This window comes from Coturnix japonica, chromosome 1 (assembly GCF_001577835.2).
Source record: "Coturnix japonica isolate 7356 chromosome 1, Coturnix japonica 2.1, whole genome shotgun sequence".
NCBI classification, from domain to species: domain Eukaryota; kingdom Metazoa; phylum Chordata; class Aves; order Galliformes; family Phasianidae; genus Coturnix; species Coturnix japonica.
In genome coordinates this window covers 59,821,316-59,935,508 of record NC_029516.1, presented here as the reverse complement: position 1 = coordinate 59,935,508, position 114,193 = coordinate 59,821,316, and the positions used below count along the sequence as shown (strand labels likewise).

General features: G+C 39.5%; 4 protein-coding genes across 13 annotated transcripts in view; 2 read left to right on the top strand and 2 right to left on the bottom strand.

Annotated features, from left to right (window-relative positions):
• Nucleotides 1-14,946: 14,946 nt before the first annotated feature.
• LOC107316629 (solute carrier organic anion transporter family member 1A2-like) lies at nucleotides 14,947-65,261 on the top strand. Of its 7 annotated transcripts, XM_015868369.2 has the most exons (17): nucleotides 14,947-15,063; nucleotides 31,528-31,572; nucleotides 37,422-37,541; nucleotides 48,223-48,330; nucleotides 49,397-49,538; nucleotides 51,381-51,513; nucleotides 52,591-52,697; nucleotides 55,406-55,552; nucleotides 55,840-55,938; nucleotides 56,421-56,654; nucleotides 58,018-58,182; nucleotides 60,001-60,196; nucleotides 60,872-61,037; nucleotides 61,732-61,916; nucleotides 62,455-62,519; nucleotides 63,638-63,755; nucleotides 64,540-65,261. In XM_015868369.2, the coding sequence occupies exons 3-17, from the start codon at nucleotides 37,527-37,529 to the stop codon at nucleotides 64,685-64,687; spliced, it is 2,028 nt and encodes a 675-aa protein (XP_015723855.1). In that variant the 5' UTR covers nucleotides 14,947-15,063; nucleotides 31,528-31,572; nucleotides 37,422-37,526; the 3' UTR covers nucleotides 64,688-65,261. The 7 variants fall into 7 exon arrangements, 5 of the variants coding, with proteins under 5 accessions (XP_015723855.1, XP_015723864.1, XP_015723879.1 ...); XM_015868378.2 differs by lacking the exons at nucleotides 14,947-15,063; nucleotides 31,528-31,572; nucleotides 37,422-37,541 and adding an exon at nucleotides 41,862-42,420; XM_015868362.2 differs by lacking the exons at nucleotides 14,947-15,063; nucleotides 31,528-31,572; nucleotides 37,422-37,541 and having other exon boundaries at nucleotides 46,313-48,330.
• Nucleotides 26,375-30,391, bottom strand: IAPP (islet amyloid polypeptide). The gene is made up of 4 exons (XM_015868420.2): nucleotides 30,073-30,391; nucleotides 29,568-29,664; nucleotides 29,293-29,427; nucleotides 26,375-26,818 (listed from the first exon to the last, which is right to left on the bottom strand). The coding sequence occupies exons 2-4, from the start codon at nucleotides 29,645-29,647 to the stop codon at nucleotides 26,626-26,628; spliced, it is 408 nt and encodes a 135-aa protein (XP_015723906.1). The 5' UTR covers nucleotides 29,648-29,664; nucleotides 30,073-30,391; the 3' UTR covers nucleotides 26,375-26,625.
• Nucleotides 65,262-81,750: 16,489 nt separating the features above from the next.
• On the top strand, nucleotides 81,751-102,596 carry LOC107316671 (solute carrier organic anion transporter family member 1C1-like). 3 transcript variants are annotated; one of them, XM_015868453.2, is made up of 15 exons: nucleotides 81,755-82,003; nucleotides 83,280-83,425; nucleotides 84,501-84,642; nucleotides 84,774-84,906; nucleotides 86,137-86,267; nucleotides 86,536-86,682; nucleotides 89,795-89,893; nucleotides 90,694-90,933; nucleotides 92,624-92,788; nucleotides 94,103-94,298; nucleotides 97,176-97,341; nucleotides 98,232-98,413; nucleotides 99,831-99,895; nucleotides 100,824-100,941; nucleotides 101,751-102,596. In XM_015868453.2, the coding sequence occupies exons 2-15, from the start codon at nucleotides 83,315-83,317 to the stop codon at nucleotides 101,971-101,973; spliced, it is 2,118 nt and encodes a 705-aa protein (XP_015723939.1). In that variant the 5' UTR covers nucleotides 81,755-82,003; nucleotides 83,280-83,314; the 3' UTR covers nucleotides 101,974-102,596. The 3 variants fall into 3 exon arrangements, with proteins under 3 accessions (XP_032301916.1, XP_015723939.1, XP_032301913.1); XM_032446025.1 differs by lacking the exon at nucleotides 101,751-102,596 and having other exon boundaries at nucleotides 81,751-82,003; nucleotides 98,232-98,319; nucleotides 100,824-100,934; XM_032446022.1 differs by lacking the exon at nucleotides 90,694-90,933.
• A 7,410-nt stretch (nucleotides 102,597-110,006) lies between these two features.
• Nucleotides 110,007-114,193, bottom strand: part of LOC107316661 (solute carrier organic anion transporter family member 1C1-like) — a 20,472-nt gene continuing 16,285 nt past the window's right edge. For both annotated transcript variants that reach the window (XM_015868433.2, XM_015868440.2), the window contains exons 13-15: nucleotides 113,323-113,387; nucleotides 111,794-111,911; nucleotides 110,007-111,236 (exon numbers count right to left, since the gene is read on the bottom strand). In XM_015868433.2, coding sequence (XP_015723919.1) covers nucleotides 111,020-111,236; nucleotides 111,794-111,911; nucleotides 113,323-113,387 — 400 coding nt within the window. In that variant the 3' untranslated portion in view covers nucleotides 110,007-111,019. The remainder of the gene's footprint in view (nucleotides 111,237-111,793; nucleotides 111,912-113,322; nucleotides 113,388-114,193) is intronic.

Here is a 114,193-nt window from a genome sequence, read left to right as displayed (position 1 = left end):
TTAAAAAAGGCACTTTTACGTAGCACTGGAGGTAATTTCACAGTCCAGACAATTGCTGACCATTTTGGTCACAAACTAGATTCTGTTCTCTGAATACATCCCATTCCACTATAAATTACTTGAGTAAATGACCTGACCCAAACAGTGCAAAAAAAAACTAAATAAAAAAAAAAAAATTGGACAGATTTGCGTCACCAAGTAAAAGAATACCCTCCGAGAATTTCATTTCCAGTTTATGATAAATGACAAGAGAACTCATTTTACCTAGAGGATTTGCTTGAGCGAACTAAGAAAAGTTATTGCTTCTATTAATGAAAAAACCTAAAAAGCCATTTAACACAATGAGGCAAATTAAGACTGAAAAGATTTATTCACAATTAGTGAACAAAGTCATTAGTTCTTAACTGACAGCACAGGGATGGTAAATGCAGAAAACTTTGAGATGTGTTCGCATTTAATTTACATAGGGAATACAATGAATTTCTTTATACAATGAATACAATACAATGAATGTCTTTAGTATCAGTAACCTATCACAAGTGCATTCATGCAACTTCTTGTCAAGCTTCTTTGTGCATATGTGTAAGAGTAGTAGGAGAGGACGTAAGACCATAGATTGATTTTGATAACTCCATGACACCATGCAAGTAGATGACTGCTATTAAGCAGGTTTTATTATTTATTAAACTAGGCCTTTTAATATTTTGAGGAGACACTGTGAGCCCATCATGTGCCTGTGTCACTGTTTAAGCCTTCACAAAAAATATGAAGAGGTTCCTTCACAGTTGGAAGGAACCTCTGGGTCCATCTGATCCAAACCACTGCTCAAGAAGGGTCACCCATAACAGGTTGCTCAGAACCATGTCCAGGCAGCTTCTAAAGATGTCAAATGATATGACTTCACAGCCTCTCTAAAAAACCTGTGCCAGCACAGACCTCTAGTTGATAGATCAGGTCAACAGGTGGAGGTGCCCGTACACCCTGTGCACACCCACTGTAGTAACCTGCTCCTTCTTCCTGAAGGTTTTGCATGATTTAGAGTTGAATGGATCAGATATTTGCTTATAGACACATCTGGCTCCTTTCCAGCTTTGAGGACTGTGAACCTATTTTACAGATGCAAGCAAGTTAGGTGGGACAGGAGCCTTTCTCTGGGTTCCAGAGGAAGCTCTACCAGCTCCCATCTTTCCCCTTCTCTAGAGGCTGAGCTTATTTGAATAGTGGAGATGGGCACTGTAAGCTTCTCTCCAGTGCATAAACAGACAAGTTATTGACTTGGAGGAGTCTGTAAAAAAACTGGAAGAAATCCGTTTGTCTGTAAAGCAAAATGGTTTTTCTGTATCCCAGTTTTCTATAAAATTACATGCACTTACAGGTTGACTGGGTCACTGCTACCCTGTGTCCTCTGCTAAATTGCCACCATGCTTTGGAGCAGTGCAAGGCCATCTATCACAGCTCTAATTGTGAAAAGCAGTCTGTGCTGCCTGCCAGTGGAGATGCATTTCATACTTCCATCATCTGTCCTTTTCTGTAAATGTGTTTGGGCACATCAGCTATGTAGGCTTTTCTTGATTTAGGCTGGTTTTGTCAGGGAATACCAGTCACAAATAATGAGTTAAGGTCTAAATCATGACAGTAAAATCTTGATAGCACTAAATACTATAAGGAATTATTTTATTTCATTGTCTTCAGTTCCTAAAACGGATGAAAAGGTTGTTCAGAGTGCAACAGCAGAGGGAGGCAAGGAGTGCTCAGTCTACTGACAGACTCATAAAGATGAACCGAAAATCACACATTATTTGAGTGTCCTTCAGTAGGGAATCAGAGAAGTAATAAAGCCATAAGAGAGCACAAAACATTTATATATAGGCTCAGTGACATTAAAGATTCCAAGACAGTTTTTTTTTTTTTTGTCAGTTAGTACTTGCTTCACATGAAAGACAGAAGATATAAAATCATTACCTTGGTAAATCTGAATGTTTTTTAAAACTATAGACTTGCTTCTGGGAAAACAACTGAAGGTTTTGGCACCAGGAGGTGCTGCTTCATTATGATTCCAGTAGCAAAGGCACCAAGGCTCTGTAAAGTATGACTTGAAATGCCATTTATTGGAGCTAACAAGATAAGAAAACAAAGGATAGAATAGAAAATCTCACGTCTCTGCAGATCGTGGAATCCCAAAGCTGTGCAGTATTAAATGGGACTTCAGTGAGAGCTCACCATACTGTTGGCCTTCTGGGCTGCAAATGTATGCTGCTGGCTCATGTCCAGCTTTTCATTCGCCCAGACCCTCAAGTCATTCTCCACAGGGCTGCTCTTCTCCTAATCTGTATACATATCTGGAATTGCCCCACCCAAGTTCTCTGTGTTAAGAAAGTGTTAACTGTTTTCTCAGCTCACGGTTTGTGTTATGAAACTGTTGCATTTATTAGGTGGCTTTTCATTGATATCTACCCTGATGGGAGCTAAAGCCTTCAGAACTGCTTGATGCTGGTACACGCTTCAGAACTATTGCCACGGCTCAGCCCCAATGGCAAACGCCTGATGGTGTCTTTAATAAATCCCCAGTGAGAGAATGCTTCTGTGATCAATATTTAATCAATAATATCTAGAGTCCAGAAAGAGTTGGGAAGTTAGTAGTGCACTGTGTACTCATATGCATGCCCTTTTAATGCCTTATTTGTTAGGTGCTTGTAGCTAATTTGGAGTATGAAACACCATGAGGGCTTTTGTACTATTTTGTAAGGCATATTTTTTGTTCTTTAAGTAGACAATGTGCTTATTTATCAGCTCCTGGTATGAAGGAGCTGCTGATCTGCATGGGGAATATTTTACTTCATTAATAGTACAGTTTGTTCTGGGGTAAGGATTGATGTATTTGCCAAATAAAATATTAATATAACACCCTGTGGATGACTGGGTTATTGTTTCATGGCCTTATGCAAATGCTGGCTTTTAAAAGTGAAAACTTGGCAGCTTCCCATTTCTTTAGAACTGACTGGACAACAGGAAATGATCCAAAAGATGGAACACCTCCCCTATGAGGACAGCCTGAGAGAGCTGCAGAAGAAAATGCTCTGGGGAGACTGACAGCAACCATTCAGTATCTAAAGGGAGGCTTTAAAAAAGAAGAGGACAGATTCTTTAGTAGAGTCTGATGGGATAGGACAAAAGGAAATGATTTCAAACTGAAAATGGAGAGATTTAGGTTGGAAATAAGGAATAAGTTCCTTACAATAATGGTGTTGAGGTACTGGAATAGGTTGCCTAGAGAAGCGGTGGCTGCTCTGTCCTTGGAGAAGTTCAAGGTGAGGCTGAATGGGGCTCTGAGCAGCCTGATCTGCTGCAGGTGTCCCTGTTCATTGCAGGGGGGTTGGACTGGATGGCCTTTAAGGATTCCTTTCAATTTAAACAATTTCATGATTCTATGATTCTATGGAATACCTAAGCAAATAGAATTTCTAAACATAAGAGGAGAAACATATGAACAGTAAAACTGGATTTACTGACTACTAGATGCAGACAATATTCCTTCTTATCCTCTATCAAGCATGCTTGAAACTTGTAACCTGTGTAATGAGAAAATATGGGGGCTTTCTGATGGTTCATCATCTTTCTCCTTACTACCTTTTCTTGTAATTGTGGTTGAATAATGCAATGGTTAATTATTTGTCTCCTGTAGTTTTTGAGAGGAATACAAGTGAACTCATGAATTCTCAGACAGTGTGTGAGTTCTGATGGTAGAAGCTGGAATAATCAAATTTCTGATCAAGAAGAGTTGCAAGAGGCACGTGAACCTCTGTCTGCCCATACATAGGTGGTATGGTGCTTGGTCGAGTCAGCACTGGCATGGACCCTTTCCTCAGGGGGAAACTGTACCTCTTTATCAGGGCATAAGCCCTGCTAGAACTGTAACCTACTTTTCATTTGTGAGGCCTAAAACCTACCTCTTACTTTCACTGGCAATTCATGCTTTTGGCCTCTTAGCCAGCTGCTCCTCAGAAACATGCTTGACTTGACAGAGCAAGGATGAGCTGCAGGTCTAGAATCTTTGCTGGTAGTTTGTAACAATCTGTTGGTTAAGCTGCCAAATGCTTGGGTAGTACAGATAGGAAAGCATATCCTGGAGTCAAAAAAGCCCCACTTATGGTGAACTCCCTGAATGCTGTTGAAAGACTGTCCAAGTCTTGTAGTTCCCAGCCACCTTGTAAACACTTTGTGAAAAAACCTTATTGAGGATTAAATAATAGTTGAGATGCACGTATACCTAGGTACTGAGAATCACTTGTGGTCTGTCAGGATCCATACGAGGAAAGGAGCATAGAGGTATATAGACAGTGTATGCACCATGAAATAGCATAGCACAAGAATACAAGGCCAAATGTCTGTGTGGGTTATTTGCAATATAGCTGTAACTTAATGTTTTTTTGTTATTTTTAGGTATAATACCTGTTTTCTCTTGCACTATGTGTGGTTAAAGCTTCCTTCTGCCTCAAACCTCCTGAAATAGAAATGACATCATTTATCATTGCACCAGAGAGCACTCTGACAGTTCTGTTACCTCATAATCAGATCACAGTTGTGTCACTTCACATTAATTATGCCTGTATATGCAAGGCTGGATTAGTTCTGTAGGGCCAATTTACAGTATCAGACGTTGTGACATTACTCTGTTGACAACTGCTGACTTCTGTTTATCATCTGCACTGCCCCTGGGCAGAGCGTGAAGGCTGAAGGGAAGGCTGTTTCCAGCTAGGTCAAGAACAGCACCACCTCAGCAAATTGTCTGGTTTGTAATCTGGCTTTGGGAAATTATTTCTTTCAGGAAAGAAAATTTATTATTTTTTTCCATAGCATTATTTTTGTATGTGTGTTTATGCCTCCTTCTCCTGCTTTCTAGCAGCGGCTAGACAGCAAATATCACTCTGTTTTCTGGTGTCCTGAGCTCTTAGAAATAATGTTTATGGAACACTGTCTGAACTAGTTCTTTTCAAAGCTGATGGAAATACTTGATTAGCAAGTGAACAGCAAAGTATTGAATGAGACCTCATGGGTCTCAACCAGTAGGCTTTTCACAGAATCACAGAATCACAGAATTGTAGGGGTTGGAAGGGACTCTAGAGATCATCGAGTCCAACCCATTGCAAAAGCAGGTTCCCTACACCATGTCCAACACAGGTGGTTGTCGAGCCGGGTCTTGAGATCTCCAGAGAAGGGACTCCACCACCCCCTGGGCAGCCTGTTTCAGTGCCTCCGTCCACCCTCACTGTAAAGAAGTTCTGCACATTTCTGCGGAACTTCCTATGCTGTACTTTCATCCCATATACCCCTAGTCCTGTGCCCCACGCACTACTGAAAGAGACCAGCCTCGCCACTACAGCCCCCACACTCAAGGTATTTATAAACCCCTCTCAGCCTTCTATTTCTCAAGGCTAAACAGCCCAGTTCCGCTAAGTCTCTCCTCATAGGGGAGATTGCCTCCAGGCCCTCACCATCTAGTGGCTCCTCCGCTGGACTCTTTCCAAGAGATCCCTGTCTTTTTTGTTCTGGGGAGCCCAGAACTAGACACAATATTCCAGATGAGGCCTCACCAGGGTAGAATAGAGGGGGAGAATCACCTCCTTCGACCTGCTGGACACGCTCTTTTTAATACACCCTAGTATGCCATTGACCTTTCTGGCTGCAAGGGCACACTGCTGGCTCATGGTTAATCTGTCGTCCACCAGGACGCCCAGGTCCCTCTCAGCAGAGCTCCTCTCCAGCAGGTCTTCCCCCAGCCTGTACTGGTGCATGCAATTATTTCTACCCAAGTGCAAGACTCTACACTTGCTTTTGTTAAACCTCATCCGGTTTCTTACTGCCCAGCTCTCCAGCCTGTCCAGGTGTCGCTGAATGGCAGCACAGCCTTCAGGTGTGTCAGCCAATCCTCCCAACTTCGTGTCATCAGCAAACTTGCTGAGGGTGGTCACTATCCCCTCATCAAGGTCGTTGATGAAGATGTTGAACAAGACCGGACCCAGTACAGACCCCTGGGGGACGCCACTAGTTACAGGCCTCCAGCCAGAGACAAGTATCAAAAGCCCTTACTGAAATCAAGGTAGGAGCTACATCTAACTGTCCCACGGACCCATGCCAGCTAGTGACATCTTCATAAAAGGCCACCAGGTTGGTCAAGCACGACCTCCCCTTGGTGAACCCATGCTGGGTACTCCTGATAACCTCCTTATCACCCAGTTGTCTGGAGACTGCATCCAGCACAAGCTGTTCCATCACCTTCCCTGGGACAGAGGTGAGGCTGACTGGCCTATAATTACCTGGGTCTTCCTTCTAGCCCTTTTTGAAGACCAGAGTGACATTGGCTGTCCTCCAGTCTTCAGGCACCTCCCCAGTTCTCCAAGACCTCTTTTCCCTCACCGACAGGCACAGCCCTACAAGACTGTCACTGTGGAGAGGCTGGCTAGGAGTGGTGATGAGCCAGGTCCATTCAAACAGTCCAGGCACGCCAATCATGAGACATGACTGCAGCAGAGACCTGAGAATCAGCCAAAAACGAGGTACACCAAAATTAAGGCAATAGCATTGATAGGGCTCCTGTGCAGAGGGTGTCCCAGGTGAGCCCAGTCATGGGAATTAAGCCTGACAGAAATATCAGTACAGCCAATCTGCATGTTTTAGTTCATTCTCAGTTCTTCCCACCTCCTACTCTTCTCCTGTTCCCCTGGTTATCTGTTGCACTGTGGTTAATTTCCTTCTGGGTTACCTTTTGGAGTCAGGCAGTGAGTTTCTGCTGAAGTCCAGCTCAGGTGCAGTGCTGGAATTAGCTTGTTGCAGGGACTGCTGAACAAAGGATGTGAGCTGACCTTCCAATGGTTTTGCAGCATTCTTTCTGCAAATACCACTAGTGTCAACCTGGGAGCCTACTGGTAGATTAAAGGCAGTCAGTGATGCCAATTTATCCCCTCTGCCCATAGATCAGTTCTTATTTATAATTTTTTTTTCCTTTGTTGACCTGGAAGAAATGATAAATAACACGTAAGTTAGTTTTGTGGGTAATACTAAACCAGGTATTTTGAACATCTTGCTTCCACAGATCAGTTTCAGCTGTCCATCCTAGCAGTATTGCTGCAGCTGGTCCTGGAGTTGGTCTTCTGTTGATGTGACCAGACTGCTCAGTATATCAACTGAATGTACATAAGATGTTCACAAGTGATTTAGTCATGTCCAAATGATCCTCCCCAGGGTGATTTTCATCTATGATAAAGATTTAACCTTTAATTTTTTGAAGGTTTTTCCTATTCCCTGGTTTGTCTTGGAGGCAGAAGGTAATGGAAAATAACTTCTATCCATGCTGCATGTAAACAGTGTTTTAATAATAGCTTAAAACAACCAGTTTTTGATTCTGTCTTTGCAAGCCTGTGACATTGCTAGTGGTTCTGACAGTGACAAGTTTTGATAGCTAAAACAGATAACATTTGGTAACATTTAACTTAATAGGTCCTTTAGTGCAGTCTTGTCACAGAGCTAAACTTGTTTGCTGATAAATGGAACCATCAGAGACAGAAATTTCTTCTGTGAACTGCTTTATTTTTAATCATTTCTTCAGGGCCCTGTGATGAACAACTGTAGTGCATATTGTACATTGTATTTATTTCCAGCTTTACTGTCACAGATGCCTTGCCATTACTAATTTAATTTGGTTCATAATTTCTCTGTGGTATTTTAAAACACTGAAATATTAAATTTGTTATAACGTAGTAACATGCGATGTCTGAAAAGTATGGCAAATTGGGGTATATGCACTCAATTCTATGGACATGGTTGCTTTTAAAACTCTGACTGTAAGTTTAAAAATATCCTGTGCAATGGAAATAAAATACAGTGTACTTCCACTGTGTGTGTACGTGTTCAGTAATGCAGTCTTGGATCAAAGGCTCTTCCAGTGTCTAAAAATTACATAAACTTAGAAAGGACACAAAGTGACTTTCCTTGGGAACATTCTTCCAGGCTCTCACGGTCTCTGGTTAAGAATCTTACAGAGATAATGTTTACAATCTAAACTATTTAGTAGGTTCACAAGTATAAAATAGATTTGCTTGAAGTTCCTTTGCTTAAGCTGTTTATTTTTCTGCTTTTTACAGTATTCTGTGTCTGTTATTTTGTGGTATATTGTAACCACTTTCAGGTTCTCAAAATGCTTTACATGTTTTCACAAGTGGACAGACAATGGCAAGTCACACTGTGATTTGTAGTTCTGGAAATGAAGGTTGGTCATCCTAAGTCTTCAGACTAGGGAGCTGAAAAAGATAATATCCCATTATTCCGTGTGTGACTTTCTTTTCATCTGTGCAGAAATGGTAAGATTATTTCAACTTGCTGTAATGGAGGACTTTGTGAAATTGACACCACATGCTTTGGGCTGTCTGCAGAGATGATAGAAATATTCTTCAGTGGCTGCAGATCTTTTTCACAGTTACAGAACATGTTATTCTTTACTTAAAGGGTTCACCTCTTGAATTCCAGAAAAGAAAATTGGTTTTGGAATGTTTCTTTTGTTGTTGTTGTTGTTGTTGTTTTGTGGTTTTTTTGTTGTTGTTTGTTTTTGCATGCTTTGTTTTGCTACTATGTAAATAATAAATAGTGAATAAATAAATAATAAATTCTGGATAAATTTGAAGCTTGCACCTGAAAAAACAGCACTGGCTGATGGTGGATGCAGAGCAGACTGAATAAACATTGCCACGTAGAGGGAATTGCTCTTACTCTCTAACTAGATATATATCTGTCCCTTTAATATCCAAAATTTCAATGACATTTGGTCATCCTATCTGAGGGTTGATCTTCCTTCCCTGACCATGATTTCTGACAGCAATGGCAGTGTGAGTACTGAGCAATGGAGAAGTTTTTAAGGCAGGATGTGGGACCTCTGCAAGTGTCATGTGCAGCTCAAATCTCATTCTTCTGTGAGGGTAGAGTAACCTCAGAAATAACCCTTTGTGGAAATAAATGAAATTGCAGGAGATATAAGTCACTATTTTTACACATGCAAGCCAAGAGATTACTCATCAGATGTACTGGTTGAGTGATCTTTGCAGCTAGAAATAAATTCTGCTTACCTCCCTTACGTCTTTGGAACTACGAGCTTAGAAAAATCTAGCACTTTAGCTATAAGTTGTAGGAAATACCTGGAGGCTTTTATTGCAGGGATTTGGATGGGCTGTAACTTACTTGTAATATCTTTGTCTTTAGTTCAGAGATCCCAATAGAAAAACATTAAGCTCTCACACATAAAGTAAAAACATCCCATTACTTTCAAAATGTTCTGTTAAGTCTTACAAATCATGATTCCAGCAGCACAAGGCTGAGCCTGCAAGGGAAATTAGGATGAGGAACTTCATAAAATCTTTAGAAATAACTTATTAAAATTCTGAGTTTCAGAATTTTGTATTGTGTATGTCTAGACTGGTGTGTATTTCCCTCAGTAAATCAAGTGCACCCTCCTTCCTGCGCTCTGCAAGTTCTGCTGTTAACTCTGAGACTTCTTCCATGCTAGGCCTTAACGGTCTGCATCTCTTACTCTTTTTTTATTATGCGACCACATAACATTAATTCCAGTAGGAATAAGACCAGAGGAATGGTGACCGTTTTGTTGTATGATGTCTCTCACTCATCTGATGCAGAGGAAAATGTCAAGTGCATCTTTGGTACTTGTGGGAAGACTTAAGCCTGCCATCTTAGATGAATTATACTTAACTAATCTCTGAGAAGTATTAATAGTATGAAGTCAAGACAAATATTGTGAATGTTGCAACACTTTTTGTACAAGTCTGCAATAATCCATATAACAAGCAATATTTCATTTTCTGAGCAGGACTAGTCAGTACACAACTACCTATCAAAAAGCCAATAAACCTGCTTCCTGTCTTCTGGCCTCTCATTTTCCAACTGCAGAGCTTTCTAACTTCCTATCTTTTTTCCCCCCTCCCTAAGATTAGATTTATGAATCATTTGCAGAGGAAGAAACTCTTCTTCAATGTTTTTTACATTGGTCCCTTTTGATGATTCATTTTAACACAGATGCTGTCATTTAACTCTGCTACTGCATTGGAGGCTCAACATGTATTTTTTTTTTTCTAATAGCAGTAAGCTATCAGAATTGTTTTCTCCTTTGTCATATAATTTCTTTGAAAAGGTCAGCATGGTCCTATCTTCTGGGTAGAATTTATAGAATTTTAAATTTAGTGGTCAAGGTTTAAAATCAAAACCTATTTTTGATAGAATAACCACGATCTTAACAATCCTTTTACTGGGACCAGAAAATGGAGCCTTATGTAAGCAAAGAAAATAAGGATATTACCTTCAAAAATCAACATCTGACCAACATCTTTCAAAATACATTCTGTTTGTTGTTGTCCTTTTCCTTTTTTTAGTACTTTTGGATTTTTTCTTAAGTAAATACAGAGTCCCCATGCATTCACTTGTGACTGAACCAGGAGTGTGAATCAGCACAGTTCTTTTTACTTTGTAAATCTCAGTTTACAAAGTTAAGGAGCTGATATCTTGTTTAAAGAATAATTATATATATAATATATTTCTATTTTTATATACATGCGATATAACAAGATGTTAGAAAAGTTGAGGGATCTCTTTTAATAGTGATAGGACAAGGGGGAATGTCTTCAAACTATAAGAGGGAGGTTTAGGTTAGATGGTAGGAAGAAATTTTTTACTGAGAGGGCAGTGAGGCACTGGTACAGGGTACCCAGATAAGCTGTGGGTGCCCCATCCCTAGAGATGTTCAAGGCCAGGTTGGATGGGGCCCTGGGCAGCCTGAGCTGCTGGGTGGTAGCCCTGCCTATGGCACAGGGTTGGAACTGGATTATAGAATCATAGAATGGTCTGGGTTGAAAAGGACCACAATGATCATCTAGTTTCAAACCCCCTGCTATGTGCAGGGACACAAACCACCAGACCAGGCTTTAAGGTCCCATACAGCCCAGCACATTATATAATTCTGTTATAAATAATACCTCTTTTTTGGGCAGATTCCGACATTGTTCACCATATCTAGGTAAAGAAGCATTTATTTACCCAAATAAAACTGGGGAAAACTGTCTTAGCATCATAGAATAGTTTAAGTTGGAAGGTACCTTTAAAGGTCATTAACTCCAATTCCCTAAAGTTCCCTAATCTTTTTTTTTTTTCCCTTTTCATTCATAAATAGGCCTTTCTCCATAAGGTATTTTAATAACAATAGCAAAAAAGTGCCCTTTCATATACACCAGTATTTCTTGTTGAACATTTACTAAGTTGAAACAGCAAGCAGTATCCTTTTGAGTGTTAACAGTGTAACTGAAGAGAACAGTAAGAGAATACTTTTCATTAAATGATTTAATTCAGGTATACCAAAACATACATTCATAGGATTATTTTTTTTAAGTAGTGTGTCAGAGAAAATAAGCAATAAAGGCAAATAATTATTCCAGTTAATGAATAAATGAAACATTTATATTATTATATTATTAAAGCCAATGATTGTTTATTGCTGACCATGAGGACTTGAAGGTTATAATTTCAGGTGTATCTCTCTCTGGTAATGAGAGTTTACTCGAAGTAACTATGATCAAACAAACTATAATGAATTCAGTGATGAAAATTTAGTTCTTATTCTCCAGCAGCATGTTTTGCTATAGGAATCCTGCTCAGAATCTCAGGCAGGAAAGAGTATTTATAGCTGTAGATGACACTGCAGTGTTACAAAGTTTGCAGCACTGTTGATGCGTTGTGTAGCTCTTTTAGGATTTGGAGATAAAAAAGGAGGCAAGAACACCTAGTGAAGTAGGATCTACTGTGATTGGCAAGAAGAGTTGAAGAATGCCTTTAATTTGTTGTTACTTTTAACTTTTCTTTCTGTTTTGATCTTGTGGACCAGAAAAACCCTCAACTCTAATTTTCAAATAAGATCTCTGAAGTTCATAGTGAAAGAAATACATAGCAGAGCCCATATTCAGCTGGCTCTGCCGATGCTTAAATAGGGAGCAGATGTGTATTTATATGAATCTTACACATCTATTGACTGTTCAGTTTAAATTGGAGAAAGGCTGGAGAAATGTGAGTATAAAGCTGACAGCTGAGAGGATTCCCTAGGAATGACAGGAGGAAAGCTCAGAGGTTTGGCTTATCCTCTGTAAGTACAGAGGGAAATGAGTTTCTATCTTCTGTGAATAGGAGCTGAGTTTTAGCTAGTTGTTGTGGCTTAGCTAATACTGCAAGATTCCTTCAAAGGGTGTTTTAACACCAAAGGCATGGCTGTTCAGTTTCATTATTTTGTTCTCACTGGTATTTTTATATCTTTTCCAGCAAATCCAGCTCGTTAGTGAGCTCTAGAAATAATGTTAGAAGCGTTCTCATTTTTCGGTCTCCTTAATTAAATGCATTTGGTTTAAAAATAAATAAATAAATGAATAATTGTTACTGTTTTAGTTAATATGTAACTATAATTACACTGCCATCTATTATCTATCTCACCTGATGTTTGAGTGTTTAGTGTAAAATTTTGACTTAATAGCACTTCATAAAATTGTTAGTGGGATGCAGTGTTCTTACCTTCTATCTTTCCCCAAGTGACACAGGATTTTGTTGAAGGTTGGAGTTAGCCTGTGAATATGAAGGAAACTTGTGCCCATAAGTAAATTCTAGGTTGGTCTAAAAGAAATCCTTTTGTACTTGTAAACTGCCCATCTCTTATCCCAAAGCTGAAGGACTGCACCATTATTCCTACATTCCCATAAGAAGGCTTCAGTGTAGAGGAGTGGAAAATTACAGCTTTATTTAATTGTTGTTGTTGTTGTTCTGTATACTTTCCTTTTTTAGCCAGGTAAAAGTTAAAGATGGATTCACATGCAGACTTCCACATGTATGGGAAAAGAGTGTGCAACAGGGAGTGGCATTGGGGTTGAGGAAAGATGAGGAGCATCAGGGATAGTAAGGTTGTATCTGAAGCAGAACAAAATCCAGAATGAACGTGGGAGAAATATCAGCCTCTCAGAAGCGCATGTTGACTTTAACCATGTGGGTAATCCACATTCTGTTCAGCAGAGCTCTTTAGGGTTCCTTTCAATTCAGTAATCTTTTAAAATCTACTTACTTGTTTTGTGCTTTAAACTTGTTATGACCTATGTTAAAGAGGGTGAATTATTAACTTCTTAAGTGATATGCAACTTTTAACATATTTTTCTGGGTGGTGCTAAGTACCCACTTCTGCTATGAATTTTAGTTGTAAAAGTAAAGTCCAAGTGACTATGTTTAGGGGTAGGAGAAATTTCATCTTAAATAATCAGTCACAGTGACCATTGTTCATTATCATGTTTTATAAAAGATTTAGAATGTTTTCTGTTTTGACAGTCTCCTCCTGCAGCTGGATAGAACATAACTTCAACATGCGTTATGAATGTGTGACGTTTATATGCAGCTGAAGAGCATAAGATGCATTAAACATAGAAATTATCAGCTTTGAAGTGACTTATTACTTGGCTAAGTCCTAGAGAAGACATCCTTCTGTCCAGATTGGAAAGATATGGATTTGATGGGTGGACTGTCTGATAGATGTGGAACTGGTTACAAGATTGCATTTAGAGAGTAATAGTCAATAGCTCAATGACTGGACAGAGATCAGTAATGAGTGGTGTCCCTTATGGATCAGTACCAGGACAAGTGCCCTATAACATCTTCACTAGTGACATGGACAGGGGGATTGAGTGCACTCTCATCATGTTTGTGGATAACATCAAGCAGTTGATACATCCAAGGGATGGGATGCCACCAGAAGAGATCTAGACGGGCATGAGCAGTGGGCCCAGGTGATCCTCATGAGTTTCAGCAAATCCAAGTGCAAGATGTTGCATCTGGATCATGGTAACCTCTGCCATCATTACAAATGAGAGGATGTAAAGATAGAGTACAGCCCCACTGAAAGAAACTTGAGGTTAGTGGTGGATGCCAAACTGCTCTTCAGGAAGAGGGAAACAGGCAAAGGAGAGTGGGATTCGTTATATTCTGGCCATTGAACAGCATGCTGTGAACTAGAGCATACTTAACTCCCTGCTTTGTCATTTATGTGGTAGTTTTCAGAGGTTTCATAGCATGCAATTAAATGCTGCCAGCTGCAATATTGCCATCAGCTGAAATTCTCATATGAAAGAGGTGGCTAAGCAGGTTTCGTTATCTCCTTTTTCACCACTTGTGGTGATCTCAGTAAGGCTTGCACTCCAAGTAGCTGGTCCTTGTCTTTTCTATTTTGTAAAGTTTTTATTCTGTAGAAATACCCTTTGGCTGACTTGCAGCAGTCACCTGTGGACATTATTGTAATTGGGCCAAAGGTATACGTATATGTATGTTCGTATGAGCTCATTCATAATCTCAGGTCTGCCTCTGTGGAACTTATTTATTTAAATACAGACCTTTACCTTCTTTGCTGCCCCTGGGTTTATAAAGGCTGTAACTCTATTAATTCTAAGGAAATTTATGGCACCGTGTAAAGGAACTACTCATCTCTTTAACACATTATGTTAACAAGAGTGAACGTCAACTCATCCATATGGTGTTTTTTCCTTGACAATATGTGTTCTTGCATTAGTAATTTCTTTATTTGTGGTGAATTAAGGAGCAAAACAAAACAAACCACCAAAATTTCACAGGGATTGTGAAAGCAGCATTTTGTTGCCCAGCTTCTAGAGTTTCTGACCAATGCTTAGAGGACAGTAAATATTTTTTTCCTTAGGAGTTTTCTGTTCCTTTTGTCTTTCGCCTCATATGACCACCTGCTTTCAAGGGCAAACAAACTTGGCTGTCTTCCTGGGCTTGCAGCTGCTTTTCTAAGTTTTGTTTGAAAGAGAAGAGAGCAGCTTGAACACAGAGTTTGGATGTTGCTGCTCTGCTGGAGGGGGAGACTTGGGTGGGGGAACAGAGGCAAACACTACCGCACTGGCACTGTTAGGAGTCAGCATAGGGCTGCTTCTCTTGAGCCAACAGTTCTCACACATCTATCACGTGCAGCCTGGACCAAAGGTGAGTGGGGATGGTAATCGGTACCCCATAGCTTGCCAATGAGGAACTGTCTGTTTGATATGGATGATATGGAGGTAAAAGGGAGGAAGGGAACCATTCTGGTAGTGGATGTACAATGAGGGCATCGGGTCTTTCTGCACTGCCATCAGAACTGGTTTTTGTATTCTTATCGTAGGGTAGACTCAGAGCAGTCTTTCCTTGTCTGATAATAACTTAGTCTCGTTTGTGGAAATTGCTACTATTCTATGCTTCACTAGAGGCACTGGTGACTGTTTTTGTTTTGTTCTTTTAAGGTATAACAGTTTTCTTTGTTGTATGGCTTCAGCTGCCTAACCGTGTACAGGTGGGCAGCCACTTCTGTTTTATTTTGATTCCCAAGTAGATACCCTCAAATTGCAGCAGAGTCCTATTCCCAGTGGCACTGATTTCCGTCTTTCAAGTACTCTATCTGTGCTCAGTTACAGCATAGTAGAATAGCTGCCATAAGCTTCTAGAACAACCTTTGGCTATGAGGCAGGAGGGACAGGAGAGTAGAAGCTATGCCAGCTCAGAATGTGGGAGAATGATATACATTATATCTAATACTATTACTTGCAAAATGGGGAGAGGTAGCTGCACAAGGAGAGTTCTGTGGCTTCAGCAATACTCTTTAATACACTGAAAAGTAAAAGCATTACACAGAAGGTGCAGAAAAATTCAGGGGCTTAAATAGTGCATCTATAGGTGAGTAACACAAGCAGGTACAGTAAGAAATTTAAAAAAAAAAAAATGGTACCGGGTGGTAATGAGTGATATATCCTTAGAAAATGCAGTCATGCTTTATTTTATGCTTGTGTATTTATTTGGGTTTTATTGAGACATATTTTGTACTGAAGTTTCACCTGGTATGTGATGTATCTGAGTTTTGTTTCTAAGAACTTCTAAGTTTAGCTTTACTTTGAAAAATTGGTCAGGCTAAATAATACCTCTGTAGACTTGCATGTATGCCAGTATCAAACTTACTCTGCTTCCACAGGAGAAATCCACAGTACACTGACAATCCAAATTGCTAATGGTACCATATTTTTTTGCCCAAATGAAATGGTTTTCTCAACAGATTGGCAGACCACCAGTGTGATTTTCAAGTCTACTCACTTGCCAGCCTCTAGCTGCAGTGAAATAGTTAACAGTGTTCATGTATGAGCAGTGTTTATGTTTCAGAGCAATCCCTGATGGAAAACGGTAGGGCAAATACATGCTTGCTTTATGTCTCTGTCAGTCTAGAATAACAGGCATTTGTTTGAAGAAATATTTCCTAGATTACGAGGCACAGGGCATCATGCACCCAGCGTGTAAAATGAGTGCACGCTCTGTGCCAGCTCATTTGGTGAATATTTCAATTTCAGTTATATTATTATGCAAATTTCAAGGGGAAAAAAAAAAAGAAAAAGGTTTTGTAGGAAATAGAAAGCAAAAGAAAAGCTTCTGTTAAGGTGATTTGTGCTAGTTCTGTAGTTCTAATGGTAACACAGCCTGACGAACTAAAGAATTCTATTTTGATCAGTGAATATGCATTGAATGCTGCTGTCTGGATTAAAAAAGTCCAGATCACTTTTGATTAGAACTGTTTTTCAAATTACTAGAATGTGATGGATGTGTCTGGAAGAAGAAGAAGCTCACAGTTAGATTTCTTCCCTGAGCAATTTATTACCCAAGCATTAGTCAGATACCCAATCTCCAGTCCCTTTCAGGATATATAAATAAATAAAACATAATAACAGAGCAGTAAAATTTATGACTATGACTGATCTCACAAGTCTCCTGCTTGCATTTCTACATGGAGGGTACAGAGAAGAATTTCTTAAAACATACACAGTCTTGATTCTTTTCACAGGCATGTAGTTGCAATAGGTTAAAACCTGCAGTCTCTATGCAGTAAAACCTGTTGCTTAATATCATGATTAAATGAAGAAACTATGGGTTTCAGCTCTAGCGTGAAACTAGTTCTTGTATGGAAGACTTCTCCAACTTACCATTTTCTTTGAGTCCTGAGAGTCAGACAGAATTGTTTAGTTCCTGTGCTGACGTGATTCTATAGGAATGTATTGTAGTCTCGGGAGATGCAAAAAGTTTGTTCTATCACCTCTACGGTTCCCTTTACCTTAACTGTTTCCTATTTATACTTACATCTCTGAGATATCCATATATATATATATATATATATATATTTATTTTTTTTTTCCTCTACTTGCCTCCTGAGTGAAATTCAGTGTTTTATCCCACAGCTGAAAACTGCAAAGGAAATTCATGTTTACCTGAAATTGCATAATTTTTCTCTGTACTGTATTTGCATGTGTGCATGCACATAGTGGCAATGGAATTATGTGTATGCCAAGGCTCCTTGCTGCAGAGCTCCCACAGAGTTTCCACTTTGCTTTTATAGTAAAGAGAATTGTGTGAAATCTCAAATTCAGACATTCTTCTTGTTCTCTTTTGAAATGGTCTGATATTGACCCAAGATGTTTCCTAGTTTATTAGTATTTCTTTTTGTGGTCAAATTTTGTCTTGCCAGACCTGCAAGTGATTTTAACATGAATGATAGCTTTGTGGAAAGTCACATCAGAGATGAGATGTGCCATAATTTGCTGATGTTTTATAAAAACTGGTTACCAGAATGTAGGATGAAATATTTTTGAAGAAGAATAGGGATACATTAAAGTTGATGGCTTTGATACAAGTCTCTGAAATTCTCTGTGAATTCTGGGCAAGAGTTATTTTAAGCAACAATAATGCATTCACCATCTTGTTTCAAGATTTTAGTTTTTCCTTAATGTTAGAAATCTCTTCTTCTTTCTCCTGTTGCCTTGTGTGTTCACTGAATGAATCTGCATCGTTTCTGCACAGCCACTTGGGCCGTACATTCATATCAGTTTTCTGACTGATTAGTTATTGTATGTTTGAAGCGGTGTCTGCCTACAACCTCAAAGAACACCCAAATATCTCTTCCTCTGGATGGTTTTGCTGAGTGTGCTGTACTGCTTCTAAAGCCACAGTTAGTTATTTACGTGTCTTACTTCTTTCTTTCATTCCCATGTATTCTATAAGGAAGAGGAAAAATAGAATAAAATTCTTTTTATATCTGCTGATATAAAGACCTGAAAACAAGCACAGACTTCTAGAGATAGAGTGATTTCTCTTTTGATTTACAGAGCAAGTTTTGCAGCATGCTGTTCTAGAAAACCACTTTCTCATCTATTACTGCTAAGTTGGACAATGACTAGTTATGTGGCTAGTTATATTAGCTTCCATTCAGACACTAAGGCTGATCCAGCTGAAAGTGATACTGACGGTGATGGTGACTGCAATCATCTGTGGAGTCATCTGTCTCCAATACCAATTGTTCAATGTCAAAAGCGTGGAAAGAGTTGTTTTTAAATTAGTTTGCTGCTTGGAGTGGTGATTCACAGAAGTTATATTGCTAAGGTGTGGAATGAAGAGGATGAACATTAGGATGAAATAGACTTCTTCAATCATTTAATTCCAGATATCACTGTCAAGTGGCTTTAACTTACATCACTCAGTGTGTACATGGTTACGAGCTTATATTAATGTCGTCAGTGCTGTGATCATTTAATATCCTGAGTTGGAAGCTATCTATATGGATCACTGAGTCCAACTCCTGGCTTCACAGTCCCTGGGAATCTGTTCTCAAGGACAAGGGAGTGGAGCAGAGCTGGCAGATCCTAGAGGAAGCATTCCTTAGGGTGCAAGAGCTTTCCATTTCCAGGTGAAGTAAGACAGGAAATGAAGGCAAGAGACCAGCATGGCTGAACTGGTACATGCTGGTCAAACTGAAGAGCAAGAAGAAAATGCACAGGCAGCGGAAGCAGGGAGATGTACCCTATGAGGAGTGCTGATATGCTGCAAGGCTGTGTAGGGATGTGGTCAGGAAAGCCAAGGCTCAACTGGAACTGGGCTTGGAAAGGGGTGCAAGGAAAAATAAGAAAGGTGCATCAACAAGAAAATTAAAAATTCAGGAGGAAGTATCCCCCTTGTGAGCAATATGGACAGTCTGGTAGCAAAAAAGAAAAGGCAGAAGTACTCAGTAACATTTTTTTCTTGCCTTTGTCTTCACTAGCAACTGCTCTACACACAGCCCTCAAGTGGATGATTTGAAATGTGGGACCTGAGGGAGGGATGCCCCCAGCAGAATCAGGTTCTTGACTGCCTGAGAAATCTGAACGTCCATAATTCTATGGGTCCCAATGTGATTCATGTCAGAATCCTGAAGGAATCGACTCATAGAGTCACCAAGTCACCCTTGATAGCATTTGAAAAGATGCAGCAGTCAGATAAAGTATAAAGTGACAGGAAAAAAGTCAATGTCACACCCATTTTAAGAAGGGTAGAAAGGATGACCCAAGGAACTACTGACCTATCAGCCTCACCTCTGTGCTGGGGAGTATAAGGGAGTAGATCCTCCTGGAAGCTATTTTGAGGCACATGGAAGAGAGGGAGGTGATATGGGGTAAGCAGCATGGCTTCACCAAGGTCAGGTCCTGCCTGACCAACCTTGTGGGTTTTTATGAGTCAGTGGACAAGGGAAGAGCAACTTACGTCATCTGACTGGACTTCAGTAAGGTCTTTGACATGGTCACATAACACCCTTCTTTCCAAATTAGAAAGATATTAATTTGACAAGTGGACTGTTTGAAGGATAGGGAACTGGTTACAAGATCGTACCCAGAGAGTGGCAGTCAATGACTCCAAATATTGATTGGCAATGAGTGTACTGAGAATGGTTCTTTTAAAAATCTTAATCAGTGACATCGACAGTGGGATTGAGTGCACCCTCAGCAAGTGTGTGGATGACACTAAGCTGTGTAGTGTGGTCAACACACCTGAGGGACAAGATGCTATCCAGAGAGACCCAGGCAGGCTCAAGTGGTGGGCCCAAGTGAATCTCATGAGGTTCAACAAATCCAAGTGTAAGGTGTTGCACCTGGGTTGTGGTAACCTCTGCTATCAGTAAAAACTGGGATAGAGCACAGCTCTGCCAAGAAGGATCTGGGCATACTGGTGGGTGACAAGCTGGGTGTGAGCCAGCAGTGTGCCCTCACAGCCCAGAAAGCAAACTGTATCTTGGGCTGCACCAAAAGAAGCATGGCCAGCAGGGTGAGGGAAGTGATCCTACCCCTCTACTCTGTGCTGGTGAGGCCTCACCTGGAGTACTGCATCCAGATGTGAACTCCTCAGTACAGGAGAGGCACGGACGTGTTGGAGTGAGTCCAGAGAGGGGCCACAAAAATGATCCAATAGAAGTACAGATTACTTGTGCTGTGTCTTCTCTGGGCCTCAGGGTCTGCTAGCACATTTGTGCATGCTTCCACCTCCTCCTGCAGTTGTGAGTAGCCTCAATGCCTCCTCCTGGAAACCAAACCGTTTTATGATCATCCTACAGTCAGAACTTGTGCTGGGACAAGTGAAATAACCATTCCAACTAAGATCCACTTCAATATCTCCCACTCTCATGCACTACTTTAAATTTCATATTTTTATGAAAGAAAGAATGCGATGTCCCATGACCTTCATTTTTCTCTTTCTTGTATTGTAAGAATGCAGGCAAATTAAAAATAAAAAACATCATGACAGAATCATAGAATGGCTTGGGTTGGAAGGGACCTGAAGGATCTTCAAGCTCCAACCCCTTGCCACATGCAGGGCCACCAACCTCCACATTTAATACTAGACCAGCCTGCCCAGGGCCACATCCAACCTGGCCTTGAACACTCCAAAGGACAGGGCATCCATAACCTCTCTGGGCAGCCTGTTCCAGCGCCTCACCACTCTGTTGGTAAAGAACTTTCCCCTGACTTCCAACCTAAATCTTCCCTCCTTCAACTTAAAACCATTTCCCCTTGTCCTGCTGTTATCCACCCCTGAAAAGAGTTGGCTCCCTTTAGGTACTGGAAGGCTGCAACGAGGTCACCCTGCAGACTTCTGTTCTCCAGGCTCCAAGTCCAGCTCCCTCAGCCTGTCTTCACTGGCGAGGTGCTCCAACCTTCTGAACATCTTTGTGGTCCTCCTTTGTACACTCTCCAACAGCTCTCTGTCTTTTTTGTTTTGGGGGACCCAAATCTGGATGCAGTGGGTTTCACAAAAGGGCAGAGAGGGACAGTCACCTCCCTGTCCCTGCTGGCCACTCCTCTTCTGATGGAGTCCAGGATACCATTTGCTTTCCAAGCTGCAGGAGCACGCTGCTGGCTTATGTTCAGTTTTTCACCCACCAGGACACTCAGGTCCTTCTCTGCAGGGCTGCTTTCAAGTCCTGCTTCTTCTAGAAGGTATATATGCCTGGGATTCCTCCAGTGCAAGTGCAAAACCTTGCACTTTGCCATGTTGATCCTCACTAGAAAATACCTACCAACTGACATTTAGAAGTTTTTTCTTCATTTTTTAATCCTCTGCTCTGTGGCTAGTTCCATATGAAACATAAGTAATGTACTCATCCAAGAACTGGATTTAAAAGTGACCAATATTCTGACAGTTGAGTACCTCAGCTTCTTCAGTGCTGGACTGACAATCATAGACACAATTCCCTGAGTGAAAGGAATGAAGGGAAGGCCTACCTTGCCCTCTTCAGCAGGGGCTGCTGATGGAATGAGAACTGATTCTGTTTGATAACCTTGATCTGCTTCTGTTGGCAGTGTAAATAAAGGAGTTTCTGTTGGTTTTAATTATATTGAGCAACATTTGATTTCCATATTATTCCAGCTGTTTCAATTCACAAAAATAAAAATATATACTTTCAGATGCTTTAGGGTAAATATTTTAATGCAATTATTTTAATACATTCCAGTATTTTAATTCCTTTTGAAAACAGCAACGACTGTGACAAGAAATACAATGCAGCACATAGATGATACCCCAATCAAAACTTGGGAATGAACAAATGTAACCAGATTATATCAACCTTGGTGTCATCAGTTGTTCTGCACCAGTCTCAGGCTACCTGTTCAGTAATCTTTTATGTTAAGAACATTGTAAAATAGATGGTAAGAAACAGTTTCATTATTTCTAATACTAGATCAAACCAAGTGTTTTAATACTGAGATAAAAATGTTGTTAAAGAAGAGATAAATCCAAGGTCCTTAATTTGAATAATTAAATGGATTTTGTATTTAAAAAATAATTTCTAGAAAATGGTTGCTTTATGGCATAGTTGTTATTCAGATCAAGCCTATTGTTAATAGCTAAATACATGTAAATGTATTCTTTCAGTTCCAATTATTTCAACATTCAAGGTGAAAAATTGTGGTATAATGAAGAGCAGTTTTAACTATTGTGTCATCACCATTGTCTCATTCTTTGACCAACTTCTGATGTCATGAGTTTCAACTTCTGATGGCATGCATGATGAGAATTCTGAGTTTGAGAATTATTTTTAACAGTGTTATTCAAAGACAGTTTCTAGTTAGAGAAACACTTCTTTGTTAATTGACTGAATTAAGGATACCTGATTTTCATTGCAGTTGAAGCTGGAAACCAATTTATATAGTTCTCAGAATCCAGATTTTGAGCGTCTTTGTTCTTAAATTGAAGCCTAGTTTAAACTGGGTGTTTCGGGTCTGTGTTTGAGTCTGGTTAGTGAAGCATACAAAGACCTCAAAAATAATTCAAACGTATTTTATTTTTCTGCAGAGTTGCTTTTTTTTTTTTTTTTTTTTTTTTTTTCTCTTTTCTCTTTTTATCAGGTGTGGGAAAATAGAGGTAAGATGTTTGAAACAGAAGTTGTCATTTCCCTCGGGAAACTTCTATTTCAAGTTATTTCAACCATTATTTTTATATTCTGTGTACAGCAAGGAGATGTGTCATACGTAAATACAACTTTTTGCTAGTTGCATTGCAAAAGCTATGTAGAGCAGTCCCTTCTCTATATGATAATGAAGCTAAACAGAAGAAGTTCTTTATCTTGTTACTCTGAAGAAAAGGATTCTGCCGTAACCATCAAGCTATATTTGTATGTGAGCTGCTTGAATAAAACCCAGCACAAGTCTAGAAAATGAAGACGACAGGAAATGGATTTACTCATGCTGTCAATGTATGAAGCTTTAAATAGTTTTAGAAAATCACTCAGTAAAATCCAAACGGCTTGCTAATCATGCTGTCCCACTGGAAGTGAACAGAAGCTTTGCCAACACAGTGTTTGAAGCTATCTCCAAGAAGATTACGCATTATTGAAAAATACTGATATTTTCTTAATGCAAATTGAATCTAATCATTCAAAAGTTCTTATTCAATAGAAGTGAATTTTATGTTGCACAAACATCGTGTGCTTTATTAATTTTAGCTCAAGATTTCTGAAGACAAATCGAGTTCTTACCACAATTCAATTCATCATTAAAAGTGATGAACCTACCTTTTATGAAACGATCATATTTCCTTAGAAATATCAACCACTAGGGGACATTTCATCATTTAATACATTCCTGATATTCATATAATATATATTTATATATTTTAAATGTTACTTTTTCTTGTTAGATGATTTTTATTCCTCTCCCTCTAGTTTAATGAAAACAAATACTATCTTCCTATTCTATTTCTTTTAAGGAGAACCCAGCAGGAGCCTCTATTAAGCAGTTATCTAATGCTTATTATTTTTTAAGCAGAAAATAACCTCATTTGTCACATAATTTACATTCTTGATTTTCTTTTTTTATTGTTTTTCTTTTTTCACCTCTTCTCTGAAGGCTGTGGAGTATCCAGATGAAGTGAAAAAGAGCAAAAAGTCACAGAAGAATCTCTTGAGAATCTCTTGACTATCAGCAAATATTGTGTTTCCCAGAGGTCCAGATAAAACCATAGTATGCTTTTAAGGGGCTTTCTTGTTGTTTTTGTTTGTTTGTTTGTTTGTTGTTTTGTTTTGTTTTTTTTTGTGTTGTTTGTTTGTTTGTTATTTAGTTAGGCTTCAAGCTAACAGTGTTCATGTTCTGCAGTGTCTGAACTTACACTGTTTGGAGGCTTTATGATTACATTTTTTTCTTTTTTTTCTTTTTAAATCCATCTCTTGTACTGACTTAATCACCAACTATGGTGCTAACTATTTTACCTTGTCTTGTACTGACTAAATCTCCAACTAGTGCTAAGTATTTTATCCAGGCTTACCATGACTAGATGCTTCTTCTTTATCTGGTCTGGGTGCGACTGGTGGTGACTATGCTGGAGCAGGAAGGGTAGCAGAGCTGCATTCTCAAAGGAATGTATAAGGGTGCAAATCTGCAGGCGGTTCTTCAAGATGCTCCAAGTGGATGGATAAATTTATCACTTTAGTTCAGAATGGGAAATTTGATCACTCTGATGATTTGGAGCCTGAAGGTTTTTGTGTGTGTGTGTGTGTTTCACTGTACCAGACTTTCTTTTAAGTTGAACTGCTCATACCAACTGAAAGCTGGATTCATACCATCTAACTGCAGTCATCTTAAAGTACCCATTTTAGTTAATTGACTAGACACTTTCTGTTGTCAGTGAAGAAACAGAGGCTTTTCAAGAGCATGATTCATCCCATCCTAAAATAGGAGTCTAAGCTGGAATAAATTGGATGTAGCTATCTTTCTCCACCAAACAGCAGGAGAGCGCTGACAACGGGTTAGTTGAAGTTATGTGAGATGGTTCCTCTCTGAGCTATTGATAGGATATCCTTTCCATACCTATTGGTTCACTGGTCTGGGAGACGAGTAATGTTTTTAAAGATTTTGTCAAATGGAGGCAAACGTGATAAATAAATTTAGTCTTGAACCTTTCAGGTTTGGAAGAGCGTAGGGCAGAAAGCAATGTATACAGTTCCCCTGCAACTAAGCATAGATAGTCTGTGCTTCATTTTGTCTTATGGCAGCTTGAAGAGCAAAAGTTGATGCATAATGCATTGTGCGTATTTCAGGCTGGGATTAGCCTAGAAATCAGCACCCACTTGCAGAAAGGATTCCTGGTTACTCCTCTGTGCAAACAATATCATGATGACACATGAGAGCTATCCTGTCATTTTCTTGTTTGCTTACTGAAAAGTGAATATTCTAGCTGAAAAACAATTTAAACCCACTGCCTAACATATCTCAAAAATGGCTTGAATGGAAAGCATTTCAAGCTTGCAGAAATATGATACATGTTTAATACCATCTGAATGGTTTTCTCAGTAACTTTTGGAATAAATATTCATTAGAATAATGCTGAAGGTAGAAACTTTTCTCAACAGAATAATTGGTAACAGTTTTACAGCAGAAAAATTGTGCAGTTATTTTTTTCCCATGTATTACTTGTGAAATGAAGGAAAGGTACCATTTAATACTAAACTCTGCAATACATATACAATACATACTCAAAATATATTTGTATTTTGAGGCATTCTTTATGACAGAGACAAATGAACCAATGACAATTAAGATTTCACTTTCCTTCTCCAGCACTGAGCTTCTACTGAATGTTTTTCATAATTGAACAGTCATATTTTCCAGCTGATAGTGAAGCCTCCGCTGAGAAAGTACTAGATGAAACAACCACTGATGTTATCTCTATGAAAGTTCACTTAGCATTTTAAAGGAACAAATAGGGTTATTTAGCATGCACTGATACTGAACTGAGATAGGAAAAAACGACACCGTCAGACTTCTGTTAAGATCTGCCCATCTCTAAACTAGTTTTCTTGGATGTTGCTAGAAATGAATGCATGTCAGAAGGCAAGTTTACTTCTATGATACATTTTGATACCTGAATTGCCATTTTTTTATTTTTATTTTTTTTCTTTTCCCTTTGTTAATTAAGTTCAAGGAAAGGAATACCCAAAGAAAGGTATTTCTACCAGCTTGTTTAATGATTTTCTTTTATTCATATTTGAAATGAAGATGCACTCATGATGCTTACCTTTTGCTGATACCATCTTATAGTAAGAGTAATAAATTCTTAATGTCTCATCCTCACAGTGTGTAGAAACCATATTGCAAGGCTACTTCTTTTAGTTCTGCTACCTGTGCTAGTTTCAGGCTCATGATGGTGGAGAAAGACCAGGCAGTTAACTAGTCTAATAGTCATACTATACAACCATAGTATCTCATCTAATTGTTCTTTCTGTTGGGCAAAAAAAAGTCTCTGTAGCCATTTCCAAACTAGGAGATTCTTCTGTTTTACCTAAATTAGGAAATAACTTCTTTTACCATTCTGTTTTTTGTTGGTCTTAAGATGAATGGTTTGTCACCAAACTGTGACTATAAAGACATACACATCGTGTTTATCATTTTAGCCTTTTAATAATAATAATAATAATAAAATAATAAAAAAATTGGAATTATTCTGCCATTTATTATTGTTTTTTGTTTTTTACAAAGGAATTTGACAAGCAGATTTCTGGAGTTCTTAAAGGATTTGAAACAATAGCCTATGCATGATGTTATACATGCATAAATTACATACACGTACACAAAGAAAACAAGGCACTGTTAAGACTGTACAAGTAATAAATGACCAAAAGGTTACTGATGCATTAGAAACTGGGTTCCTAATGAGAACTGTATTGATAGTCATTAAAACACCCTAAATCTTTGTATTGTTTTGGGATTTTCTGCTTAAAAGCCCAGCTGTGTCCCTCTTTCCATATGTATTGGACCCCACATTAGTAGGTGAATAAATTGCTCCAATGTTGCTGCTGGAACGAACTAAGAAGTCAGCCAAGCGTTGTGTCACACACGTAGCAGTGTTGCACTTCCGTTTCTCCAGGTGGTGACTACTAATGTAAAAGAAAAAGAACCAAGGTGAAGTCATGAAGTCAAGTGATAAGCAATCAGGTGTGCTGCTTCTAAAAGACTTTTGAGCTGTGCTAATGTGAGGGTTCTTTTAATATGTGCACAAATACAGGAACATTACAATCTTCCTTCCACCTACTTTGTGCCTGAATATACATAGTTTTTGCACTGTACGCTATTATCAGTTTTAATGATGGGGGTTATTAAAATGCAAAGGCCTTAACAGTCATATGTCATTTTTATTGATATTCAGAATAGCAGTTTATGACATCTAGAAAACCTGTAATGATAGTATAGTTAAGACAGTAAGTGAAAACAATGACTAAATGTTTACCTTTATGCTAAACTTCTAAGTCTATTTAGAGCTCTTGCTGATATCATGAGGATTACTAATGTAATGGCAACTACTAACATTTACTTAGTTCTCTTCTTCCCTCCAAACTGTACCCTCCTCTCACCAAACAGTGATCTTCCAGACCACGTTAAATGGATTGAGACAGAAGGCTCTCCCAACTTTGCCATCTATCATAGGTGGCAGGTGTTGCCAACCACTGCTGGCTTTGGTACCATTGAAGATCTAGTTCTGTCTAAATAGGGATTTCTTCACTAACAAAAAGGGGCCACATCTTTGTTAAATCATCGTCAACTTGAACGTACTGTTGTGTAGGAGGTCACCATTTTCTGGATAGGGCTTTAAAGAGTGCCCATTGAATAGTCTTTATCTAAAAATAATATTTAATGGTCTGAACCAACCATTTACAAACACTGTGTAGGACTTACGCAGCATTAGATTTTTGTTTCAAACACTAAACAATGATTGGCTTGAAAGAGCCAATCCTCCACACATAAATACTTGATTGCTGATTGCTTGTGGAATTACTGTTAATTTTCTTTGGTCACTTCAAATTAATGTGGCATGGAACAGACTGCAGTTTTCAGTAGAAATACACTCTGACGAGTTCCAATTTTAGTTTCAAACTCAGAGCAATTACCAATGAATACTTTTACCTATTGATTGACTAAATCCATTATCTCAAATGTCACCTATTCTTTTAGAGTTAGTTGTGCTAATCTAAGAATGCAGATGGGATAGCAATTCTGAAAGAAATGTCTGTATTGTATCAGTTTTGATCAGCAAATAGGCAGCAATTTAAGCAATCGATATTTTAATGAAATGTTTGCATAAGGTTTGATATAGCTCCTCTTAGATTTTTCTTGATATTTCTATTATTTAAAAATATTTTAATCGAGCCCTTAACATATGTGGTTTAAGCAGCAACTGTTTATAATGGAAATCCTATTTGTTAGTGGAGGCAGTTCTCCTTTTCTTTAACGATAACAAATCAGACCACTCCAAGTTTAAAACCCCAGTTCCTACATGAATTTGCCAGATTTCTAGCCAGTGTCAAGACTGACTGGAACCATTATGTCTATTAGCTTTTTAGCTTTTTGATCAATTGCCTTTAGTTGAAAATGTGCTTTGAGACACTTCACCCAGTAAAAGATTGTGTACCAAGGTCTCAAAAAAGCAGATAAGGCATACCACACTCATAAACATGATGCCTTGTTTTTTATTACTACTATATATATATGTATATATAATTTATTATATATTTATTATTTTCATATACTTATTATATTATTTATTTATTTATTTATTTTAAAGCAAGAACTATATAAATGCAGGTAGCTTCCATTATTATTTTGGAAGGTAATCAAAGTGTTATATGATAATATTTAATTAAATTGAGAGAGAAAGGATCAGATAACTACATATATTTAGCAAGTCTATCTATAGCAGTACTGTTATTGAAAGAGTATTGATCAAAAGACAAGACTGAGCATTCAGTGATGTTTATCATTTATCAGAAATTGCAAGTACTTTTTGAACTGTTATTTTATTTTCAAAACTTTACCTGAAATTGGACTTAGGGCTCTATAAATATGAATGTATGTATTTCAGACTATTTAAACTCTATCAGAGACAGTTTTTTCTCTTCATTCTTTTCATGCTTAAGTTGGCATGTAACACTAATGAAATATTTAATTTCAGGAAGTAGTTAAATTTTAAAAGAATTCTATTCTGTCAAAGCACTGTTGTTATTAAGCAGGATGTGTTTTCTTTTTATTTCTTCTTTAGGCTTGGAAATTTGACATTTAAATTAAAAAAAAACTCTTACAATAGACCTGACTTCTCAAGGTAATGTAGTATTTGCAAGCTTTCACACTCATGAAAGGGCTATAAATTGTGAAGTAACAAATGATGTGCAACTTTTTTCTCTGGATTTACTTTTTATCCTGCCCAGACTGGCTCTTTTTACAAGGAGAGTATCTTACACTGCCTGAGAAATTACAACAGACATGAAGAATCTCAACAGAATATCACTGGCTTAAATTTTACTTCATTTTACTTCATTTTACTTGTGATGCATCAAGAAGAAGCATGAGAAATCAATACCTTTTTGTCTTTGATGCTGGTTGTTCTGGCATTTCCTCACTAAGTCCTGAGAGTGTGTTCTGTGACATTATGGGCAGTATCCATTCTTGCCTCTTGGAAGTCCCATCAGAGAGATTGTCAGTCACAGATAGTAATCTTTAAACAATAGAATACTCTGTGATACTGAATAGTTCTATTTCTGCTCATGTTATTAGAGACATGAAAGTAAAAGCAATTCATGCAATAATCGGAAAGTTACTCCTATACAGAAATAAATATGATTACATATTACTCACTTCTCAATAGATGTAGCTTCCAAACAGCTCAGTGTGACAGAAAGTACAATGAAGAAAACTGACAGCTTTAGGTTGCACATCTTTGCTTCCAAACTTTCTGAAAAGAAAAATGATTGAGAACTGAGAGCAATGCCAAATACTCCTCAGCATGTCCTGTGACTGATGACCACTCTCTCCTAAAACAACAGCAGCTGGTCTTTCTTGTAGGCTAGAGTGAAAAAAATGATCCCCACAAGTTTAGTGACAGGCAGTTTCAGACAGAGAGCTCTCAACGGTAAGCGTTCATTTTCCATCTAGTAGTGTCAGTTCTTTCCCACATCTCTGGTTTGCATTTCCTGGCATGTCTTTATCTCAAATTTTGGTCCCAGGTGCAATTTACCTTGAAGTCATTTTTAGCCTTTTCCTGAAAAAATGCTGTTGATTAATCATGAGAAACATTGTGTTTTCCTAAAAGCACATCTATTGCACTGCATCTGAAATAAGAAATAAAAGGGAAAATGTTTACCTTGTAATGGTCAGGGAGCTAACTGGAGAAGCACGCCTGCGTTAGTGAGAAGGGTGCATGCCACAGTTCCACGCTTGCACCTAGCTCAGGAGTATCCCTTTTCTCTCCTTCCTTGCTGACAAGTAATACAGCTCTTATATACCCTTCGCACCTTTCTCATCTCTGACATCAGGCAGCGGAGAGAGATTGTCATTAATTCCCATCCGTATCGATAGAAGGTGCCCCAGAGAGGAGCAGAGGCAGCTTGGTCATCGTTACATTAGCACATTAGTAAATATTAGCCTAGTATATGCAGGATGCCTTCATGAAGATAATAGCATATTGCACATCAGAATCATAGCTTTAGCTTTACAGTTGTGATAAGATGCTGAGGTAATATTCCCCGTGGGTGTTTTCAAGGGCTAAATAAGGTAACAAAAGTTATAAGGAAAGCTGGAGTAAATGAGACATCGAATCACTGAAATATAAGACAACAGACTTATTAGACAACAGGCAATATTGAAGAGGTTTCTTGTAGAAGGGGATGATGATCAAAATAGAAAAAGAAAACATGTTTGAAGTGGTGAAAGCTAAGTGAAGCAGAAGAAAAGAGAAAATGGTTTAAATTGACAGTGTGAGCATTCAGGGTTTCAACATAGAAATCATTCTTTTTTTTTGTGAACTATGAATATGAATGAAAATTCTCTTGTTATTAATGTAAAATCTTTTATTAGATCTTGTAAATTAATAGTTTCATGCACAGAAATTGTTTCAGATGGTATTCACGGAAAGGTAAAGACTAGTATTAAATAGCTGGGAAATGCTGAAACGAAGGCTGCCGTGCACATTTATTTCTAGTGCTCCCAGAGTATGGTTCAGAGACAAAATACACAGCCTTTAAGAGACTAGGAGACTAGGCTTATTTATTTTTTTCTTTCAGATCATGAAAAACGAAATTAATTACTTGACTGCAGATTTTTCAGTGGCAGTTATGCAAGTGACAGTGAATGTCTTTAGGTGTACATCTAGGTGCCCAAGTACATTTGGAAAACTGGTCTTTCAGTTACTTATGGGGGTTGAGATGTAGACACAGAAGCACAGCTGAAGCTTTCTGTGCTAGGATGTTGTCACATGCATCTTCTGTAATGCCAGGCAACAGGAGTTAATCCCTAACTGCCTCAGAGCCAAGTGCATTGCCTTAACTGGAAGCCACCTTTGTCAGTTTAGTCTGCAACAGCAGATTCTGTACTGAAATAACCAAAGCCCCACTGCTGCTTCTCTTTGGTCATCTGTGCTATTTGGGCTGAATGCAAAAAGGATATTTAGCCAGGATATAATCCTCTCACAGTGAATACAACAGCTAGTCTGTCAATAAGATTTTTGCAAGTGACAAAATGTTTTAAAAAGTCGGATTCTGCTCTTAAATATTTTGCTGTTTCTAATAATCATGTGCTTTCTTTTTTTTTCCCCCCCTAGATTCCTTTCCTTCCAGCCTGGATGGACAGTCCCAGTGTGCAAGAAGTAAGAATAGTTCTGCTATGTCTTCTCTATGACAGTGTGTACAGTGCGACTCTGAGACAAGTTTATCTCTCCGTGGAGCTCTTATTGATATTTTCACTATAGCATTTGACTGGAATGAAATAACATTTTGCTGTCATTTTCACTGCGGCATTTTGTATTGCTGAAGTAATTTCACTCCTCTGAACTGAAAACATGATTAGACCCATTTCATAGAGATAGAATTGTGCCAAAAAATAATTATGCTAATAATCTGGCTCATAATTGACAGCATCTCATATTCAGAGTTTAAACACTGAACCTGAATACCTTAGTGCCCTTCTTCTGGAGCAGGAATATGTCTGGGTCCCACTGGCTCTCAGCAATGGCATGCATGCTCAGTGCTTTCGAAAAGGCAGCCATAGGCTGTTCCAGTTCCTGGAAAGCCGTGGATATATCAGATGCAGTTCTGGTCTGTTAGAAGATTTGAGTCATTATTCAGAATCAGTTACTTTTAAATCTTGTAAGGGATGTACCAAGACTGAGTCAAACTATGGGACATAAGAAAAGTTAAACAGGATTTTCAAAGAAGCATTAAATCCCAGACCCCAATTCCATCTGTCAGGGGGATCACCTAATGTTTTATGTAAAAGAGTTATTCTTGATTGCATTATAGAAATGAAACTGCTCATGATGCCTCTGGACTATAACATTTTCTCCTGGGTCGTATTGCATTTTGCCAGAATTAGAGACAAGTCTCTCCAGCTTTTGTTCAGGTGCAATGTTAACAAAACATGTTAACATTAGAAGTAACAAAGATGTTACTTCTTCTGTTGCATGTTCGTTAAAGCAGATGTAGTGCTTTTGTGCTCAAACAAGAATTAAATCTGAAATCACAGAATATCTCTTACAAATATTCATGACTGAAATGTCAAGAATGTGGCCCTAAGTACTGTGCAGTTAGCACCACTCAATTGAAGTGTTTCAAAGCTATCTTTAACACTGGTGAAGCTCCATAATCCTGATCTCAAAAAACCCCCCTTATATTCTGTGCAAATGTTATCTTGCTAAGGAAAATACTGAGTATTCTTAGTAAAGAAACACAGGACAGACTCTATCCTGGGTAGTTACATGATAATTGTATGTATTTATACCAGCATTTAAGTTCCCATAAAAGTAATTGTCTAAAATATTGTGCCTGTATGGGGGTAAGAGGACACCAGACCTGAGGTCTACAGAGAACCCAGAAGATATGGTATGTCAATACTCCAGTCTCTTCTGGAAACTTCCAGTGTAAATATCTTGACTTGCGAGAGGATAAACGTTCACTGCGATGTAATGCATTGGCAGCAGAAGAACAGGGAGTCAATCCTGTCTCAAGTGTTTGCCACTCTTATGTACTAGGGAGCGTGATTTTTCTAACTAAAAGTGAGATGGATGGAGAGTGCTCTAGTGTGTGTTTCTAATGTGGGACTCAGTCCCAGCTCAGAAGATTTATGCCTGTTTCTCCTTGTTTACTATAAACTTGCTTCTTTATAGATGTTTACACCAGAGGTGTCTAAAGGTATGTGAAAGAAGTTCCATCATGCGCACTTTAATTTCTTAATTCCTCAATAACCTGACATTCAAGGTGGTCTGCCTCTCTTTCTCATTTACTATTTTTCAGTAAAAAAATAGTAAAAAAAAATAGGGTAGTCAGGCATTGGAATGCACTGCCCAGGGAGGTGGTGGAGTCACCGACCATGGGAGTGTTCAAGAAACATTTGGATGTTGTGTTGATGAATATGATTTAGCTGGGAAGTACTGGTAATGTTTGGACTAGATGGTCTTCTAGGTCTTTTCCAACCTTGATAATTCTGTGATTCTGTGATTCTGTGACCCCTTTTGGACAGCCATTTTCCACTTTTAATGACTGCTACTTAATTTCCGCATTTCATATTTGCTTACTAATGTTAACGGCACTCTTACAATCTTTTTGTAGTGAATGTCCCTTTTCTATTTGTGAGAGTCAGAAAAAACATTACCTACTACATGCACTTTTCCAGATGCTGTTCTGCTGTATAAGTTGGCTATCTTCAGTAAATTACACTGTTGCTCAGTTACCAGGATCTAGACGTGAGTGAATAACTCATAGTTTAGTTTGTCTACTTTATCAAAACAGAAAATGAAAAGCTTTAGGCATTAATCTGAAATTAACATTTGTTACTCCTACTTGGTACGGGCCATTTAAGCAATGACAGAAACTCAAACAGCTCTTTGTGTTGATACCTAAACCGGTGTTAACTCTGTTGAAGAGTTCTGGAAGCAGCAGCAGAAGAGCTAATGGAGACAAAGTTAATTGTAGAATCATAGAATCACCAAGGTTGGAAAAAAAACCCTAAGATCATCCATTCCAACCACCCACCTGAGGTAATTCAGAAATGGTGGCCATCCATGGAACTGACTAGCAAATGAAATCATTTGGATAGGCAGCAGCACCTTAAATCTGTCCTTTCTGTTGCGTTATGCTACTCATGTCACATCATTGACAGAATAATGATGTAGCCACAAAGGGCTGTTGGAAACGATTGCCCAGAGCATAAACTCAGAGGAGTCTGTACTGAATCAGTTCCCATAGCTGAGAATTTCCCAAGTAAGTGGAATAAATCCTGTGTTTAGATCAGAAAAGTCAGAATTGACAGTGCAATGATTGGTGAGTTATATTTCCTAATGCTAGTCCTGCTTATGTTTTATAGAACTTTAGTTGCAGGGCTCCTACTGGTTTGCATCAAACAATTCACCTTTGAATGCAACAAAGAGTTTAAATTCTTGACATTTTTTCCCTGTCCTGCAACTCATTTCCAGAAATAGAAGAAGCTGAACTCTCCTTTGCTTATTAGTGTCACTTACTAGACAGTGCTAAGGGCAACTAGGTAACATGAAATATTACTGTCCTTCTTCCTCTCTCATAACCTAAGCTATCCATTGCTATCTGCTATGGCCATTAATTAACATAGCTGTCTGTAATCCATAGAAAGCTTTCAGATATATTGCTGTAATGTTGTACATCCCACCAGTACAATACTATATTGATTCTTATTAATAGGCAAACTTGCATGTGCACTTCAAAAAAGATAAGGAATTAGGTCCATGAATTTCTGATTTCTGATTTACTGTGTGTTACTTTGAGAAATCCCAATCTGTCTTCCCCACCCCAACAACTTATAAAGTGCATAGGCATCTGTTTGTAGGAGATGCTGTGAGACTAGGAGCTCCCCTCCATACCTAAAAAGTACAGAGCAAATGGAGCCATTCAGTAAGAGAAACTGATGGTTTTCAAGGTAAATCTACACAGAACCACATCAGCCCTTCGCACCTGATGCAGTGCATAAGTTTAAACTAAGTTTTCTTCTTCATTTTTTCACTTTCAACAATCAGACTTTTTTTTTTTTTCCTCCCTCTGCAAGCTGCAGCAAGAGATTGACAATTTGGCTTTGTCTTGAAACACTCTGAGTCTTTCAGATGATGCTGTCTTGACAGCTCTGCTATTAATAGTGGCATTTTCTCTCCTGTTTTAAAGAGAGAATTGTGCTGAACTGGGTATCAGTCATGTAAGTAATAATTTTTCTGTAGGGGGAAATGCAGCGTACTAGTTTACGTAGGAGGATTTTCGTTGGCAACAGTATGAAACATAAATTAACTTATTTATGGTATGTCAACACATGTAGCTGTAAAAGAAGATAGCCCTCCTTCAAGGAGAAGTGCAGTAAGGCTGCATTTACTGTTTTCTTGCATTGTTGTAAGTGTGAGCAGAAGACCTGACCTTTTCATTCTACTTGGAGATGAGAAAAGATTTTGATATGCACAAGGAACGTGAATCAGTACATAAAATTGTCTCTCTACCAAAAGAAGTCATTAAAAATTCATTAGGAACTCAGCATATGTACCAGGATTAGTGCATTTAGGCTCTGTTATAGTCATGTCTTTTACACCAAATACTGCTTCTTTTCATCTGATTACCCACCGCTCCATTTTTGGCTGAGATCATCCCTGACGACAGAAGACATACCACAAGTGAAGTGGCTGATTCAAAAGCTGATGCTTTCTGCAATAAACTCTCACTGAACCAAATACCCAGTGCAGAACTGAACACACTGTATTATTGCAAGACAAGAAAATCGGGTTCTGGAAATTTTATGTTGTCAATACATTAAAATAATTTCATATGAATGCTTACTGTGCCAACAAATGCTACAGTTCTCATGGGACTAAGTTGAAAATGCATCTTTTCACAGCATTTGATTCAAAAAAGAACCCTGTGCAGAAGAGCAGAGAAGCACACACTTAAGGATTTAAAATATTTAAATATTTTTATTTTTGTTTTGAGTACTTAATCTTATTTAGAATGTGTAGAATATTTTGGGGTTCAGAGCCTTTTGTATTGTGTAGGCTGTTACCTAGATTGGTGGTCTTCATAGCCAGGGATAAACCTCTGGCTATGATTATGACGCTAGTGAGCTTCCTTTTTTTACCCTTTCCAGAAGCACTGTAGCCCTTCCTGATGCATTTCTCCAGGCTGGAAATCACTAATTTCATGTCCAGAAACTTTCAAATTGACACATTGTGCTTATTTTACACATTGTGAAAAAATTAGGAATTTTGGCAGCTTTATATGTAATTCCACATCAACATAACATAACAGTTCATATAATTTCATGTCAACAAAAGTTTAAAACATTCTTAAAGTGTTTTATAAGCAGTTGTCATAAACTCTCATAGTATTCCTTATAGAGTAATGAATCATTACGGACTATGACTCTACGTTATGTGTTGTCCTGTTGCCTTTTATAATACTTGCAGTAGTTTGCAGTGGTTGATTAAACAAATGTTAAAAGAACCATTAAGAAGTGTCACCGTGGAGGTGAAGTAACTTTTTAATGACAAAATCTGAAACATACAGTTTTCTGAAGTCAGTTGATTTTCCTTGTCAAAAGAGGAGGTATATTTAATGCATCTTAAATCTTTCTGAGCAAAAAAGGGAGATCCCAGGAAAATTGCTCATATTTTTAGAAATGAGGTTTCTGTAGTTAGAAAGTTGTGCTCAAAGGTAGATGCAAAGCTATGTGTCCAATTCCCAGAAACATCACCCATATTTCTAGAGTTTCCCCTCTTAGATGAGGATATTTCTCACCTTTTAGGACTGAAGTCCACATTCAGAGTTCACTTAGAAGGCCAGGAGTACCACCCTTAAGCATTTTCTAGTAACTGCTATCTAACCAGCTGTGTGATGGCATCTCTGCACACAAAGAGTATTATCACACGCTGAGAAACTTGGGGACTTGATGGATAGCAAAAGTGAAGTGCTATCAGGTTACATAAACCACTGATTGATGAATCATAGTTAATGTCATTTGTTCAGGGGAAAAGGCTCCAGAGAGTCTTTGAAGCCTTTGAACTGCCAGTCAACCTACAGTACCTTTGTTCCTTTAACTTCTCTGAAAGCGTGTTCATGAGCCAATATGGATTGTTAGTGGAAAGCTGACAACCTGAACACACAACAAATCCCTCTGTACTTTTAAAAGGAGGTACTGCCCAAAAGCATATCGTCAGCTATTCAACATTTTGTTTTAAGTAGTTAATTTATTCTGAAAAGCTGTTTTGACAGTTGGAACTCTTATGTTTTATAACATTTAAAAATAGAAGTTTGTATAACACAATGGCGTCCAGTCCTGTGGCAGATTTTATGGAGAATGAAGAATTTTATGTCCTTTTAAAGTTTGCCACAAGCCTGGAAGTCCTGAGCCTGTTAGTGTATTGCACATAGACCATGTTATCTCCATGTATGTATCAATGCATGCTATAAATGACTTCTGCGTGTTGTTCTTGTGTTACAGGGGAAAAACTGAGATGATGTTGATTTTAAGAGGAATGCACAGAGTCGATATTAGAATCAAGGATGGGAGGCAGATCTGAGTCTTAATCTAGTCTGTAGCTGACAAATGCGCTCTGATGAGGTGAGATTAAAGAATGTTGCACATTTTGTTCAAACTAATTCTGAATTCAGGCACAAAATGGACAGAAGGTCTTGTACATTTCTGTGTTTCTGTATTTGCAGGAAAAAAATGCTCTACTTCTTAAACACAGGTCCTTTCCTGACTAGCTTAGGTAAATCAAGCTCTCATTTGTAGATCTCTTCATTGGCCAGTGTAATAAGATCCTTTGGCTCCCCCCAGTAAACCTCAGTCTAGTATAACCACTGCTAGAATAAATACATTGTTGATTAAAGAATGCACTGTTAAATTATTATATCTTTCCTTATTTTTGCCTTTTTCATCTCTGTCTTCTGAGGAAGTAGGTTCCCAAAATACTGGGAGAAGGTTTATTTTATCTGTGCAGATGTTATGACCCGTATAAGCAGCTGATAGCAAAAACAACATTTTGAAAGGTCGTGAGGTTTTCAGATTCAGTTTTGCTGTTCTGTTCAAAGGTTTAATTTTGCAATGAAGCTTTTGGAGTGTGTATCAAGACCAGAGGACAACAAAGAAAAACCTATGTTGTCCCTGTTAGAAGTTGTCTCTTTAGCCTCCATTTGACTGAAAATAGCATGGCTGTGCAACTAGATGGATGCAACTAGTGATAGATGGCCACTGTCCCAGTCAGTATGAGGCCAAAAGTCACTTGTGTATCTTGAGTAGATAATTAATCTTATTTATAATATTAGGTTATGACCACTAGTTTTTCTTGCTTTTTAATTGAAAATTTACAGCAAATCTGCATTTTTACTTGAGCTTCTTCCACAAGCAATTGTAACTGAGTTCTGACCTTAGACAGGGAGCTACTGGCTGGCAGGCTTTTTTGTTCCTTGGCCAAGAGGAATAGGCCTAGAATGACATAAGGAGCAGAGAGATTAAGGATAGGTGTTGTTTGACCTGATTTTTAGTTGTCTAAAAGTTAGTTATCTAGACTAAGCTAGCTCTTCAGGCTTTCAAATGAAAAGCATGAGAAGCACCTCCAGAGATCATTTCCTCCCACTCATTTTAGACAGCTGTCTTAAGAGCAGATAAATCGTTCTGTGGAAATATCTGTACTTATCGAGAGAGTCTATATGAGGATCTTTGACAAAATTACTTGTTAAGAGTAAGAGTATACCTTATTCTATACAAATATTTTACTCTCTCAGGTATTTTCCTTTTATTGGAGCACTAGCATGATGAGTGTACCTCAAACAAGATCTGTCCAGATAGAAGAAATGTAAATTCTCAATTTCTCAAGTGGTAATAATACAGTAAGCAGTGAACTCAGTGCAAATGAGATAGGGGTAGATGAGAATTCAGTACTCCAGGAAACCAGAGATGCTCTATAATACCATATTATCCTTAAATTAGTCACACTAGAGAAAAATACTGATTCCATGATCACTGAATTTTACATGAACTTAATGAATATTGAAGAGTGTACATTGATGAACTCATGTTCATTTCAAATCTCTGCTCTGATCTTTTTTGGAGTGGAATTTAATGTGCGCATGTTGCTGACACCTGGGAAAGAGCTGGGACTGACTTCCCACCTTCAGACGGTGTCTCAGTCCCCCTGCTGAAGCCCCTGAGGTAAAATAAAAGCAAGTTATAAGATAAGAAGAGCTTATCTACTTTAAAACTAAAATGACCTTGACATCTTTCAGCTTTCAAAAAGCTTGAGAAAATATAAAAGCTCTGTAGCATTTACAGGCAGCTAAAAAATCAAATAAATAAATGTACTTTTAGTCTATTTTTCTTTTCTGGGAAAACACTATTTTCTATGAAATAATCTATTTGGCTTTCTTAGTAAAAGGCATTTGTCTTCCTCTAGGGCTGCACAGCTAACTATATCAATATATAGCATTTGTTGATTTGTAAGCAACAGTCTCTAAGATCCTTGGTTTATGAAGCCAGGATTCATATAATTCAGTTAGTACTTCCTTTCTCATGGTGCCATAGAGAAACAGAACACTACCAAAGAGAAAGTTTGTATTAATCTTTCATGAATGCAAACTGTTCTTGGTAAGACTCATTGGTAAGAATCATAGAATGGCCAGGGTTGAAAAGGACCATAATGACCATCCAGTTTCAACCCCCCTGCTATGTGCAGGGTCACCAACCACCAGACCAGGCTGCCCAGAGCCACATCCAGCCTGGCCTTGAATGCCTCCAGGGATGGGGCATCCACAACCTCTCTGGGCAACCTGTTCCACTGCGTCACCACCCTCTGTGTGGAAAACTTACTCCTAATATCTAACCTAAACCTCTCCTGACTCAAGTAGTGTACGTGCACATGTGCACATGTATGTATCCTGAGGATTATGTCCTTGAAACATCTATCTCTTCATCTTTCATCTGAATATAAACTCAATTCATACCCAGTCACATCAGTAAGTTAAATTTCTTTTACTTTTTGGAAGGTTCAGAACATAGGTCCCTATTTTAAAGCTCTTCGCAAGTACGTTAGTTTGAACTGATCAAACTGGGTAGCAGATACAAGAAGAAATATTCTGGAATAGGCAATGTGAATATTTGAAAACGTGAGTTGTTAAACTACAAAAGTCAATTGAGATAAAGTATGTAGTAATTAAAGCTACCATCAAGAGGAGGTACTTCATCTTTTGACAAGATAGTATTTTCTTTCTTTTTCTTCTGCTTTATCTTTTTTTAATTATTCTTATTTTTATTTCTAAAGGAAAGAGCACTTGTCTCATAGATACTTTTAAAAAAGCATGATGGATAAAATGATTTGAAAATAGGGATCTCTGTAGTCAAAATCATGACCACTTTACTCTCTGCAAAGAACCTTGCTTAAAATATATGTAGAATTTGTATTTGTGATATGAAATATTTTCAGAACTGATGGAATCAGAGAAGGATGAAAGGAATACTAAACCCTCGAAATAGCTTAGCATGGGGGAAAGATCAGCTAAACTGAGATGCAAAGCTCTGCTTTCTAATTGGTAATTGTACTTGGTAACAATAAATGGTATCAAGTTTGTAAGTGGTTACAATAAATGGTATCAAGTGCACTTACGTGCACTTTCCTAACCACTTCTTTTGCTTACTTGCAGTCAGATTTTCACAGCTAATTATTCCAATTAGACTACTGAAGTTTTGATATTTTTAATGTAAAAACAAGAGTAATGCTTTAATGACACCAGGACTTCTTTCTTACATAAAACAAGACATAGCCATGCGAAGAAGGCTTCTGTACTCAGTGCTGGTACAAAAGAGAACTTTTTGTACTTTTTTGAGGTACAACTTTTTTTGAACTCTTTTAAGGTGCACTTAGCAGTTGAATGAATACTTCAAAGCCATTGACTTACACAATTGAAGAACTTTTGTTTGGGTGGGCAGCATCCTCATCCTTCATCACCTTTAGATGTTGTGTTAGAGAAGCAAGGATGATCATACAGAGTTAAGGCGGCTTTATACTCAGCCATTTTCTACCTCTGTTCAGTCTTGCTGTCTTTCATTGTACTGTCTTCTGCAAACAAAAAGCAGTATTATCTGTAAGAAGCAATAGGTATTTGAGGAAAATATAAAATGCAAGAAAACCTTTAAAATATCTTAATGGGAAATAATATTTTACCTCAGAATTTAGTTTAAGGAAATGAACGGTGGAAGCAGAATATCAAATTTTAGTTATACTGTATAAGCAAAATTACAGTACAGATAGAAATCAGGTGTAATTTGGAGGCCATCATGAAGAAAGAACAGAAAACAGGGTTGTACCTCTTGTAAAATGCGTGTCTTTTGAGGGAGAATGAAGCTTTTCTCACACTGGAAGAATTTTAGTAGATTTTTTCTTGAGAAATTTTCTAGTGTGCCAACTGTGAAGGTATGCACTCAGGCCTAAATGGCATAAAGACAGAGAACGTTACTAATAATTTGAATTAAAACATTTGTGCTCATTAATCCCAATCCCAGCCTCACCAGACTTTTCAGACCTTGCATTTAGGCTTTTCCACATGCATTCCTGTGTGAGAAACACACATGAATGTATGCCATCAAGATACTTAGGGTCACGGGGGAAGCATGCTTCAGCACCACTAGTTGAGAGTATCTCTCCTGAGTCCATGTCTGATGTCTGCCTGCTTTATCACAGTCACATGACCTTCCACTCTTTGGTTTCGTAACATCCACTAATCAATAACTAGCAGCACCCAGCGTGCAGCACTGCCCCAGCGGTGTGTGACCACGGGCAGCTTTTGTACCTCTCTTCTGCACAGTGCACTGACATCACCCAACTACTGTCCTAAAAGCAAGGGTGACCCTTGTGAATATTGCAGTGCCTAGTTATTAGGATCTTTGCTTCCTTTCAGAACTGACAACACCTAAGTTATTCAGTACATAGTCAACATTAAATACTTCAAAAACTGATCCAGGACGTTATACTAAGAAGAAACACAAAAGACCTGCATCTGGAGACACTGGGAAGAGTGATATTATGCCACTATGCTTCAGAGACAGGTGCCTTATGCCACATGGAAAGAGATACACTCTCTTCCAAACGATTCCAAGAAAACAAAACATAGCCAGTGATTATGCCTGTGCTGCTTCCCATCTAATAACTCAGCCTAAACAGACTCCCCAAATGTGAGAAACTCAGACTGACTTCTGTCTTTCAGCCTGACCTCTTGCCATCCTTTGCTTGGACATTGCCTCATCCTGTAAACGTACATAGATCTATACACTCTTTTAGCCTGTGACTTTTGTATCTGTGTGAGTACTCAGAAATGAACATCTGGAACTGCCAAAAGAAAAAAATCTGCAATTAATTATACTTGGGTTAATTTTTAACTCTTCAGAATAAAAGCCAAAGTTTAAGAGTGCAGTATCTGTCATTTCTTCTGAAAATCTTCTCCAAACTGTAAGTACATGATTGTTTTGCCCCAAGAATCTTTTCCTTCCCTTTGTTTCAACCCAACATTGTTGTATTTACATTTGGGAAACAGTTTGAACTGTGCTTAGTGAAACATTTTAAAGAACTTTTTGCAACTACTAAGATAAATTAGTTAAAAGCTCTGAGAGCTACTCTGTTTGCTCTCTGCTAATAATTAGTTACCTCATTATTTTTAATCTGACTTGTAAATGAGATGTGAACTTATCTGTTTACCCAAATGACTAAGATGAATTAAATGAATGATGTGTTTTACACTGAAAATAAGATGGTCCACTGGGACTTGGGGAAGGCAGCTGGCGGAATATTGCTTCCAAGACTTTGAAATCCACATGTATCCTTTTTTTATCCCCTCCTTTTTATTTGTTAATTAAGGTGAAATGTTGTTTAAAACTGTAACATGGTTATGGATTTAGTGTAGTGCAAATAGGTCTAAATTCCCACCTCTCACCTATAGCCTGTCCGTTGTCAGCCACACGGCCTATGCCTACTCTGATCCACACAAGATGTATGCTTTTTTATTTTAGGTTAAATTATATCCAATGTCATTCTGCTGGAAATATCCAGATAATTTATCAGGATGGTATCTCTGATAAAGCAGATTTTATTTGCAATTGCAATGGCGGGCCTCCTGCAAGCAGGAGAGCACACAGAAAACAGCGTTACATCTTTCATGCCCTATTACTCGATGCTTATCTCTTTCTCTCCTGGTTCCTCATTGTCTGAGTACTTTAGGTTCAGAATCTTCCTGACTCTCAGCTAAACATACAGATACTGAATAAGCATAAATTTTTGCTAGCTAAGCATATATTTCTAATTAGTTAACTTCTCACATTTGCTCATTCAACACTTGGTCATTATTTCTGGACATCTGCTCATCCTTGCCTAGAGATAAGCTTGGAAGGAGGTTAGAGGGGAGCGTCTTGATGCCTGCCTGTTCCATCCCAGCCTACCCACAGAGCAAGGCTACGCAGCCTTGTGTAAAGGCCCTGACTTCTGTGATGTTTGTTAAGTCTGTTTTACTTTTGCTGAGGGTCTTTTATCCAAACAGAATAGCCGTACAATGTGCTTTCTAGTCCATAATACTATATGTATACTATTTGGAACATTTAAAAACTTTTGCAGTTTTGCAAGCAAGAACTAATCGCATAATTCAGCATCTATATTTTCTAAAATATGCTACAAATATATATATATGGTATTTCTATTTTTTCGCATCAGCTATTTCTAAAGACAAGTTACAAAATACAAATACATTGTGCTCTACTTCTTCAGATCAGTTCCCCCTTTTCAATATCTAATGCAGAAACAACATTAAATTCCCATGCTTCATACATTTAGTTTATAACTGCAGCCTGTAGTGAAACCATCTGCATCGTGCTCTTTAGCTCTTCATGCACTTTTCAAAGTTGCTTTCTTCTGCAAGTGGGCTATCTAATTTCTGATGGTCTTTCTGGTTGCTTGTGATGAGAGAAAGGAAATTCATTTCTGTAGTGGAAGTGGCTGGAAGAGTTGTGATGTTACTGACAACTAATTTCTTAGCCTGCATAAATGTATTCCAAATTCAGTGCAGAAGATGAAGGAATAAGATCTTGTAAAAGGGATTTTATTGACCTCTTCCCTGAAAATTCAGTGGATATTATGAGTAGGATTTGGGTGCAGGTTTTTATGTTATAGCTGGTAGGTGAATTGGAACCTGAGGGGCAAACATTTGGATAAATACAGTCTCACCCGGCCCATGCAGACTTCCTAAGTGGAATGTTACTAAATTTAGTCCCTGTGTGAATATCCTTGCAGCGTAAACTTTCTCTCGTCTTGCTATTGGCTGAAGAAATGTTGGTGGACGCTCACTGAAGGAGATAATTTCCTTACAACTGTGATGACTCTAGAGTTGTGTTCAGGGCTGGCCTGGGCAGCTAAGGTTATTACTTGAGATCATTCCTCTACAAATATCTGAGGTGACATAATGCATCACTGGTGCTCAGAGAGGCACTCTTCTCTTCACCCTTTCCTACTTTGCTTTCATCCTCATGTTCTCCTCTTTTCTCAAGTTCTTTGTTCTACTTTCTTGCTTTTTTTCTGACACCTGTTCAACCACTCAGTAGTTCAAATCAGTTCACTACATGGAAAACAGTTTTTTTTTTGTGTCCATTGAGTTCTGCCTATTTAACAAGTTAGAGGTTTGCAGAGGACCTGGGAAGTGAAAAATAAGCAATGGGAGTGCACGGCAGAGAGATGGGAGACAGGATAGAAAACACTACTGGCTCCTCTTTAGTCACAGAAACTGCAGTGTGAGTTGTAAAGTGGTTTTAAACTGTGGTGTAAAAGCACCACAGTAAATGCAATGTAATGATTTACACATTTGCATCTATATGATGTAGAATCTTGGACTGTGTTGCCTTCAGTTCTGTTTGACCAAATGTGATAAAAAATATTTTCAAGCTGGGGAAAGCAACCTCAGGAACACAACTGGTATTCATAATTCTGTCTATTTTGTTATTCAGTTCACACACTTAATAATCTTCCCAGTCAAACAGAAATCAAAATTATTTTTATTTTTTTTCTGTAGTAATTCATGCTTTGAAGGGTGGTGAAAGCAATCACTGCTGTTATGTCTTCAGTAATTGAATGAGAGGCAGTGTGATGTTTCCGATGACCCAAGTGAAGGAAATAACTTCACTTTAGCACCAGAAGAAAAATCTGTACAGCTAGTTGATGTGTCCCATAAGCACTAGTGAAATGCAGGGACTGGTACAACAAGCAACATAATCCTACTGCCAACTCTGAGGAGCAGAAGAGGACAGATATAGGGACTGCATTCTTTGTCTGCTGCTCATCTTTTGACATATCACATGTACTACAGTCTAAATAAAGGACATTAAGAAAAGGCATAAAAAATTTATATGGGATATAAACTCCTATGCAAAATTTCTGAGAAAATGCAAAGCTGTATAAGCGTATTTTGCTGTAAAATCATTAAATCATTAAGTTTGGAAAAAACCTCTAAGATCATTTAGTCAACCCGCAGCCACCATGACCAATAAACCACATCCCTCAATGCCACATCTGCCCTTTTCTTGAACACTTTCAGTGCTCAACTTCTCTTTCTGAGAATAACTTTTTAAAATATCTGAACAGAGCCTCCTCTGGTGCAACTTAAGGCCATTACCTCTCTTCCTATCACTAGTTACCTGGGAGAACCCCACCTTACTACAACCTCCCTTTAGGAAGTTTTAGAGAATAATAAGGTCTCTCCTTAGCCTCCTCCAGACTGAAAAATCCCAGTTAACAAGACTCACACTCCAGACCCTTTACCATCTTCATTGCCCTTCTCTGGACACGCTCCAGGGCCTCAGTGTCTTTCTTGTAGTGATGGGACCCAAAAGTGAACACAGTACTCAAAATGTGGCTTCACCAGTGCTGAGTATAGATGAGCTATCCCCTCCCTGCTCCTGCTGGCAGCACTGTTTCTGATACAAGCCAGAATGCCGTTGGCCTTCTTGGCCACCTGGGTACACTGCTGGCTCTTGTTCAGCTGGCTGTTGACTAATACCCCAGGCACTCTGCCCGAAACCTATAGTGCTGCATGGGACCAAAGTGCGGGACCCAACACTTGGTGTTGTTGAAGCACTTTCCACTGGCCTCAGCCCATGGATTCAGACTGTCCATATAGCTCTGTTGGGCTTGATCAACACTTCTTCCCAGCTTGGTGTCATTTGCAAATGTACTGAGAGTGCACTCGATTCCCTTCTCCAGGTCATCAATAAAGATTTTAAACAGGGCCAACCCCAATACTGACCCCTGGGGATCACCACTCATAATTGGTTGCCAGCTGGATTTAACTCCATTCACCACCACTCTCTGGGCCCAGCCCTCCAGCCAGTTCTTTACCCAGCAAAGAGTGTACCTGTCCAAGACATGGACTGCCAGCCTCCCCAGGAGAATACTGTAGAAGACAGGTTACAGAGGCTTTCCTGAAGTCTAGGTGGAGTACATCCACAGCCTTTCCCTCTCTCGCTAGGCAGTCACCTGGTCATAGAAGGAAATGAAGTTGGTCAAGCAGGACCAGCCATTCATGGATCTGTATGGGCTAGGCCTTATTTCCTGATTGTTCTACAAACATTTTGATACTGATGACTGAACACAGCAGGAGCACACACCCTTAAACAAAGCAGAAATACAAACTATAAAACAGAATCAATTGCCTAAGTTGCTGATCAACTACACTTAATTTTAAATTAAGTATTTCCAGGAACAGTACAATAATGTGTTAGTCTTTTAAAGACTGGAAATGTAAGGGTGGCTATGGAAGGAGTTCATGCCCATGAATTTGCAAGAATCAAGTTAATGAAGAAATACATTTGAGAGGATTAACATTGTTGTAGAAATTAGTGTGTGAAGAGATTGGTTGAGAGCATGTGGTGCTGAAGAATGTGAAAGGGCAATTGAGTTCTACTGGCAGACTTGTCAAGGACAGCTTGATTCCTAGCCATGAAGTGGAACATGCTGAGAAGAGAAGGTGATGCAAGGTAGAAGTTTGAAAGTGTATCTAAGAGGAAACAGGGGAAATGAGCATCTGTCTGTCCCAACTGTAAGGTAGGGCTCTGAATTGCTCTGGTTTTCTTCAGCTTACATCATCAGGCAGTAGGGAACTGTACTGAATAACTGGAGTTATTTTAAGAGTTTAATAAACTCTTTCTGGTAGTTCTTAGGATCCTTTGACTGATTTTCTTTATGTTTAACTCCCCATGGTAAGCAGCAGATGTGGAGGGGCTTTTAGAGGCTAGTATATTTCAAGTCCCTGGAGTATATTGTTCCTTCTTTAAATAAAGTTTTGGGAAATATGTAAAATGTGTAAGAAAGCACATGGCTTAGCAGTACAAGTAGCTCTACCCGTCAACCTAAGGTGGAGATGACTAAATGTAGGCAGGGAGGAATGTTTTTGCATAACTTGGGGTTTTTGTTGTGGTTGTTCTTTGTTTTTTTCTTGTGTGTGTGCGTGTGTAGTTTTCTGTTGTTCTACTTCTGCCTTTAATGCCAAGAGACTAGGCTCCAGTTCACTTTCTATTGAAATTAATGAACTTACATTGGTGCCAGTGGAAGAGCTGATGCCTCAACAGAAATTGCGGAGCAGAACTAAATGTCCTTTGTATGGCTAGCAAGGACAGGGGTAGCACTAAAGACCACAGAAGACAGGTACGTGGCAGCCGGTCACACAAATGTTCAGAGTATTGCCTCCCAGTGTTCAATCCAAATGCTCGTGATTAAGACTGAAAAGCAGTATTACAGACAATTACAAACTACTTTGCCTTCAGAAGGTCTCTTTTCTCTATTCTTTACTTTCTGGTTGGCCTGTGGCCATTTTTCACCATTTTTATACAGTTTCATGCATCTGTCTCATTGATCTTCTCATACCTTTCCTTCAGGTGTCATCTCACCATACTTCTAATTCATCCCTACCTGCTGTGTGACAATGCTGAAACTATAGTATATCATTGACCATCTGATGTGAAATAGTTAGCTGTTATGTTAATTATTTTAGGTCAGGTTTTCACAATTAGAAAATGTACATGCATGTGCTTATAGGTTCTGTTGGAATCCACTGTTATACTGGTTTGCAATTATTTAAGGAGGCTGATCAAATATCAAGTATCTCAGGAAAAATCCTATACTTATTGATTGATTTATTTTTGCAAATGCAGGACAAAAATGGTTGTGGGTTTTTGTTGTTTGTTGTTGTTGTTTTCTTTTGTCTTTTTCAACACTACAAAGGTATCAGTAGGACAGATTCAGACATCAGGATTGACTCAGAAAGTCAACATGAAAGAAACTCGGAAACCACGTGCAGACGACAAATTCTGTGGCATTTCCAGGCTTAAGGTACAGAAATATTTTAGCAGTTTTGTATGAGCAGAGCCACATCTACTTGCAGTCATTCAGCAGGAGTTAAAATCTAGAATAAATGAATGGCCTGTTTCTTTCCTTATTGTTAATGCTTTGAACACTGAGGTTGAGTGAACTTGTAACCAAACATGTTGCTTTTTATGTCCCTGAACTCTGTGATGTGTTAGAGATATGCTTGATTGCTTCTTTGAATTTCCACCTCTGAACTTGTGTGATCCCTCTAGTCTGGCACAATTACCGTATGTTTATAAACTTGTGAAATGAACCAATTGTGGCATGGAAGTAAAAATGTAACCCCAGACTATTCAAGCTGTCCAGAAGCACTATAAAGAATTACAAAGTAGCATGATTTAAGAGGAATTCAAAGCCCAAATATTTTACCCATGATTTTTAGCTATTGTAGTAGATGTATTTAAAAATACTATTAATTTTATTTTCTAAATAATGTTTATTAATAACCCTAAAATTTAAAGCACTTGAATGATGCAGTGCGTGTATATATATATGTATGTATTTTTTTTCTCATTGTCACTTACTACAAGATTCTTGTCAGAAAGGACACTCTTTACTGCTAATGTTTGAAATTGGCTCATGACCTCTACTGATAAGACAAAAGAGCTACCCAATCCAGTAATTCTATCAAAGGCAAGGATCTTAAGTCTGCAAGAATCCTATAAACTGCTGAGATAAGCAGAGTGTCAAGAACTTTGCACCCAGAACTGGAGGTTTTATTCCCTCAGGCTGCAGGTGTTCCACAGCCCTGCAGATGGAAATCTTGCATCAGGGTCTGGCTGGGTGAGGCTGTGCTGTGCCTGACTTGGCTGGGCAAGTGGGGCTTAAGGTTTCTGGAGATAGTCTTGGTAACTGGGAGCAAATGAGAAACAAAGTATGCCCTCATTGTTTGTGTTATATTCCTCAATGAGTAGATCAGAAAATATTCAATTGTTTTACTTATCTGCACATATCTGGTGGGAAAACAACCATGTAAATTCCTAAATATATAATTTTGAATTCTTCATACAATCTACTCTTCCCTTCCTAGTTATTTCTGCTGGCGCTGGCATTTGCATTTATTGGTAAAACGATGACTGGTGCTTACTTGAACAGCATGTACACACAGATAGAGAAGCAATTCAATATTCCAGCATCTTTAGTGGGGATCATTAATGGAAGCTTTGAAATTGGTAATTACTCATTTTAATATTTATTTTTCTTTGCAAATATAAAATGTTGGCTTACTATGTATTAGTGACTCTCATGTCCATCAGCAATCTGTCAGTGGATGTTTGAGACAGCATAGTGACCAACTCTCTTCTACTGTCTGTGTTAATACTTACACACTGAGTATTTTGGAAAATAACAGGACAACTTATATGAGGATGTTTAGGATGAGCAGTTGGTTTAGCTAACTTATCTCACACTATGACAGAGCAACTAACAAACTATAACTATTTAATAAACTTTATAGTAAATAAATAACAAAACACAATGATTGCACAGACCCAGTTTGGATGTAAGTTCATATTAGCATTTTTACAGTTCTTTCAATCAGCGACCTCAAAGTTAGTTGGCATGGATTGTTTCCTTACTCAGACTCAATAGTATTGTAATTTTTCACACCCATGCAACTGCAAATAAGGTTTCTACTGTTAGCACTCTTCAAACCTGTCATTGAGCTTTACTGCACAGTGAAAGGCTTAAGTCTTGCCATTGCCACAAAAGCCAAACAAAAGACTTAAGAGTTTCAGACCCAGCTCAGTGGAGATAGTCAAAGTATGTTTTATGCTCTTAAAATTGGAGTCTGGATCTTTATGATCCCTAACTCAGCTGAGGAAATGACCAGCACAGGCTCGTACATGCTGTGAGTAAGAGACACAAGGCCCTTTTCAGCATATTCAAGTAGGAGAAACTGTTTGTGATACCATTGCTGCTGCCTGCAAAGAAGTCTTATGGGGCAACTCAGTGTTATGACAGAGACTGAATACCCAGAATATATTCTTGCTTTTGATAAGAAGGAGAGTTTAAGAAATATTAAATGGCTGAGATTATATAAAATTATATAAATAAAATATAATATAAAATAAAATATTTTACATATAACATTATATAAAATATGATTGATGAAGTAAAAACATTACGATTTTAAATAGATCATCTTTTCATATATACTTTTCTATAGCAAGTTGCAGTGTTCTTATTTCCAGAGATGTAAAGTAACTATGAATCATCATATTAATGTTTAAAATGATTAAGGATATGCGTATGTGCCAGGCATGAAGTATTTATTAGGACTGTGCAAGTGCAGGCATAAGATCTTATTAGGAATGTTCAAATACATGTATTCAAGTTCCATTCAAGCTACTGGTTCAGTGCATTCAGTCTAGCAATCATGCATAAAAAAGGATGCTATTTTCTTTCAGAACATTATGCTCACCAGTCAGAGATACGGTTTAGTTGTTTTGACAAAAAGATCACAGAACTAGAAGTTAAACAGTTAGTGAATTTTTACTGTTGCAGGATTTAATTTATGGTGTGAGACGTCAGACATCTCTTAGTTGCACTGTGAAAGTAGAGAAGGAGACATTCCATTCTTTTAATCACATATGAATTTTTAAATGGCACTAGTTACAGAATATTTTTATTCCTCTTAAACTATTATTAAAATTAATAGGAGAGCAACTTCCCAAAGCAGCTCTTATTTTGCAGTCCTGGGCCTAATCACTACGTAAAGTTGTGATAAACTTCTCAACTGGTGTGGCCAAAAACCTCCTCTTCCACCATAATACCTTTTCTGTTCTGCCTCCTATTCTCAAGTTCTTCTCATGTGATGTAAGTTTTCCAGAAGAATATCACAGATAGAAGGGTATTACTGCACCATTTAGCCAGTTCCCTGTCTAGTTACTGTATTTATAGGTCAAGAGAAGTAGTGGATGGTGAGCTAGCAATATATAGTGAGAATTGCTCTTGGACTTTAAAAGGTAAGAGAGTGCCTTTGTTTGTAAATGTGAACCAGGTTCTTTTTGCAGGTAACCTGCTGCTGATAGCATTTGTGAGTTACTTTGGAGGAAAGTTTCACAGACCCAAATTAATTGCTTTGGGCTGCACAGTTTTTGCATTTGGCTGTCTTTTGACATCATTTCCTCATTTCCTAATTGGAAGGTGAGTATTTTGGTGTATAGGGCTCATGGGACAAGGCTTTGTTAGCAGAGGGAGGGCTGCAGAGTGGCCTCTGTGAGAACATAACAGGAGCTGTCCCATCTCAGACAGTTCCAGTGGCTCCAAAAGGGACCTGCTGCTGCCAGAGGAATGAATACCAAATGAAGCCAATTTGCCCATGCAACCATGGAGCAGCCCAAGGTGAAGCAGTGGATGAGGCCTGAAGGAGCTGCAGCCCATGGAGAGCCCTGCAGGAGCAGCCCTGGGCTGGAGCTGCCACATTTGGTTAAATCACAACAGCTTCTTGTGATCCTGACATACTTTAACATGCAACTCCTCCCACTGGAATGTGATTGCTGAATGAGTGAGGAATTGCTGAGCATGTGTGACAAAACAGTTGCAGAGCGACTTCTTTAATTGTTTTGCTTATGAGATGGCTTCAAAAGTCAGCCATCATTCCTGAGGACTGTCACCACTCTGCTAGGCACCTTGCCTTGTCTTGACTTGCTCTGCCTTGCCTTCTTGTGCTACCACTCGCATGGACTTTCCGAATTAAATTAAATTAAATTTAATTTAATATTTTTATTCCTTGGCTTAACAAGATAATCATTTAGGCTTGTCTAATTTCGAATCAATGAGATTTATTTTTGAGAAAAGAAGGTCCTTTACTCTTGTTACACCTAATGTGGTATGGCTCTGACAGCCCTGGTGGCACCCTCTGCTTAGGGTGTAAACTGGAATATAACATAGGGGGAAAAGGGGAAAAGATGATGTGAGGGATTTCATTAAGGTATTTCACCATCTTCTACTGAAACATTTGTAACACAGTTATGCCAGAGACCAGTAACTAGGTAACTGTCCAGATCAAGCACTTTATTAGTTTTTTGATACAGTTCTTTTGTTCCTTGTGTGATTTGTTATAAATTCTGAGTTCATTTTTGAAGTGGATTTCCTATTTATATGGATTTTCCTATAGCTATAGCTGAATGGTGCTCTTTCAGGTAGCTTCATGAAACACATTTATGAGGCTCCTCTTGTATTTGTTCTCAATCTTTACATGTTCTACTTTGATTCAAACAGGTATCATATTGAAAGCAGCGTTGTACCACAGGAGAATTCTTCAGTTGTTTCTCTGTGCCATGTTAACCAAAGCATGTTCTCTTTACGTACAGAGGAACCATCAACAGGTATGACTCTTCCTATGCCTACTACAACTTCTCCCTCAGTTTTTATTAGCTCACTTTTATTTCTTTATTTTCGAGATCCTAATTTTGATCAGTACTTTCTGCAGGCTTAAAAACTAGTGCTCAGGAGATTTCCTAGCCTTGTTCTCTCTTAGCCTGTGACTCCACAGCTGTAGCTCCTGTTCATGCAGTTTCCACAGCATCCAAACAGCTTGGTTAATATACTTATTGTTTCACTTCATGGAAATATAACATAAGATTATTCTCAGAAATGTTCCTTTTTTAAAACTTGAAATACTATGACACTGTAAAGAGCTGGAAAGCTATTCATTGGACAGTGGATAGAAGGAACTAGGTTCTTTTTCTTTACTGTACCACACAAGATATAAAGTAATTAAAAATAAAGATAGAACAAAAAAAGGAGCTCCTAAATCTTTTTAAAGAAAATAATATAAACTAGACTGAAACTTACCTGGGTGACTGAAACATGCATGTACACTGGCAGTTGCTAGTCAGTGCTCAGCTGAACATGAGACAGCAGTGTGCCCAGGTGACCAAGACTACAACAACCTGAAGGAGGTTATAGGGAGGTAGGGTTTGGTCTGTTCTTCTATGTAACTACTGATAGGATGAAAGGTAAAAGCCTTAAGTTGCACCAGGGGAGGCTCTGTTTGGATATCAGCAAGAGCCTATTCTCAAAAAGCTAGATCAGGCACTGGAACAGGCTGTCCAGGAAGGTGCTGGAGTCACTGTTCCTGGAGGTGTTCAAGAAAGGGGTACATATCGCACTGAGGAACGTGATTTAGTGGCTAATATTGGTGGTAGGTGGATGGTTGGACTGGATGATACTAAAGGTCATTTCCAACCTGAATGATTCTATAATTCTATGATTCTAAGGGAGACTGTTGAAAGCTTGGTCTCTACTGCATCGCTTAATTATGACATAAACTTGAAGCAAGTTGAAAAACCTTTATTTGGAATATTGTAGAAAAATCTGAAAAGGAATGCATTCTTACTGAAATCAGTTCAAGCTATTTATTATATTTTTAATTAAAAAAGATGAAACAAAGTGTTTTATTTCCAGTATCTGAAACATGTTCCATATGAGATCTCAGCAACTTGAGCATAGTAAATTGATACATGCTATGAACTGGCAGGAAAACATTTTAAATAAAGCTTTTTTCTAGATGAAAAATATAGGTATAAGTGTGTCCGTGTTGCTGTTTAATTTCATATGAAAACACATAGCTTAATATTAGTGTGAGATAAAAATAGCAGTTTTACCTAGCAAATATAAATCATTTTTGCCATTCCAAGGATTTGCTTTCATATTGCAGGGCTGGAGACCTGCCTCTCTCTAAGGCAGGTTGGCATTAATCTTGAAACAGAAAAGGATGCTGGAAAGACCTTAATGACACCAAATTGGCTGGGAGTGTGGATCTGCCTGGCGGTAGCGAGGCCCTACAGAGGGATCTGGATGGGCTGGAGAGCTGGGCTGAAGCCAATGGGATGAGGTTTAGCAAGACCAAATGCTGAGTCCTGTACTTTGGCCACAACAACCCCAGGCAGAGCTATAGGCTTGGAGCAGAGTGGCTGGAGAACTGTGTTGAGGAAACGGACCTGGTGGTACTGATTGATGCTCGGCTGAACATGAGCCAACAGTGTGCCCAGGTGGCCAAGAAGGCCAACGGCATCCTGTCCTGCATCAAAAACAGTGTTACTAGCAGGAACAGGGAGGTGATTGTCCCCCTGTACTCGGCATTGGTGCAGCCGCACCTCGAGTACTGTGTTCAGTTTTGGGCCCCTCACTGCAAGAAAGACATTGAGGCTCTGGAACACGTTCAGAGGAGGGCTATGAAGCTGGTGAGGGGTTTGGAGCACAGGCCTTATGAGGAGCAGCTTGAGGGAGCTGGGATTGTTCAGCCTGGAGAAGAGGAGGCTCAGGGGAGACCTTATTGCTCTCTATAACTTCCTGAAGGGAGGTTGTAGTGAGCTTGGGGTCAGCCTTTTCTCTCATGTAGACAGTGACAGAACTAGAGGGAATGGTTCCAAGCTGCAGCAGGGGAGATTCAGGCTGGACATTAGGAAGTATTACTTCTCGGAAAGGGTAGTCAGGCATTGGAATGCACTGCCCAGGGAGTTGGTGGAGTCACCGACCATGGAGGTGTTCAAGAAACATTTGGATGTTGTGTTGGGGGATATGATTTAACTGGGAAGTATTGGTGATGGTTGGACTGGATGATCTTCTAGGTCTTTTCCAACCTTGATAATTCTGTGATTCTGTGATTCTGTGATCTGTGAGACAAGATAAATTTATCCCTACATCACACTTGTTCAGGAGTAATTTTTTATTCAGTTGTCAGGAAAATAGCAGCTTCGATGAGGCAGATGAGTACAGGAAGAGTCTTAGTTTATGCAGTGATTGGATTGACAGGTGTTTAGACAAGATATAGCATGGAGACAGAAGGGATCTGAACTCTACTCCAGCAAGTGCAATAACCTCTTTCTATTCTGGAGCCTTTTGAGTATAGCAACTATTTATATCCATATAGAATATATGATCTATAAATAGGGTATATGTATAATATTGATATACTAATCACAGTTTTAACTGTTAGTCTACTTTTTAAGTGTTAGTCTGTTTGTCTACATCTCTAGAATGTAGCTGGTGGAATCAAAGCATTAATTCTGGCTTCTTATTCTATTCTCAGAGTGTGAAAAGGAGCCTGGGTCCTTGCTGTGGATATTTGTGATGCTTGGAAACTTAATACGAGGAATGGGTGAAACTCCTGTTGTTCCTTTAGGCATTTCATATTTGGAGGATTTTGCCAAAACAGAAAATTCACCTTTCTACCAGGGTAAACCTCTCCTATCATGCTAATTCCTCTTCCCCAAACAAACTTGGAAATAAACAAAGGTGAAGAAGAGAGAAGAAAGACATTACCTCATTTAAACAATGAAGTTTGGATTAAATTGAAATGAAACAGTAGTAGTGTAGAATTTGTAATTTAACTATTTGTTGAAAGAATGTCATTTTAAGCTCTAAGTGTTTATTCAGTAAAGCTACTCTAAGCATCTAGAATTATATCAACAAAATATTTATGGTTGTGTTTTGATTTTGTATGTTTTCTCCTTTTGTATTCAGGTTGTCTACATACTGCAACAGTAATTGGCCCCTTTCTTGGTTTCTTGCTGGCATCATTCTGTGCAAAACTGTTTGTTGATCTGGATTCTGTAGATGCAGGTGATGGATTAGTATGTGAAATCTTACATTGAATATATAAAATGTTTTATGTAAATCAGTTGGCATAATGCTCTATCAACCAGCAAGATGAAGTGCTGAATGAACTTCAAATATGAAGTGTGTTCATTTAATTTGCTGGTATTTCTTTTAGAATGGGAAAAGCCAATATGGTATTCAATCCAATAAAAGACCTGAGTTCACACATACATGAATGAATCTGCATATAAATTGATGTATGATTGCATCGTCATAGAAAAAGGCTAAAAATAATTTAGCACAAATGGTTGAAATGATGAAATTTGCTAGACAATTAAGAAGAAGACTGGGAATTATTTGTTCTCTTTTATCAGCTTCAGTTTAAACGTTTAAAGTGCTTTTAATAAATTACATCAGAGCCAATCAGAAAAACAAAGAATGAAAGTAAAATTATTTATAAATTGACTGAGATACCATTGCCTTTTTTGTTGTTGTTTCTTTTTTAGGGGAGCTAACTATAACACCTACTGATGTCCGCTGGGTTGGAGCATGGTGGCTGGGCATTTTGATTTGTGCCTTAGTGAATTTTCTTGCAGGACTACCTTTTTGGTTTTTGCCCAGGTCACTTTTGAAGGAAGGGGAAACCAATGAATCTGAGGAGACCTGTAAAAAGGAAGGAGTACTATTAAAAGAAAATGAACAAAAGGAAACTAAACAGACCATGTATGAAATTGCTAAAGGCAGGTTATACCATGTTTTATTATTGTCTTACTTTTGTCCTTAGGGTGTGAACAATATGCATTTTTAAAAATACCAATATGTCCAAGGTACGAAGTACATGCTATGATTTTCTACTCTCTGTAGTACAAAGAATTTGAGCAAGCATTTAGAATGTCTCTTCACAGAGGCAGAAGGCTTCATTGATGCAGGATCTGAATTCACCCCTTTCTCCCTGCAGCATGAATATAGATCTGTAGCTTTTCTTCCTGCTGGGATTAATGCACTGAAATCTGGTTGTGAATACTGCACCTTGGTGAGCTTTGAATCAGCTGCAGATATTAGATGCTTGTAATGCACATTCACTGGGTAGCAAACCCAGAAAGCAGCACAAGGCTTGTGCGTTTCTTAAGTCCAGCTTAATGCCAAAAAGGAAATAGGCAGGTGCTTAAGAGTCTCATAAACATTTAATGACTGTTAAACAAAAATCTATTTGCTTTACATTTATTCATGTTACTGTTAGTAATGTTCACATCTGTGGTTTTTCAGATCTATAAACCTGGGAAGCTATATACCTGCAGGAAGCTGTTTTTACAAATCTAATATTTTTTGTGCTGGTTGGAAATATAAGTGCACAGATGAACTACTATCGTTGTTCTGCAGAAGCTCACATTTTCCTGCAGTTTCCTGATACTAGCTCAGTACGTTAGTTAATAGAGAACATCAGGAAAAGAGGACTGTTTTTTTTTTTTTATTTTTGGTATTTTCTTGTTCAGATAATTAATAGACATAACACAGAGAAAAGACATTAGTCAGAGAAAGTATAAGTTAGTTTCTCAGTGTTTGACTTGGCAGAAAACTAGAAAATGCAGACTTTGAGCATATGATGGGAATGACTGCAGGCACATCCCTTTTAGGCCTTTTCTGCCACATTGCCAACAGTTGTAATAACCAAAGTCAGTAATCACATGTCTGTAGCACGTAATCATAGGTGCCTAGTGTGTTTGCATCCCTCCCTCTTTGTATTCCCTTTGCCTGGCAGCTGCAGAAAAAAGGATTTTCATGAATGCTTTAGGGCATGGGCTGAGGTAAGCAGTAGGAAAGGTAGTGGAGTAGCTGATGCTGTGAGTTCATATGTGCAAAGTTCAGACACTGAAATGATTTTCATAAGCAGTAGGCTCACTGGGGATAAGTGTACATGAGGCTACCTTTGTGCAGAAGAAACGTGTCAGTCGACATGTTGAGCTCTGGTGTCTGGCAAAGCACAAGAATTATCCTGATCCATTTAGGAATCACCTTCCCCTCTTCTTCCTCTTATCAACACTGAACAACAGATGATTAATTTCATAAAGCATCACACTAACTCATTACATTATTTCATTCCAGATTTCTTCCCATACCTCAAGGCTTTGCTTCGCAACCCAGTTTATATGTTATTTATAGTTATATCTGTGCTACAGTTCAGCGCCTTCATTGGCATGATATCCTTCATGCCTAAATATTTGGAACAGCAATTTGGAAAATCTGCATCAGATGCCATCTTTTTAATTGGTAAATTTGCTTCATTCTGTTCTACCATCTCTCTGTTAAAAGTCTCTGTATATATATATATATATATATATTTATATATACGTGTATATTCATGTGTGTATGCACACATATACATATTATGTGAAAATGCTTCTGTAAATGACAGATTCCACACTACAAAACGTTTCTAAATAGCCATGCATTTTCTGCTAAGAATCTCCTAATTTTCTGTCAAGAATAGTCCCCTTCCCATCTGTTGAATTATGCCAGAAAGATGATCTTGTAGGTCCTTTCCAACCTCGTGGTTCTATGATTCTATTGTTCAAGACACATGTGAATGAGGTGCTATGAGATGTGGTTTAGTAGCTTAGTGGTAGTAATGGTGATAGGAGGATGGTTGGACCGGATGATCTTGCAGGTCCTTTCCAACCTTGTGATTCTATGGTTCTATGAAAGTTCAGCTGATGTAAAGCTTAAACCACTGATTTCAGAGAGGTTATTTTAGTTTACACTAAGAATGTATGAGTGACCAATGCTTATATCATCTTTATTTAAAAATAATACTTTAAAGCAGAGGGTATATTTAATGTTCACAGAAACAACACTGTTAACACTTTTAAGACAAAAATGAGCTGAATGTATGTGTAGTTAAAATTGTCAGTGATCTTCAACAGTTTCCATCATCTCCAGTCTTCTGATGTTCCTTAGCCTTCTGAAACCAATAGATCCTCTTTCACATGCAGAACTCCATGGGAAGAAAGCCTGTCTTTTTATGCCTCTTTGTGAGCCTCTCTTTTTTTCCATATAAGCAGGGACAAGAAGGTGGTGTACATCTGGAAACAGAAATGGCAAGTAGCTGTGACACAAAGCAAATACCCTGGAAGTGTCAGAGCCTTCTTATAGCTCTTCTTTTTCAATTCTTAAATTCTCAGTGTTCTTTTGTTTAACTGCTCTGGCTTAATTAGATTAGAATTTATTGAATCGTCATAGAAGGAAAATCTTAAAATACAGCTAGCCATACATCAGTTCCTTAACTCAGTGCTTATCTTCCACAGCAGTAGCATAATTTCTTTAATCCCAGAAACACAGAACGTCCCAGACTTTATGAGTATTACTATAATTCTCAGTTGACAGTGTTTTGAATTTGTTCGTTCAAAGGCATGTAAATATCATCTTTTCCTTTTTGCGCTGATATTACATTGCTGGATTTTTTTTAAAGACAAGCTGCTTTCTTTATCTAAGTACACTGTACTTTGAGAGAATCTTCACATTCAGTAGTCTTCCCCTGTCCTCACCTTCTCCATTCTCACTGACGGTCAAGGACAGTTACAGAACCAACACTGCCTTGAGCAATGCCAACAAAAGCATATGATGAAGATGTAAAACTAGTTCCTGAATGTCTTTCAGTCACTATTTTCTTCATTAAAGTATCTAACAGCCAAGGAGAGAGCAAGTTCAGTAATCTCATACAGAAATGTAATGTCTATTCCTTCATTCCATGATGCTCAGAGTGCTCAGCATTGGATTTCTCTCTATTAGGGAGGCTGTACCAAAACCCCGTTCTGTATGCGTGCTAGAATTACACTGCAACTGCAGATGGCAATTTTCCATTGAATCATTTTAGTCCTACCCTCCAGCTCTCCTAGTAATTCACAGCTGCTGTTGACTTCAGTAGATGTTTTAGGTGTGCAAGAGAACTATTAAAGCACCATTTCTGACTTCAGTTAAACTACTTAGTCACAGGAGCTATACGAGTCATTGCAGAACAACTATCCTTTACAAGTAGCTTTGATGTTCTCCTTCTTTACTTTAACACGGACTTTTTACTTTGTAAAATAGGTGTTTACAACATACCAATTATATGCCTTGGATACTTTTTTGGAGGTTTATTTATGAAGAAATTCAAGATAAATACCTACCAGGCTGCACATATAGCATGTTGGGTAACTTTTCTGGATTACCTTCTATACTTTATTGCCTTTTGGACTATCTGTGACACTTCACCAGTTGCCGGCCTAACAGTTTCCTATGAAGGGTATGTTCTTTGAGGTTCAACCTGGATTTTTTATGCCATGAATTAGACAGGGACTCCACAGTTTTGAGAAACGGAGACAGGCACATTTTAGTTTCCAGCCTCACATAGAAGCACATTCAAATTAATTCTTTGAGTCATTTAGTTATACATTCAAGCCAAGTAACAGCAGGTTAAATAAAAACGTTCATCAAATCAAATATACATCAGTGCAGTTTGCAGAATTACAGAGGGAAACAAAACCTTTCTTTAACTTAACTGTACTTTTATTTCTAACAAGTTGTAAGAGGGTATCTTACTTGCAGTTTCTTGATTTAAAGCCTGCTATTAATCATTATGTGTAAGTTGTGCATCTGGAAAATGATCACACACTTTTATTTAATGCTTAGAGACAATCAAGAGCATACACGTCACAGATGAGAAAAAATCTGTAGGTTATGCCTTCACAACTGTTAATAGGTAGCATAACATAATATAATGTAATATGATACTGTGACTAATATAACATCCAGTGGAAAGACAGAGGCATAACTCTGCATTCAGAGTCTAAGACAGGGGTATGTAGGATTGTGTATCTTGGTTCAACCCTTAAGCTACAACAGAATAATAACCCCTTCAAAGGGTTACTATAGTTATTTCATTACTAAAATATTTTCTCATCTTCTAAATGTATTTCAGATTAGATCAGTTGTCATACGCAGAAAATACTCTACTTGCTGACTGCAACAGAGATTGTGATTGCACACTTAAAGTATGGGACCCGGTTTGCGCGAACAATGGAATCACTTATGTGTCATCTTGTCTGGCTGGGTGTAAGGCCTCAACAGGAACTGGAAAAAGTGTGGTAAAGCATCAATTCTATTATGCTGCAGCTATGAAACACAGTAGGTGAGAAATAGCCATATCAGTATAAGGGGATGTACTTTTACTCGGATTTGTAAGGTAGTAAGTAGTGTTGGATAAATTCATCGAATAGAATCAGAAATTCCAAATAAAATATGAAAGTTACATAAATTGTAAATTAAAAAATATAGCAAAGAAGACTTTTTTTTTTTTTTTCTTTAAACATCTGAAGGGATGTTAGAATAGTATAAGAAATTATACTCAGCACACAAGAAAATTTTGTTCAAAATAAAAGCCCATAGCGTGGGTTTAATCCTCTCTTTTCTCATATAAATTAAAAATAAAAATAAAATTTAAAAAAAAGACAAATATTGGTTATGAAAAAGAGGATCAGACCTAATGGCAGTGGAAGAACCATGTAAGCAGGCAGTGCTGGAAATATAACAGCTCCTTTGATCGTGGCATTCTTGTGAAGTGTAGTGCCAGCTATGTAAAAACAACACAACTCCCTCCCTGCCTGTAACCCCACAGACCACAGGATGGACCTGTGCCTCGTAGGCTGGTTAAGAGGCCACAGCTGCATGTGTGCAAAATACTCAGGGGCAGGAAGAGTGAGCTAGGTGCCAAATGCATGGATGTTATTCTCAGTGTGTGAGTTTTGACAAGTCTGTGTGATTAAAACCCTCTTTTGGCAGGTATTTGAAAATTGCACCTGTGTTGCAGCTTCAGAGTTTCCATTTCAAAATGCCTCTGCAGTTCTGGGCCAATGTGACAAAGGAGAAAACTGTGACAAGATGCTTCAGTACTTTTTAATACTACAATTAGTTGGCAGCTTCATTTTCTCCTTAGCAGCAATGCCTGGATTCATGGTCTTAATAAGGTACAGTATAATGTCCTTACCTTAGAAAACCTAAAGGTTTTTTACTCTTAGTCAGATACCCCCAGGAAATAAAAGCTTTTGGTTTGTGCATGGAGGGAGGAAGAAAAGAAATCTATTATGTCATTTCTGTTCTTTGTTAAGGTTTAGTGTTGTGCTAAATTTGGTCAGGTTTACACTGATGTTACTTTTGGCTTTCAGCTGTTCCCTGAATGAATGTAGGGGTGTGTGAAATCAACTTCTTTTTTGATTATGTCAACATGATGTTGATTAAACCACTGTACATTCTTGGACTTCATGCTGCCTTCTGTCCAAGTGGATGATACTGGATAAATGGCTTTTCCTTTTGTGATTTGGCAGTCCTAGTTAAGGAATTTCATCTGATGAGGATAATGAACTCTTTCAAACTGTTGTCTAATGAGAATGGTTTGGACTTAATTTGATGAAGGTTTAGATTGAAGAGAGAAGAAAAAAAAAAAGAAAGTATTTATGTTTTTAAGGTCACCTCTGTTAATCAACTTGCAATATAATTACAATACAGGTCTCTAAAGCCTGAAGAAAAATCATTTGGAGTGGGTATGCATGAACTATCTGCAAGAGTATTTGGTAAGAAACGCTGTAGCACACTTCAGGAGCATGGTTAGGTGTGCAGCAGCTATATGGATCACACCAGGACCCACATGAGCATGAAACAAGAGTATACTTCAGTATAGTGCCTTTGAACAGGAAATGTGTTTGTTTTTTTTTTTTCCTTTTTCTTTTTTATGGACCTAGGCAACAGTGGAAATGAGAACAGTCATTTATTTACATAGATAATTCCAAAAGTAATGTCTCCTATGTATTTCCACGGAAACTACAACAGAACACAGTAATGCTGTTTGATAGAGCAAATTCTCAAATACAGAACACTGTATTTCAACATAGTCATCACTGTTAGCTATCCATTTTCACAGGCGCTGAACAAGAGCCTGCAGACCATGCTCATAAACATCCACATGGCCATTTGGAACATGACTTGTCTTTCACACTGCTGTCACCATTGCTGAAATGTACCACTCACCACTTCACTGTGCTCATGTTCACTCTGCTCTCTATAACTGTTAAGCAGGAGTCAGTGAATGTCAACGGATGTCATTTTTTCCACATGGAGGAATTCAGTGACACACCTTTGCTTCATGTACTTCCATGTCAGATGTCGTTTTATCAGACTGCCCCTCTGTTGCCATCTGCCTCACAGAAAGGGAATACTGGTGGGAAGGTTCTGCTGCCATCCCACTAGCATCCACCTCTAGAATTGTGGGCTAACAGAATAAAACAGGAGGTATTATTTTCAGAGCAGCCTTCATATACTGGGGAATAGGCTGACTAGATTTGACATTCATCTGAAAGTCATCAGTATTTTTTTTTGCTCTTGCCAAGTGTTCACTGAACACAACAGTCCAACAGTCATGGTTACTGATGAGAGAAAATATTGAGTTTTGCTGTCCGTAACAGTCCATACTTTAAAGAATGCATTGCTAAACATGCAACAGGAAATGTCTTTTGTACAAAGTAGGTGAATAAGGAAGAAAAGGGAACGTGAGGAATATAGAAAACATGGTTCATACTGGAAGAGGACAGGGCAGATGGGTTAGATAAGAAATAGCATAGGATTTTTGGTACATTTGCTAATCAGAAAAAAATAAAAATGCTATTCACTAAAACAATGCTAATATCCTTTATAGCTGGAATTCCATCTCCCATTTTTTTTGGAGCTTTGATAGACACCACATGCATGAAATGGGGTACTAAGTCTTGTGGCGGAGAAGGAGCATGTAGGATATACGACATAGTCAAATACAGGTATATTTTCTACTTCATACTCATTTCGCCTCCTTGCTGTATTATTAAATGCATACAGGTGCAATTGTGCGCTCTCCTTATTTTTCTAGTAGATAAAACACATTTCTTTGGTGTTGGCTTCATTTGTTGAGTGCATCCTTTGTCACAGATGCTGGAACATCCTTTAGCCAGGAATTCTCTGGTACAATAATTACATTCACTTACAATTTTTTAGGAGACTTTTATTGGCTCTTTATACAGTATATTTGAAAATAAAATGGTTGAAATAGTACTTGATTTCACTTCTAGGAGAAATTTAGATGTTATATAGTTACACAAGTTGGAATTTGATCTAAACTACTACATTTCATACCTTTTTCAGTCCTTCAGTAAGCACTGCAGGAACACTGTTCAACTAATGGCCTCAGACTAATTCCATATAATACTGTGTAGAGAGGTTGGCTTTGGAAGAAGGCTAACACATGACTACCCAGGAAGTTTTACTCTCAGGGTCTAAGCTGCCTTTTTCAGGTCTCTTTCTCTTTTTCCCTAGAGAAATCTTTAAGGAGGCGAAGTGGCTGGCTTATCTAGTTAAATTATTTGCCTGAAACTGAGTGATGTAAATAGCCATCTCACTGCCACTGATATATATTTCTTACTAGTGCTGGTTTATCTTCCTTGAGATCCAGGATCAGGGCACCAACTTTGGAGCATCTGGACAATTGTCACAATAAGACGTATGCTAACCAATTTAGCTATTTTTTCATGAATACTCATATTTCACAAACTGCATCTTTTATTTCAGGTGGATTTACCTTGGTCTGCCATCATTGTTACGTGGACTGTCCTTTATCCCAGGTATAATAACTATCGTTATTCTAAAGAAGAAACTTACATCTGAAAGGAATGCCTCATTGAATGCACCAGTAGAACTGCAGGAAAAAGGACAATAAGCATCGAGACAGCATTTCAAAGCAGAATATATTGTGAAAAAACCTCACAGTGTAAATTTCGGACACATCTTTGTAAACTATTTCTTATTTTAATTACTTAACTTCTGGACAGAGATTAATAGATATTTACAAAGTTACATCCTAATTATATTCTCATATTATTAGCAGTTCATAAACAGGAGTTACAGGAAAAATGGGCTTGGTGCAAAGTCACAAAGAATAGAAATATGCCAGGTTTGATTCATCTGAGCAAAGGAGTACAAAGCAGAAGCATACGGTTTCAGTCCTGGTTTCACTGAAGGTAGTGAGAGTTTTGTAACTGACTTCAGTGATGCCAGATTTTGTCCTGGAATTCTTCATTGCCTTCTGCTGCCATCTCTCTTGTTGGCTGCAGACAAGATGTGAAGCTTTATTGAGCCGAAGTATTTCATGAACTTAAGTTGTCAGCCTTTTCAAGCAAGGACTGTATGATATTTTACACGTTGTAGGTGGTCAATATAATGGGAACTTAGTTTATATCATGTGCTGCAGTAATAACAACAAATACAAATAAACTTAATTTTTAAAAAAGTGCTGTACTATGGTGATATTTTAAGGTTTACATAGAGCATGGACAAGGGAGATTTATCAGGATTTGTTACTTCAGCTGCATTCACTCTAGCAGATAACTTGTACACAGAGAGTAAAAAATGATACTTGAAAGTATTTTGTCCATAACATTGATGTCTGCTAAATCCTATACCTTCCCATGTCTAGTCAAATTATTACCTGAATGATACAAAGCCGTACTTTTCTTGTTCAGCTTTTGTTTCTGTCAGATGAGATGCTATAAAGAACGTAGTACTCATTTGGTGTTCAGCATCAGCAAGCCATTGCCCTGAGAGATCTTAAATAACTCCAGAGAAATCCCTTTTGGAAGACCCTGCTGTTACACTATGTTACACATGTGTAACATGCACATGTTACCCTACGTATATATTTGGTTGAGTACAGTGTGTACGTGTTTAGCTGAGTGTTTGGTCCAGTGCATAGGACCTTAGGTCTGTCTGCAGAGGGCCAAAAAAGAGCTTTTTAAGACATTTGTTTACAGCTGCTGGAAGCCCAAAAAACAAATCAACCAACCAAAACCACCAAAAAAGCCCCAGTCCCGATTATTATTCTGTACTGCACAGGGCATGAAGGGAGTTTCTTGATATGTATTCTATGCTATAGGCCAACTGGTCTATACTATACACTAAAACTGCAGTAGTTGCAAATGTTTCCTGCCCATTTAGTCTACGTGACATGGATTCACTGCCATTTTATCCATCCGGGACCTTCTGAAGCCACAGAATAGCAGAAGTACATTTTCTAAAGGTAGTTATGTCAGTTTATATTCTGTTTTGCCTTGGGGTATCTTATTAACACTCTGTGTGTATGTGCTTGGAATTTCACCTGTCCCTCACAGAATCAGACAGATTTATTTATTTATTTTTATTTATTTATTTCCATAGAGCAGGAGTTTATCTCCAGAGTTTAAAGTTTCTTTAACTGTGCTACTTCCTAACAATTAATTATTTTGGAAAGATTGGTCACAGGCCCTGTCTACATCAATAAATGAAGCTGAAAATGTACGGAATCATAGCATTACATATGATGAGCCTATTCTGGAGGGGAGGGTAGACATCCAGAAGGGACTTTCAAACATAATCAAGTCCAATTGCAGTTTAGGGCTAGCCAAAATCTAGCATTATCCAAATACCTATTAAGCACTGACATATACTGGACATCAGCCACCTCTCTGGGAAACCTGTTCTACTGTTTGACTATCCTCATAGTAAAGAGCATTTTCCCTTACATACAGTCTGACTGTATTGCGAGGCAGCTTTGTGTTATTCTCTTCCTGTCATCAGTAGCAGGAGCAGAGCCTGGAACCTCTCTCTACTGCTCCTCCTCAGGGCACTGCAGAGAGCAATAAGATTGTTCTCAGTTCTCTGGACTGGATAACCCCAACAGGGTAACCTAATGAAGGGTCATACAGTGACAATAATGTAAACATGGTAGTAAACATCCAAAAGGTTATTTACAAGAAAAATTCACCTATATGGAAGCCTTCAGCCTGCCAAGAAACACTGAGTCAATCCCCACTAAGCAGCAATCTCCAAGAGATGCTCCTTTAGTGGTGGTCAGCCCTTAAATGAGGTCTAGGAGAGGTGGAGTCAAACTGAATTACTCTCACCTGTGCTCCCACAGCTGACCCAACACTTGTCTCGGATGATTAATCAGAGGTTCAGACTGTGATTACCAATTTCCCATACAAGGGAAATAGAATGATAAAGAAAAATGTGATACAGTTTGTGACAGAGCAAAGAGTGTAGACCTTGGTTATGCCCAGGACTTTCAGAGGCCTCTTGAGCAAAGCTGATTTTAAGCACTGCCTTGCTGCTCTGGGGAATTCACTGAAAGCCATAATTCAATTCATATTGGGTATTATATTCTTTCAAATCTGCAGTTAAAAGTATTTTGCAGGCAATGGCATGGTTTGGTGCCAAGGTAACCTGGGAAACTGGAAAGTTACAATGCACTGAGGTTTCACAGCTGTAGAAAACAAAAGGGCTTTGTTAGGTAGACAAACCTGTGCCATTGAAATGGGCTGATGCCAAAGTGTCAGGCCTAGTTAACTCACTGTGCTTTGAAATGGAAGGAAGCAGATAAGAAAGTATCCAATTTAGTCTTTCAGTACATGCATTTATTTTCCTTTTAATTGTTCCAGTTCATTTGCCTGAGAATGTGGCAGTGTTACAGGCCACCTTCCCCAGGTGCTTCGAAATCATTAGCCTGCTATTCGATCTGTTTATCAGCTCAGCAGGTGCTGGCTGAGTGATGGCATGGCAGAGGGGGTATCTTGTAATAAGTGAAAGGTAGGAGCATCGCTTCTGCAGGGCAAAACCAGGAAATGGAGAGTACAGGACATTCCAAAGCAATTGTAACAAAACCTTTATGATACACTGTATCTTATACAACAAATATTCCTAGGATTAGATTGGGAGGTTAGAAGAATAATCCTGGAGCTATTCCTTCACATATAAGTCCACAACTTAGGCTTGATCCTCCCATGTTCTTAGCATGCTGACCTTGTTCAGGAAGCAAATTTGTGTGTTTGATCCAAAAATGAACGTCTTCGTTAAGATTTATTGTTTAAGTAGGCAATGTTGGAGATTTAACGACTGACCCCCAGCTGCCATTGTTGTGATGCTCCTCTGAACAGAAGCCACTTACTCTGAGGGCTGCAATAGGAACTCAGATGGTATACTCTCTTCTTGTAAGTTTGGGCACTATGGGTAACATAAGCCACAAATGACAATAATGCCAATAAAAGGCTGTGTGAAGTTAATTTTTTATGTGTGTTTGCTCTTTAGTTTTGTCTTGTTGTTTATAAAATAGTAGCATATGGAAGTTGGAGTTGATCAAGTCCCATATCAAATTAATGAAAATGGGCAGTATGTTTCTTTTCCAAGCGCCTGGGAACTGGGAAAGTGGATTTCACAGCCAACAAAGTTTCAGCTCAGTGAAGAGGGCCTATGAGGAGAATTTTGTCCTTAAACCCATCGGGTGGAAGACAAGGTACTGGCTACAGATGCTACTAGACTGAAAAACATATGCTTGATGTTTTTTCTGGCACTATGACCAATGCAGCCATCTTGGAGATATTTTAAAGACAATGGTACAGAAACTGTATGCATATCAGATATCTGTCCAGCATTTTGCACTCAGTGTCTTTTGGAATTCCTGATGTTCAATTGCTTACGTATTTTGGATCATGACTGGGTACTCTGCTGGCATCTTTAAAGAGGAAACCACAAAGTTGCCAGTGTCTCACTGAAAAATGTCAACCACAGCACACCTCTGTGCTTGTATAGGGTATGCCATTATTTGGGTGTTTTGTTTTCGGGTTTTCTTTTTGTCTTTCATATTGACATTATTCTGTCAGCTATTTTATTTCCAACTGTCAGTATATTTCAAGACATTATTAAGTTTCATATATGTTTTGGAAAATGTTGTGCTGCATCTTCACACGATAATTTAGTTGAGGACATGGCCTTCCAGTTTGTGGTATGAATGCTGGCTTTGTGTTTGTGATGCAAACATACTACGTTAACGTGCATTGATCCTAAATATACGAGCATTACAGTTCTGGATAAGTCTTCCTGGCAGATCAAGTTCACTTTGTTTTTTTCAGGCATTTAATCCACTGCAAATGGTAGGTTGCTTCTTTATTCTTTCTACCTCAGGCTGAGTTTTAGCAGATAGCTCCTCCCTACAGATTCTTTTAATCCAAATAAACCTCACAGAACCCAGGACTAATTCAGTCTGTGGAGGTGGAGAGTGGAACACTCTGGTCACTTACTATGTGATTTAGAACACAAAAACTCTGAATTACTTTTTATTTTATTTAAATTTGGTCACATGATAAAAACTGGATCTATCCAGCAGCAGGTTCTGGGTTACCATAGCTTATTTGTTTCAACAGAATTTTGTTAGTTTCTTCCATTCATAATTAGGTATAAAGTGTTCCCAGTTAATGCTGGTTAGGATTTTGAACTTTCATTGTGTTTAGGACTTTCTTAGAGAATGTAAAAAAATTACCAGGTAATTGCCTCTCTCTTGCTTTGTTCAGTGAGGCAATGCCATAGATTGCTTATAAGGGATTTAAAGAACAGGAGAAAAAGATCAGTAGACCCCATTCAAAGGTGAAATTTTAGTCATTGCAATATCTAATGTCTCCTGAGGATGAGCCTATGCTTTAAGTGTGATATATGACTGCTCATTTCCAAGAGAGGTGCTTAGGGAATGCAAACAGAAGGTGGTAGGGCACAAGTAAATATGTCTGCATGTGCTACAGCTGGCATCTTGCTGGATCCTTACAGCCTGGACAGTACAAGGGGGAAGCACCTAGGGGGAAGAAAGTTCAGTATGGTTGTACAAAAGAAAAAGTTGATTACAAAGGCTTGTTTTCATGAGAGGTATTTTACAAAGGCAGAAAGATCAGTATGGTCATACAAAAGAAAAAGTCAATTACAAAGGCTTGTTTTCATGAGAGGTATTTTACAAGGGCTGCCTACCTTCATAATGTTATCATTTAAACAGCTCCAAGATGGGTTTGGAAAAAAAAAACAAAGATGAATGGAAAACACAGTGGTCCAGTTCATTCTGTACCTTTGTTGTTACCATTGTTTCAAGGCAGCTCGGTGGAAGGCCAGAATGCAGGCAGCTGCATGCTGTCTGGCACAAAATTTTTCTTTCTTCTGTAGGTAGTAAACTGATCTCAAGAAAACTTTCTGGAATTAAGACAGAAACAGATTTAAAAAAAAAAAATCTCAAGTTTCATAAGAAATGCCTGGAATTTCATAAGTTTGTTAATCAGACATGATACCTGCTCTTGGTTTATTTATTTATGTATTTGCTTTAGTTTTCAACCTAGTACTGTGTTGTAACTATCAGCATTCCTTCTGGTGGATCTGAATCATTGGATGCTGGAAAAGAAAGAGCAGTGGGTGCCCAGCTTCAGCATGTTTATTTGCACAAATAGTTCCATTAAGGAAAAGAAACAAACAAAAAAAAAGGTGGTGAGGGGGGAACAGGAGAGAAAGGAGTACTGAATTTACGCTGCAGGAACAGGCCCAGTGCTTTGGCTTCCTATCATGAATTACACTGGATATGATTGATTGTTAAGGAGAAAGGTTAATATTTAAGATCCCAGATTTCCAATTGGTGAATGCACCACATTCAGTTTGTGTCTTGTGCCTTCAATATCAGAGAGAGAGCACAGTGACTGGGGGAAAGCAGCTCTTTCTGAGTTGTTTCATCCATCCGGAGAGCTGGATGGTTGGGGAAGTGCTTGTGTGGAAGAGTTAATGTTTCTGCATAGTGTGGTAAGCCAGTGCTAATCATAGCAGGCTGCCCAGATACAGAGCTGCTGTTCTGACTCTGGCATGCGATGCACAGAGTAGCAGTGCTCTTCCTGCTTGTATGAATTTTCAGTGTGCTGTGCCCAGTTCTGTGCAAGATTCTCTAAGAATGCAACAGCAACAAAAAAAACCCCTCTAGATAAATCAGGCAGAAGTCGGGTACAACCTCCAAAAGAAAAAATGGCTTATTTTTCTGGATTTATTTTCTTCCATATAAAGACTCAATGCTTCATATGTGTCTCCTTTGTTCTCTTTCATTCCTAGAAATCTCAGTAGACCATGTATGTCAGTATAGCAGATGCAGTTCTAGAACTGATACCTGCTTTGTCCTGTGTCTTAAATCCGAATGCTTCATTTATAATGATTGTTTGAAAGTTCAGTATAGTTCCCAAAACAACAAGGGGCAGTGGGCACAAAATGGAACATGGGAAGTTCCATCTGAACACGAGGAATGAGTTCTTTAAGGTGAGAATTACAGAACAGTGGAAGAGGCTGTCCAGAGAGGCTGTTGGGTTTGATTCTCCTTCCCTGGAGATATCTCAGAAGCTCACCTGGACATTTTCCTGTGTAAAGACAGGTGGAAACTCATTAGGATTGGGTTTGAATGTGATGATAATTCTCTGTAGAGGCCCGTTACAACCATTAAAGGCACAGGGAGGCTGCGTGTGTAATCTGTTTTTATTCCTCACTTTATTTTTTTTTAACTGAAGAGAAATGCATCCCTGCTTGTGTTCCGAGAGGGTGGCTTTCTGCAGGCTGCTGTGGGGCCAGGTCCATGCAGCCCTTCTCTTACGGGCCGCCGGGCCCTCCACAGGCTGTAGCGCCAGGAGCGAGGGGCTCGCTGCCCTGAGCAGAGGGATCATGCTGCTGCCAGCTGTCGTCTCCGCCTGGGTCCTCCTGGTTGCCTCTGGATGTGCACAGCAGGGTGTGACTTGGGATCGCCCATGGAGGACAGCCTGGGTGTGCTGGGCTTGCTTCTGCTCTGCTGGCAACTTTCAGTGCTGCATTGGTCTGGGAATATGTGTAACGTCGGGTCCCTGTCCTGGTGGGGAGGCTGCGGGGCAGGACGGCTCTCAGAGCTGTCCTCCTGCCCGCTGGCTGCAGGGCCCCTCCTGCCTTCCGTGACCGTGAGCCTAGGACGCGTGGAGGCGCTGCCGTGGGCCTCCTCGCCCCACCGGCTCACAACGGCGTCCACAAGGCCCTGGATGAGGTCTCCGCTCGTGTCCCAGGGCAAGCTGCAGCAGCGGAGTCGGGCCTCGCTGTCAGCCCGATTACACACGGGTGTTCAGGATGAGGTTCTCGACTTGCCATTACTCCCACCACTGCGGTGTCCCAAGACGGCTCGCGAGCTCCTGCGGCAGCCATGGCAGCACTAGGGGTCGAGGATCTCCGGTGCTGCTGAACAGGGCCTGCCCAGACTCCAGCACAGACCGCCCACATACGCCCCTCCTCTGGCTCTACACAGGCCTCCCCTCCTCTGGCAGCTCAGAGAGTGGTGGAGGGGATGGGATGAGAGACGCGCATCGTGCTGGGGGCTGTAGATTTGAGCGATGCCTGCCTGGAAGCAGAGCGAGGAATGGGTGGTGCTGGGGGACAGATGATGAAATCCAGGCTCGCTGTTCGTCGTCCACGCAGCAACCTTAACAAACTTCTCATGGCTCTGCGGGCCGAGCGGGGCAGGGTCTTCTTTTCTGCTTGGGCCACCGCAGCGGATCAGCCGAGGCAGAACTCGTGACGGGCACGGTACTGGTAGGGCAATGTCCTTTTGCCGTACGGCAGATGGGAACATGTCGCGTCGTCCTCTGCTGCCATGGTCTCCATGCTGTGGCCTGATGTGGGAGTGGAAGATGAATTGCTCTCCCTCGACAGCCGCCTCAGGCGTTTGAAAAAGTTGTGCACTGCAGAGGAGAGAGAGCCGTGGTCATTCTCTGTCTCCGGGACGGCAGAAGAAACGTTGCTCCCTCAGCAGGAAACCCTCCTAAACCCCACACCTGTGCCGACCAATGCTTGACGCTTTCAACGGGCTTCAGACTGCTGCCCGGTCTCTGGAGTCCCATCGCAGAGCTCACACCCTTACCACCTGGGGACGCCCTCCCCACCCAAGCTCACCTGTGCTGCTAGCACGTGCACTCGTGAGACCCAGCTGCTGAACCAGGCAGGCCAGGGGATTCCAGGTGAGTGGCTGTAGGGATGGGCACTGAGAGCAGCTGCCAAGGCAGTCCCAAAGCACAGCCCACACACCAAGCAAAATTCTCGCTCCACCTCCAGCGCACACACTCGCTCGGGCAGAGTCCAGGCTCGAGACTGACTGGGCCAGGCCCTGCAGCCGCCCAAGCGCCATATGGCAATCACAGCCTGTTTGCTCAGTGATGTCCACGGCCCCTTGTTCCACTCACAGCCTACACTCATATGTTTTGCTCATTGGGAGCATTTTTGCTCCTATGGGGAAAAAGGATAATGGGTACCCAGGTCGTTCTTCAGGCAAACAAGAGAAGAAATTAGGGAGATCTTCTTAATTGCTTTAAATACCCTATGGAAGAGAGTCATGTGGTTGTGACCAGTCTTCATTCTAGCGATCCAGTGCAGAATGTTCGGACATAACCGAAATAATTTGGAATTCGAGGATGGCTGTCTCTGATAAAGCGGATTGGTCTATTCCAATTGCATGGTGGTTGTTTCCTGACTGCCAGATTAGTGCTTATGGACGCAATAGCCAGCATTTGTAGCCTTGTCTCTCCCACGCCTTCCCCCCTTCCCATTTTCCCACTGGTGGGTAGCGCCAGATCACAAGTCTATGGAACCAATGACGTTTAACATTTGTTAACTCCATTGTGACACTTGTTGATTCATGTGCTAGTCGTGCGAGTCAGTTGTTGTCCCTGGCTGTTTGCCAATGATGGTCTCAGTCCTCTCCTTATGCAAATTGATAAGGTGATTCTCTCCGGGCTCCTTCCAATTCATCCAGAGGGCAGAACTCCTCTGTTAACACCAGAGTGAGCTACCAAATTGAAGGGGGGGAAGGGGTGGAGGGGGACTTGCCAGGTTTCCCCGATTGCTCTTCTAGGCGCTTCCATGGACACGGTTATGACTTGTCTTCTGTTTGATCAGTCTACTGCAGTGGTATTCTTGAAACGTGCTATGACACAAATATTAAATGTATGTTTCCATGCTGACTAGACAAAATTGCTGGCTAAGCTGTACATGTGTAATTTGCGTAATTATGTTAGCTTCTCCTCCTTAAATTTCTGCTGTTACTCAGGTCTCATCTGTCCACACCAATGTAAGTAAGGTCAGAGATTGTCTGTCCGGGTTGGACGAGACAGGAGCTGCAGGCTTTTGTGTATTACAACCTGCTCATCTTCCTAATGTCAATGATGTATGAATTACTGTCACTATATACTGAGCATGCATGGGGGAAGGTTCATCTAGCAGGATAAGTGATGGAAACTATCCGAGAATCCCCCCACCGACCACTAACGTGATAAAGACCCCCAGAGAAAACAACAGCAGCATGAGAGCAAATGAAATGAACTTTCGTACTTGTTCTAATGTGCGGAAGAAGATGTTTGTGACTTCAGACAACAACAAGGGCAGTGGGCACAAAATGGAACATGGGAAGTTCCATGCTGAACACGAGGAATAGTTTCTTAAGTGGAATTACAGAACAGTGGAAGAGGCTGTCCAGAGGGCTGTTGGGTTTGATTTTCTCCTTCCCTGGAGATACTCAGAACTCACCTGAACATCTTCTGTGTAACAGACAGTGGGAAACCTCCATTAGGATTGGTGTTGATGTGATGATAATCTCTGTAGAGGACCCTTACAACCCATAAAACAGGGAGGCTCTGTGTATCTTTTTTATCTCACTTTATTTTTTTTAATTGAAGAGAAATCAATCCTGCTAGTGCTGTCAGGGGGTGGCTTCTTGCAGGGCTGCTGTGGGTCCAGGTCACTGCCAGCCCTTCTCTTACGGGCCGCCGGGCCCTCACAAGCTGTACAGCCAGGAGCGGAGGGGCTGCTGCCTGAGCAGAGGGATCTGCTGCTGCCAGCTGCTCCATCTCCGCCTGGGGTTCCTCCTGTTGCCTCTGGATGTGCACAGCAGGGGTGTGACTGGGATCCCCATGGAGGACAGCTGTGGTGTGTGTGGCTGCTCCCTCTCTGCTGCACTTTCAGTGCTGCCATTGGGTCTGGGAATTGATGTAACGGTCCCTGGTGGGGAGGCTGCGGGGCCAGGGGCGGCCTCAGAGCGTGTCTCTGCCCGCTGGCTGCAGGACCCTCCTCCTGCCCTCCGGACACACGTGGACGCCTGGAGGCCCAGCTGCCTGGGCTCCTCGCCCCACCGGCTCACAACGGCGTCCACAAGGCCCTGGATGAGCGTCTCGCTCTGTCCCGAGGCAGGCTGCAGCACCGGATCAGGCCATCGCTGTCCAGCCCGATGTTACACAGGGTGTTGAGGATGAGGTTCTCGACTGCCATTACTCCCACCACTGTGTCCCAAGGACGGCTCGCAGCTCCTGGCGCAGCCATGGCAGCCAGGGTCGAGGATCTCCTGGTGCTGCCTGAACAGGGCTGCCCAAGACCTCAGCAGCAAGACCCGCCCACCATACGCCCCTCCTCTGCCTCCACAGCCTCTCCTCCTCTGGCAGCATCAGAAGGGTGAGGGTGGCGCATCGTGGCTCGGGGGCTGTAGATTGAGCGATGGCCTGCCTGGAAGCAGGCAGGAACTGGTGGTGCTGGGGACAGATGATGAAATCCAGGTCGCTGTCGTCGTCCCACGCAAGCAACCTTAACAACTTCCAGGCTCTGGCGGCGAGAGCGGGCAGTCTCTTTCTGCTTGGCCCACGCGCCAGGATGCAGCCGAGGCAGAACCGTGACGGCACGGTACTAGCGTATGGAATGGTCCTTTTGCACGTCACGGCAGATGGACATGTTCCACGCCTCCTCTGCTGGCCATGTCTCTGCACGCTGTGGCCTGATGGGAGAGTGAAGATGAATTGCTCTCCCTTCGAACAGCGCCTCAGTCGGTGAAAGTTGTGCACTGCAAGAGGCGAGAGAGGCCGTGGTCAATTCTCTGTCTCGTGGACAGGCAGAAAAGAAACGTACTGCTCCTAGCAGAAACCCTCCTAACCCCACACTCTGTCCCAAGCTTGACTCTCACGGGCTCAGACTGCTGCCACCGGTCCTGCCAGCTCCCCCATCCCAGAGCTCCACACCCTTACCACCCTGGGGACGCCTCCCCACCCAGCTCTACCTTGTGCTGCTGGCACGCACTCGTGAGCCCCAGCTGCTGAACCAGGCAGGCCAGGGAATTCCAGGTGATGGCTCGTAGGGATGGGCACTTGGAGAGCCAGCTGTCCTGCAACAGTCAACTCCAAAGCACAGCCCAACAACACAACAAAGATTTCAATCGCTCCACCTCAGGGCCGCAACACTCGCTCGGCAGGAGTCCAGGCTCGAGACTGACTGGGCCAGGCCCTGCCAGCGCCCAAAGCTCCATGGCATCGCAGCCTGTTGCTCAGTGATGTCACCGCAGCCCTTGTTCCACCACAGAGAGGGCTCACACCTCCCCACTCTCTGGCTCAGGCACATTTTTCCTTCCCACCGAGGGTGCATGCAGTAGGCTGAGCTGAAGCATATAGAGATCTCAGCTTGACACATGCATTTCTACTCGTGGATTTTGTCATGATCTTCCATAGATTTACTTTACTTTCTTTATAATACACACTTCCTATAGAAACAAACAAACAAACAAAAAACGGCCGTGGGGGGGGAGGAGGGTGTGTGGGGGGCGGATGATTTTCAAAGGCTAATTTCTCCCCTTAGTTTATTGGGCTTATTTTTAATAAAGAAAAATACTTGTAGAAGATGATTTCCAGTGCATACACTGATATTGTGCATCCTCCTTCTGAAGGCTCTCAGTGGTTGTATTCTACTTCAGAAATTTTGAAAGCATCTCCAGTGCACTTTTTTAGATTGTCCAAAAGCCGTGATATTTGTTTGTACGTGTGAAATACAAAAGATCAGTGACTCCCTTACTGAGGTTAAAGCCTCGATCCAGCAGCTGCTAGAGGCCTATACTAGAAGTCATGCATTAACACTGACTAGTCTGACAAAACATTGACAATAACCTGATTTTTTATTTTTTTTTTGAGATAACCTCTTATTTTTCAGAAGACAAAATAATTCAAGTACAGCTAATGACACAAGTTACATCTAAATTCAAAGGCACACACAGGACATATTACTATAAATTTTATGACTTGACATGATTTTTTGTGTCTGTTCCTCCAAAATTAATACTTTTATTTCCAGCGTGATCACACACATAATATCTGTCATAATTTGAACTGATCAGTAACACTACTGTTCCACTGCTATTTGGTGGACTGCTTTGAAAGTAGTGTCTCATATTTTCTGATGCTGGCATGCAACATCAGAGGAAGGTTTTTTATGAGGGTTAGGGAGAAAATTCTTGGACTGCATTATTCGATTGCACAAATTTTACAGGAGGCCTGAGAACAGGATAATTGCAGACTACAGGATAATATTATCATAGAAGAGCACTCGGAAATGGTTTTCCCACTTGAATCTTCATCTTTTATTAATTCTCTCCAGACCTAAAGGAGCTAGAATTACTAAAATAATATCATACAATAGCTTAGCATAGCAAGCCCAAATACTCACATTTCTGGAGATAAAAATTTGGCATCAAGAGGGAGACTGAACACTTTACACAGAACTGTATGGGTTGGAGATTACCTAGCCCAGCTCCCTGCTAAAGCAGATTCCCTACAGTAGGTTGTATAGGAAAGTGTTCAGGTGTGTCTTGAATATCTCCAGAGAAGGAGACTCCACAACCTCTCTGGGCAGCCTGTTCTAGTGCTCTGTCACCTTCACAGTAAAGAAGTTCTCCTTTATGTTCAGATGAAACTTCCTGTATTGCAGTTTGTGCCTGTGCAGGGGCTTCACAGAATCACAGAATCATAGAATCACAAGGTTGGAAAGGACCTACAAGATCATTTAGTCTAGCCATTCTCCCATTACTGTAGCTACGGCAAACCACTAAACCATATCTCATAGCTCCTCATCCAGACGCCTCTCAAACACTGCCAGGGACGGCAAGTCCACCACCTCCATGGTCGACCTAACCTTTTCTCTGTGTTCTTTTCACCCACTGTTTTGGTATTTTATTTTATTTTTTCCTTCTCACCTGATTGGTCACATCAAGTCCTGCAGGTGTCACATAGTGCAGTTGGTTCTGCACATGACATGCACGGAGACCTGAAGAGATCAAAATGAACTGGAGAGCCAGGACAGTACAGTGTTGTCCTTCAGGCCAGATCTGGACATTTTCAAGGGCAAAGTGTTGACAGACATTCCCCTTGGTATATGAATGTTTGGCATGTTGTTTGGTATGTTCTTTAAGAATTGTGAATGAAGTAACTTTTTAAACCTTTCTGTAAATGCTCAAACCAGACTCTCTGCATTCATTGCTAGTAGCTGTAAAGTATTATGTTGGATGGATACTTAATTCCTCTGTTTTTCTTCTGCTCTTTCCCCCACACTATGTGCTGCACTCATGTCCTTTAATATCCTGATGATGACTTGAAAGTACTGAGACTTTAAAATGACCTGCTTTCCAAATTATAATTTTAGATCTCTTTGGTTTGGGGTTTGTGAAATGAATCATGCTTCTAAAGTCAAAATTACTTCATGTTTGTTTTTTATTTTAATTATCTAGGTATACAAATTTTAGGATTTTTTTTTCTTTTTATTCTTCTTTTTTATTTTTTTTCTTTTCTTTTATGTCAAGTGTTTTTCATAGGGTCATGAAATGGATGAACTTTTTCATTTCAACCTTGTATAATAGCTAGGAAGTCCGACTGTACCCTGGGGTGCATCAGGCCCAGCACTGACACCAGGCAAAGAATGGAACTCTGTTAGGAGAGTGTCAGGTGGATGTTAGGAATAAATTCTTCAACAGAGTGTGGTGGGCATGGAACAGGCTGCCCAGGGCAATGATCATGGTCCCAAGCTGCCAGAGTTCAAGCAACATTGAGATAGTGCTTTCAGAAATATGGTCTGATTTTTGGGTGGTCCTGTGTGGAGCCAGGAGTTGGAGATGATGATCCTTATGGGTCCATGGGTCCCTTCCAACTTGGGTAAACTATGATTCTACGATTCTATGATTACCCCTTGTCTTCTCGCTGAGTACCACTGAAAGGAACTTAACCCCATCCCATCTGGCTTGCGGGCTGAGCTGAGCTCTTTAAGCCTGGGCCTTGCAGCCACGTCAACCCAGAGATGGCATCAACACACCATCTCTTAGCTGTTAGCCTGGCGCCTGGCTCATGCCACTTCAGTCCAAAGCTGTTCTGGCAGTCTATCTCAGTCAGTGCTACTGGGTGCACCTAATATGGTGACAAGCAGTGTCTGCTCACACAATGCTTTCCTGGTGAAAGGCAAGGTGCAGCTTTGAACTTGAAACCTCCTGAGTGGGGCTGCCACCTAGTTCAGCTCTGCATGGCAAGAGGCCAACCTCTACACTTCTGCAGGTTTGTGCATGACTGCCCACAAACCAGCCTCCTAGGGAAACCTGCCAGCTGAACCTGGGAACGTACACACACCTGATCTCAATGTCCTTTCTTGTGCTCAGCCCTAGAATATCTTGCTCCCATAGTCGCGGTTCACAACACACCAGGGGTGTCAATGTGCAGCTTCGTTCAGCCAGGCACATCATGCCAGGAATACCATGTCCTACTCTGGGATGATGGCAGGTGGATTTAGGCAGTGCAGCACCCTGGGGCTAAGCAAGCAGCTCCCACTGCTAAAGCCACACCTTGAACTGAGTGCTGGGGACTTCTCCACCCGCCTCTGATGCCCACTGCTCAGATGGTTGCTGTCATTCAGCCTGTTGCAGCTGGCTGTCACTGGGTCAGGCATTGAGCAGATGCTGTTGAGTTCCTGTGTCCCTGTGGGCCTTGCCAAACAGGTTCCCAGGGCTGGACTGAGGTGCAGGCAGCTGTCAAGCTGGTGTCTGGCTTAACAGCCCACATCAGGGCTGCTGTGTACTGCTGGTGTGCTCTGCCAGCACGTGCAATGGGCTGGCCAGGCCCCAGTGGCTGTGGCTCACCTCACCAAACCGCCTGTCTGTAACAAGGGGCCAGTTCCTCCCATGTCTCTTAGCAGCTACTGCCTCAGGACAGAGCTGTGCTGACAGGCATGATGATAAATAGTGGCTCAGGCACCAAAGTTCAGTTTGCAAAAGCCGTAGAAGACAATTTCTACAGCAGCGCTGAAATTTCCTATGGTGGGATTCATCTCTCCTGACTTTCTGCTGTCAAAAGCTGATCTTGCTGCCTTGCTTCACAGCCACATCTGGAGTTCATTTCATCTCACTCTGAAGTAAGTATCCAAAATAGAGCAAAGAATTCAGCTTTGGAAATACTTCTTTTTCCTCTTGTGACTGACTGGCTCATCCCAAGGTATCTGCACTAAATTCATGTGGTGCTGACACTTCAGTGGATCCTCTAATTTGTGTGCGACAATCACAAGAAATGACATTCCCCCTATAGATAAAACTCTTCATATTCAATTTTAAAATGCATTTACAGAAGAACTGATGGGAAATTTCTGGGTGTCCCACTTTAAGAAATGTGCTCTGCTTTCTCTCCACATATACAAAGGGCTTGCAATTGCATTTCCAACAGACGTCTGTTTGTCCACCTGGTTGCAAGCTGATGGCAATGAAAATAGGTTACCACTGCTAATGTTTATATATGGTTTTCCTCAAACTTTGCAGTGTGCTGGTAGTTAAAGACTGTCTAAATGTAGATTATAATATGTGTAGCTTTGAATTCTGATTTATTCAGATGAAGGATTCTAAGAAATTATTATTATTATTATTTTTAAATAATTAAAGCACAAAGCACAAGGAAAAGATAACTCTTAATCTAAATGAATGTATGATTATTAGTTTATCTGTACTCTAAGTTTGATTGCACTTTCTGTATTCCAAGCTCTTTTAGGAGAAGAAGAAATTTTATACATTCTTTCCTCATGTTAAAATTGAGTTAATTGTCTGAGAAATTTATTGTTAAGAGTCTAATGAGGAAACACTGCAATTGAAATTACTGTAAGTAATATCTTCTGTGTTGCATATCTTATAACTCAAAGGTAGAAGTAAGCTGAGTTTTAATCTGTTAATTATCTGTGACATGCTAAAGGGTAGAGTCCCACTGACAAAGTGGGAAAATCAAAACTTTAAATGAACAAAACCAAGACCCATGATAAATCAATAAATATAAAATCATCACCGTAAGTGCCAGAAAATGATACTAATTAATTCAGTAGCAAGTGTGAATGTATCAGTTAAGATGATTGTCTTCATTTAACTACTAAGCTTCAGGGGAAAACAAAACCTTATGCATTTATGGGTTCCTGAGAATGTGTTGCTAAAGCTTGGAAAGACTACCTACATCAGATTTTTTTTTTGTGCTGTACAGTTCTGCTTTAATGAAGAACATGATGTGACAGTTTTGCACTTTGTATGAGCTCTGTTAGACATGAGAACGGATTTTCTGTGTGTGGTTGGTTAGCAGGTGAGAGTTGGGTTAGCTCATCTTTCCTGTGTGGTCAGTCTGCAGCCAGTTTGTCACCCTACATTATTTCCTGTGGGCCCCTGCAGGAACTACCTATAGCTACGTCAGATATTCTTGATTTCTAATAGGCAGGCAGTCTACAATGGGAAGCTGAAATTTACTGAGGGCATTCACCTCTCTTTCAGACACCTATAGGGCAGCCCTCTTGCACTTCTGCACCAGGGTCATGACAATCAAGGGCCCATACCAAAAGCTGTCCAATGTAAATGTACAGTTCATGTCCTCTTGAAGACCTAATTAATCTAAGTATCTCTCAAAAGCACCAATAGCTGCATGGCACTGAGGCTGCATGATACAGCCTGCCTTCTCAGAGCAGCTCTACATGAGCTGAGCTATTCCATAGTTAGGTGCTAGAGAGTCACCTTTGGAGATGTGCTTCAGCAGCGTTAGTGTTTAGGCTTTTAAATTAAAATAAATAAATAAATAAAAAGTGAGAAAACCAGTTGTTCCTCCTGGTAGAGGCTGGCACGACTAGCATGCAGGCGGATAGGCTGCCAAAGGAATGGCAGCACGAGAAACCTGCTTTCTTTTGCAAAGCTGCAGGAACATTTTGCAATCACCTTAAGAAGAAAATCCAAGGTTTAAAAAAATGTGTTGGAGTGCTCTATTCCTCTGAGTAGGCAGCACTTTTGCTGTGACGTTGCACTGGCTTCCAGCCTGAGAGCCCTAGGGCGCAGGAAAGAAACAGCCTGACGCAGAAGTGACACACAGTAAGTTTTCTCTCTGCCTCTCCCTCTCTCTGTTTCTCTTGCTGTGTCTCCTCTCTCTCATTTCCTTCTTCTGTTTGTTTGCTTGCTTAATTGCTGAGCACCAGTGCACTGCAGACAAGCTAGGATTTGTGTACATCTTGGAGTCACTGGGTTTGAAAGAGATTACATAAAGTGCAACAAAGGAACTCTGCAAATTAGACTTTTTAAAAGGATAAACTTGGTGGACTGCGGGTTGCTTTATCCCTTTGTCAATAAAATCCTTTATTACAATTAATTGTTATTTTAAAACAGTCATTTCTATCATTCTTCTGGCCTCATTTAATTTTAAACGATGCTGGTGTCAATGATTCACTCTTTTGCCAAAGTTCAGATTTTTATTGAGTGGGCATGGAAACTGTTCTTTTATTAGGCATAAGAGAAGATGTGCTTATGCAGTTTAAGATTTGCTTAAAGTAGATTATTAGCTGGCAGTATGACATTAAATATTGTGAAAATAAAACCACGTCACTGATTTAAATGTTGTTTATTTAATGGAGGCAGGTATTTCGCAAAGTTAATCATCAGCAAAATATAAGTCAATAAAGAATGTGTTTGGTATAGAGAACCTTGTCATTCAGCTACCACCCTCTAACAATTGAATTAAGCCTGAATTCACCCTACGTAAATTATCTAAAACTTTATTTATTTATTTATTTATTTATTTCAGTGCTTCTTGATTTGCAGGCTAAGATCATCTTTCATATAAATGATCCCTTTCATATAATGTAGATCGTTCTGAAATTTATGTGTTTGATTTCTACAGTCATTTGTGGTGGATGCTACTGGATTAGGATTTAGAACTGAAAGCTGCAAAATTGAAACAAGAATGTTCCTGAGGCTTAATATCTCTGTATCAGACAATAGTGCCTATTATTTGCTAATAGTTAGTGCCTATTCGTTATCAGTAGGAGTAATTTTGGGGGAGAATTGTTACTCTTCTGGGCATCTGTGGATTTTCTCACGGAGTCTAAACTACTCCTGGATGTCTCATCTGGGAAAACTGCACACACTAGTGAAGTAGAGTAATTTATGTAGGCTGGCTCCAGGAAAACTGCCATGGCCCTGCAACCCACAGAGTCTAAAAGCCCATAGTTTGCCCAAATGGCTTCCACTCAGGGCTCAGTTGGCCTCCAGGACCTGCAGGAGGAGAGCTCTGACAAGTTCCTAGAGGAATTAGATAGACTGGAATATCTAAGGTGTCAGTGTCCAAGATATCATAGTGATATTTTTTGAACAGGAAGAACAAGAGATCGGATCTACAGAAGAAAAACCATGGACAAGATAATCACCACTGGCAAACTTCAGGACAAGCCACCTTTCCAGGACAGCAATAGTGCTGAGGTTCCTGCCAAGGTTATGTGCCGTAACTGTTCAAAACTAAAGGTATGGAAAGGAACACTCACTATGTATTTTCTTTAGAATACTGACATTACCAAAGTTCAATAAATTCAGTACGGTAATGTTTTATACTACATGGTTTGGAAATAATGCTCTAGGATATGATTCCTCAGTACAGGAGAGACATAGAACTGTTGGAGCACATCCAGACGAGGGCTACAAAAATGATCGCAGGGATGTAACACCTCTCCTATGAGGACAGGCTGAAAGTACTGTGGCTGTTCAGCCTGGAGAAGAGAAGGCTGCAAGGTGACATGATAGCAGCCTTTCATTATTCAAAGGGGAGCTACAGGAAGGAAGGGGACAGACTCTTTAACAGGGTCTGTGGTGACTGAACAAGGGGAAATGGCTTCAAGCTTAAAGAGGGTAGATTCAGGTTGGATACAAGAAAAAAGATTTTAACAGTGAGGGTGGCAAGGCACTGGAACATGTTGCCTAGAAATGTGGTTGATGCCCTGTCCCTGGAGACTTTCAAGGCAAGGCTGGATAAAGCCCTGGGCAACCTGATCTAGCTGTGTGTGTCCCCATTCATTGCATGGAAGGTGAACTAGATGAGCTTTAAAAGTCCCTTACAACTCTAAGGATTCTATGATTTCAGGCATATAGAAGTCAATAAATGTTTTCAACAATTAAAAGATAAGGTCATGTTTTACTAGCAAATCAATTAAATGTGTGCTATAAGATGAACAGTAGCTACTTAAGCATTGTTTTGCCCATATTTTTCAGAATAGGAGAAGGAGGGCTAATTAAAACATTCCACAGTCATAATACCAATAATAAACAGCTTTTTCCTGTAAGTTTTCCCTAAGGAAGGAAATTGCCTAAAAGAGTACATGGTAAAAACATAGAAGGTGCACGTCAGCTTTCATTTTCTTTGTAGTTGAAGAGGCTTTGCAGGCAGTCCTGAAGATGAAAGTAAAATCTTCTGTTTTAATAAAAAAAACAGCAAGGACCTTTTCATGCAAAATTAAAAAACAATGCACTTGATTTTTCTGCTGCTGAGGAATTCAGCCACGAAGAAAAATGTATTGTTTTCTAAACTATTATTTTCTCTCTTCAGATATTTCTTGGAGCTCTGGCTTTTTCCTTTTTTGCAAAAGGATTTTCTGGAAGCTACATGAAGAGCATGTCCAGTCAGATTGAAAGGAGATTTGAAATCTCATCATCAATATTTGGCATTATTGATGGCAGCTTTGAGTTAGGTATGTGTACTCTTTTTAAAAATGTAAAAATAATACTTCTTAATATATTTTACCTCTACAAACCTTTTTTTTTTTTTTTTTTTTTTTTTTTTCCCTCATAAATTTATTGATGATCTCTCCTGATGATGCAGGTAACTTAATGGTAATGGTACTGGTGAGCTATCTTGGTCCAAGAGTTCATCGACCGAGAGTAATTGCTGTTGGATGTCTCATCATGTCATTAGGAGCATTTTTGTCAGTGATGCCTCAGTTCCTAATGGGACGGTAAATATGGAGAGTTTTCATATTGTGTATGAATTCACTTCAACCGTATAAAGGGTTTGCTAATCACACATCTGAGTTGAGAATTGTGGTTTCTTCCAGATGTATTAGCGAATTGTGATGAGATCTTAGTGGAAGAGGTTTGTTTCTTCCCCCATGACAGCTCTTCATGCTAAACTTTTTGAAATTATGAAGTTGTTTATTATTCTCCACTGAATTCAGGGAGAATAAATATCTAAATACCCTTTCAGATCTAAGCTGTTGTACTTACATAGCTATCAAAACCAGTTTATACCTCTAATCCTTCAGCATCCTCTGTGAATAGTGGTTGAAAATAAAGCTCCTCTGTCCCTCAAAAAATAAAATCATTTAACTGTGCTTTTAATATATCTGTTCTTTAGCTCCAAGACCCTTGCCTGTTATAAAGAGGTCATGAAAAGAATTATATCTCGGGAGCATTGTTCAGAAAGCTGACACAGTCACTGCTCTGTGAAGTAGCCAGGAAGCTGCACTGCGTGAGATAGCATGGGCCAGAAGCAGATCAAAGGAAATTTCTGATTTAACCCAAACCTGTAATCAAGCTTTGAAGATTGCCCACTCTCCACAACACTGAGGAAAACACGGTGGCCATGGAGGCCTAGCTGTCATCTATCAAAATATTAAAGCTTAGATCTTGATTACACAGCCAGATAGAATATCAACTCCTCATTTATCCCAGTGCAGCGTGAATGTACTCAAGCTGGTTTCAATTTAATTACTTTCCTCTAGTAGAGACTACCTAAATATAAACTAGCACATCAGTTTTGAGGCCTGCATTAATCTCTTTATGAACAAAGACTGGTTAGTGTTACATCCCGAACCTGGTAGTTTTAAACAAACACAGATATCTCTATGTTACCCATCTGTCACATAGGTTAGAAACCCAGGTGGCGGTATGGAAACAGTAGAATGATGTGAACAGACTCTGACTGTCCTTCAGTAAGAAGAATGATCTCTTAAGCCCAGGAAGAAGCTCTTTAACTTAAGAAAATACTGGTATTAGAATGGTCACAGTATTTTGAAAAAGGTGTGAAAATAGATACTCTCTCTATTTTCAGTGAAAGCGCTAGAAGTGGGCAGCCCTTCCACTCTGCCTCTGTGTGGCAGGAACCCCATGAACACAAGGCTTATACATGCTTTCTGCAAAACATAGTCTTTGATATGTCAGTTGTATTTTACACAGTTGTTTTCCAGTTATAATTATGAAAGGATAGCTGTTACTGTGGACAACTCATCTACAAGTGTATCAGCTTGCTCCCCAGCGTCCTCTGTGGGCCATCCAGTCTCAGATGCTACAGAAACACCCAGCACAATGAAACATTCAGGTAAGATAAAGCTCTGATGTTGGATTCCCCCATTTTATGTCCCCTCTTTTTTTTTGGATTCCCTTCCTCTACTTGTCCCCACTACAATTTATTTTGTTTTTAATTACAAAATGTAATAGCAAAGCCCTTGCTAGAAATCATGACATATACAAACCCACACAATTACAAATGCATGTGAATATGAAAAATATATTGATGCTATCTTTCTGTTGCAATAATGTACTTTCAGAATTATGCTCACAGAAATGTAAATATTTATGGCCTGCAGGATGTGAAAAAACATCGAATTCCTATCTTTGGCTCTTCGTGTTGGTGGGGAACCTTTTACGTGGAGTTGGGGAAGCACCAGTTATGCCACTGGGGGTTTCATACATCGATGATTTTTCTAAAGAAGAAAACTCAGCATTTTACATAGGTAATATATGCATGAATTATTTTTAAACTCAGCATTTTACATAGGTAATATATGCATGAATTATTTTTAAGCTCAGCATTTTTTTTATAACATTTTTAGCAAAAAATAATCATAAAAAATATAATCTATCTGCTCATGCTCTTATAAAAATAAATCTGTCTTTCTGATATGTGCTGGATAATTTGTGCTGTAGAAACAAAGAAGCAGTGGAAAAGTGATCTCATCTTTATCTTTGAAGAATATTTATCAAACTGTCCTTTTGCTTTCCTTGAGTGGCTGCTGCTACATGTACTAATTTTGTCTGTGATGAAAAGAAACACAGTCAAATACTCTTTTCTCCAAAGTGAAATCATACCTTCCTTAGCTAGCACATAATTTTCAGTACCACAGGTTCAGAAAGTAAATTCATCCTAGTGATGAATTATCTTTCATCACAGTAATGAAAGCATGTGTTTCAGAAGTTCTTATCTGACTTTTTAAAATTTACAAGGAATACATTTCCTAATGAAAGCCTTTTATAGTCACTAGTTACCTGAGGAAAAAATAAAACCTTTGAGAGGGTGTTGTAACAGATTCCTTCTAATGAACATTTTGTTGTTGTTTTGATGAAAGATAATTTATTGCTCAAGACAGAACTACTTACACCCAAGTTAATTTATTTATTGCCAAACTGATTTAATACCTTAGTATTTGCATGTGAGGGAGCACAAAACTGCGGCCTGAAATAAGCTTGGTGAAGCTGGGCCAGTCATAGAGATAACAAGACAGTTTCAGGAAGTGCTCTGTGAGAAGTACTACTGGGTTAGGCCACTGCAGATGTTTTTAGGGGGAGAGGATATCTACGGGTTACCCAAGGAGGCTGTGGCAGTAAAATTGGTTTACTTTGTTCAGAGCGTCATTTTTAGTGGTGTGATCTTTTAGGACAACTACACTGATGGAGTGGCTGCTTCAAAAATACGCCCACACAATATGCACCTAACTTATTCAAGTATTTTATGATTTTTTGATATTTCACTTCTGTTTAGCTCTACAGACTTGCCAATATATATGTATGAAGACCTGGCCTATACCAATAAAGATTTAAAAGACATTTTTATAAATGAATTTTTGAGTTTATTTGAAACTCAGTGTTAATATAATAAATCAAAGGTAGTAGAGGTGTTCAAGCTAAAAATATAGTCAAGCTATTTAATTCACTTTCATTGATTTCTCACTGACACAGAAGGTTTGAATGAAGGGAATATCATCAGTGAGTTGAGAACTAGTACATAAGCCTGTATCTGTTGAGCCTATGATTTCAATATAATTATACATGAGGCTAAGTATATGCTACAATTTTTAAAACTGGTTATGTTACTCATTAATATAGAAGGTCTTGACTAAGCTATGTATATATACAGTGAATGACTAACTGATATGTCTGAGTGATTTACTGTTTATTTAGTCTGTTTATTAATTATAAAGGGTAAATACAAAAATGTGATAGGAGAATATCTCAGTGAACTAATTTGGCTTTGTTATCACAGTACAAGCATATTAACTTAGTGAAGTTATTCTTGAATTTAAAGATTACACAAGAGTGTAAATAATCTAAAAGCTTCATACCTATGCAAAATTACTGCATATACACCTCTTAGTTTACCTGTTAGCTTATAGTATCTTAATGAAATACACTTACACTGCACAACACTTGGCCAGGCCATTGGTATGGATGTGCTGGTTTTTTAATCTGTTTATTTTAGAAGTTTGTCACTGAGTATTTGAATTTTGAAGACAGAGTAAATACTTCGGAATAGTAAGATCTGCCTTAGACTAGTGGATAAACCTAAAGTGCTAATTTCAGGCTTCTGCTCTCATATTCCTTTTTCTACTGAAGTCAGCAACTTTGGTTACACCAGAATTTTATCTAAAAGACCAGATCTTCCAATGAAGTTAAATGAGAGATGTAAATGAAATCAGTTTGCAATTGGAGAAATGAAGCAAAGAAGAAATATTGTACAGTTAAATTATAAACTAAAAGTTTATTTTTCAAGTCCTTCATCACAAGCTGAGCAATCACTGCATTCAGAAGAGAGTTTGCAAAACAGGAGAAAAATCTCTTCAGTAGAAAACATATTAGGATTTACAAGGCATGTTGCCAACCATGGGCAAGAGCTAACAAGCAGGTCAAGAGTTCCTTTTTTTTCAGAATAAAATTAAGCCTTCTGAAACTCCAAACATCTCCCAAGTGGCAATCCTATTCTAGAATTCAGAAATCTGAATAACTGACTGTTTTTTGAAACCATGACCACCTCATAGCTAGGTAATCTTCAACTGATCAAAATAAGTGGTAAGGACCTATGCTTAAATTATTTTGAGGATGTTTTTATCTTCTCCTGAATGTCTTGGTGGTCATATCCCAGGTTACTTGTATACTGTATCTTCAAAATACAACCTCAGCTTCATAGGTATGTGCTAACCTTTGCAGCTGATTCAGTTGCTTCTAGGTGCAACAGTCTTCTTCCGACCTTGTGATAAACGGAGGCAGAGGGAACCCCAGTGAGGCCAGCAGTAACACTGAAAGCTGATTTTAAAGAGGTCATGACCTGATCATTAGATTTTGTGATATTTATAGAACTGCATAAGCAACTATTAACGCAGCTGTTAGCTGATTTGTTCATTCTGGTGCTTCACGAATCAACAAAGATAATGCCTAATGAATTTTGTTGAAACACTGACATTTCCTTGTTGTGTTGCCTGATGAAAGAACATCATAGAGATTGCAAATGTAGTTGCAAATGTGCTTATGATACCTCCGGCAGTTCTTAGAGTTGCATGTTCATTCATTAATGGTCATAAACTGAATGATGCCACAATGAAAATCTGAAATTAGAGAAGAATAGGGATGAGTGATGTTCTCTTTCTTCCTGTTTCTTCTACAACCCTCACTTTGCCTGATTCTTCAATGCAGATTGTGGGTTTGACCACTAATGGTTTATTTTCCTACCTGCCACTTAGTATTTTATGGTGAGTTGTCCCCTCACAACCTGTGCCTGCCTCTTTTGCTTCTCTTCTCTCTTTGTTCTTGCCAAGTGTTCTCCTCACTCTCCTACACTGCTCTCTTCTGTTGCAGGACTGGTGAGGTCCTCAGGAATGTTTGGGCCGACTCTGGGTTTCCTGCTTGGATCTTTCTGTGCCAGCCTCTGGGTAGATATTGGCATTGTGGATATCGGTAAGAAATGGCGAGGTGGTGCATTAGATGTATGCAGTAACCTGTGTGCTAAGGTGCATGTTCCCAGCTTACTGCTCCAAAAAGGGGGGCTCTTTGGAGAGTTTTCCTATTCAAAAACTCATGTTGTTTCCATTTTAATATATAAAGAACTGCAGTGTGACTGGAATAACCCTTACTTTAAGCCCTTTACCCCCACTGTAGAAACATTTTGGGCCTCTTTATAGGCTTGTTAAAGCCCTTGCAGCACCCTTGTTGCACAACTGAGAACAAATGGGTAAATGCTCTCTGCGCTAGGAAAACAGCGCTTACATTTTTGACAGTAAAAAGTATGTTCTCCTAAAAAACACATAGTAAAAATTAATATGAAACCTCGTTTCTTTGTCTAAATCACTTTCAAGTCCCTAATCCTGCTGAAAATTTGAGGAACTTCAAGGAAAGCTATTAAGCTTGGGAATGGAAGAAGGAGGGAACAGACGAAGACTGAGAAAAAGAGGTTATCTTTTGAATGTGAGGGGCCCTATTGCTGCCACTTGTCCCACAGAAAGTACTCAAAATATCTGTACTTGCACAAGCACATAGAGTGAAGCAAAAAAATGCCATCATGTGTCTAGATGAAGATATTGGCATGTCTTATGACTGTCTGGAACTGATTTGATACAAGCTGCATCCCAGTTCCTCATGTTCTTTGTGTGAAACACAAATGCCTTTGTTTTTAAATAGCATATAAAAGGATGTGTATAAACAGTTTAATTATCTGCATGATATTTAATCTTTTTTTCCTGTCTTCCCACACCTTACAGATGCTATTAACATAAATCCCAAGGATACTCGATGGGTTGGTGCCTGGTGGCTTGGATTGCTCATCTGTGGAGCAGTGAACTTCATTGCTTCATTGCCTTTCTTTTTTCTGCCTTACTCCTTAACAAAAGAAGGAGAGGATGAGAATCCAAAGAAAATCAGTCATCTGCCTGCTCAAGGAGATCACTGTAAAACAGACCCCCCAGCTCAGCCACAGTTAAAGTTCTCTGAGGCGGTAAAAGGTGAAAGATTATTGCCCAAATGTCTGCGTGTGAATTCTCTCTCAGGAGTCCATTTTGAGCTAAGCATAAGTTTGCCAAACCTCAGCAAAATGCAAATTTTTGTAATGCAAATGGTGGTCAAGAATGACTTCTCTCAATTGTTATGTTATTGCAATATTAATTATTAATAATAGTAATTGCTAAGGATATGTTTCAGTCACAGATGAAATCTGTTCTTACATCAGACAGCTAGAGGAAGATCATACTGTTGCTTTGAGTATATTCTCAGTTCAATCCAGTAGCTATCATACAGATATAAGAATGACAAAGTGAAAAACAACCTGTCTGTCATTTATGAGCTAGCAGGTTGTTGTTTACCTGTGGCCAACATATGGGAGGGAAACAAAGGGGGATAACCAGGTGGTCAGGCCCAGCCAGCATGGGTTCATGAAAGGCAGATGCTGCCTGATCAGCATCATCTCCTTCTATGACCAAGTGACCTGACTGGTGGACAAAGGAAAAGCTGTTGACATAGTCTATGAGACTTCAGCAAAGCTTTTGACATTGTCTCTCCTATAGAATTCTCCTGGGGAAGCTGGCAGCTTGAGGTTTTGACAAGTACACACTTTGTTAGGTCAAGAACTTGCTGGCAGGCCAGGCCCAGAGAGTGCTGGTGAATGGAGTTAAATCCAGCTGGAAACTGGTCGCAAGTGGTGTTCCCCAAGGGTCGGTACTGGAACTGGCCCTGTGCTCCAGTCAAGGATCTCGGAAAAAAACAGGCCTTTACTTGGGCCACGTACTCCCTCCCTTTTTCTGAATATTGACTTCTTGCAGGGCTTGCATGTGGTTTGTGAAGCTCCTGCCTTTAGGCACCAAAATTTTCAGTTTGTATGTAATAAAGTCTTAAGGCTCTTCAGGGCACTGTCCTCTACACTGTTGCAAGTTTTAGTGCTGTATGCTGTCACATACAAGATAATGTGTGTGATGAGGTGCATCCCAGAGTCCTGAGGGAACTGGCTGACACAGTCACCAAGCCCCTCTCAATGATATATGAAGTCATGTCACATCCGTTTTTAAGAAGGGTAGAAAGGGTAGAAAGGACAACCCAGCTACCAACCTGTTAGCATCACCTCTTTGCTGGGGACCATAAGAAGAGGACAGACTCTTTAGCAGGAGCTGCTGTGATAAGGGGAAATGGCTTCAAACTGAAAGATGGGAAATTTAAGCTGGATATAAGGAAGAAGCTTTTTACCATAAGGCTGGTGAAGTGCTAGAATAGGTTGCCCAGAAATATGGTGGAAGTACTGTCCCTGGAGAAATTCAAGACCAGTCTGGACCAGTCTCTGAACAACCTGATCTAGCTGTAGATGTCGCAGTTCATTGCAGAGGAGTTGGACTAGATGACTTTGAAGGTACCTTCCAACTCCAAGGATTGTATGATTCTATAATCTAGGATTTCTCTTGCTCAATCCAGCATTCACTGTGCCATTTGGCCTTGATGTGTCATGCAGTAATAGCTCTGTAGGTTAAGTGCTAGAAAAGGGAAACTCTCACTTGAACCAGTGTATGTTTTGATTGCCAAAGAATTGCCAAAGTTATGTCCTACAGTACAGACATTAATTAAATCAAGCTTAGTTTTACAGTCAAAGGATGCCACAACAACTCTTCTCTGTGTTTAGCAGGGTGTACAGCATGTACCTCTCCATTGCAGATTTCCTACCAACTTTGAAGAAATTGTTTGGAAATCCAGTTTTCCTGGTGTATGTCTTCCTCACCATTCTGCAGTATAATTCTCTTGTTGGATTGATAACATATGAGACAAAGTTTATGGAGCAGCAATTTAATGTATCAGTAGCAAAAGCCATCTTTCTAGTTGGTAGGTACATGCCCTTATTTTAAATTCCGGTTTTGGAAATGAAGTATCATTTTGGAATTCAGTATCATTTTCTATGATGACCTTCTGTGAAGTTTTTGGTAAAAAAAAAAATTTAAAAAAATTGTAGAGATTTATTATTTTTCCACCATTTTTAAAAACTGATATTAATTAGTTTTAAATTTAGTTAAATAATAATGTTTGTTTTCCTGGTCTACCTAGTTTAGACAACTAGAGGGTTATTAGCACTGGATGGATGTTTTTGGCTGATGCTTTTTTAAAAGACTGAGATTGGGATTGTGTCTGTTTGTGAACAAAAATATCCCACACAAACTACAATGAACTAAGAACTAAAAGACCAAGACATGTCTGATTTTCCTTTCAGAATAAAGCTCTGCTATAAGTGTTCTTCAATTTTGATGACAAATACAGTTTTTATATGCAACGAGAAGCTGAAATGTAAAATGCCAAGTCACTTATTTCAGCTCAAAGCTCTTTCTCTATTTGCTGGTTCCCTCAAAAATAAGTTCTTTGTAGTCTTTTTAAAACAAAACAAAACAAAAACCAGTGCTGAAGTGATATTAATCTTACAGTGATGGATTAATATGGTTTTATAATCTGGCAATAAGATCAGGGTATTTGAAGACATTGCAGAATTTGTATTCCATTGCTTTAATTTGAAGGCAATTTCCTATCTTTTTTTGGATTTCATAAACAACCCCTCACAATTAAACCTTGCAAAAACTCTCTAGTTTGCATGTGAGTATCAGGACTGGAGTCTGTGAAGTGCTGAACTGATAATATCTAAATGCAAATCTTTAGATGATTCATATGATTCACTGTTGAAACAAAATGGAACCCAAAGCAAAATGAGACAGAGTTTTCTTTCATGTTTTTTTTTTGTTTGTTTGTTTGTTTGTTTGTTTTTTTCCCCCCTACCCCTCCAGCTGTTAGAAAGTATGTTGCTTTAGATGAAGAAATACCCATAAGCTAAGACACTTCTTTCATTTACTTGAGTTTCTAATAGGCACCTGTTTTGGCATTCTTGCTTCAGTATGCATGCAAACAACAATGTAATTAAAAGATAGGAAATGTTGAGGAGAAAAAAAATTTTGAGCCATAACAGGACTTGAATGAAAATGAAGAAGTAAACTAAATTATTTAAAAATAATAAAAATTCTTAGAACCTCAAACGATCTGTCCAAAAAAGGTATCTGATATTTTAGAAAGTACTAATACTAGATATTTCTTCTAAAAAAACAGGTCTATTCAAGCAGCAGCAGCAGTTAACACCTTTTTGTTACCTTTTATTTGCAGGTGTGATACTTTTACCCATTACAATCCTGGGGATGTTTCTAGGAGGCTATTTGATCAAGAAATTCAAACTTCACGTAACTGGAATGGCAAAGTTTGCATGCATCTCCTTTATAGTAGCATATCTGTTAAACCTCTTGTACTTTATGTGCAATTGTGAGGTGCTCCAGCTGGCTGGTCTTACAGTGCCTTACTCTGGGTTTGTATTCCCCTGGATTTGTGTTTGTTGCTCCTTGTGTCATGCAGAGCATGGGGCATGTCTTCCTCTGCTCTCATAAACTGAGTTTGTAGTCTCATCTGGACTATAAACCTTCTAATCTAGGAAAAAAAATTGAATTTGGGTGAGTTCCAAAGCGTTACCTTGCTGCTGATTTACTGTGTATGTAGATGTACATATATGTCTGTTTAAGAGAATGTATTTTCATTCTAACTGAAGTTTATTGGGTCTTCCACATGTGTCAAGCAGTGTGTTTTCTGCTACAGTGTAGCTGCTGTGATTATACCACTCTATTGTTCCTTTGCAGGTGACATAAGAAAATCCTAGATAGTGAAATAGACTTGTCAGGATGGAAGGATGCCTAGTGCTGGCACTGTGGAGAATGATTTGATTTTGTTTTTCAAATTTAATTAGAGTTGAACAATTCCTTTTCCAAACTGTATATTGAAAGATACTGGCAGTATGGAAGACACAGAAGACGCAGAATTGTAGGGATTGGAAGGGACCTTTAGAGATCCTCAGGTCCAACCCCCTGCAAAGCAGGCTCCCTACAGCAGGTTGCACAAATAGACGTCCAGGCAGGTCTTGAATATATCCAGAGAAGGAGAATCCACAACCTCCCTGGGAAGACTGTTCCAGTTCTCTGTCACCCTTACTGTGAAGAAGTTCCTTCACGTATTGGTGCAGAACTTCCTTGCTCCAGTTTATGGCTGTTCCCCACAAACCACTGAAAAGAGGTTGGCCATGTCCCTTTGACTCCCACACAACATATTTGGAAACATTAATAAGATCATCTCTGAGTCTTCTTTTCTTGAGGCTGAACAGACCCGGGACACCTAGCCTTTCCTCATAGGGGAGGTGCTCCAGGCCCTTTTATCATCTTTGTGGCCCTCTGCTGGACTCTCTGCAGGAAATCCCTATCTTCTTTTGTACCAGGGAGCCCAAAAGTGGGTTCCAGGTGAGCTCAGGTGTGGTACTCCAGGTGAGGCCTGACCAGGACAGAGTAGAGGGGGAGGATCACCTCCCTTGACCTGCTGGCCATGCTCCTTTTAATGCACCCCAGGATCCTGTTGGTCTTCTTGGCCACCAGGGCAAGCTGTTAGCTCATGGACAACTAATGCTGTCCACCAGGACACCTATATCCTTCTCTGCAGAGCTCCTTTCCAGCTGGTCATGTCCCAACCTCTACTGATGCTTGCAGTTATTCCTTCCCAAGTGCAAGACAATGCACTTGCTTTTGTTAAACCTCATCTGGTTTCTAGCTGTCCAGCTCTCCAGTCTGTCCAGGTCTTGCTGAATGGCAGCGCAGCCTTCCAGTGTGTCAGCCACTCCTCCCAATATGCTCTTAGACTCAATATACTCTTGTATGCTAACAGATGACTAATTAAATTCATCATAGACAGTTGAAATCTTTATACTCTATTTCAGAGCTATAATTTAAAGTTTGTCCCTGCTTCCATGTAGGGAGTAGGAGACAAAAACATTGTGGAAAGTGGCTTTCCCAATATCCCCTCTAGTAACTTTGCCTCTAGAATGCACTGTTCTCTAGATGAGCAGTTGCCAGCTTGCATAGGTAGTTAGTTACCAGCCTCTCTTGGTACTTGGAGTTGCTGACCTGCCTGAGTCCATTTTTTCATCTGGGAAGTGGGAAATGATGCTGCCAGGACAATGTGGTGAGCACGTAAATATTTCCCCTTCCTTAGCAGGACCATGGCTGTGCATCCTGCATTTTGCTGACTCTAGCAGCCTGCCACAATTGCCTACTGTTTAAAGTTAGTTCAGTCAGGTCCAACAAATTTCAAGGGATTTGAAAGGATTAAACTGAATCCTGCAGGGCTTGCTAGATTTTCAGTTCAGACAGAAGCTCAGTCCTGTGTTTTGTTTAGTTTTGTTTTTGAAGTGTTTTATGTTCTGAAGAATATCTAGGTGTTTTGTGAAACTTGAAACCCAGTTCAGCTCTGAGGGTAGTTACATAAAAGATGTAAGATATTTGCCCAGCAGAGATACCTATGGTTGAACACATAATCCATTCTTGATATTTTACTTTCCAAAACTTTTAGGATAAATGTTGCCCACTTGAAAAGTGTTTTGGATAGAGGGGCAGGTAGAAAGAAAAGGCAAAAGACAAAGAAACAGTGTTGAAACTTTAACTAGGGAGACTCTTCAAAGCAGAGGTGACTTGTAGGGAGTGAGCTCCTAATGCTTTCTGAAAATCAAACTCTTCCACCATGCTCTTAGTATTTTGCTTTTTACATTCTTGATTCTAGTTGTCTTCCAATTATTTTGGTTTGATCCAGATGCAAGGCTGCTAGTGAACAAAGTCAGAGCTGAGATGGAAGTAGCTATTTTCTTTCAGACTAGTGCAACTTTCATTGTCACTGGCCAGCTCAGATTCAGTGAAACACCATCAAGGGTATCTTGCTGCTGTATTTTTATGTTGTTTTTTTTGTTATCATTTCCAGTACTCAGATACAGCATGATCTTCAGTAATGCTAGGGGCAAGCATAGTCTATGTGTGATAAGAGATTTTTAAGTGCAATTTTCTTTCAGGTGAGGTTTCAAATGAAAAAGTAACACCTAGTAATTTCCTCTAGCCAGAAATACCTGGTGTATGAGTTCCATACATTTTCAGCAACAATCCATAATGATATTAACAGATGATGAAAAATATCAAGAGCAGTTTGGCTTGGTCAAAATTAGTTGTCTCCATACAATAAATTTGGTCTTCTAGATGATAGCAGATGTCTGTCCATATTGATTGTTTCACATTCTCTCTCTTTTCCAGCCTACTCTCTTGTATTTTGTTTAAATATTTAATTTTACTATATAATTATTTTGTTTCTTGCTCTTTTTCTCCAGGTTTAAACAGCTTTCCTCCCCTAAAAACAGTTTCATGGCCAGTTGCAATGCTGACTGCAGCTGCAAGGTGGATCAGTGGGATCCTGTATGTGGGGACAATGGGATCACGTACATGACAGCCTGCTTTGCGGGATGTAAATCATCAACTGGGATGGGAAAGAATATGGTAAATGCAAAGTAAATGATTGTGTAGACAATTAGATTTCTCAGTACATTGTGGTTTTTTGGCCTTGTGATTAAGAAATTGCATGTCCATGTTTTACTGTTTAATTTGGTAGTAGAGACTGAATGAATGATTGAATTGTTGTATGTTTTAACAGAATTTTGGTGAGGTGAATGAACTCAGGCAAGACATGAAACATAAGGCTTTTGCCTTACATTTCTTGATTTTGTTAAAAACTAGTTTTATTTTCTGCAGCATAACTGTGAATTTGGCTTTATGTTTCTCACTAGGTCTTTTACTATATCCATGTCTTCTGACAGAAGCAGAAATGTCTTCATAATAACACTGAAAAGACAGGCTGTATTTTCAAACTCATACTGTTGCATCTGTAGCCATATTCTCTTGCTTCATTCACTTCAGGGGATTTGGTTTTCAAACTTATGTCTCTTGCTAACTTCAAAAGCTATGAAACATCTCACACTCAATTCAGCACCAAATGCTATTTTGGATGCATAGGTACCCTGATTGTTAGTGTTCATTTCTGTGTTCATATCTACATACTTTTTACTTATGTACTTCACAGAATCCCTCAGCAGAATAACAGTTCACATCTGAATTTTATAGCTTTTACCTGTCTTCACTTTACACAGAGCTCCATCATTCCTCACAATGGCATGGCTGAAACTAGAATCACAGTTGCTTTGTGTCACTGGAGCAGTGTAAAGCGACTGGAGCATACTAATGAACTTGGCCATCAGACTGCAAAGATTACTAGGGAGGTCCTCTCACTGTAAACAACAGTCTGCCTGTTAAGGAGAGTGAAAAATCTAGCTACTAAAATGATCTTGAGTTACTGAATTCTGATTAAATGACTTCTCATCTTCTCCTTTCAGGTGTTTCACAATTGCAGCTGTGTGGAAGGACAAGAGCATGGACATGGCAATGCATCTGCAGTTTTGGGACAGTGCCAAAGAGAGAGCTGTACCAAAGCATTTCCCTATTTTTTAGCATTACAGACTGCATGTGCATTTATTTTAGCCTTAGGAGGCACTCCTACATACATGATTATGTTTAGGTGAAATACTTTACCTTACCTTGACCATAACACTTGGGGAAAGAGAAAAGGAATAGACCATTTGATTCAAAAAAGGAAAATACCATTTGATTCCTATTGTGAGGAATTTGACCACATTTGACCAATTTGACCACACTGGGGCTTTGTACCTTTCCCTAATTCCAGTTTAAGGCTGAATTGGTACTTTGGTAAGGAGTGGGTAAGCCTTATGCAGACATTTCACTTCCAGTGACAGAGATGTGTTTAATATATCCATGAACTCAAAATGAGTGTGGTGCTAAGTCATGTCCAAGGTGTCTATGCTGTTCACGTTACCACAGAGAAAAGCATTCACCTTTGTAAAGCCTTGTTGGCTCAGAATGTTTTGTGTGTTCTGAGAAACTCACTACTCCCATTTTATATCAAGACAGACATGAACAGATAACAAACAGAACAATGTCAGCAGCAATAATTTTTTATTTTTGTTCCTTCGGTTGTAATGTGGCACTGCTATTTTGCTCTCAGAAGAAAAGACAATGCTCTGTACCTTTTGCACGACACTTTCTTTCCAGTTATGCTTATGGGTGAATTGCAATCATCAGCAGTCTGTGCACATGGCTAGTTAACTGTCTTCCCTAAAGCTGCTCACTCTTTTGCAGTACTTCTGGGTGCAGACGTTCTTGCCTGGATTATGGACAAGACTGGGCATGGTTTCCAGAATACTAATGTGTATAATGAGTAGCCATTAATGTTATTGCTGAAAAGATGATGACCTGGCGTAGTGTAGTGTAAATCCTGTTCAGCCTGGCCATGGCAAACCCCCTGCCTGCTCCTGTGCCAGCTCAGTACTCTCTGCAGCTTTTTGTGAATTCTTCTAATTCCTCTGATGGACACAGGTTGTATATCCACTGGTAGGAATGAGATGCTCTTGTAGGTAACAAACTTCTACTGTTTCTGTGTAAAATGCAGACAGAGGTGGGTTTTATCTGCAGGTAGCTTGCAGGGATTGCACAACCTCATTACTGCTCTCTGTTCACCACTCCTTGGTACAGCCCCTTCAGAAGAAAAGGCAGCTTCTTGGAGCTGAATTCATGGACCAAATTAACTACTTTTACTTGGTTCACTTCAGTTTTCTTGTGCATCTTCTCCCAGAAATCTTTGCAATTTTCTCTCCTTTGTTTTAAGAGTAGTTTCTGTAAATACCCCCAGCAATTTTGATGGGAGTTCATCCACTGAAATACACAGAAGGCTCAGCATCTGATTTATACCTTTGGTGAACATTTTCAGTTGGTGTTGAGTGAGCTCTGATAAGTCAGCCACATTACTCTCACAGTGGTGCATGTGCAGATGTTCACAGCACAGCAATCAGCTATTAAATGTATTTCTCTGCTGCTCCTTGAAATGTCTAAACAATGTGTTATTTTTGTTTCCTTTTTAGATCTGTTTCACCAGATCTGAAATCCTTTGCTGTTGGGATCGAAACTTTAGGTGGTAGAATACTAGGTAAAGCTTCATTTCCTTGTGTCATTCAAGTAGGCAATCCAAGAGATAGACCAAAACTCTGAGAGAGCAAATTTGGAGGAACTTTAGTCATAAGCAGAAAATACATTTCAGAATGTTTGGAAGAGATAGCTATATGTTTCCTGGTATGCAATTACTTATGATTATCTCCTCAGATTTTTTTTCTGTGCAGTGAAGGAATTAGTCAAAGAAATGAAAGTGTGTTGTACTCTTATTTGTTTGGTTTTCAGACGCATCTATCTAAGCACGGTTAGTTTGGATACCCTGACTTTTGAAATCTCCCCAGTGAAGAAACACCCAAATAGTTATTTGGATCTTTCATCTGAATGCTGTAGGGAATCAGTCTTGTGCTAACAATATTGCTAAAAGATTTCATACCAAAATCACATTATAACTTACTGATAGTATTAAAGCATCATAGCTATCTAATGGGAATCTTTCAGTAATCCATTAGTAACACATGCTGGATGATTGGTTTTGATTGAGAGTATAATTGGAGCCCCTGGCATTGTGCTAAACATTTTTTATTTGCAAACTGACTGAACAGATACATTAGGGTACATAGATATTAATATACGATGACATGTAATTTCCATACTGGGGACTGAAAATTTATTTATATTATATCTTTGTAGATAAAATTAGAATTCTACTAAAATACCATTAAAGTGGAATTAGCAACATCCCCCTCGCCTCCCCTTCACCTCTGTATATAATCTTCTTTAGATACCTGTCCCTACCTAAAAATTTTCACAAGTCTTTTGCTCTCAAAGCCAGTGCAGGATTTTTCATCCCATTCTAGGTAGCTGTAATTCAGAAACTCTGCTGTTAATTTTATTCTTTTTCCACCATAATGTTAAACTCTGAGATCTGCATAAATGAGATCATGTAATAAGAATTTTCTTTGCAGGTGGACTCCCAGCCCCTATTTATTTTGGTGCCTTGATAGATGAGACCTGCTTGAAATGGGGGACAAAAAGCTGTGGGGGATCTGGGTCTTGCCGAATATATGACACAAAAGCATTCAGGTAAGCTAAAGTCATCAGTAAGTGATTAGAAATTTGGCTTCTGAGACATCTTTGACCAGTAAGAACTGCAATACATTCTGCCCACAATAATTTTTTAAGAAGTAGATTAGGATACCGAAGCACTAAAATGATGTATTTTAACTAATCACTGATAGATCAAAGAAACCATATACTTTTAGAAACCAGTAGAATCACAGAATGGCCTGGGTTAAAAAGGACCATAAATGATCATCTAGTTTCAACTCCCCTGCCATGTGCAGGGTCATCAACCAGCAGATCAAGCTGCCCAGTGCCGCATCCAGCCTTGCAAGTCTAATGTACGACATTGCTTTGCGCTCCCTTACATCACCAGAAATAGTTCCTTCAATGAAGACCTAGTGCAATGAATAATTCTGCAGTGCTTTGAGTTTGTGAGAGACCAAGGAACAGTAGAATAGTTGTAGCACTGCGGATGCTTTTCCTCAACAGTCATTTCTCTGGTTCCTTACATGTAAGAAACTTCACCAGATTCATCTGGGGATGAGCGAAGGTTGGGCAAGCAGGCAAAGCCCACCATCTGCTGAACTCTTCAGACAGGAGACATTTCCTTAAGGAGCATAGGACCAGATTAGGGCCTGTCTGAGACTGAAAACTATGAGATTGTTTTTTACTTGTCATTTACCAAAACAGAAAGATACCTTGCTGGGAATAAATGATTTAGGTATCTTTTTTTTTTTTCCTTTTTTTTTTTTTTTTTCTCCTCTCACTCAGAAGTGGCAAATAGTAATATAAATGTAATTTTTTTATTTTTTTAATTTTTCTCCCCCTAGAAATGTCTATCTTGGCCTCATTGCAGGACTACGGGCAGGGTGCTGTGTCTTGTACATGGTGCTCTGTGTTTTAATCATGAGACGCTTCAAAACAGATGGCAAAGATATGACAGACATTAAAACTGCAGAAGAAACAATCAACAAAGAATCAGTTACAGTGAACAAAAAAGATGCTCTTCCTGGTGCAAAAACCTCAGAAGAAAGTGAAGAAACTTGTATGTAAAAAGGAAACAAGGCTTTTTCTTAGCTTTGCCTAGTTTCCAATTTCTTCTAAGCACAACAGGGGTCTACCTGACTTCAACAGCTGGTTTACATTTGGAGGTTCAAAAAATACCTTTGAAACACTGACTTTGAAGCTGCTTCACCCTATTCTCTTCTTCTCATTATCTGAACAAAATAGAGGGAAAAGGTTTTCAAAATTTGGGGGGACTTTTCCATCCTCATATTCCCAGTCCTTTTCTAGTTTGCCTATAGGACTGATCAGGTTTATTCAGTGTCATCATTTTGATTATAATTTAAAAATTAAAAAGATGAAATCTACAATAAGCTTATTTTCCATTTTTACCATTTTAATTCCAAGTCCAAAGTCTCTGTTGGCTTCTATGGTGTGGTTCCTTGTTACAAACTTGGTCCTACAGCCCTTGCTCAGGTGAGAGCCCTAGGGCTGCCAGTGGTCATATGAACAAGAACTGCACAGAAATGCTAGGGTTTGGCTTGAACACGTTTACAATCAAAATGGACTGCAAATAAAAGAAAATAGCGTATTAATTTTGCAGCACATCTCAGTTCTGAGTTTGAGTAAACTTATTGTAAACTGAAGCAATAAATTGATAGATATTAAAGTTACGTTTTTTTATTGGTTGTTTTTTGTTGTTGTTTACATGTTTGTTTGCATTTTTTCCCAGTAGCCACTTCACTTATGGTATACAGAATTTCTTCCTTGTTTAAGGAACTACCAGCAAGACATAAACTACAGTGCTGAAAGCTTGCAGTTTCACAAAGTGCAGTAGGTAGATTAGTCCAGGGATGCTTCAGGTGACATGACTATCCCATCTTTCATGAACCACCAGCCCTGCATAGGTGCGAGCACGGAAATAGGGGAATGCTGATGTGGTACTCACTGAAAGCAAGTTCTTTAGATCTTGTCCCTGCAGATGAAGTTACATGCACTTTTTTGCTAAAAGACAATGTCCAGCACGTTTAGGCCTTGTGCCTTTTGTATTCAGAACTCTGATTACAAACTGCCAAAAACAATAGAGAAGAAGTGCGCGTTTTAAGGAAGTGGGAATGAAAACTTATCTAGTATAGATGATACAAATGCTCTGTTTAAGTTTGGAAATAATTAAAGAAAAATCTAAGTTTCAGAAACCCCAGGAATTTTCCAGACAGAAAATAGTTGTGTGCCTCTCTCTTTCTACAATGTTTTAACACTGAGCAAATATATTGGCAGTTCCAGAAATACTCCTGACCTGCACTAGGCAAATAGACTCAGTCAGATGACTCACACAGAATCACAGAATCACAGAATGACCCGGGTTGGAAGGGACCTCAAGGATCATGTAGTTCCAACCCCCCTACCTAGCAGGGCCACCAAACATACACCTTTTACTAGATCAGGTTGCCTACATACTAACATCATCTTCTTTGTACTTTTGTTGTACACAATTTTGTTGTTTTGTTTGTTTGTTTTATTACAGTCTTTATTTATTGATTTTTATGAAAGGATTTTTGCACCTATTGCTTGATTTTGCCAGTAAGAAATGATTTGGCAAGCATGCATTGATAATTGATGTCAGACTAGAAATGAGGTTCTGGTTAGATCCAGTGTTTCATATCCAGATGTTTACCCCAGCTGAAAGCTGATGCTGTGGCTTTTTTAGATAAACGAGACTTAACATCATTCTCCATAACAATCCCTACCATCAATAATAGCATAAATGCTGCCACTAGTAGTATTAAATGAGCCTCTGGCTCTGTATGCTCCCAACTCCAAGGCTGTATCACTTGCCTACTTTCTGATGTATATAAGCGCTCTACTGTGAAGAGCAGGCAAGCAGGCAGAAGTTTCTTCAGGGGAAGAGTTTGTTCTTCAATATGCAACTTGCATTGAACATGTGAAAATTATGTAGGAGCTCAAATGTGTGGCGTTTTCTACAAGCATTTCTTCCACCTGCATCTCACATTTGGGGAGATATAAAGGCACTCTCCATTTTAAGTCTTCCTGCTCCAAAGGCAAGGAATAGAGCACTGTGAAGATGGATTGAATGGAGAAGTGAAGAAGTCCTTGATAAGCTTGACTTGAGTGAAAAGCCCTATTACTGATGCTAGAATCTCCCTGCTAATTTGCTGTTGGCTGTCCATCAAATACTGAGGTATCAGCCTCTGTCATGCCAAGGAATGGACTGGTCCTTCATTTTGGTAAATTGTCACCTTTTGATTTTCACCATTCTTCTTAGGTTTTTATACCTATTCATATCACCATTTCTCATTTCTTAAATTCCTGACGCTCTAGCAGTAGGTGGGTCAGCAGTTACAGTTCTCATTGTGCTTTCCCATTTTTTATTCTAGACAGTTTAATTTCATGGTCTTCAAAGCTCAATACGAGGTGACTTTTTTGTTATTGTTGTTGTTTTAAGTTGTTGGTTTTTTCTCCACAATGTCACACAGCCATGCTGTAACAAAACTTATCAGTTTTGCTGGAACACCGTCAGCCAAGCCCTGGGTCTCAGGGTTTCATGTCACTGACCTTATCCTCAATTGGCCTCTTCAGAAAGCTAACACTGGGGCAAGCCCAAGAGTGAGGAAGGCTGGACCTCCACCTGTGGGGGCATTCAAGGCCAAGCTGGATCCTGAGCAGCCTGATCTAGTGGTTGGCAAAGCTGTCAATGGTCTGGCAAATTCATCTCTCATGGCTGAATGCTCTCAGGTGTGATCAGATACGCTTTTGTGCCATGTATGCTTCTCCTCAGAAAACTGCATTGTCAAAGGTTAATTGATGACTGGACAAGTTATCTTCCTTGCTGACAAAATCTCCCTGGTGCTCTCTAAAAGGAAGAGGAAACATTATATGTGGTAAGATAAATTGTTTAACATGAAAACTGTGCTAGAGGCATTTCAATTTGCAGCTACAGGCATGGTTTTGAGTAGATACCACAAATCAGGTGGTTAAGAGACCATTACAGACAGCTAGGTGGGCTGCCAGTTACAGTAGTTCTACTGAAATCAGTGAGGAGTTAACAGAACAGGTGGATTTTTATCAGACTGTGGAGGGTTTAAGGGCATGAGCCTGGAGTTTACTCAACTCTTGTTTGAGTTTATCATGAAGCCCTTTACTGGCATTATCAAAGTCCTTCTGTCAGAATAGTTACAGAAGATAGAGAATGCATTTGTTATTTGGTGTTTCCTTACTTTTAGGTACATAATCAACTAGACATAATGACCTATGGCTTCTTCTTTTATGATATTTTTAAGTTGTTTGTCAAAGAAAAATACCCCACCAGAACCACAACAAACCAGTAGCCCTAAACTCACACTTTTCTGTAAGCATTAGGATCATGTACCCCACAAAGAGCAAACCCCCCTACGGGTTTTGTGTCCTCATTTTCAAGAAGGCTTGTCTATCCTGGCACAAAAATAAATTGGGGCTACAGTACTAGCTGTCAAAAAATAAACAGAAAATACTTCAAACTGTCAAAATAAATGTAAAGCATATCAAATATTTTAACAACAACAACAACAAAAAAAAAAAGCAAAAACAAAAACAGCAGAAAAGTAATGTTAGAGCTAGTCTATCAGTTTTTCACTGTGGAATATGTTCTCATTTTGCCAACTTCTTGCTTGAAATATGGTCAAAGTTTTTTCTAGCTTGCACTGTTAATACAAGTCTGAATCACATGTTATTTTCTCCAGTGATGCATGTATATATTACTTCCTAATTAATTCACAGCTTTATTCCATGCTACTAAAGTGGAATTCACAGTTCAAGTCAGCAAAAAAGTAAAGATAACAATTCTTGCTACAGACACACCTAAATTTTTAGGCTGAACATCCTCTTCCAGGAGACCCCTCTGCCCCAGTATTAGATTGGTCTATAAGGCCAGAGATATTATTTGTTAAAGAAAGTAAGGATAACTTTATGTATGTCCGTGGATGAGGTGGAGAGAGAGTGGATAGAGGAAGAAGGAAAGACAGTGAAAATATACAGGTATGCTTTGCGTAACCTAAGAAGGTGTCCATCTCTTTGACCGGATCTACATTGTGGTCCGGCTGGATCACTGAGACTGGGTCTTGCCTAACGTGTTGGCAAAGCCCCATAGGAGGATGTGACTCTCATCTTAGGTCTAACTGACACATGGTTGTGTGTCAGTGTCTCTAGTTCACAAAATAAGAACACAGTTTCTCCCTTGTGTGGGCAGGACTCTTAAGGATCGAGTAAAACCCAGGCTTTGCATGCTTGACATGAGCAGGAGCAGCACAGTGTAGTTGTTCTGTGGATTCAAATTCACATGAAGTGAATTTGGTCTCCTCTAAGACCACCATGATGTCATTGCACTTATGTTCCTCCGTCAATTCCTGGGACTTGGCCATCCATCTTGGAATGAGCTCCTTGCGGCAGATGGGGATTTCCACTATCAGAGGTAGAGCAAAGAAAGACGGGTAATACTGGAAAGCCCATAAGGTTGAAGATGATGGTTAAGAGCTTCCTACACAGCCACCCACCCATGCTTGGTGCTGGGAGTGTCCCTGCCCAAACCACCTGTTGTACACAGCAGCTTGTCACCACAGAGTAGAGGGAAAACAAGCACTTGCCCAACTGATGTCTGAGCCAGCCACTTCATGGAGCTCAGGTGGTCTATCCCAGTTATCATCTGTGGCCTCTCACCTGGGATGCCTGCACAGGCCTGCAGTCATCCATGAGAAGCAGCCAGACACCAGAATGTTGGTCCAAGTAAAGCCCTGGATTAGGCTTATGGCAGACATGCTTTATGGGTGTCTCTAGCACATAGCCTAGTAGGAATGAAGTGCAATTTTTTTACCTAGGTCTTCTAGACATGACATAATGTGATTATCACATATAGTAAAAAATGAGGCAATAGGTCTCGAGTGATCAAGATTATCAGGATTCATCAGATTTCAGAAGATCAGTGGAATAAAGTTGTGAGGCCTTATAGAAATGGTTATGAAAAAATACAGCTGGACAAAATGTATTCAAGGGGAAACCTAAAGATTTGTCAGAAAGAAAAACTTACACTGAGCAATCTGAGAAGTATTTCTAGAACTACTGTAACAGGTATACATCTTAAGACAGAGACATTCTGAGTCATTGTTTATCATATCTAAATAATTCATCTCTTCAGCTGCATTATACTATAAGGGCATTTAAATAAAAATGGGACATTTTCTTCTCTGAAATCAACAAGAAATCATCACAAGAGTGAAACTGTTTCTCAGTTGGACACTGTTGCTGAAAAGAATAAGTCTTCTATGTTATATAAGAATTAGTTTATCTCATTTGAATGCATATTTGTTATGTTATCATCTCATCAAGGGGATGCTAATGCCTTATGTTTGTATCTACTACATTTGCATTATACTCTGTTTCATGCTTGAATTTCATATTAATAAATTCTGCCACTTCTGTAGTTCAGAAGGCATTTCCAGAGGAGGCATTTAATGTACCCTCAGACAAGACCAGAAGGCATGCTCCAAGGGTACCCTTCCAAGTGCCTCAGTAGATCTTCTGGCACGGTTGTTAAGCTACCTGATGGAGGGGTCATATGCAGCTCTTTGGGAGGGAGCTTTATCCTTGTGGCCTGATTGGCTGAGCCCCACAGTTTGTGCTCCTGATGAAGAATTGGGTTGTTGCTTTGACTTACTTACACAGAGTTGCTGCTGTCTGGTATTACAGTGTGAGGTGGCCCTATCATATAATCACAGAATCACAGAATCACAGAATGGCCTGGATTGAAAAGGACCTCAAAGATCATGGTCACCAACCACTAGAATGGTCACCAACCACTATGCCTTCTGCTCACTCACACCAAGAAGTAAGCGAGTGTGGCTCTGCTGGCCCTTCTGCTGAGATGATCACCCCTCTTTCCCACATCCTGTGGACTCCCTGCCGTTGCTGGGAGTCATGGCTAGAGCTGGTTGTGTCTGTATGGGTTTTCACAACAGGGCCTCAGGATGAGCCTGCTCCACCACTGCTGGAGTGCCCTTACCAAAAGAAGTAGGCAGTCATGATCTATCAGACTAGAACAAAGGCGATACATATTAGTGATGTATTGTCATACAGTTTGTGCTCCAGCCCAGACCTCACATGGTTAGACCAAGGAAACCTAAAATATTACTCTGGTGCTACTAATAGGTTATTATTTTAATAGTGGTGAAGTTACCTGAAATACCTGAGCAATCCTACTGGGTAGCAGTTCACTCAATGGCAGCTCTCCCAGCCTTGCTAATATTTGGACCACCCAAAGAACTAGCTGAAAAGTGATGATGCCATCATTGTAGCATCCATTCTAGACCAGATATGGAATATAAAGTGGAGTCAAAAGTTGGAATAAAGGCAGTTAAGAGCCCTGGCAGGCAAAAGCATCTCTTACTCTCCATAATGCTTCTTCTCAACCAACTCAATGCATTCCTAAAGTCAATGAAAACAACAATTCAAATCCCTGGTATTCAAATGAGGATTAAAAAAAAAAAAAGACCAGTGGGCTGAAATTAATGATGACTCATAAATGAATCAGCTACTGAACGCTCATCAAAATCTGTTTTCAAGAAGGAAAAAATAGTATGAATAATTGGAAATTAAGGAGATTTTGCAAGAAAATTCTCGCAGATATTTAGTAAGTGGAAGTAAGGAATTCCTGAAAGTATAAAAGAGAGAGTGCACTAAGAAAATCAGCTAGTGCTGTAACTGACCACTAGCATTGGCCTTTGAAAAAAGGTAAGATATCAGGTGAATGTAGCAAAGAATTTGACATTCACTTTTTGAAAGTCTTGAGAGATCCAACTGCGTATGAGACACTTGTCCTTGAAGTGAGTAGAACACATCAGTTGTCCACTGCTGGTCAGGTTTGTGACCCTAATCCAACTGGTCACTCACTGCATGCACTCACTGTCCTGTATAGCATCCTTTGTGTTTTCACAATACTCAAGGATATTTTACATGGATACGTTAAATGCTTCTCATGCACCAAGGGCTCTCAGGACACAATACGTACAGAGCAGAGAAATTACAGAGTTTTATTATAAGGTGAAATAAAGTGTCTGATTTACTTTGATTCCACCTTCTGTCAATGACCTAATTTTGCTTTTTTTCATTTTTTTCTCCAATGATGGAGGAAAGAACACCAAAACTAGCACCAAAACAGTGTTACTGTCTCTGTCTTTTAGTCACCTGCAGATGCTAAGCCGCAGTAGCACCCAAAGGCAGAGGGGAATAGCAGCTTCTCTCTAGCTGGAACCATTTTTTCCCCTCTAAAGGGGAAGAAAACACCAACAATAAGCAGGCTGTTATCTTCCTGTACAAGCCTTTGTTTATGCATCCAAAGAGGTGAGTCAATTGACACACCCTTGGCCCTACTGACCTGCAGTAACAACTTCCTAAGTCTGCTACATGTCGTAACCCTTTATTCTGGCACTGTTCTTTACTCATACATAATTCTTATAATCTACCATCTGAAGTTAGCCCTTCTTCCCAATTCATACTGGCATGCTTTTTCATATATGATATGTTTTCAGCGGTTTCAGATTTAGAGTTAAAAGTGTCTCACCCCAAACTCTGGCCATATTTACCACAGGAAAACATATACACCAAGACGTGAATAAAATATACTCTGGACAAAGCAGCTGAAAGAAAAGCAGAAGTAAGCAGTTGCATTAATTTTCCCTGCCAAAACTCACTTCCAATTTCAGCAACTAGATAGGTGGTCCGTTCATTCGGGTCCCACAAAGTCATTCCTGTGACTTTACCTGTATGAATTTAACATCTGCAAGTGCAATTTGACCAAGTGAAGAGTCACATCAGTTTTGCTAGACAGCGAATCCCTGCACCCAGTAAGTATCACTGACATTTATAAACAAAAGTCCCTTCCTTTTCCCTTTAGCTGCCACATGTGAGACACCAAAGAACAGCTCAGCATTTCACTCAACATGCCTTTTTTTTTAGCTAACATGCATATTAACCGTATCCCACTGAACATTAAGTATTTAAACATGTAAAGTATCAACAGGAGAATTCAATCACTGCTGTGACGTGGTACACAAATATACATCTTTTTATTTGAAGTAGTAACAGGTGCCAAGCTCCGAGGGATGCAAATATAATGAACTCAAACCAAGAGATATACAAAAATGACTTTGGAAAGAGGAGCTAAAGTCTTGGTCTGAGAAAGTTTTAAGGTGCATGAGGACACAGCTGAATGTTTTGCCTACCTTATGATGAACTTCTCCCCATAAGATAAGGCCTGAACATGACAGATACACTCAACGCGGTAGTCAGAGGTGTACTGCTATTGTTTGAGTGTCCTCTGCTGGACATACTGCTGCATAGCAATAAAGCCACGAACACGCCTTGAATTTTGTTTAGAAAACAACATAACTACAAAACTCATACTAGTTCCTATGTTTCACACTCACTTAGCTTTTAATAAAATGCTACAACTTTTGAGATTTAAAAAAAATAATCGTTTACAGTATAATTTTCTTTCTGCTGAACTAAGAGAAAAATGCCTATTGGAAACATACCGCTTTTGTCAATTTTGCAGTGGCAAAGGGTTGAAGTGGCTCACTTAGATAAGGTGGAAGAATTTGTCTCAAGGGCCTTGTTTTTCTTTTGAATTCCAATTGAACTTGATGAAATCAGAGTGCTATTGTGAGACTTCTTGCCGTTCCGGCACGCATCCGCACATAGAATCAGCCACACATTTGGTGGGACTTCGGGATGTGGCTGTTCTGCCAGCACTCATCTTTGAGCCCATCCAAAAACTGTTGACCAGCTCTGCTGAGAACATCATGGGAGACTTTTCTGTACTTTTTGAGAACTTGGTTTGGTTCAAGTAGTTTATTTGGTCTGTTAAGTGTAGCCAAGTACACGTGAGGTACTTTCACACCTGACTGTACGATCTCCTTTTTGTTGATCATAGGTTTACTATTCCTTTGCCTTTCTGAATTTTCTAAGCTATTAGTTAGTTATTCACCACATCATTAAAGTTGTTTTTAAAAGAAGCTGTCCTGATTCATGTTACACTGTTCCAGACGACTTTCTAAGTATGTGATTCCTTTTCTGCCTCAGAAGGACTTGTCAAATGTTCACTGTTTTTGCAGTTGTCTTCTTTATTCATAGGAACATCATCTTTTCCTCCATTTTCTGCAAGCCTGGAGTTCTTATTTTGAATGTTTTTCTTTACCAATATGAAGAAAAGGATCGCAAGCAAGTAGGAAGGAGCTCTCAACACTGCTGATAAACCAAGGTAGACATACCTGTCAGAGAATAAAAGACAGTGTCTTTTTTTTCAAGTCAAAGAAAATCACTTTTAAATACTTTCAAGGCTCACAAGGGTATAAAAGTCAGATAGAAAGAAGCTCAGGAGAAGGCAATTCTAAAACTCATTCTTTGCGGATGGTACTACAAAGTAGGCATTTTGGCAATTATAATCATCTGTTAAAGAATTTAAAGATTTCTATTTGCTTATCAAAGTTGTTACAGAGCTAGATCTGTGTACCTTCCCTCTCACTGGTAAATCATGCAGCCCTTGGTTTTTTAAACTGATTCAAAGGATATTAGAACAAACATTCTATTCCAAAAAGTTCCTATTCTTTATACTAAATGTTGTTTTGTACAGTGCAAAAACTGAGTGAGGAGCCAAGAATTTAAGATTTGATCTTAAAATTTCTCAATTTCAGGAATTCTGGTTTAACCAAAATCTGAGTTAAGACCATTATGTTTGATCAGTGGCATCACACATTACAATATGACAGCTTGAGGAGGATCTGTACAGACAAATACTTGGGACTTCTGGTGCTATACTTTGCCTTACCTGAATGCATTGGTGTCGTATAGCCTGCAAGCTCCTCGCTGTCCACATCTCGTGCTTGCCCATTTCAAGCACGTTTTATCAATTAGTGCCCCAAAATAAACTGGTGCAGGGATCCCAGCTGCAAGGGAATAAGCAAAAAATGTCTCAAGATAACAGAGGAAAAGACATTTTTTAAAAATTAGCATTATATTTACTTAGAAGCTAATCATCTGCTGCAATAGCAGCAGTATGTGAGTTGGACTTTGAGGACCTTCCCTATATCAGAATAACTGTAAGCTGGGACACCCTCTCTGTCCCATAGGGTTTGTCAGCCTCAAAGAATGTGGTCTGATGGTGGAGACTTGGCTAGGCTTGTAACATGCATGTTGCTCCTTCTATTTTGGTTTCTCAAGCATGGCATCCAGTGCACACTAAGATGACACAGAAGAGAGCTGGACTGATTGCAGCACTGAACAGATGCAGAGGTCACATTTCCACTTCCACATACAGCTTAAATTAATTGTTCTGGCTCTTCATCTCTGTCAGACAGCAGTTGATAGATAGTGCCTTCCATCTGAAGGGACACCACCAGGTATACGTGACTAGAGGTACTGAATATGCTTTTCAAAAATGTCCATGAGTGCAGAGCAACCCAAATCCTTAGCATGACTTGGCCAGATATGAGCTTATGCTTTACTGGAAAAAATTTCTTTACTCATGTCCAGCAAAGCTTCCAGAATCCCATTGGCTTTGCTAGTCCTGAGTGATGGAGAAATTCTGCCCAAACACTGTATGGCAAGGAAAATAAAAAAGGACAAAACATTTGCACACCTCGCTGTCTCCAAAGGTCTCATCACAATCATGACTAGAGACTACAGCCCAAATCTGTAAGCTGCTGTCAATTTTTTAGGCATCATAGCAAATCCATGTCATTTGATTGTTTACACGCATTTCTCTATACTTTTGAAAAACTATTCCTACTGTGTCAAAAGAGAGAACAAAACACAGAGGTGCTTTCTTGCCTGTCTAGGCACCTTAATCAACTCTCAAATGAAAAATGAAAAAAAGAAGAGCACTGCCTCATGCTTAAAGGGAAATGAGATTCAATCTGTTGTGTCCCAGGGAAGCAAAATCTCAATGCGGAGAAAACAATCTGCTACAAGCAGAGTTGTATTAGTATTGAGTGAAGGGTGATTCTAGTTGGCCTTACATCATTGTGTCTCTGTTATCCATCAGGTGAATGATAAGTTTGAGACTTTACAGCATTATTTAGAAATCCTAGGCAGTATTTTAATTTTGCTGAGAATCTCTGACTGTTCTGAAATGGCAGGCTCCCAAAGTGCACTATCATATAATCAGCAAGTCAAAGCTTTTCAAAATTGTGTTAGTTGACTTCTCAGTGAACTCTACACTGTATTTTGGACCTCCAGAAACAACCCAGAATTTTGGGGTATTTCAAGTATACATCTGGTTTACAGACAGTTGTTGCATTCATGTAATTTAAAGCCAAGCAAACAAGCACTTTTGTTAGTCAGAAGGATGTCTCTTACCTAGCATTCTCATAACAAGTGTGTGCAGACCAACTGCAAGAGATTTCAACTCTGGCTGAACGCATCTGAAAGAGAGATGAATGAGTAAGAGGAATCTGCCTATTAAGTGTTTAGACATGCCTATTAAATTGTTAATTTAACCTATCATCTAAACCCAACAACAGAAAACTAAGCTTTGGAAAGAGAGTGCTTCCTATGTCTGCTGATATGGTACAAAGTGGTATGAAAATGGGGAATTAATCTGTTGTTTTCTATCACGTATCTCCTGGGAAGTCCATTCACTGAGTATAATTAAGTAAAAATTTTTAAGGGCGTAATCATGGTCTGAACTAGTGTTAATGAAACGGGTTTTTCAGCTTCCTTAATTCCCCACTATACATGTCCTTTACCTGATGGGAAATATCTTACTACCCTGATAGAAAATACCATATAGTCCTAGGACCAACATTTTGCAAGTAGCAGCAGTGGTGCAGCACCTATTTATGCACAAATGACATTCCTCTGTGTAACAACACATCCTGAAGTATGCAATGCCCACCTGTTTCATGGGGAATCACATTTCAAACATCCAGACTGTTCACTGATCTTGAATCCATTGCATATCCAATTTCTGATATCTCCTTACAAATATTAATGTGGTCAACCCTCAGAAAGATGTCTCACAGAGGTGAGTTCACCTTCTGTTTTCCATATTCATTAAGGATGACACAATGCTCTTAAGACTTCCATCAAATTCTCTTTTGGTTACTGAGAAGCATTTTCTAATTTGCAAACTTTGTTCTGAATCACATCTTGGTATGCTTGCATCTTTATACTTCAACAGACACAAGCAACAAAGCCTCAAACTGAACCATCAGATGTTCTGAATACC

Bases quoted from the DNA above. Each gene is read 5' to 3' on its own strand.
- LOC107316629 (XM_015868362.2), top strand. From the start codon at position 48,160: ATGGTTGTGGGTTTTTGTTGTTTGTTGTTGTTGTTTTCTTTTGTCTTT. The intron at 55,939-56,420 runs GTGATGGATTAG...TTTCTTTTTTAG, and splicing joins TCTGGATTCTGTAGATGCAG to GGGAGCTAACTATAACACCT. The intron at 61,917-62,454 runs GTACAGTATAAT...ATTACAATACAG, and splicing joins GGATTCATGGTCTTAATAAG to GTCTCTAAAGCCTGAAGAAA.
- IAPP (XM_015868420.2), bottom strand. From the start codon at position 29,647: ATGTGCAACCTAAAGCTGTCAGTTTTCTTCATTGTACTTTCTGTCACA. The intron at 29,428-29,567 runs GTGAGTAATATG...TATTGTTTAAAG, and splicing joins GAAGCTACATCTATTGAGAA to ATTACTATCTGTGACTGACA. The intron at 26,819-29,292 runs GTATTGATTTCT...CTTTTACATTAG, and splicing joins CCAGCATCAAAGACAAAAAG to TAGTCACCACCTGGAGAAAC.
- LOC107316671 (XM_015868453.2), top strand. From the start codon at position 83,315: ATGGACAAGATAATCACCACTGGCAAACTTCAGGACAAGCCACCTTTC. The intron at 83,426-84,500 runs GTATGGAAAGGA...TTCTCTCTTCAG, and splicing joins GTAACTGTTCAAAACTAAAG to ATATTTCTTGGAGCTCTGGC. The intron at 94,299-97,175 runs GTTTGTATTCCC...CTTTTTCTCCAG, and splicing joins CTTACAGTGCCTTACTCTGG to GTTTAAACAGCTTTCCTCCC.